At 36.7% G+C, this 144179-nt stretch overlaps 3 protein-coding genes across 5 annotated transcripts in view; 1 reads left to right on the top strand and 2 right to left on the bottom strand.

Moving 5' to 3' along the window:
* Positions 1 to 51379: 51379 nt before the first annotated feature.
* On the top strand, positions 51380 to 62672 carry SELENOP (selenoprotein P). Its single transcript, XM_081280049.1, has 5 exons — positions 51380 to 51530; positions 55201 to 55416; positions 56481 to 56693; positions 58732 to 58849; positions 61201 to 62672. Exons 2-5 carry the CDS (start codon positions 55214 to 55216, stop codon positions 61753 to 61755), a joined length of 1089 nt encoding a protein of 362 aa, XP_081136175.1. The 5' UTR covers positions 51380 to 51530; positions 55201 to 55213; the 3' UTR covers positions 61756 to 62672.
* Positions 62673 to 62684: 12 nt separating this feature from the next.
* CCDC152 (coiled-coil domain containing 152) lies at positions 62685 to 106354 on the bottom strand (the record flags this gene model as incomplete). Of its 2 annotated transcripts, XM_081280068.1 has the most annotated exons (8): positions 62685 to 62899; positions 63179 to 63262; positions 65496 to 65623; positions 83639 to 83741; positions 87508 to 87572; positions 91062 to 91130; positions 104097 to 104202; positions 106268 to 106354. In XM_081280068.1, 8 exons carry the CDS (start codon positions 106352 to 106354, stop codon positions 62777 to 62779), a joined length of 765 nt encoding a protein of 254 aa, XP_081136194.1. In that variant the 3' UTR covers positions 62685 to 62776. The 2 variants fall into 2 exon arrangements, with proteins under 2 accessions (XP_081136194.1, XP_081136195.1); XM_081280069.1 differs by lacking the exons at positions 83639 to 83741; positions 87508 to 87572.
* Positions 106355 to 141732: 35378 nt separating this feature from the next.
* GHR (growth hormone receptor) overlaps positions 141733 to 144179 on the bottom strand; it is a 254049-nt gene continuing 251602 nt past the window's right edge. For both annotated transcript variants that reach the window (XM_081280996.1, XM_081280997.1), the window contains one exon: positions 141733 to 144179. This exon is cut by the window's right edge and continues 572 nt beyond it. In XM_081280996.1, coding sequence (XP_081137122.1) covers positions 143777 to 144179 — 403 coding nt within the window. In that variant the 3' untranslated portion in view covers positions 141733 to 143776.

The following is a 144179-nucleotide window of genomic DNA, read 5'->3' as shown; positions in this document are numbered from 1 at the left end:
GTTTCAGTGAAAGCCTTAGATAGGTTATTTAACTTAAGTGATTCCTCCTCACCTTATTTTTCAGCTGGTATCAGTCCATTTACTTCTGAGGTGACTGTTGCTCAGAGAGTTTAGGGAACCCTCCCCAGCTAGTAATAGGCTGAGCCAACATTTAGACTGTTTTCTTGATTGCATTCCAAGGCTATTTATCATGAACTTGCTTTCTCACCTAAGAATTAAAGCACCTGTTTTGGTCCATTCATTGAACATTCAGAGCCCTCTCACAGAATAAGTCATGGTCATGACGAGTGAACTGGGAGACACGATCATGAACCCCATCTCATACGCGCTCCAACTTGGTAGGACTCCACCAGCAGTGAGGAAGGAAGCAAAGTGATGAACTAAGTCAGACCAATCGGGATGCTCTTTCTGCCCATCTGGTCTGTGTTTGGTTTTCCTCTGTGGTATGAGAAGTGAAAGTCCTCAAATTATGGAATGTTTCAAGAATTTCCCTTACCACAGTTTGTTTGCAGGTGGAGTCTTGGCACATGAGATTGCTACTTTGACAAGCATTCTTTCTTTTTTCCTCTTGAGTAAGGAAGCTAAAGTCCCAATTTTTCCATATGTCTACCCCCATGGATTCAAAACCTACTTTTTTCTGCATCCTTGCTAATGCTGCAGCATATGATAACCTGTTAACATCTCTCTCCCCTTTACTTATAGGGTTTACAAAAAAAAAAAAAAGGATGGTAATAAACCCCAAAGGAATAGCTAATTGGTGAGGTTTTAGGCAGGGAGGATTCTGATTCCTCTGAAATCCCACACCTGGTGAAGGATGCATCCCCATCCCTGCCAGTGATGTTTTGGTTCCTATATAAAACAGGCAGCTCAGGCCTCAGAGGTTTAAAGTAATGGCTTGTTAGTTAAGTAATGGCATATTAGTTACCTTGTTATACTAATTACTCGTTAGAGTAACTTGCTCACCAAGTCTGTTCACCAAGGTGCCCTCCCTGGTCTGACTTCTTGTTTCTGAGCCTTCTGAAGACTGAGAAATTTCCTGTTGTTAGCTCAGGGTCGGGATCTGACCCCAGGGCTCTGCTTCCTCCTTCTGTGTGGCCTAAGGAAGAGGAAGAATGACACCCCAGAGGAAAGAGAAATTGTGCCAATTTCAGAAACTTCCGGTAGTTGGCTCAGCTCTTCTCACTGAGTCAGGGAGTGAATAATCTGAGTGCAGATTCAGGTTCTTCAATGTTCGAGAACCTTGAGGGCAGAAGAGAGATGGGAGGAAAGAAGAAATCAATTAGACTGAAGGATCAGGGTTGGAAAACGTGTGTTCCAGACCCAGTGAAGGGGTGAGGAGGCCTATCCATCTCAGCACACTGGCCCATGGGGGTTCCCTCAAGTCAGATGAGAAGTTTTTATTTTAATTTTACACCAAGTTACTGACTTTAGATTTGTTGATTTTCTCATGCATGAAATACTTTATTTTTCTAAGCTGTTTCTAATATTTATTTATTAATTATTTATTTGCAGTACTGTGAATCGAATCTATTCTACCACCGAGCTACATCCACAGCCCTATTTATTTATTTATTTATTTATTTATTTATTTATTTATTTAATTTTGAAAGGGGGTTCACTAAGTTGCTCAGGCTGGCCTCAAACTTTTGATCCTCCTACTTCAGCTGCCTGAGTAGTGGGGGTTGTAGGTATGTACCATTGGGCCTGGTTGGTATTTATTTATTTAGGGACACCTATAAACATGGGCAGGGAGAAAGGCATGAACACTTCACAGCCCACACCTAGGCATATTTACTCTCAGTAAACCCCTGTACAGGGACATTTGTGACCTTAGCCACAGGTCTAAGATTGCCTCTTCCTATATTAAAGTGGGAGACAATACCTGCTTTGTTCCTGTTATAAGGCTGTTGTGAGGATTGAATGCATCAGTAATTCTCATTTTTTTTTCAGCAGTTATCTAACAAGGACCTGTTTTATGCCACTGTCCTGCAAACTTTGGAGGTTCCAGTGGATAGGGTAGACAGGGACCCTGTCATCAAGGCACTTACATCAGAGTCCATTTGTTCAGTTATAATCTTACCTGGAAATCTGCCAATGTCTTGGCTTGGCACTGAATCACGAGCCACCACACACCTTGCAGATTCAAACAGCAGTCTTTATTCCCGAACTCACACTGGCCTCTACACACACGTTCTCGGGAAATCCCAGTTCTGCTGCCGCCCCATTCACCTACTCCACGAGGCTTTCTTTTCCAAATACTTTCTGAATCTCACGAGAACTCAACGGGAGCTCAGGAAGCAGGAATGCCCTATTTCCAGCAGCAATAATCTTCAACCTCCAACTTCCCTAAAACCCATATTGTCTTAAACTGGGAACGCCCTAAACCCAAGGACGGGGATACTTCCTCAAACCTGATCAGCTCTAAACCCGGATCCGCCCTGGTCCTTGAGCAAGGTCACCTTACATGCAATGTCAACAGCGAAATTCCAAGGCAAGTCCATTTAACATGGGGTACGCTGGCAAGGAAATTTCGATGCGTTATTCCTACTTGGCAATGGCCTTCAGCAGAAATCCAATACATAAAATAAATAAAAAGGAATGGAGAGCAGGGGCTAAAGTTCTGCTTGCTCATCCCAATCCAAGCTGCCCAGTGGACTTTGGGAGATCTGTTTGAAAACTACGTCAAGAAATATTTTCACACATGCAAGAGATACAAACTGAAAACTTGGTGACTCTCAAATTTGCAGATAATCTGCATGATAAGACATTGGTACTACAGAGATCCTTGTTGCTTGCAGGAATACCCACCTCCCAGATGTTCTGAGTAGAGGTTGCCAGCAGCTCAGGGCTGCCCCTTCATCCAGATCTTTGTCCTAGGCTCTTGGGAACCTTCCTTTCCAGAGATGTTACAGGACACCTCCCTTTCTTGCCTCAAAGTGGAACAACTCAGAGCTCATTGTTGACTTGCCTCTTTTTCTCTTTTCACTCCATGCAGGTTTCCCTGAGAATTCTCCCTTGTCAAAGCCTGTTTTCAAGAACCCCCATCTTAGACTATGCTTCTAGGGGACACAACTGAAGACCAGGGTATCTTATCATTTGTTCCATATGATTGATAAAAGGTAAAAAACAAAGAGACAGAAGGCTGATGATGTTACTGATTTCATCAATGCCCACTAATCTACCACGCAGCCTGCGCAGTGGTTTCATTAATGAGGTTCTAGGCATAAAGTTAGTTAGAAGAGATCGAAATAAAACACACAAACCAGTTACCTTATTTATATTGCTAGGTCCGAGACGGCTCACCTCCCTGATTCCCGCCTCCAGCCGCCCAGCAGGGCAGCAAGGATTACTCTGGGCTAGCAGGAGAGAGAGAGAGCGAACACGCCTGGGAGTAGCCTTTTATTTGGGGAACAAGAGATTCAGGGGAGAATTCCATCCAATGAAGGTTGAGGGGGGGCTGCACTCCAAGGTCAGGGTCAGTGATTGGGTCTCCGGGGTCAGTGGTCACGCACACCCCCACACGGATGGGCTCTCTCATCAGGAAAGGGTCGGGAAAGCTCCGACACAGCCAGAGCGCCTCAGGCCCTTAACGGGAGTCACCCAATCACGTGTCAGAATGGCTCCCCACATATTCCCCCTTTCTTTTCTTAACAATGAGGCGGCGGTTCACTCTCTGGAGTTCTTGGATTCTTGATTGGAAGAATCGCCATCCTATAGTTACAATACAAAAGAGAATTAACAGCAAAGAGAATAATCCAATAATGTACCAAGCGGAGTGTTTAAGAATATTTCCAGGGTTGAATCCATTTAACTCCTTCAATATTTGGTTAGCCAAAGAAGAAGGATCTGAAAAATCAGCTCTATTATTTTGAATCTCTTGGATATGGTGATGAAGTTTCAGAATATCCAAGCTATTATTACTATTTTGCCAAATACCTAATAAATGGTTTTTAATCTTCTCCCAACCCCAGAGAGAAGCATTGTACTTGGCAGCTGTAACACATACATACTTATAATTAGCATGGCATTTAAGCCTTTCCTTAAATTTTAAGGCTGAAAGTTCATTACCTATGTTTATGACAGTCGCCTCTAAGGCATTTAATTTAGTCTCAATCCTTTCATCAATATTTACTTGATTACGCAGAGCCTTGGAAGTATTTTGAGCTAAATTATTAAGAAATTTTGCATGCTGAATATTCTGAGACAATGTCAGAGATGCAGAGACAGTTGAGGCAATAAATGAGACCAGTGCTAAGACACCAACAATTATGACACCAATAGCACGTTTAGGTCTGGTTAGCTGGGCATGAATTTGCTGCAAGACTTGTAAACCAGCATCAGCATACCATGGCTCTGAAATATTAGCAGGTAATAAAACAAAAGAGGGCTGATGAAGTATCAGCACTACTTTTCCTCCATTATACCTAGAAATACAATTAGTTAGGTTGCACTTATTACAAGTAACAATATATTTATCTTCCATCCATTTAACTTTTACATTTCCAATAATTAAAACATAAGGAGATTGGACACAGGCTCTTAAGCCATAGCAAGATCCCTCTTTACAGTTCTTGCCGACAAATTTTGGTAAAGGTTTATCTGTAAAATGTAAATATTTTGAGGCAGCAATTAAACACCAAATATCTTTTTGAACACCTCCTTCACTATAAGTCAAAATATTACTAACAAATCCTGCAGGTGTCATAGCAGAATTTCTTCGTAATTGTCTCTCATCAATATTTGGAGACCAGTCTAAAATATACCCACTAGCTTTAGACACCTTATGTTGTACAGGAAAGGTATTTACACAATCCATCCATTTAGGAAAGGTGCCAATTTCAATTGTAGAACTATTTGGACAGTGGGGTATCTGTGGAGGTTTTGCAGAAATGACAGGCTTGTTATGGGAAAGTCCCATCTTAATTACTGATCTAGTATTAGGTTTTAAGTCCCCATAAATAGAATTATTTGTCAGTCTAGGTTTACCAATCGCTGTCTTTTCTTAAAATGATACTTTCAGACAGCCAGCATGTTTATCATGTGTCCAACATAAAGGTAATTGGGCACTGTAGCCAGAATAATTAAATCTAGTTACATGATTGGGAGTAATATGAGTATCTGTAAATCCTCCCATCATGAATGAGTCATTAGTAAATACTGGAATAGATTCTCCAGTCCACACAGCTGGGTGTACCAGGGGTGGATCTGGGAAATATGTCCAATAAGTGTCTACTTGATTCCCTTTTACCTGACAGCCCAGTAGGGCAATTACTGTCGCTACCATCAAGACTGGGGTCCTGTTCTTTCCTAGGCGTCGAAGTATTTGGGAAGCCTGGGTTGTTAGCTTTTTCACATCTTTCCACGAAATCAGCTTTTCGGCTGGTTCAATCTGGTTTTTCTTCATCCTTTTTCCGATATCTCCTCCTTCTGGGTTGTGGCTTCTCCGGGTCGATCCGCAGTCTCTTGAATCTGGGTTCTATCTCCTCCATGTCTGATAGCACGTTCAGGCACCCAAATAGGACGGAAAGCACCTTCTGGAAAGATACAAGCATGACCTCGGCCCCATGTTATTACCGGGTCAGGACCCTTCCACTGACCAGTCTGTAAATCTTTCCACAAAACTCTGCCTAAGGGGCCTGTCACCGAGGGAGACATTTGCCTCTCAGCAGCAGTGTGACCTTCTGCATCACAGTTTAAAAAATTTAAAACAAACAAGGCATGATTAAGGCTATTTTGGGGAGTCACAATCTTATTCCCCCTTTTTAATTTTTGTAATTGAAGCTTAATAGATAAATGAGCTCGTTCCACAATGGCTTGACCTTGGGGGTTATAAGGAATTCCTGTTTTATGATTAATTTTAAACTCTTGGCAAAATTGTTGAAAAGAAGAGCTTACATAAGCTGGAGCATTATCTGTTTTAATCTGCATAGGGCACCCTAAAACGGAAAAAGCTGCTAAGCAATGAGAAATTACATGTTGAGTATTTTCCTTAGTATGTGCTGTGGCAAAAATAAATCTAGAATAAGTGTCCACTATGACATGTACATAACATTGCTTACCAAATTGAGGAATATGAGTTACATCCATTTGCCATATTTGATTTGGTTTTAATCCACGGGGATTTACCCCTGATGGCAGAGATGGAGTGTGAATAACAACACACTTAGGGCATTGGCTTACAATCTGATGAGCTTGTTCTCTGGTAATACTAAATTTTTTACGTAAGCTAGAAGCATTTTGATGATGCAAGGAATGGGAAGCTAGTGCACAGTCATACGAAGACATCTGTTAACAAAAAGCTACTAACTTATCAATTTTGTCATTACCTGCAACTAGAGGTCCAGGAAGGTTAGTATGGGCACGGATATGTCCTATGAAACATGGGTACTTTAGCATTAGCACTGTCTTTTGTAAATTATGAAATAATTCAAATAACTCCTGTGATGAAGTATACCCAATAACTGAGGTTTCAATATTTTTGGTAACTCCGACTGCATATAAATGTCAGAATAGATATTAATAGGCTCATTTGAAAAATAATCTAAGGCACAAATCAGAGCTTGAAGTTCTGCCCTTTGGGCAGAAGTATAAGAAGTTTGTATTACCTCTGTGTGAACACGGCTGAAGAAACCTGCCTTACCAGAGTTGGAACCATCCGTGAACACCGATAAAGCTTCCTCTATTGGATGAGAATGTACAATCTTTGGAAAAATAAGTGATGTTAATGATGCAAATTGTACAATCTTATCACGAGGATAATGGCTATCTATCTGGCCAGGGAAATCTGCAAAAGCTATCTGCCAGGAGCTAGAAGTTTGAAAAAGCCAATTAGTTTGTTGAACAGAAAATGGAATAATTATGATATCAGGCTCAGGTCCAATTAATTGTAAAATCCTAGTTCTACCTTTAATTACTAATTGAGCTATAGAATCATGAAAAGGAATTAATGTTTTTTGAGGGGAGTGGGATAAATAAATCCATTCAATAACTCCTAATCTTTGCCATATGGCTCCTGTTGGGGTATGCTCAGTTGGAAATATTAATAAATACATTATTTCTTTAGGATCTATCCTAGTAAGCTGTGCATTTTTAATTGTAATTTCCACTTTCCTTAAGGCTGCCTTGGCCTCCAAAGTTAGTTGATGTGGAGAGGTTGGAGAAGGATTTCCTTGTAATATCTGAAATAAAGGACTTAACTCAGAAGTAGTTAGTTTTAAAGATGGTCTTAGCCAGTTAATATCTCCTAATAGTTTTTGAAAGTCATTAAGGGTACGTAACTCCTTAATTCTTATCTGAAGATTTTGAGGATGGATTGTATGTCCTTGAATTATCTGACCTAGATATTGAAAAGGAGATACCTTTTGAATTTTTTGAGGAGCTATACATAAACCCATTGCTGTAAGCAAAGTCTCTAACTGAGTAAAAATTTCTGAAAGTACTTCTGGATTAGCATGAGTCAATAATATATCATCCATAAAATGAATAATATATGCATCAGGGAAGCTATTTCTAATGGGATCTATTGCCTGGTCAACATATTTTTGGCACAGTGTAGGACTATTACGCATTCCCTGAGGAAGTACCTTCCAGCAATATCTTTTAACAGGTTCCTTAAAATTAATTGCTGGGACAGTGAAAGCAAATCTTTCACAATCTTCAGGATGTAACCTTATAGAGAAAAAACAGTCTTTTAAATCTATTACCATCAAGCTATAATCTAAAGGAATGGCTGTGGGGGAGGGAAGTCCTGGCTGTAATGACCCCATAGGCTGAATTGCCTGATTTATTGCCCTTAAATCCTGTAGTAATCTCCAATTTCCTGACTTTGTCTTAATAATAAAAATAGGTGTGTTCCAAGGACTAAGTGTTGGTTCAATATGACCAGCCTGAAGTTGTTCCTCAACTAATCTATGAATTATTTTAAGCTTTTCCCCTGAGGTGGGTCACTGAGAAATCCATATAGGCTCCTCTGTGAGCCACGTGATTTTTTCAGCTGTCTTAGGGATCGGGGAAGTACTCAGGGCCCCTAGTAAAAATTTTGGTCTGGAGTATTTACTAATCTTTGTCGTGGAGACTGGCTTGTAAACAGATATTCTTCCTGAAAGGTCTCCTTATCATCTCGAGGAAAATATCTCTGATTAACTTCCTCAACTGACCTTATAGAATTTGGGGTAACTAATAACAATCCCATTTTGGCTAAAATATCTCTTCCCCATAGGTTAGCTGGTAAAGACTCTAACACATAAGGCTTAAATATTCCACTGTTCCCATCAGAATCTTCCCAACAGAGATAGTTGGCACTTTAAGCAGGCTGTGAAACCTGTCCTATTCCTTCTAGGTTAGCTGGTGCTACATGCAAAGGCCAGTTCCTAGGCCAAAACCGACTGGACAATACCGAAATATCAGCTCTTGTGTCTATGATGCCTAGGAAATTTTTATTATTAATTCTAAGTTTTAATAAAGGGCGTTCTTGTCGTACTAACTGGGACCAATATACTCTGTCCAGTGGTTTAGAAACTGAATCTACCGGCAGGTGCCTTTCTGAGACACAAGGCAATAATATTAATTGAGCAAAAATATCCTTTGGGGTGAGCCTTAGGGCATAATTGGATCTTACAGTAACATATAACTGCCCTTTAAATTCTGAATCTATCACACCAGGTATGACCTCAATGGCTCCCTTTAAACTATTACGCCCCAAAATTAAACCTACAGTATTTTCAGGAAGTGGCCCGAAAATCCCAGTAGGGATTTGTTCTGGCCCCGTTTCAGGATCTAATTCAACTGTCTTTGAAGGTCCTAAGAAAACTGTCTGTGATCTCTGTCCCTGTCCCGGTAAAAATCGCGGACTGTCCTGGTTGGCGCCGCCAGTGACGTCACACTGTGCGACTGTTCCCCGTATTGTTGCTGGGCCCGGGGAGGGGCCGAACGGAAGTTTTTTGTCCCCTCGCTAGGAGGAAATGCCCGTGGCGAGAAGGCGGGCTCATCTGCGCCATCTGAATCCACCGCGTGGTGCTGAGTCCTGCAATATCTATTATCGCCAGTAGATGGAGCCCTAAACCTAAAATTGCACATGCGACACTCACGGGCAAAATGATTGTTTTTTCCACAAACGTAACATCTACCGCGGGACTTCTGACCTGAATTTTGCGGCCCCAAGGTTTCTTTTAATGCTGTTGCTAAGGCCACCGTTTGCAACTGAGTGGAATCTAAGTCAGAACACAAGCGAATATACTCAGAAATTGTTCCTTTTTTACGATGTGGTCTGAGAACATCCTGACAAATTTTATTTGCGTTCTCAATAGCCAATTGCCTAACGATAAATTCGCTAGCTCCTGGGTCCCCGATGGACCTGTTCGCAGCCTGATACAGTCGGGCTATGAAATCTGAATAAGTCTCATTAGCACCTTGTCTGATTTTGGTAAGAACTAAATTGGACTGGTCCTTGGGGACAATTTGTCTCCAGGCGCATTTTGCGCAATCAGTTATTTGATTGTATACTACAAAATCATAATTTAACTGTCTTTCTAAATCAGCAAAATCTTCAGTCCCTAAAAACATCGTTACTGGCGTTTCTATGCCCTGTCTTCTGTTTCTTTCTGCCTGTTCATTACAAAAATCAGTCCAATAAGTTTTCCAAAGCAAGTAATCTCCCCCGCTCAGACAAGATCTGGCTAAAAAAATCCAATCGCTAGGAGGAAGGGGTTGTGAGCAAATATTTTCTATCAGACTCTGAACAAAAGGTGAATTTGGACCATACGTTTCACATGCACTTTTTAATTCCTTGATAGTTTTAAATGGAATTACAGCATGAACTCTAACTCTCTGATCTTGCTCATTTGTTTGCTCAAAAACTGGAAAGAGGTGAAAACCAGTAGTATCTTCTCCCATTTCTTGAGCCTTCCTAATACCTTGCTGAACTGGGGTAAGAAAAGTCATCTTTAATTCAGCATACCTGTTAAATTTGGTCCTTCTAGCAGGTACCGGCCGAATTTTAAAAGCTTGGGCAGGCGGTGCTAAATGCAGTCTATTAAAATTTCTCTCTAAGTCCTGAGTTTCCACATCTAATTCTTCTTCCTCAGACTGTGAGCTACAGTCAGACTCTGCACTATCGCCATTTGGAATTTGGGTTTCTAAATCACGTGGTTGAGAAGAACCCTGAGCTCCTCTAGGAGTTTCTTCTGTATCTTCCTCTCTAGGAAGATCGTTTACCACTTCCAGAGGGCTCTCTAAGATTAGAGATGTCTCTCCTGTATTATGCTGTTCTGTACAATCTGTCTGCGGGCTAGCCTGCACAATTCTAACCTTTGTCTTGGCTCCTAGCGCTTTTGTTTTTAAACGGCTCAAGGGAAAGGAAATTAACTTAGCCTCAGGCTGATTTTCCATTTGAATAGACTTAATAGCTCTTTGAATGCCTTTTAAAAGGTCTTCAGGGGGCCACGAACTTTGGCCCATATATTCAAAAAGACAAACTTCTAGGGCTGTCCAAGTTTTCTGTATATTTTCTATACCTCCAGGTATTTCAGTAGAAAGACAGACTCTCTGTAACTTTCTTCCTAATTTCTCCCAAGTAAGTAAATTTGGAGACTCTTGGTCACAAAACCAAGGACAATATTCACCTACAATCTTTAAGAATTGTAATAACTGAGTTTTCTTTATCTGTTTTCCTTTCTGATTAATTGTACTGTCTAAAATAGTCAGATACATTTCCTTATCCATAGAAGTAGAATTTCCCGTTTTAAGTAATTTAATGTCTCTTTCCTTCAATATCTCCAGGTACTTTTGTGACCCAACTGTCACCTCTTCCTTTATCTTTATTTTTATTCCTTATCTTCCTTTATCTTTATTTTTATTCCTTATCTTCCTTTATCTTTATTTTTTTTCCTTATCTTTATAGCATGCTCCCACTCAATCTAACTAATCTAGAATGCCCCCCTCTTGGGCGCCAATTCTACCCCGCGGCCTGCGCAGTGGTTTCATTAATGAGGTTCTAGGCATAAAGTTAGTTAGAAGAGATCGAAATAAAACACACAAACCAGTTACCTTATTTATATTGCTAGGTCCGAGACGGCTCACCTCCCTGGTTCCCGCCTCCAGCCGCCCAGCAGGGCAGCGAGGATTACTCTGGGCTAGCAGGAGAGAGAGAGAGCGAACACGCCTGGGAGTAGCCTTTTATTTGGGGAACAAGAGATTCAGGGGAGAATTCCATCCAATGAAGGTTGAGGGGGGGCTGCACTCCAAGGTCAGGGTCAGTGATTGGGTTCCGGGGTCAGTGGTCATGCACACCCCCACACGGATGGGCTCTCTCATCAGGAAAGGGTCGGGAAAGCTCCGACACAGCCAGAGCGCCTCAGGCCCTTAACAGGAGTCACCCAATCACGTGTCAGAATGGCTCCCCACACACTAATAAATCCCAACACCAAGATTCTCTACTATCTATTAACATTCTGCAAACTTTAAAGTATAAAGCAAATGAGAACCCTGTTTTAGTGGCCAGGAGAAACATGATCTGGAACAGAGCAACTGTCTTTGGGCATTTCTCCACCTTTCACTCAAGCCACTCAGAGAGCAGACAGAGTAATTTCAGGCTACTCTCTGCACTGGCCTCATCCAGGTGTGTAGTAACATTGAGGATACTTCATTCTATCATTCATCAAGGGGCAAAGTAGGATTCTTATGAGAATGAACAATGGGTGAGTTTCAGAACCTTAGAAAATTACCATTTCTTCTTTTTAAAAATCCACTTGAATATTTGAAAATGTGTGACTCCACTCCTATTTTACTTCCATGGGAAAAGACAGAAGCATGTAAAAATCATTTTATCTTTCACAAATTGCTTTTTTAAAGATGATTGTAGTGAAGACTGCACAGGGCTACAATCTGTTCTTTGTTTGAAATAAAAGTTGTTCATATTGCAGCAGAAAATGTGGTATTTGCATTACTGTACTTTGCCAGCTTTTGAGGTTAGGGAAGATCACGTGCAAAAATAGGGAGTTTTGAGCACAGCATTTAGCAGAAGCTGAAAATCTTCTTGAACACATCTTTTTGAGATGTTTTGGAAGAAAAGTGTGAAAATGTGTGTGAGAATATGTGGGCATGAATGTATGTTACAGATGGCTCTCCACATCTCATCTGTGGCTTCACCCATCCGAATTGAAAATATTTTTTAAAATTGTGAATATACTATAAATATACAGACTTTTCCTGTCATTGTTCCCTAACAATACTGTATAATAACTATTTACATAGCATATAAGGTCTTATAAGTAATCTAAAGATGTTTTAAAATATGAAAGGATGTGCATAGGTTATAAGCAAATACTATGCCATTTTAGATAAGGGACTTGAGTGTCTATGAATTTTGGTATTTGTGGAGGATCTTGGAACAAATCACCCTTGAATATTGAGGGATAACTGTATATGTGTGAGTGTATGTGTGCATGGACATATATGGAGCATGTGTGTACATGTACATGTCTGAGTGCATTTACATGTTTGTGACTACACATATCTGTGTGTAAACATGTGAATGCATGTAAGTGTATACGCAAAGAACTGAAGCCACAAAAACTCTAGCGTGACTGTGGAGTGCTCCAGCCTCACAGGGTGTCTCCACAGTATAGAGTGAGCTTCCTGGTTGTTTCTTGGGCAAGTAAACATCCTGAGATGGGGGTTTGTGGGTGATTTCTCACACAATCCAGCAAAGTTGCCGAGCTGGGATTCAAGTTGAAGTCTGCTTTTTCAAGTGCCACACTTCTGGAAAGACCTTTAGGATAGCTTTTATCTCTGAACTGTCAGCTAGGTATTTTCCTGAATTCCTAATCTCATTGAAGAAAATTCTAGGCATTCTCATTAATCATTATGTGCATACTCATTGGTTAGGGTCCTGTCAAAAAACACAGGGAAGAGTTTGTCACAAGGTAGAGAGAATATAGTTTAATGGATAATTTTTATCACTTAAGGGCATAATTAAAACAAATGGTGCCAATGCACCCAGAGGGGAAACCACAGAGAGGAGGTTTATATCCTAGGCTTGAAGGGAAAGGCAGGGAGTCATTACCAGTGAGATGGGTGTGAGAGAGAGCTGTGGCTAAAGAAGTGATTGCTTGTCTTATGGCTTCAGCAGAGGGATGTGGCTATGCCAAACCAAAGCCAATCAAGAAGAGGCCTGATCTCCTCACTCCTGACTTGCTTGAATATCCTGCACACACCTTCCACTTGTGAAAGGGACCAGGAGCTGAAGGCAAGGAAACTCCTAGGGATGCAGGTCCAAAACAGGTGTGAAAGGACAGAGAAGGTTGGAGAGCAGAGCTGGAGGGGAAAATGGAGCATAAAAGGAACATAAAGTGGTGAGTGAAGAGCCAAGTGAGCAAGTAGATGAGTGTGAGGGAGACTAGAGGTTGGCTTTGTTTTTAGATCAATTTTTGTTGGTGCATTATAATTTTACATGTTAGTGGTTTTTTTGTTACATATGCAAATATGCATTCATGTATGCCATCATACATTCATGATGTCCTCCCCTATGTTTTCCTTTTTTCTCTCTAGTTTTCACCTTTGAAAGAAAACATATGACCCTTGACTTTCTGAGTCTGGCTTATTTAGAGCTTATCTTTTAATCACAACCTGAGAGTTACTGTTTTCTATAGTGAAGATCAAATGAGAGTTTTAAAATAGTGTAGGAAAGTAAATCCTTATGCATGATATGGCTTTTATGCAACAGCAGCCTATCAACCAAAAATCTAATGATTTCCAATGTCATTCTTGTTCCTTTCTCTGACAGGATCCTGTTAAAGGAAATGTGACTCCTGATCCTTAAGTCATTCAGCAACCTGGTCTCCTTGTCAGTGTAAACCATTTACTAATAGCATTAAAAGGACTTTGTAGTACATAAGCAGCAAAGAGGAGTGGCATCCTCCGATACTTCACTGCATCCCATGTGAAAACATAACATACTGTCATCTCGGAGGCCAAGACAACTGGCGACTGTACAAAACAGGATAAACCGCAAAACATGATAGCACATAGCATCTGCTATTTAAATTGAGAAACCTAAGTCAGAGATTGATGTGTTTGGCAACTGAATAAACATCATGTGGTGTGTGTGTGTGTGTGTGTGTGTGTGTGTGTGTGTGTGTGTGTGTGATTTTAAACACTGAAAATGATAAACGATGAGGGATGGGTGGGTCCACTCCTGTGGCAGATCATTTCCTCCTCCTCTCAGTCTCTACTATGGCAGGAGTGGATGGGTGGGTGGGGGGTATACCTGTCAACCCAAGATGGAACGGGTGGGGCTCTTGTCACCTGGTCCTGGGAGCCTCCTTCTGCCTAGGCTGAGGACTCTGTGGGAATGCAGGTCCTGACTTGCTGTTTCTCTGACTCCCTCTGGGAGATTTCCAGTGAGAAGGGATGATAAATTTCATCCTAGTGATATAGTTCAAGTTCAACCACAAACTCCACTTAGAGTGAGAAAGAATTAATAGAGAATCTTAGTCTTAAAAAGAAAAAAAAAGTGTGAGAAGAATGGGTTTTTGTTAAAAAAAAAAAAAAAAAACATTTGTGGATGTTTGAAAATACCAGCAAAAATGTGGGCAGAATATCTGATAAAGATTGCAGGAGGCTGGATGTAGCTCAGTGGTAGAGTGCTTGCATAGCCTGTATGGAGGCCTGTGTTTGATCCTCAACACCAAAAGAAAACAAAAACCAAAAATTGAACGAACACCACCCCTCCACCAAAAAAAAAAAAAAAAGCCAAGTTATGCAAGACAAAAAGATCAAAAAGTTCTGTTTTGAACAGACTATTCCAGTTGAACTTTGTTTTTACAAGCTACTGTGTTTCTGTTCAAAGATGGTGCTTCTAAAGGTATGAACAAGTGCTCAGGCTAGGATATAGGGGAAAAGGGCCTTAAGAGCTTGATACACTCGTTATTAAACAAACAAATCAGCAGAGCCTGTGACAGACACTGGGCAGGGTTCAAAGACAGTCCATTGGCCTTCCTCACTTTCATTTCTGGCAGCTCCTGTGGGGAGAGGGACATTCTCCTCCTGGTAACTGGGGCATGACAAGAATGAGGTCCTCCATGTTCCCGAGAAAATATTTCAAAAGCCCATGCTAGTTTGTGTCCTGGGGCTTCAGAGCAAGTAATCAGTGAGTCCGCATGTTGATAACTTAAGACTTGTTGATTTTTTTCCCCTGTGATTGTGTAGATAGTACATAGGTTTTTTGTTTTTGTTTTTTTAATCAGAGATCTAAAGTGTCAGTTTTATTAATGAAAAACTGGATGGAAGAATCCTATTTGGGCTAAATGCCCAAACACTGCTTCTTCTTCTTCTTCTTCTTCATTTTTTTTCCTCCTTTGAATTGAGTTAACTCACTTTACTACTGAGAATTGTCAAAGAGCCAGTGGAAACTTGTCTGGGACTGCCAGAGAGGGAGGAGGCAGGGAGCCACTGCCTCTTGGCACAGGAGGGTGGGAAGAAAAGAGGACAGGCCTAGGAGGAGAAGGAGATGCAGGGCACTCCTGCCTTCCTGCCCACAATTATCTTCACACAGTTGCCCCACCATTAGAATAGAGGAGCACATGCCCCACTCCTTGCTGGCCACACAATTCCTGCTTCTTTCCTGTAGCAGCCACATGCACACTATTATGTAACACTGGGCTTGGATGCCTGCTCTACCAACTATTGATCTTCAGTTTTTTTTTCCCTCTATTGATCATATTTGTTGAATGGGGCCCCATAAAATTAGACTGATAAAAGATAGAAGGAGAGAAGCAAATTTATTAACATATGCATCATGTGTATGCATGAGAATGCTTGATGGTGAGTAACTCAGAGGAATGGTTAGAACTTGAACTCACATGGTATCTTAGCAAAGAATAAGAATCTTGCAGAGAAGTAATAACCAAAGAATAAGGAGTTTGAACTTCTAGGGCACGCAGATTGGGGGAAGGTAAATGTATGTGGAGGCTGATGGAAGATAACATTTGTTATACAGATTCTTCTGGGATTTCTCTGAGCAGATAAGAATTTAGAGTCTCTGGTGATTCAGGATTTCCTGCCGTTCCTGGTAGAGATGGGGAGGGCAAAGAATTTTTCTTGGGTCTGCTTCTACTTAATTGGCTTTTGCTCAAAATAATCAATAGACCAAAGTGGCATATTTTGGAGTGGCATATTCTACAACTTCCTCTGAAGGAACTTTCTGGTTCCCTCATGTGTAAAAAGGAAATAAAATTAGTCCTTAGGCATTCTGAGGGTTTCTTAGATAATGCATTCAAAGAACTCAGAACTGTGTCTAGCAAACCACATATGCTCAGTTCATGCTGCCTAACACCACTGCTGCTCCAGCTGATGAAATCCGTTGGATTTTCCCAAGTTCCTTCCATCCTGGACTTGGGGGTAAGGGAGGCCCTGGGTATAGGCAGCTAAATAGGAAGTGGAAAAAGAGAATTTATTAATAGAATCCTCTTCCTTCTAGAATTTCTTGGAGATGGTGAGGCCAGTGGCAACAGCTGATTAGGAGACCATTCAGTAAGGATTAAGAATCAAATACACTGTGTCACTGAGGTAGTCTTAGGCCTGCAGATCTGTTGTGAGCAATGTGAAAACCAGAGGAAAATTAGGATGTATTTCAAAATGGAGTCTGGAGGCCATGAAGGAGGCAGGATTTATGCAGGCTCTAACTTCTCCCTGGGAATGTGAACTCTGGTCTCTTCCACCCTGTTTGGAACAACCAGAGCAAGTGGTCAATTGAACTGTACTCAGAGGCTTACGGTACATATCAGGAGATCGCCAGACTCTTGTTTTGTGGTCTTTTCCATTTTGTTTGTACATTCTTTTTTTTTTTTTCTGTAGCTTATGTAGCTCCTGTTTCTTCTCAACATTCACTAGCACACATGAGCTCCTACTTTTTTCTGCCTTCCGCAGAATGCTGATTTAGAGCTTTCTGAATCTTTGTCACTTGAATCACAGTTCCTAAGACCTTAAATAAAGCCGTTTGGATGGATTCACTGTGATAGGTAAGAAAGAAATTATTCATCCGTGAACAGAGAGTAAAAAAGGAGTAAAAAATGAGGGAATAGCCACTGGAAGCTAGAATCAGTAAAACTGGGAACTTGAGCAGAGAGAAATGAGGGAGAGCAGCAGGATTTTGTAGGGAGAGAACTAAGTGGAAAGAGTTAAGACCAGAGATCATGCAGCAAATTGCTGCCATCAAAAGCAAATATTTACCAGACTCTAGATGATAAGACAGTACGCCCATGGACTTTGAAAAATACTGTTTACATGGGGAAAAAAAAAACATGTTGGATGAAAATTACAAGCCATTGTTTTAGACAGGAGCCTTCTTTCACTAAGCCCCACAGACCAGACTAAAAACTAAAATGGAGTCACTTAGGCTGAGGTTCTTTAGTACCAAACAGAAATTGAATTGTAATCTGACCTTCCCAGAAATCAGGAGAAAGAACTCCAGAAAACCTCCTAAACCAGCTCATTTTGATTGACATGATAATCAAGTTTCCTCTTCTTTAATCCTTACACCTTCTAATCCTTATGAAAAGTAACCCGAGGCAATCTGATATTAACCTACCCATTATTTTTCTAATGTCTATCTCTATGTCTATATTTCAAAGGGAAAGTAACTTTGAAATGACCATCTGATTTTGGTTTTTAGTTTCAGCTTTTCTCGGCCCTTTTCTGTCTAAAATCTAACCTCTTCTGCTCAGCCTATCAGAACACATATTCTATTCTATGGAACGAAGTATTACCTATTGCAGAAGCATAAAATAAAATCAATTAAGATTTTCAAACCAAGTCATTATAATTATACCCTTCAATAAAATTTGTTTGTATAGTGTGCTTACTACAGTTTTCCAGATTATATCTAAAGCTTTTATATTCTAAGTGGCTGACTGAGTAGGACATGCCTGATGAACCTGTGTTAGAGAGAAACATACAGGAGAAATTCTCCTTTATCTCTTGTGGCAAAGATAGTGCCATGACTTCAACAAACCATGAACTTTGAACTCCTAAGTACTTCAGAAAAAACATATTGCCCCGTGTTCTCCCACGTAAGTGGGATCATGTGACTAATTCTAGCCAACAGAATATTGGTCAAAATGATGAACCACTAAAACTTTCCTGATCTTCTTCTCTCTCACCTTCCCTGCCAGGAAGCAGAGCACAGATGGAGGGAGCCTTGGTATCTGAGCCTTGGAAGAAGTTCACCTGCAGAGTTGTCCAACCAGCATGATACTGTTAAGTGGATGAGAAATAAAACAGTTGTGTAAAGTCACTGAAACTTTAGAGTCATTTGTTGTAGAAGCTAGTATTAATGATCCTGACTAATATAGCCTCAGACAGCAAAAATGACCAAAGTTGAACTGTTAGAGTAACTGGGGGAATTTTAGAGAAATAACAATTTCTTTTGCCTTAGGATTTTGGAAGGTTATTGTTACAGTGCAAATATAGACGTGTAATACACTAAGCCTTCGAAATCCATGATGGCATTTGCAAGGGCCAGAAACACATGGAAATACACAGATTTATCCATTCAAACCCATTTAGTAATGAATGAGTGCTTGAGAAGTGCTGGGCTGTGGGCTGAACACCAGTTTACTGACAGTTTGTTGGATTGATAATTTGTAAAGGGCTTGTTTATTGAGTTAGAGATTTTTTTGAATCTAAATGGGAAAATTTCATTTTCTGGGGGAACTTCTGAACTAGTTTTTATTCTTTGGTCATACCGGGAAGTACAGGAAAAGAAATCCCCACGTATGAACATTTGGAATCATTCTTTGTGGTACAAGTTGAGACTAACCTGTAGTTAAGAGAACCTGGCCTAGAAGAGAAGAGAATTAGGATATATAAGGGAGACATCTTATATATCCTAATTGGGGCATGGGAAAGCACTCTTTAATTTGCTTATGTTAAGATGGTTAAGATAGCCAGGTTTAGTGGCAAATGCCTGTAATCACAGTGGCTCGGGAGACTGAGGCAGGAGGATTGCAAGTTCAAAGACAGCCTCAGCAATGGTGAGGCACTAAAGCAACACAGTGAGATCCTATCTCTAAATAAAATACAAAATTGGGCTGAGGATGTGGCTTAGTAGTTGAGTGCTCCTTAGTTTAATCCCTGGTGTTCCCCTGCCCCGCAAAAAAAAAAAAAAAATGGCTAAGATAGCAGCCAGGAGAGAGCTTGGGTTTCCTTAGTATTTGATTCTGTTAGAAGGTCTCAATGTGTAATAATTCCATTGTTTATTAAAACAAACAAAGCAATATGATTTCTGCAGAGACTTCTCCTATCTAAACAACTTTTTGGAAATTGTTAAGCTTGCTTAGTAATGGAGATTCTGAACTATAGGATGAAAGGTTTAAGAAGAATTTGAAAACATTATGTGAGCAAATTTCATATTTGTAGAAAGAGAAAATCATCTTTAACGAATGGAATCACTTGAGTGGTCCCCTCCTAACTATGGAAAACTAAGACTAGGAAATACTGGTACCCTGGGGAAGGGCAACAGAACCCACTTGAATCTAATGTATGAAATATGATATGTCAAGAGCTTTGTAATGTTGTGAACAACCAATAAAAAAAAAAAAGAACATATTGTATTTGATGAAGAGAGTCCCTTCTTTCGTGAGGGAGGGGGATGGGGAGACCAATTGCCCAAGGAGATCAGCCCTTTCAAATAAGAAAGAAGACTGCCCAACACCTGCTCCCTGAGGGTAGATTTAGGAAGCCTGTCAGAATGAACTGAAGCCTGTTGGCACGAGAGTTCAGCTCGGACCACAAAGCAGACCTTTCCAGGATGACAGGGGACTCTAAGCTCAGTGCAAGGATTTAAGGATTTAGGAAAATTTCTGGTTTCAGAGCCGTAGGTATTCAAAGCTGGAACCTGTCTAGATGACATACTTAACCTGGTGTTGTTTCTAGTCATTGCAGGAAAAATGGCAGGCATCTGAGTCTAGACAGGAGGGCTGAAATCTTGGAACTTTAACCCAGAACAGGGAACAAGTGATCATTAGAGGGAGCAGGGCCAAGGGTGACAGTGCTGCTAGTGGACTGATGAAAATTTCCAATTCTCACGCTGTCTTTCATCATTTGATTCTTAAAAGGTCCTGTGTTGTCAGACAATCGGGTATCTGTCTCGTGGGAGGAGCCAGTGTTTGAGAGTCATTAGGGACATGAATTGCATGGAAAAACTGGAGCAATTAAATAATAGGAAAAAAAGATATCACATATTTTTATCTGGAATAATTCATGGGAAGTCATACTACATTGTCCTTGAGTGTCTGTCTCTAAAGCGGTGGGGTAGGAGGTAAGTCCCTGAATACATAGATTAAGGCAATATAGGATTTGCAGCTGAGGTGAAACAGTTAAATGAATTGGGCACAGAATTTTTGGCTGCCTCTTCATCTTGGTCTGACTTGACCATGTGATGGTGATGAATAATACATTACCAGAACAATGAGCTCTATTAACAAATCCAAGCAGTTTTGAGTTCTGCTAAAAGAGAAATCAAAGGATTCACATTGCAACACTGACTTAGAGCAGAAAACCAATTAATCTAAAACAGGTTTCTCAAAACTGTTTATCATATAGAACTGTCTGTGTACATGTGTGTATATATGTGTGTGTGTGTTACTGGGAATTAAACCCGGGGCCTTGTGCATGCTAGGCAAGTGCTCTACCGTTGAGCTATAGCCTCAGCCCTTTTTAAATTTTTTTTGAGACATGGTTTCACTATGTTGCAAGACTCACCTTGAACTTGCAATCCTGCTCCAGCTGTCTGAGTACTTGGGATTAAAAGCATGTGCCACCACATCTGGCTATAGATTTCTTTTAAGGGAAAATAGTTTACAAATTTCTACTGCTGACTTAAATTACTTTTACTATGATATTCTCTTTTCCCTTTTTTTTTTTTGTACTCAGTTTCTTGGATTTTGAGTTTCTGTTTTACTCATCCACTATTTCTTCAAATATATTTTCTCTCCCCATCCCACCCCAGTTAATCTAACAACACTGTATTACTAGATTGTTTCATAATTCACATGTACTTTGATGTCTTTTCTTTCATTTTTGTCCTTTTCTGGGACAACTGTCCTCCACAGTCTGATAACTGATGTCTTCAAATCCTTGTTTTATATATTTTTCCTGTTATTAATTTTTTTCAAAAGAGTATAAAATTTGTCCATTATAATACAGCCTAGTGAAAGCTGAACCAAAAAGAATCACTTCTAAATCTTCTCTCAAAAGAGGGAGAAATTGTAAAGGTAAAATTTCTAAGCTGATTCTAAGCTGCAAAAGTCTGAGTTAAAGTGTAAAAGACTAGGGCATTGTAGAGCTTCTAGATTACAAGGCCTGGGCTAAAAGGTAAAAGTCTATTGTTACAATTCCTCTGCTATCCCCGGAACCTGTAATCTCTGTAAAGTTGTTAGGACAATGCGGGAACTGCCCAGTAAATATCTCCATTGATTCCCTGGTTGTTTAATAGCTAAGGGCTCCAGGTAGCATGGCACGTAAGCATATAGGCCCCAGAACCAATCAGTTTAAATATGTACCCCGTTTAGAAGTGACCAATCACCCCTGCCCAAACTGTTCCCGCCAATGAATGGACTAATCATGTCTCAGAATTGTTGTTCAATTTTCCCGCGCCTCATGATGATTTGTTCTGATGCATGCAAAGCCCCCCCGCCCTCTCCAAAAAGTGTACTTAAGCTCTGCTTGACCTCTGCTCTGGGCTCTGGGCTGCTCTCCCTTCTTGAGTGAGCACAGAGTCCCAGCGCGCTGGAATGGATCCCCAATAAATCCCCTTTTGCCAATTGCATGGAGCCAGTCTCTTGTGTGGTCTCTTTCTCTGACGCTCCGCTGGACCCTAACAAAATCTTGTCTCTCCCAGGAATCCTTTGGAAATGTCTTCTCAGGCTCATTGAGCACTAATGATCATGTGTTCATCCCAAATCTATCACTCTGTCAAGGAGATGGGATTGTGTGTGATTTTAAAGCCAGTCTTGAGCCACCTGCCCCACTGCTAGAGACAAGTGGAGGCAGCTTCTCAAATCAGAGTTTCTCAAACTCAGCAGTTGAGACATATGGGTTGGGTATTTTGGTATGGTAACCGGGACACTTTCCTGTGCTTTGGAGGCTATTTAGTATCATCTTGTTCTCTACCTACAAGTTTAAGAAACCCTCTCTACCAATTGCGATGACTGACATTGTCGAATATCCCTGGGATGGGAGAGAATGGCTTCTGAGTGAGAACCCCTGCCCTAAAAGCATAGGCCCCATGAGGACGTGTGGATACCCAGGGGAATGTTACGAAGGGAAGGAGAGGTAACCAGGGTCTATTGTGATATACAGTCATCAAGTTTTACAACCAAAAGATTAACAAACAAATCATTTAGATAGATAGTTGAGGAACTGCATAATCCTTGGGTATTAATAATAAGCAATTTATAGATTAATAGGAGACTCACACTAGGCAGTATACAAAGACCTGTAAATTATAAAACCCTAAGACACGTAGCATGGATGTGCTATTATTTATGTACCATTAGCTCAAATATGTACATATTTTATTTCTCTTGCAATATTTTTAGATTTACATAACATCAGCAACTGGACCCAATTTGTTTCCTGCTATAATTAGGGTAGATAACAGTGAACAGAGAACCTGATAGATTTAGGGGAACTGAAAGACCATCCAAGCTTTCATTATTTTGTGATGTGTCACACTGAGCTTAAATAACAGAGAGGATGCTCTCTCAGATACTACCAATACAGGGACCTGGCAGGAATATCGTGAGATATTCTTGAGATATTGTGAGATTGCTGAGGCCCTGAGAAGCTTGCCCACCAGCCTTCTCTCTGATATTAAGCTCACTGAGGATGAATAAAGAGTTAAATGTCAGCTGTTTTCTCTGTAGCTTTTTAAGTTCAATGGAAAAATCATTAGTACCCATCTATAACTTACTTTTAAACTTTTGTCTTCTGAATAGAACTATTATATGTAGAGCTCTTAGTCTACAAAAGCACTTTTTAAACCATGATCTTCTTCAAAGTGCAAAATCCTTGTGACTTGGTTATTATTATTTCCCCTGTAGAGTTGTGGAAACTGTGTCTCAAAGGCTTTATAACAACTTACTTGAGGCCACACAGGTGGTAACTGAACAAACTGGACTTTGATACCAGATCAGAGCCTTTTCATTCTAAGTTCCATTTTCTCTCTTTAATCCACTTCTTTAGGTTCCTAGCTCATAGAAAATTCTTTCTAAATTAAAGAGTGGGGGCATTTGCTATTTGCCCAATTTGCTAGTAGCACTTGGGGTCTCGAGATGTTCCAGTATAAACTTTATTGTGAGTACTTGGGCACTACAAATAATAATTGCATCTGACTAGCATAGATAGATAGCCTATGACTAAAACTTTGTGAGTGATTCTTATGTAAATCACTTGCTTCTAACCCTCTCTGGCCACCAAGTCCTGACTTAGAGACTAACACTGCTTCATCACAGACCCTGGTGGATTTTTAAGCACAGGAAAAACCTTTGCTATTTAAAGGGTGGTCATTGGACCAGAAGTGTTGGTATTACCTAAACATTTGTTGGGAATTAAGAATTTCAGGACACACCCCAAACTTACTTACTCTGAGTCTACATTTTAACAAGACCCCTATGTGATTCATATACACATTAAAGTTGGAAAAGCACTATACTAGATCTAGGTGCCCTTGTGTCTTCTCAAAGTCCTCTCCACTCTAGTGGTACTTTAACCCAGTAGCAGATGAGCTGGGCTATTTTGATAGTTCCAACAGGGTGTGCCTAACCAGTCAGCAACATTATGGACATTGCTAAGGCTGTAACAGATCATGTCCACAGACAAGATCTGCCTTGAACTCTTCGTACCATGAAGTCATGCAAAGGGATTTATCCCTTAGATTACGCTTCCAGGAGCATGGCTGCATTGACAGGCACAGGCTAAACATGCAAACCACCCCCCAGGGACGTGGCATCTAGTGTTAGCCACATTACACTTAGGCTACTTCACAGGCATTAAATCATGATGTCTTAATGATTGATGCTTGTAGGAGCTTCACAAATGACCATTCCAAAACATCTTAGAAATAAATGTAAGGGTATGATCTTACATAAAGATAATGATGGGTCCAAAATTTGGTTTTCAGTTTTGTTACTTACTAGTTGTAAGTGATTGAAATATGATTTCTTTGGGCCTCTTTTTCTGGAGATGAGAGGGATTAGACAGAATGTAAGGACTCTTGCCCCCACCACCCTGTGGTACTGGGGATTGAACTCGGGAGGGCTCTACCACCACTGAGCTACATCTCCAGCCCTCCTCCTTGCCCCCTTTTTTGAGATAGGTTCTTGCTAAGTTCCCTAGGATGACCTCAAACTTGGAATCCTCCCATCTTAGCCTTCTGAGTTGCTGGGATTACAGGTATGTGTCACTATGCCCAGCTGCAAGGACTCTTATTACAACACACTTAAACACACACACCTATCACCAGACAGAATTGAGTGATAATCTATCTTTACAATAGCTATAAAGCATGACTATGATCATGCAGGTACACTGTAGATTGTTTTATGAATTGCCCAATTAGACCATGAAAATGATTAAAGTAAACAGACAGGGACTTGGAAAGGGTTTTAAGAGATTGCTAAGATTATTTTTCCAGGAGAAGCTAAGTGATAACCACAAACTAGACCACAGAAGTCACCGTGCCTGCTGAGATAGGCTGGGAATGCAAAGGCTAGCTGTGAGCCTGATTCTTGTGCTCAAAGTCCAAATGCCTTACAGGGCCACATCCCCCCCCCCCCCCAGAAAGGAAAGACAATGCAACATCTGCAACATCTGCTTCTACTTCTTAGAGAGGCCAGGCCCTACCTGGCCCAACTGAGCTTTGCTAGTTCAATGATTATGGCATATCTAATCTAGCAAAACCTGCTGGTTAAAAGCACCAGACATATTCTTTAAAAAACAAAATTAGTTTTCAGATAAAGGAAATTATAACTAAATACCTGTACCTATTGGTTAATAAATATTACCATTTTGTCATTTTAAAAAAATTTTGACCCTTCATAGAAAAAGTTTGTCCTTTTATTTTATCTTCCTTTCTCTGCCAAACTTTATTTTTAAAAGAGTGGGAGTGGAGGGGGGGGGTTCTATCACATTCTGCAAATCATCATTCTCTGATCACTTTTTAACCAACTTTAAAAAATCTTCTTTCATAAGCTCAGTTGTATGTTCTGTGTATCATAAAATTCGTCTTTCTTTCTTTCTTTCTTTCTTTCTTTCTTTCTTTCTTTTCTTTCTTTCTTTCTTTCTTTCTTTCGTCTTGGGGATGGAACCCAAAATGTTCTACTTCTGAGCTACATCCCTTTTTATTTTATAAACTTGGAGACCCTCTCTTCAAGTTGCCTGGGCTGGCCTTGAAATTGTGATTCTTCTGTCCCAGCCTCCCCAATTTTGGGGACTGCAAGTGTGAACCACCATGCCCAGACTATGTGTTTTAAATTTTAAAAAAGAAAAAAAAAGTCATCATATTGCCAGACATAGTGGTGCATGCCTGATCTTAGCAATTTTGGAGGCTGAGGCAGGAGGATTGCAAATTCAAGATCAACCTCAGCAACTTACCAAGGCCCTAAGTAACTTAAAGAGACCCTGTCTCAAAATAAAAAATAAAAATGGACTGGGAATATAGCTCAGCAGTAAAGAACCCCTGAATTTAATCCCTCATACCCCCAATCTTTTTTTTTTTTTAAATATATTTTAATTGTCAATGGACTTTATTTTTTTTTTTTTAAAGAGAGAGCGAGGAGAGAGAGAGAGAGAGAGAGAATTTTTAATATTTATTTTTTAGTTCTCGGCAGACACAACATCTTTGTATGTAGTGCTGTATGTGGTGCTGAGGATCGAACCCGGGCCGCACGCATGCCAGTTGAGCGCGCTACCGCTTGAGCCACATCCCCAGCCCCATACCCCCAATCTTATTATTGAATATAGGTGATCTCTTCATTTATGATAATGATGATTGTAATTAATGTTTTGAGCTCTTAGTATAAGTGAGGCACTGGGCTAAGTGCTTTATTACCACTGTCTTAATTAATCCTTATAACAACAGTATGAGGCAGGGACAATTATTATTCCAATTTTATTCACAGGTGTTGAACTTAAGACTTGGAGAAACTGAGCAACTTGTTCAAGTTATATTGTTAGTAATCGGGGAGCTGGGACTTGAAGCAGAGGTTCTTTGAAACTACTTGGTTGCAGCTGCTACAGTAAGCTAACTGTGATGCCTGCTTTACTTTTAGGCATCTAGTTATATCATTCAATGAAAAGGCTTAGTGTTTAAGCTAGACCAAGTCAGCTTTTATGACCTGTGGGTGTTCTAGACTATAATGCTGTAAGCCCTCTGTGTCCGTCAGCTTTCTGTCCCCGTGACAAAATACCTGAGAAAATCAACTTAAAGTGAGGAAAGATTTATTTTGGCTTATGGTCTGGAAGGACTCAGTTCATAGTCACTTGGCCCCATAGTGAGACAGAACATCATGGCAGAGCACGTGGTAAACCAGAGCTGCTTACTTCATAGTGGCCAGGAAGCAAGTGAGGTGGGCATGGGGGAGGGTGCTAGGGACAAAAATCTGTCCTTTAAAGACAAGCCCCCAGTGACCCACCTTTTCCAACTATGTCTACCTCCTAATAGTTCATTCAATTATAAAACCATTAATGGATTAATCTGTTGATAAGGCTTGGAGCCCTCATTATCTAATCACTTCCCTAAAAGCCCCACCTTTGAATAGTGCTGCAGTGGGAACCAAGCCTTCAGTATGTGAGCATTTGGGAAACATTTCATATCCAAACCCTAACGTAATATCCCCTAAGGGCTGGGACTCAGGTTTGTTTTTAATCTGTAAGGTCTAGCACAATAACTGGAGCATAATAGATATTTAAACTTATTTTGAATGAAAGAAGAATTTTTTTTTAACCATTTCTGCTAACTGTTCTCTCCTTCAACTATTACACTCATTTGAACATTTAATCTAAGGATTCTCAATTAGGTAAAGAGGTGTCAGAGTCACTCTGTGGAGAAGGAGTTTTGTCTGAATCACCTGTGAGACTATTTCAAACCTCTGTGGCTCCCGACTGCCATTTTGATACTCCCCTCTAAGGGACAGGCTTTCACCTCACTGGGGGTACTGATTGAGCCACTGTTGGTGAAGGAAATGTGCCTTAACCTTTCTCCATGTTAGGAGATAAAAATAAAAAATAAAATAAAATCTCTGAAAATTAGATATTGTATATTCCTACTTAAGTATTCTATGTGTACAAATTTGTTGTTTCAGATAGATTGTATGAATCTGGTAGGAATTCTCGTTTAGTCTTAGAGGATATTAGACTCATGAAAAATGAGAACTAGGTAGGACCTAATGTTATCTGGTTTATATTTCATATTTCATTGTTTAGAAAATAGGCCTTGAGAATTTAAATAATGTGCTTCAGAGGGGATTCTTTGCAATGCTCAACAAAGTGTTAGGATGTGTCCAATAAATATTCATTGTATAGATGAAATAATTAGAGATAAATATTGGGTGGATACCAGGCTGGCTTGCTGTTCCAAATAGACCTCAGGGCAAAAATGTTCTTTTCTAATTATTTCCAAGCACAAATGTCTAGTAAGAAAACATTAATTGAACCAGCCTTATCTCTACTAATCTCTTTCATCCTTTATTTATCATGACATTGCAAGATTTATTGTATGATCTTAAATATCCTCTTGCACATTATTAATGTATCTTTGTACATTAAATGCTCTGAGAACACCTTGGTTTGTATTTTGTTGGCCCCGTTCTACCAAACCCAAACTTGAAAGTCCATTAATTAGCTTAGTTCTTCTCCATTGATTACTGATAGATTAACTGATGTCTAAATTTGTGCTTAAAGAAGTGAAATAGGTAATATTTATCTTCTTTAAGTTGAATACGGTTAAGTGATGTGTGTCTATAATTGAGAGAAAATTAAATCATCTTTTAAACAACTATAGCAAACAACATATTTTGCTGACTTAAGAGACTTAAAAGTACAAACTTTGAGTGTAACTTCCTGTTCTTTAGAAACATGTGACCTTATTCTGCAAACATTAGCAAATCTGAGGATCTTGTATTATTTATTTATTGCACAATCACAAATCCACAGCTTTGCAAATGTTAATGTTTTCTGAGAATGACAGCAGACTGTGGAAAAGATAAGAACTTTAACAGTCTACAGTTACACACAAAGGTTGGAGCCTGAATTTTGTTGCATAAGAAAAGACCAACAAGAAGAGTCTAGCTTGGTTAAAAAGCAAAACAACAACAACAAAAGAAAAAAAAAAGGAAAAATCCAAAAATCTAGCTTGGTAGTCAAGAGATAGGAGTTCTGATTCTAGCTAGCTGTGAGACATATTAGACATGTTTAACATTGTTGAGCTTTGGGTTCTTTGTATTTAAATTGAGGGGTTTGAATTTCTAATGATTAGCACTGTCTCTTTCCATTTTAAGATTTTATCATTTATTTAAATCAATAGCCACTGTGGTGGGAACAGTATATAATGGTGATGGAGAGTGTTAGCACTGAAAAATAGTGAAACATGAAGAAGAATAAGGCAATGATAGAGGAAGGAATTAATCCTTCAGCCTAACAGCTTGCATTCTACTGCATCTGAACATTTATGTTATTGTTTCACTGTTTAAATAGATTTTGAAACCAAGTGTGGTGGCGTGTGCCTCCCAGCACTCAGAAAGCAGAGCTGGGAGGATCCCTAGGGTCCAGGAGTTTGAGACCAGCCAGGGCAACATAGCAAGACCCTGTCAAAAAAAATTTTTTTTTAAGTTCATAGATATATCCCTCTAAACATGACACGAGTGAGACCAAGATATAAGCAGACAAATTGCGTACAACTATGCATCGTACACAATTCTCAATAATTTGTTTTGCATTGTGGGGACATAAGGACCAAATCTCCTTGAACTTTATGACCAAAACTCTTCATTTCAATTAAATAATTTGTCTCTTAGATGTATTTATTTGAAGGATTTTTTCCTGGATATTTTTACTAAAACACACTAAAATCTGAAGTCAAACATTATATTAGCTAACAGGAAATTATTCTGAGATATGAAGTAAGAAAGAATTGAAAGCATTATGTCAAAATTGATTATGACACTTAAATTTGGCCAAGTATGAGTCAAGCATACCACAGCAAACTCTTGTCATAGTCTTCTAGTTTGCTTTACATTTGTTCCAATTTAGATTTAGTGTGTTTGTGTGTGTATACATATATATATGTTATTTGTTTTTATGTGGTACTGAGGATGGAACCCAGGGTCTCGCATGTGCTAGGAGAGCACCCTACCACTGAGCCACAAACCCAGCCTGAGATTCAGTGTTTTGGGTAGGCACACTAGGTATAAACCAGAAGTTGGGATCATTATTGTTAACCTGGGCATTTTGAATAGGCTAAATGTTATTGTATGGAGACAATGAATTAAAGTGAATGGTGGAACTAGGCTGGACTATGCATTGCAAAGTAAACAGCAAGGGTTGGGCAGAATAGAACAACCACAATTTCTATTGGCTATAGCCAATAGCTGGTTGATAGATAGTATCTATGGTACCAGAAACCCATATTTCCCTCTTGAGGAATTTGGTTCACAGGGCAGGGAAAAGTTGTTCCATTGAAGAATCAACAGAAACATCTGACCCACAGGGTCAAATGATTCAATTGATCCAAATCTCAGTCATTTATGCAGATTATCACTCAATTTTGCCAAAGGTCCAATTGGCATGGAAGGCTCTGGGTTCTGAGAGAGATGGTTGTGACTTCATGAAGCCAAATCTGCATGACCAGGCCAAACCTCTCTTTTTCTCTTCTTTGAGGTTGTTGGGGGTGTTTTCCTGCCTACTTCCTAGGTTGGTGTCCTGATGCCAGTGCTTGTTAGTTCTTTCACTTCAAAGTGATAAAGACTCACTATATCTAACTGATTGAAGTATATAAAGGGGAGAAAAATGGCTTATAGAGGAAATTTATGGAAAACCAGGAACCACCAGGATAGATTTCAGGGTCAGAAAGGAACAGTACTTGGGAAACAGAAGAACTAACAGAGCTTTAAAAGCTGTGTTATCTTACTGAATTTTCACCACGGAAATTTGTTTTGAGCATTGCCATTGATGTGATGCAACCATGTTCTTAATCTTTCCTTCTGTTTGTGTGTGGCCATTTCTCTCAAAAATAGTTGCCTGAAGCTCTGCATATTTCCCAACTCAAATTCCTGATGATCATCATCTGTTCTGGGATGTGTGCCTATAGCTGCTATCTTTGGAAGGGTCTGCTTGCAAGGCTGGCTGTGATAAGAGTGGTTCTTTAGGCCTAGACTGTTTGCACAAGCAAAGTGATTTATGCTAAACACTCATTTTCCTTCTCAGAGCCTGGAATTTTGGCACATGTAAGGCAGAGAGCGGATATGACTAGGCCCCAATAAAAATGTTGAACGTTGAATCTCTGGTGGGACTTCCCGGGAAGAAGCATTGTACACATATGACTGCATTAAAAAAAAAAAAAACTCATTTGTAGTTGTAGAATACCTTTATTTGTTTATTTTTATGTGATGCTGAGGATTGAACCCAGTGCCTCACACATGCTAGGCAAGCACTCTGCCACTGACCTATAGCCTTAGCCAGCGACTGCATTTTCATTGCTAGAGAAAGTAGCACACCTGAGTGCATCCCTTCATCGAAGAAAAGTGTAGAGCCTGTGCATGGATCTCTAGATTCTGCTTGAGGATCGAACCCAGAGTCTTGCACGTGCTAGACCTCATTATGCTAGGTCTCATTACGACCTGACTATGTATAACTGCATTAAATCACTGTAATAGATCTTAGCCATGAGTCCCACTATACGCCAAGTCCTGGGAATCCTAGAAAATCTCTGAATATGGGCATGATCTTAGGGATCCTGACACAGGCCACTTAAATTAGTTAATCCAATTCATTGCATTTGGGGGAGAGAGTACCCTCATACTTTACCTGTTCCCCCCAGATTTTACAATCTGGTCCAGAACAGATCTCAACTCTGGTTACAAAACAGAATCTTCTCAGATGCCTTTAATAATTGGACCCCCATCCAAGATTAATTAGAAACTTGAAGTTGGAATCTCTGGGGGTGAGCCCTACAGAGACTCTAACCTGCAGCCAGAGTTGGGACCAATGGTCTTGATTGATTTTCTTCTATAGTCTCTTTTAGAAGGAGATTGCAACTTCGGGAGGCATCATGATCTATCCAGCCAGTACAATGCACATTTTTCAGATGAAATAAGGAACCTGTGTCTTTTGGAACACTGCAAAAATAGTGATATTGCTTAGTTGTGCTTGTAAGTAATACTTTAGGAATTGTGTCACTAGGGGTTTTACTGGGGCCGTTCTGGGTATAAAGTTTATGCCAATAACATTCTGTGCTTACGGAATTGTGTTTTTGTAGAAAAATGAGCAGGAAGTAAAATATTAAAATGGGTATAAGCAATTGCAGCAATATTTTGCCACTGACCCACCTTTTTGAATATATTGTTCCACAAAAATCTCTTATGAAATAAACAGTCTCATCTGTTGCCCAGGTGATTCAAAGATCCATATTAAATTGTTTATCCTGATCAGGGAGCCTAGGTGGGGAAAAAAAATAGAAAAAAAAAAAAAAGAAAGCTGAAAGACAGAGAGTCCTATAGGGCTGTCTTGTGGCATCATGTTTTTTTTTCCCCCTTTTCAGTGTAAGGGCAAAGCAACTGACCCTCTGAGTATGGGGGTGTTTCATTGCTGGCTTCCTCATATCTCCCTGTGCCAAAGTCCTCCTATAGCTGCTTCATGAAAGAACTCCCAGCTGCCTACAGAAGCCTACATGGGACAAATCTACCTTAATGCAGTATCTTTTTCATAGAAGATGCCTGGCAAATATTTATTGAATTAATCTGATGTGATAACGGAGCCACTGGAAGAAAGAACTGCTACCGCTGACAGGTGGCAATTCCCTGCCTTGTGTCTTTTTTCTTTGGTACCAGGGTGCTTTCCCACTGAGCTACAGCCCCAGTCCTATTTATTTATTTATTTATTTATTTATTTATTTTGAAACAAGTTCTCAGTAAATTGTTGAGGGTCTCACCAAGTTGCTGAGACTGGCCTCCAACTGGCGATCCTCCTGCCTCAGCCTTTTCGGTTGCTGGGATTATAGTTATCTGCTACTACACTTTGCTGCCTTATGTCTTTCCATGGAGCCCAAGTCTCCTCTGTAAAGAGCTGCCGGATAAAGGCAGGTTTTTTTTTTTTTTCTGTATGCAGGCAGCTTTACCCTGCATACATTTGGGAGATATCTTTTTTTTATTATTATTATTGGTTGTTCACAACATTACAAAGCTCTTGACATATCATATTTCATACATTAGATTGAAGTGGGTTATGAACCCCCAATTTTACCCCAATTGGGAGATATCTTGATGCTCTTTTAAGGTGTAGTGTTTTTCATAATAGAGACAAGTGTCCATGAATGAACTTGACTACAGTCCCATCATTCCACACCCTTGACTGGCCCTTGAATGCTTGGAGGTAAATGGGACTTAACTGTGCAGGTTTAAATCTCATCCTCCACCCTACCCTTTCTTTGCTTTGCTTCTTTGGAGTTGGTGTCTCCCTTACCCACGGGAGCTGTGCTCTCTCAAGCTAGTCCTCTTTCCCCATCAAAATCTACATGGCCCAGTGACTCAGGATGCTGAGAAGGAGGATTTCAAGTTCAAGGCCAACCTCAGCAATTTAGCAAGGCTCTAAGCAACTTAGCAAGACCCTGTCTCAAAATTAAAAACTAAAAAAGGGCTGGGGATGTGGCTCAGTGGCTAAGCACTGCTGGGTTCAATCCCTGGTAGCAAAAAAAAAAAAAAAAAAAAAAAAAGACTTGAAAATCACTCATCCTGGGAATTTTGGGTTTAAATTCTCCCATGAGTTTCTGTGTTTTAGGAAAACTCCATATGCAAAGTTTCAGGTGGTGGAGTTTGCTTTTTGGTGGTAGTGATGGTATTGGTAGTCTTGAGGGGTGACTTCCTGGTCCCTTCGTTACCTGACTAGAGTCTCCTCCTATTGGCTCATCCTACTCTATGGCAGCCTGCCTCTGGCACAGACTTGTGGGCTTGGGGTATAGATGACCCTTGGATGTACTACTTAAAATACCAGCGGTGCAAACCTCAATTCTGCCACCACCATATTGAGGTCTCCAAAGAATTTTGTTTCACAATTTTCTTTTGTTTTGTTTTCCATAAGTTAACCAAGGCACCTGGCAGCTGTGATGCAGAGTCAGCAGGAACGGCTCTATTTTCCCTTTACTGCCTGGCAACGCCTCAAATATGGATGAGTTCCCCCAACTGTGCTTTTGGAAATTGTCCCAAACAAAAGGAGGCTGAAGAGACAGCATGAGTCTTAAAATTGAATAAAATTCTACACCATGAAGCTTGAAAAAAGACTGTTCCAGTGAAAATACTATGAGACCAGAAGACATTTTTGGATGTGAGTCACTTTTATACCCCAAAATAGAATGTGATAAATAACTACTTGTACAACTATGCCAGACATTAAAACAAAACAGATCACAAAACAATACATGGATTGATCCCAGTGTGGTAAAATACAGTATATATAAATATACAGAGACTTTTTTTTTTGGTTTCTATGTGCCAGGCACTTAAGAGCTGTAGGTATAATATTTACATATAATCAATAAAAAACCTGGACAGGAAATTCTTATTATTCCCATTTTTACAGGGGACAAAACTGTAGTGTATGTGAGTTACACAACTCGAACAAAGTCACAATGACAATATGTGAGAAAAGTCCATGATAATTAGAATTTTTCAAAGCATGACTATATCTATCTGCAAATAGAAGCCTTGGGTGATAAACTATAATTTTAGCTTATGAAGAATATTGGGCCATTTTTGTTTTCTTCAGTTGATCATGTGTGTTTTCTAATTTATTTCCAATGAATATTTTTAGTAACAGAAGTGTGTGTGTGTGTGTGTGTGTGTGTGTGTGTGTGTGTGTTGCTGTGGGTTGAACTAAGGTGTATTTCACCACTGGGAAACATCTTCAGCCCCCTTTAAATTTTATTTTGAGACAGGATCTCAGGTCCTTAAGTTGTTGAGGCTAGCCTCACACTATCAATCCTGCCTCAGCCTCTAGAATTAGAGTTGAAAGTACAGGCGTGTAATCTGTGTCCAGGTACAGAAAGTTATTTTTAAATGAGAAAATTATACTAAACAGTTGATAGAAGTTATATATGTCTAACTATTAAAGGGTGATAAAAAGTATGGCATGAATCCCTTTTATTTTGTTTGTGAAACTGTGAAGATTTTTTCTATTAGTTTATCCAAGCTGCATAACAAAATATCATGGTTGTATTGTTAAACCACACAACAGTGCTTTATTTTGTCACAAATATGCAAGTTAGAAGTCCAAGATCAAGGCAGTAATTTGGTTTCTTTGAAGTCCTCCCTCCTTGACTTAAAACCAAACATCTTCTCTGTGTCTTCACACGATCTTCCCTCTGTATATGTCTGTGTTTATAGCCTCCTCTTATAAGACACCAGTCACATTGGATAAGAACCCACCTATATGACCTCATTTTACCTTTATTTTTTCTTTAAAGTCCCTGTTTCCAAATACAACCATATTCTGAGGTACTAGAAGTTAGGACTTCAACATGTACATTTTAGGGGGACACAGTATACTATGCCCATAGCAACTTTCATCGTAGAAATGTCTAACTTAAATAACTCAAGGCATTAAAAATGATACTCTTGATAAAAACAACATTATCAGAAGTTGGAAAGTATCCTAGGTCTTATCTTCTAATGTTTCATTTATAAAGTAAAGTTTATTTTAAGAGTAAATCTTGACAAGTGCAGGGGCTCATTCCTATAATCTCAGTGTCTCTAGAGGCTGAGGCAGGAGGATCACAAGTTCAAAATCAGCCTCAGCAACTCAGTGAGGCCCTAAGCAACTCATTGAGACCCCTGTCTCTAAATAAAAATATAAAAAAGGGCTGTGAATATGGCTCAAAGGTTAAGCACCCCTGGGTTCAATCCCTGGTACTACAAGGAAAAAAAAAGAGTTAATATTATAAAACTTTCCCACAGACTCTGAAAAAAACATAGAAAGGCCTGATGCTAATAAGATAAATACACAATGAGTTATCACATCACTCAAAACCCCATGACAATCATCATTCTGTCCTGTTTTCCAGTGGGGTTTTGCACTTGTGACTCAAAAACTATCTCTTCTCACATTTCATGAGAGAGACACAATATTTTAGCTAAAATTTTAGGATACAAATGAGGAGCTGGAAATCCCCAGGGTGCTGGGTCTGGAAATGGTGTTTGATTTGCAGTGATGAAGCGTTCACTTACGCCTGGGAACGATGCAGTAATAAAATCATGCCCTCAGTGATGACACAATCAGCTGAATGCAAGAAATTCCCCCTCCTGCATCTCCATCTTTGACAGGATCAACAAGTTATATGAACAATATTAGGGCCAGGCAGAGGATGGTCTCTTTGGCCATGAAGTCCCTGGTGTTGGTGACAACCAGCCAGAAAAAATATCAGAATGGGCCTTGTTCTTCCTCTGTGGTTCTCCCTCAGGCCTTTTCCACTAACTTTTAGACTCTCAGAAGTCTAGCCTTGCTTCCCACCTGCTGCCATCCCTCACTCCCGCATTGTCTGCTCCTTATGGTTGAACACTGTCTGTCCAACAAGATCTGGCCAAAACCTCAGTTTTTCTGATCTGGAATGCCATTGTAGACTTGTCTAGAATGAAATCCCAAGAAGACAGGTAACTCTTCCTGTTCTTAGGATGGTTTTATCTCAGCAGTGCTCAAAATATAAGTGTTAAGTGAATGAATAAATGTACCAGGCTCTGATATTGGGCCCTCCCTTCACTAATTAACTATATGGCTGCCGAACAAATGACCCCAGAATTTATCCACTTAAAACAATAAATATTCATGACTCATTATCTCACGGTTTCCGGGACCAGAAATCTGCCTTAAAGTCTCTCCTATGGCTGCAGTAAAAGCAGCAGTGGAAGCTGTCATTTCATCTGAAGTTTCGACCTCATTTGAAAGTTCAGTGGGGGAGCACCTGGTCCTCCTGGGCTCCTGCAGCTGTTGGCAGATTTGTTTCTTTGCTGGCCACTGCACTGAATGCCTCTTTCAGTTCTCTGTCACATGGGCTTCTCCACGGGGATGCTGTCAGCATAGCAACTGGCTCTCCTCAGAATCAGTGGGAAGTGGAAGAGGGCAGAAGTGTGGAAATCAGAGTAACAAGAGTAACAGGCCACTCTTTTGCCACAGATTCTTCCTCAGAAGTGAGTCACTGTATACCACCTGTCCTTGAAGTGATCGCCCAAGGACATGAGTATCAGGAGAAAGCCATCATTGGGATCTTCCTGAAATCTGCCTTCCACAGTCCTGCTCTCAATCTGCTTTTTTCTCTTGCTGCACTGGGTACTTTGCCCTCCAGGAAGTCAGCTATAATCACATGAACAGGCTTCCTGGGGTCCCAACTCGGGGCTGGGTTGAATTGTGTAATGGTTGCTTTAACTTAAAGAGAAGATCCAAACATTTGCTCTTGCTACTCTTTCATTTTCAATCCACTGGTTGGGGTTCCATTGTAATTTTGAGTGATTTCTCTGGAATTTTGTTTTCCTTTACTCTGTAGGCCAGATGATAATTCTAGGTTTGTTATGGACCCATTCCCAATGGTAGGATTCCTCCCACTATGTCACCATGAAGACTATTTTGGTTTCATATTGGCCAAACTTTTTAAGTCCATCCAGAAACTAAAAGAAAAGCAAACAAACAACCCGAATCAAAAACAAACAAACAAAATACCACATTAACTGGTAGAATACCACTGCATGGCCTTCTTTAGGTTGAGAAAAATTTAAGAGTTAGAGTAAGAATTGCTTACATTTGAAATATCAAATTTCACCTACTTGTTGTTAATTCAAAACTGACAAGAATATGCCTAATTATGTCTGGAATAGTCTGTATAGAGAGTTAGCAACTCTTACCCAAGGACAAGGAGTACAGGTACCAGATATTGAAGTCCTGGTCTCAAACTTGCTGTATAATGTTGGGAAAATCATTCAGAGTTCTGTTAGTTTTCTAGAACTATAAACTGGGGCTAAAATTACTGACTTCACAGCATTATCTTGAAGATGCAATAAAATAATGTATATCCATTGACAAATTGATTTAAAAATACCTTAAGTTATCATGATTGGATAATTTATTATTTTTTAAATGACATCATGTGCAATTTTTTGAAAAACGAAGATAGCAGCATGATTACTGTTAAGTTAAAAGAAAATTTAAAAAATACAGAGGTGCCCATCAGAGATTATAGAGGAAAACTTCCAAGGTTGAGTTAATTTACTAGTCTTGCGACTTTGGGTAAATTATTCAACATGCCTATGCCACATAGAGATAAGAGACAGGTAGGAAAGTATGTCGGTACGTATGTAGACACAGGCAACTATATATTTTTAAGAGGGCCCAGGGCCTCTGGGGGCTTCGGCAGTTGGCAATAGCTTGTTAGTGGCAGACTCACCAGGTATATAAAGGCACAATGGGGTTTATAGAACCAATACAGCAGGTAATCAAAGAGCAACCAGGAATATTGCACTAACCATCAGAGGTCCCCCATGCCCTAGGAGTTCCCAGGCTGGGAAGATTGCCTGGTCTCAGAAAAGATGCAACTCTCCAAAGAGCTGTGAGAACTTGGTCTAAGCCAAGTCCAATCAAACAAGGGGCATGGCTCGCACCTTTGGGGACCTAGATCTCAGAACTCATGATACATTTACCTTGTGGCATCTAGTGAAATCAAAGACGCTGAACAAACACTGTGATCCTCAACATTTAGCACAGCATGACTGTTTCATTTGTACTCACTTATTCATAAACAAAATTAAAAAGCATAATTACATGATGAAGAAATACAGCCAATTTTTTCTATTAAGCAACTTGTACCATCTTATACAGATCCAGCTTTCCTGGGGCATCAGAATTTGTCTAGATGATATTCTTTGTGTGAGTACAAAATGGGCAGTGTGCAAGAATGCTACAGAAACTGATTGCAAGGCGTCTTTCTCCAGGGGAAGGAAAAGGAGACGCAGCAGCATATTGTTTTCCCTCTCTCTCTATAGTCTTTAACTATTAGGCATAATTTTCTCCTTAGATTTTCCAGAAAACCTCACCCTTGAACTAAGACCAAGAAAAGAAAACTCCAGGCTTTTCTCAGGGCAAATGCAGACAAGATTTTGGCAAAGTCTTCAGCTCCCAGAAATGCGGTGTTTATTTTCACCAAAATACAAGATGACCTGGCCCCAGGCAGGAGAGGCCACCTGACCCTGCCAGTGGCAACCCAGGACTCGCTGGGAGCTGCTGTGCTGTTTCTTCCAGGAAGTCAGTCACGCAGCCTGTCCCCTCGCTGATGGGCCAAGTCATAAATCCCTCAAGTGTCCTTCCTCAGTGCAATCACATCCTTCTTAAGATTCTTTCCTACTTTCATGGCATTCCTAAATAGCATTACTTTGGGGGAAAACTTGGAGCCCTTTTCTTAGAAAACCAAACCAAGCATAATATACAATTGTGGTCACCAAGATATCAAGGCATGAATTTTGAATCTCCTTTGAAAATTAGGAGAATAAATGTGAATCTGGCAATGATCTTACAGAAAGTCTTTTAATTGAATTTGGCCCCACATTTTCTGACCAAATACAGAAATAGCCCCTCTTGCTATTGTGTATCTAGTACTTAGAGAAATGTCAGCACTTGGATCTCACAGTGGGGTCTTTAGAGCTCAATTGGGACTTGAGTTGGGGTTTGAAATAACAATGGTGGCTAACACACTCTGGGCCCTTATCTCAGATATCATGCTGGACATTTATACATGCCTTCTAGTTAAATCCTCACAACAGCCTACAAGAGTGGTAGCTAATAGATAGCTACAGCACAGGATCAACAGAAGCTTAGCTGTTCAGGAACAGGCAGCCTGGGGCTAAAACAGGGGCTTGAGAAATCATCTAGTTTCCAGCTTTTTCTAACTTTCTCCTACTCCATGCTCAGGCATGTTTTTTAGCTCCTGGATATAAAATGACGGATTCACTTAAGGCATTTCATTGACATTCCAACATAAAGACAATAAAGGTAAGGGGTACTAATACCCGGAAAGAAAAACTATCCTAGGGATCCATAGCAGACTTCAGATCACCCCCTAGTTAGAACTGTGTTACCTAAACACCCCAGTGGCAGGATTGGCTGAGAAATGGAGGCTTTTTTTTTTTAATCCGAGTACACAGCTGCCTCAAAACTTTGGAGTTGTGTAATGAGGAAGAAGGATGGAAATGGATATTGGATGGGCATTTAGCCATGCTGCCACAAATAGTATCTCTATTATTCTCATTTTACACATGAGGAAACCTGGGCGTTGAAGGTTAAGTAACTCGTTTAAGGTCATATGGTTAGTCAGTAGAAAAGCTGGGTAAAAACATAGGCAATATAATTTCCAGAGCCTGAACATTAAGTGCTGTGCTAGGGTTTGAACTAGAGAGTAGACGGGGAGAGGAAGGCACTTTGTAGAGTGGAATGGCATTACCAAAGTTGCCCAGGAAGGAACTGTCACAGGCAAGTGGGACCCTGGGACTGCAAATGGGGAGCCACATGGAGGAGTGGCAGGAAGTAGGGTGGGAAGGACGGGGCCATGTGCCTAATTAAACCTTCTGGATCGTGATCCTTGTCAGTCCCAAGATTGAAAGAATGATGACATAAATGGGCTAGAGTGTTAGCAAAATGGGGCACTTATCTGCGAAGCTAAAGTCAAGTCAAAAGAATGTGATCATTAGCACATGCCAAATATGAGCAGAGTGAGAACCCAGCATGTGTGGTGTATCAATGATTAGAGCTGGAACACCCTCAGAAGCAGCAGCCAAGGTCAAGTTCAGGATGTTCCCTACATCAATAGGCATCCAACAATCATAATGATATAGGAGTCAGAGGCCAGAATCTGATGGTTCAGGGGTTAGAGAGTTGAGAAACTTAAATTCTGGAACCTTACATACTTAGGGTTTGTTCATTTTATAGAAGTATTTGTACCTGCCAGCATCTTTGAGATATGATTGGCCCATTAAGAGGATATGATGACCCTGAACTATCAGGGCACTAAAGAAACAGAGGCATATTTTCCACTGGACCATATTACTTTCAAATATTAGCTTTTTTTTGTTGTTGTTGTTAACTCACAGGCTAACTGGAGCACAAAGAAAAAGGTAGAATTAATAAGGGGCTGGGTGGGCTGGGGATGTGGCTCAAGCGGTAGCGCGCTCGCCTGGCATGCGTGCGGCCCGGGTTCGATCCTCAGCACCACATACCAACAAAGATGTTGTGTCCGCCGAGAACTAAAAAATAAATATTAAAAAAATTCTCTAAAAAAAAATAAGGGGCTGGGCAAAGCACGGACCACCTTGATTTTAGATTATATGTCTTTCTGCATCATTCCTGAGGGGTGGGGCCTGCAAGATGAATGTCAGGTTTGTGTAAAGAGACCTTCCTTATGTCAGGAGGAGATGGGCCATAAAGTGTGTCATCCCTCTGAGGGGGCAGCTTTCTGGCAGGTAATGTTTAAGCAGGAGCTAAAAGACTGCCCAGGAGGGAGAGTTCAGAATAGTTCCCTGCAGAGAGTTTGACTCAAAGCAATTCAGATCTGCATGCTTATAGTCATATGGTATGCACATCTGACATCAATCTGAATTTTCAGCTCCAAGTAGGAATCTGAATGTCTTCCAACCAAATAGCAGAGCTTTGCAGAGACTTCTTCCTCTTCACACAAGTTTCTCTTTTGTTCCGACAAAAAAGTCTAGCAAATGAGGTCTTTGGGAATATAGTTATAAGGATTATTCTTCAGCAAGTGGAAGAATGAACTTCAGCTTTAGGTGCTAGGCATTTATTCTAATGTACTAAGCCTCAGTGTGCATGTAACTAGCCTTAACACACATGAAGAAAATCAAATTCATGTGCATGGGAGCAGTTAAACTCTTGAACTGTTGTGTTTGAATCTCAGCTTGTCTACTTTCTAGCTCTGAATCTGAGGCAAGTTATTCAACATTTCTGTGCTTGTTTTTTCAACTATTAACAAGGGTAATGGCTGTTGTGAGGATTAAATTTGCTGTTACGTATAAAAGACCCATAAAACAGTGGCTGGCACATGGTAAATGCTCAAAAAAAGAAAGCCATTATTTTTCTAGATTTTCCAGAAAAATACCCATAAGTACAAAAGAACTAAAAAATCATCCTTATACTGAAGAAAAATCATTGTCAATTCCAAATGTATCTTCCCAGTCTTTTTTATATGCTTGTGTTCTGCTTGCTGTCATTGTGGAGACTTATGCCAGTGTCTACAGCTCCATTACACACACACACATACACACACACACACACACACACACTCCCTTTGGTGCCTTTATGCTTCTTGTAAAATGTTAAAATATGTGCCTCAATAATTAGGTAATATTGCCCAAATATGTATACAGGCTTTAGCTATGCACTAGAAGTCAAGATGCTTAATCATGGAGTCATTTTTTTTTTTGAAGAGAACACATATTTTGTCATCTTTTCCAAAAATTGGCTAAATCATAGGAGCATATATTTTACTTTGGGTTCCTCTGTTTTAATATTTATAATTTTGGGTTACATAAACATGGAAAACCTTGAAACAGAAACTGATGCCTTATTTACACAATTCGTGTTTCATATGGAAAGGGAAAATGAGTGTATCAGTAGCTCTAATTGCACATTCCTGATGGATTCCTGATGGTAGGTCCAGTGGCTAGCATGCTCCCCACCCCACCATGGGTGGCTGCTTTCTTTCCTGCCTTCTCCACACGGAGAAATCATTTTATCTTATATGACCTTCTGCTCACTTATTTTTAACTGAGGGGTGATCTCTTTGTTTTCTGAGAGTTAATGATTTCAGGTTCCTGAGGTAGAGGCTATGGGTGCTCCATTGTACAGACTTGAACCTGGAAGACAGGGTAATATGGTTCTCTTTCTGGGAAGTGTGGAACAGTTTACTCTCTGTTCTTTGAACATTCTCTACCTTATTTCTTCCCTTCATTGAGCAGTGACGGTTGCAGGTCCACAGACTGTGCAGCTCATTGGTGAACAACATTGCATAGTTAAGTAAAATAAATAATATCTGATGATGCCTATGAACCCCACTTACATTCTCCATGTTCTAAGCCCTGAGTTCCATCATCTGACCTCCTGGGTCTCATTTCCCTGGGCCTGGACCTTGTTTTAATCCTGAGTAACTGTTCTAATGTTACCTCTCCTTTTCCAATAGCCATTCCCTTTTTTCCCCAGGGTTTTCTGGGATAAAAGAACAATTTTATTGGAGGGACATTTGGCACACAGGGGAAGTTATTTTTGTTCCACTCAAACTACATTATATAGATGTTTATTTACCTTCCTAAAAGATAGCTGACTCCACAAACAACGACTATGTTTGTATCTCTTTCTTTTTAAAGTGGCCATTTCTTAATAGCTGCTTGCACTAGCACTATAAGGCAATTAATAAAAGAGGAGAACGCAGATGTAGGTATGAGTGTTGACTAATATTTATTTATTTATTTGCAGAGCTGGGGATCTTGTGCATATTAGGCAAGTGTTCTACCAAGGAGCTACATCCCCAGCCTATCTTAAGATATTTAATATAAGGGTGCTTCAGTGCTACCAGTACTACATTAAAACTAAGTTGTAGCAATAAGTAACTAAAAACTCCAATATAAACTGGGGCACTCCTATCTGTCATTTTAAGGATATAAGAAAAGTAAAATAAAATATCTTTTGCCTTTATGTTTATAATTGCTAATAAATCCAAACTTGAAAGATGCAATTTTGTAACTCAGTATATCAAACAGCAAAGAAAACATACTGAGAAAGCATAATTTCAGTAATATACAAATAATGTTTCTAATAATTAGGAAACATGAGCCAATTAATAGGAAAATGGTCAAAGGACATAACTGACATATCACAGAAGAGGTAATAAAAATGGTCAATGTTATGACTCGAATTATGTTCCCCAATTGTATATGTTGAAGTCCTAACTCCCTCCTCCAATGTGACATAGTTTGAGAGAAGGGTTTTAAAGAAGTAATTAAGTAAAATTAGGTATTTATGGTGAGCCTAATCCAATATCTTTATCCAGTATCCTTATAAGAAAAAGTGATTAGAACGAACATACACAGAGGAAGATCATGTGAAGACAGGAAGAAGAGTCACCTCTAAGTCAAGGAGAAAGGACTTGGGAAAAACTGATCCTGCCTTGATCTTGGACTCTTAGCTCCTATACTTATGAGAAATTAAATTTCTACTGTTTAAGCCATCAAGACTGTGGTGCTTTGTTAGAACAGCCTTAGCAAACTAATAAAGTCAACAAACTTACAAATAATGAGATTTGAGCGTGTAATTATGTACTTGTGCCATGTACCTTGGGGGAGTAGCTCCATAGTAGAACACTTGCCTAATATGTGGATGGGAATATGATTTGGTGCACTTTGAAAGGCAATTTGAATCATTCAAAATGTGAAATCTGCATTCCTTTGCCCTAACAATTTTACCATAAGCAGAAATTGTATGCACAAGCATAATCAATTAAAATTTGAAAACAAAAAAATTAACATGTACATTAAAAAGGAATTACACGTTACAGAATATTCCTAGAATTAAATAATGGTGCATTTTAAAAAAAGAATTCGATAACTATATACATCGACATTGAAAGATGTCCTTGATTTAGAAAGATGTCCACGATATATTGCTAAATTAAAAGTAGTTTTGATCCATTTTGAGTTAACTTTTGTGCATGGCGAGAGAAAGGGATTCAGTTTCATTTTGATACAAATGGATTTCCAGTTTTCCCAGCACCATTTGTTGAAGATGCTATCCTTCCTCCATTGCATGCTTTTAGCTCCTTTATCAAATATAAGATAGTTGTAGTTTTGTGGATTGGTTTCTGTGTCCTCTATTCTATACCATTGGTCCACCCACCTGTTTTGGTACCAGTACCATGCTGTTTTTGTTACTATTGCTCTGTAGTATAGTTTGAAGTCTGGTATCGCTATACCGCCTGATTCACACTTCCTGCTTAGCATTGTTTTTGCTATTCTGGGTCTTTTATTATTCCATATGAATTTCATGATTGTTTTATCTATTTCTACAAGAAATGCTGTTGGGATTTTGATTGGCATTGCATTGAACTTACAGAGAACTTTTGGTAATATCGCCATTTTGATGATGTTAGTTCTGCCTATCCATGAACAGGGTATATTTTTCCATCTTCTAAGGTCTTCTTCTATATAAGAGAGGTAAACAGGGAGCCTACATCCTGGGAACAAATCTTTACTCCACACACTTCAGATAGAGCCCTAATATCCAGAGTATACAAAGAACTCAAAAAATTAGACAATAAGATAACAAATAACCCAATCAACAAATGGGCCAAGGACCTGAACAGACACTTCTCAGAGGAGGACATACAATCAATCAATAAGTACATGAAAAAATGCTCACCATCGCTAGCAGTCAGAGAAATGCAAATCAAAACCACCCTAAGATACCATCTCACTCCAGTAAGATTGGCAGCCATTATGAAGTCCAACAACAACAAGTGCTGGAGAGGATGCGGGGAAAAGGGTACACTTGTTCTTTGTTGGTGGGACTGCAAATTGGTGCAGCCAATTTGGAAAGAGTATGGAGATTTCTTGGAAAGCTGGGAATGGAACCACCATTTGACCCAGCTATTCCCCTTCTCGGTCTATTCCCTAAAGACCTAATAAGAGCATGCTACAGGGACACTGCTACATCGATGTTCATAGCAGCACAATTCACAATAGCAAGATTGTGGAACCAACCTAGATGCCCTTCAATAGATGAATGGATAAAAAAATGTGGCATTTATACACAATGGAGTATTACTCTGCATTAAAAAATGACAAAATCATAGAATTTGGAGGGAAATGGATGGCATTAGAGCAGATTATGCTAAGTGAAGCTAGCCAATCCTTAAAAAACAAATGCCAAATGACTGCTTTGATATAAGGGGAGTAACCAAGGACAGGGTAGGGACGAAGAGCTTGAGAAAAAGATTAACATTAAACAGGGATGAGAGGTGGGAGGGAAAGGGAGTGAGAAGGGAAATCGCATGGAAATGGAAGGTGATCCTCAGGGTTTTACAAAATTACATATAAGAGGAAATGAGGGGTAAGAGAAGAATAATACAAGTGGAAGAAATGATTTACAGTAGAGGGGGTAGAGAGAGAAGAGGGGAGGGGAGGGGAGGGGAGGGGAAGGGGGATAGTAGAGAATAGGATAGACAGCAGAATACATCAGTCACTAGAATGGCAATATGTAAATCAATGGAAGTGTAACTGATGTGATACAGCAATCTGTATACGGGGTAAAAATGGGAGTTCATAACCCACTTGAATCAAACTGTGAAATATGATATATTAAGAACTATGTAATGTTTTGAACGACCAACAATAAAAAAAAATTAAAAAATAAAATAATACTTCCATTCCACTTAAAAAATAAATAAAAGTAGTTTGAGCCAGGCACAGTGGCACATGTGTTTTCCCAGTGGCTCAGAAGGCCGAGACAGGAGGATCACAATTTCAAAGCCAGACTCAGCAAAGGCAAAGTACTAAACAACTCGTACTAAGCAACTCAGTGAGACCTTGTCTCTAAATAAAAAATACAAAATAGGTTTGGGGATGTGGCTGAGTGGTTGAGTCCCCTGAGTTCAATCCCTGGTATTCCCCCTACCTGACCACCCCACCCCCCAAAAAAAAAGGTAGTTGCAAGGCTGATTGCTATGGTGCATTTCTGTAATCACAGGAACTTGAGATGCTGAGGTAGGGTCACAAATTTGAGGCCAGCCAGGGCAACTTAGGAAGGCCCTGTCTCAAAATAAAATAAAAATAAAAAGCACTGAAGATGTAACTTAGTGGTAAAAGCACCCCTAAGTTCAATCCCCAGCACCAATCAATCAATCATAGATAGATATGGAGAAGTACATAGAGAATGATCATATTTATTTATATTCAGTATATACTTTTTCAACCAGTTTGAGATACAAATTAAGACCATCTTTTCTGTTAAAATGTTAAATTGTTTTATTTGAACATACTGTAAAACTACCTTGCCTAAACTTATGTATTATGTTCAATTGGTTTTTCTGTTAGAAAATTCTTAAGATTTGTCTGAAGATTTTACCAAAACATTCCTAAGATTTGAGAAATTATCAGCACAAGTCCTGGAAGACTTTTCTTTTTGGTAGTATACACACATGTAAAATGTGTGGCAAATTAAGACCCCCCCCTCCAAAATTAATACAGATTATCTTGAAATATTCATTGAGATGAGAGGAACAGTTCCAGAAAAAAGGTTCACTTATTTAAACCTGGCCTCTGTGTAAACTGGATAATGTGTTAGAAGTACAACTGAAAGCTCTCTAAGTTTTAAGGAAGATGGGAATAAATGGTTATTAGCGGCAGTTCTAAGACATTACCAGTGAAACCTACTCATATATTTGATATGTGAAAAATTGAATGTTCACTTGAGCTTCAATGCACTATGCTAATTCTGACCATGGCAAATATCTAAGATAAATATAATATCAAGATAGAGACTAATAAATGATTTACTTAACTGAGTTAACTCAGTCTCTGGGTTACAAGGAATTTTGTTATTTCAGAATTCAGACTTAGTTCTTAAGTCTCACAAAAAAAAATTCATCATTCATTTACTCATTCTTTCTCCAAATATTTATTTGAAATCAATAATTCACCAACAAGCTTAGTGAATCTCCCTACTGTTGTGATTCAGGCTCCCATCCCCACCCCTCTGTGGCTCTGAGAACAGCTGTGATTTGTTCCATTCCCTGTCCACTGGAAACTACCTCTGCCCTTTCTACCCTGCCCTGTTGAGCAGCTAAATGCTGATTGCTGGGCCGTCCAGGTATTTGACTAGGCCATAATTCCACATTATTCTTCTGATACCAAACTCCCTGACCTTATCCTGTGTGGATATTCCATTCATTCAGGGTACAAATGCTATTTTGGGGGCCATGCTTTTCACATGTCAATGTTGATACCAACTCATGAGGAGCTACAGGCCTGAGCATTGGTTTTGGTAAGATCTTTAAAAAATTATTTACAGATGTTTTTCAAACAAAAGTTCTTTTGATGTTTGTTATTCTCTAAAAGTGCTCAGTACAATGTGAAATTTGGCACAGTATGTCCAGCTAATTGCATTTGTTTGATATATCAAAGGACCTGAATATCTGTAAACTTGTGAACTTAAGGAAAAATCTCTTCAAAGCATACTTCAGTCTCATTTGAATCTCAAAGAATCCAACTAGGTCTTATCTCATCCAAGCTTCTGTTTCCATGTCTTCCTCTGGCCATTGTTCTTATTTATCTTGTTTGCTTCTTAAAATCTTGCTTTGGGGCTAGGTATATGGTTTAGTGGTGGAGTGCTTGCCTAGCATGCATGAGGCCCTGGGTTCAATACCCAGCATCAAAAAACGAAAAACTTTATTTTTTCTTAAGCATCCTTTGGATTTTCAGATGCTTACAATCTTTCAGTATAGATGTTAAAACAATATTATATTTGGTACCATTCATAGAATGATATTTAGGGCAGCTTTTGGTACATGCAAAGGGAAGAAAAGATCATTTAAGTCCAAAGGAATTATTTCTCTGTTGGGAAAGTCCTCATTTCCCTTTGTATATTAAAACACCACTTAAACCAAAGAGGTTAATGTTTTACATGGGTGCTTTGTATAATAATAATACTCTTCTACTTTCTAACATTTTGAGATACCAGTGTTTCATAAATGTTAATTAATGGAGGGATGCCATATTATCATCTGCTCTAGCTAATAAATTGATTATAAAATCATGGTTTATAGCCCTTGTCTCTTATATCATGGATTCACGGATTCTCTGGGCCCTGTTCTCCATAAAATTACCTATTGTTCATAAAAGCGTGAGAATGCTTATTTTTTAAAAAGGCTTAAATATAGGCATAAGAATTCTGGGGACAAATGGTAAGGAGTAGAAGAGTGGCACAGGAGGAAGGCTCTAAGTCATGACTCCAGGATTGGAAGTTGTAACAGATGAGATCCTTAGGACAAAGTCACACTTGAGAGTCTATCAGTTGCACTGAGTAATCTTAATGTCTGATTAAGTGCCGATGGCGGCAGCAACCTCTGAGGAAGTTATAGTCATTCAAAATGATTGCTGCAATCAAGAACTAACTAGACAGTGCCTTGGTCAGTCTTGCTGGGTGCTGTGCAGGTTTGTAAACTCCAAGATAAAGTAACTGTTGAACTTGCTTCAGTATATGCCAACCTTATTACACCCACTCTATCTCCAGCTGGGTTCAAAGTTCCTTTTTCTTTTTCTTTTTTTTTTTTTTTTTAAAGAGAGAGTGAGAGAGGAGAGAGAGAGAGAGAGAGAGAGAGAGAGAGAGAGAGAGAGAATTTTCCAACATTTATTTTTTTTCTAGTTCTCGGCGGACACAACATCTTTTTGTTGGTATGTGGTGCTGAGGAAAGTTCCTTTTTCTCATGTCGAAGGTTCCAACAGAATCTGCACTTATAGGCATCCTAGACACAATCACACTTCAGTCTGATTTTTTTTTCTGCTTACTTGTCTGTCTACTCTAGGAGATTTGAGGTCCTGAGCAACAAAGGATATAGAATTTTTTACTGTTTATTTTTAAATTTTTGTAGTCCCCCAATTAGCATTGCATCTTATATAAGCAGCCAATAAGAACTTGTTTGTTTAATGGAATTTGATTTAATACCCCATCAATGTTTGCTTGAAAACTCTGCTTTCTTGAAAATATTGAATGGTTCTAGGTCACCCAGCATAGAAGAAGCTAAGAATGAATTCCTTTCAAATCTTGCAAGTTTCCTTTCTCTTTTGCACTTTGGGGTTTTAGTCATACCCAATCCTGGACACATACACACATACACTCTTGGGTACTTTTCTTTGGAGCCAGCTGCACACTTGGCAGGAGTCTTTCTGGGGCAGGAGGCAGCTGCTAAGCTGGATGCAAAGGAAAGAGATGGTGAAATACTTGCTTTCCTGCAACAGATAGACCAATATGACTATTTAAATTTGTCAAGAAAATAAACTACGGAGAAGACTATCTGCTTCATACAAAGATTTTTTTTAAATGAGCTTCTTTAAAAATTGAGCATGTATATGTTCAGTTTTTCTGAGGAGAAATTAGGGTTTTATTGAAAATTTTTTCATTAATAACTTTATATTACTGCATTGTAGTTATATATAACAGTGGATTTGCTGTTACATATTTGTACATGCATACAATATACCAATATAATTTGGTCAATTTAATTCCCTTCTATCTCCCTTTCTCTCTACCCCTGGTAGGAAGAAATAGAGGAAGGGGTTCCTCTATTCTACTAGTGTCCCTTCTATTTTCATATGACTCCCCACACATCTTTCTCACACCCTTTCCCCCTTTCTTCCGCACATGAGAGAAAACATACAACCATTGACTTCCTGAGTTTGGTTTATTTTGCTTGGATTCTTAAAGGGACAAGACCCCAAAAGGCTAATAACTGCTGCTTGGTGAAAGAAAACAGAATTGAGCTTTTTAAAAAATGGCATCTAATTTGATATGAAGTTTCTTTATAGGAAGGACAACATCTGAGCTTCTTTGTATTTTCTGCATCTTGTACAATAGCTATCCAGCAGATGGCAATCAATAGGGGTCTGTTTGGACAAAATGCATTGATAGTAAAAGTAAGGCTTACTTGAAAACTGTCACTCTCTAGAGATGACATCATCTATCACTGTGCCTTGTCCTGATAAACCAATAAACTGGAGTCACCTTAAAAGCAGTGAGAGGTGAGAGGGAAATTCCCACAAATGAGTGCCCCAAACTGTAAGAAGTACTAAACTCCAGGATGATAAGTCCAAAGCATTTACATTTATCAATGCTGCAGCTTATCCTCACAAGGAACAGTGAGGGAAAAGGTGTTTTACTTAGCTATGTTGGCAGTAAAGGGGTCAGAGTTAATATGAGACTTTTAGAAATTTTGGCTCAGGACTGGGTGCCAGTTTCTTTCAGTGTTTTGCAAACAATCTGAATACATTTATTAGTGGCTGGGAATGTTCAAGGTGTTGGCTTGGGCTTCAGCCTATAAAGAAAACACTGTAGCTGGCTGGAGGTCTCAGAGTGTTCAAGGCATTCTGTAATTTTCAATCAGGACAAAAGGTGAGGGAAACTGGGGGACCCTATCTCTACCTCACTCAAATGTGCCAGCTTATAATGGTTGCTGGAATGAGGTTCCCCTTTCTGAAAGAGGAGAAATTTTCCATTTTTTTTGTAGGAAACTTGTATTTGTAAAGATTTCACATTAGATTCTTTAAAAACTCCATGGGACACATAGATCTTTCGGGGAGTAAGGAGTCTTTTGAAAAAAAAAAAAAGGTAATTATCAACAGTTATTAATTATGAACAGTTATTAATTATATGGATTCATGAATTTCATTGTGATATGTCCATATATGCATATAACAGTGCTTTGATCATATCTACCCACCAGGGGGTAGGACTTTTGTGATAAAATGAGGCTTGGTTTTCTTCAGATAGGAGATTTTTTTCTTTTTCTTTGTAAATGTAAAAACAAATAAAACAACAACATCAAAAAAAGAGCAGAGGTCTTCCTAGATCTCACAATGATCCAAGTTTAAAACACAGCAAAACAGTCTACACTGGTCTTTAACAGCATCTGTAACAGTGAGAGACCAGAACTCTTTGAAAGAGCAGGTGAGTGTTCTAACAAAGTTCACAGTGTGTGGACTAAGCTAGCACCTTGTCACCACAAAGGAATAGGAAAGGAAAAAATAATTTCTTTTTTTATTTTATAAAGCAACAGCACAACTTGCTGGCTCAGCAAATGTTTTTCCCTGTTGAAGTTTGGCAAAGAACAGGACTTGGGAGGTCTTCTCCACCCTTAGTCCTTCCTCCCGCCCCCGACTGTACCATTACATCCTAGATACTGGGGTGACTGAAAAGGGCAGGGAAGGAATAGGAAGTGTCAAACCCCTTCCTCTTTATGTACGACAGCACCTGCCACTTTTTTAAAAAGTAGATAATAATCTTAATCCGTTTGGGGGCTTTGCTGTGCTTGCAAGGTCACAGCACTGAGAGATTGCATTGAACTTTGAACCATAGCTGAGGGGTGAGGTAAACAACAGGGCTATAAATATCAGAGTTTCTTGCTGTGGCTTTGTGGAGCTGCGAAGCAAAGAGAAAGGAAACAGGCTTGTCTTGTCAGAAGGGGTTGCGTAAGTAGGAACTTTGTGTTTTCCAATAATTGATTCTTTTAGAGTTTGGGAAATACTTTTTGAGTCTGATAAAGTGCGTTTTCCCTCCTTAGAATTGACTTTAAAAAATGTTGGTTAAAGGAAATAAACATAATAAAAAAGAAAAGGAACAAGAGTCTAAGTTTGGGTGTGGTAGGTGAAGTTCCTGGGGGACACAATGTGGGCTTTCTTGTTGATTTCTGCTCTGCACAGCCGAGCACGGAGGAAGATGCAGAACCCAAGCACTTTCACTCTGTGGAGTCTGGGATGTTAAGTAGGCAATGTCATATGATCAGATTCAAGTATTTCCCACCAAAATGCAGAGTGAGAAAAACAAAAAAAAAAAAAACAAAAAAACAGGGCTTAAAAACCAGCCCTGTGGATTTGAAGAGCAGTTAGAAATGTGCTCATTCTACAGCATTGTAAGGATATTGAGAACAGTTTCAGAAAAAAAGAAAAAGATAAGGGGGTGGAGAGACAAGAATAGACTCCATTCACAATGCAGAAGTAGCGTCATTCTTAAAGGAATTAAGTCATGTTTCAATCAGGGGTCTGTGAGTAAATTCAAAGTTCTGCGGGTTAAGTAGAGGAGAATCGGAGCCTTCAGGTAAAGGCAGGGTTCAGATGCTGTTCTGAAGTTCAGGAGGAGAGTGGAGAAAGTAGCTGCATATCCTTTTAGTGGGGAATTTTAAACAAATGTAGGTCTGCATATGGAGAATTAATTCCAGGTTTTGTGATTGAAAACTGATCTGAAATTTACAACTACTTTCCACTTTTTATTGGGTCAGTTTCCAGTGAATCCAATTTTGTACTTTACTTATCCTCATTATTTTCACATAATCAATTGACAATTACAATTAAAATAAAAACATTTTTATGTAAAATTATTTTAAGCAAATAAAATTGAACAGCCTACTGATTGAAAAGACAGGGAGATCATAAAGTCAGATTTCTTTAATCCACCACCCTCTGCCAATGGCTTATTTTTTCATTAGAAACCCAATGAGAAAAAATCATCTTTTCATTCACAATTGTTATTAAGTGATTTGAAACTCTGTGCTTTATGGTAAAGTGAGTATCAGGTACGATCTTTATAATGAATACTCTGTAACTACGGAATGTCTTTCTTTTCTGGTGGTTGGGGTCAAACTCAGGGCCTCACATGAATTTATTGCCTAGAAAAACTCGGGAAAATCTAGTCATTCTACTAAGAAACAAAACAGCTTAAATTATTCTGATGTTTTCGTTGCCATTCTAGGCATAAACCAAACAGGCTACTATAGTTATTGCAAGGTGATCTATCTAAAACTGTCAATATGTTGCAGTAGCTAAAAGGTCACATTTCAGATTTGATAGAACTGGTTTGAATCCAGTCTCTCCTGTAACTTAACACCTGTGATTATAGATAAGGCACCTAAACTCTCTCAGCCAGTTTCTTAAACTGCAAAAGGGATAATGGTGACATGATTGTTGGGGTTAATTAACATGATATGTAAAAGGGCTTAGCACAGTGTGTGTGTAGTTCTAGCAATGCTTAGTAAGTGACAGTGATTACAAGGATAACTGTATTATCATGCAAATACTACCTTAAATTTTTCAGACTTAGTTCAAACAGATCGTCTTTTTAAAGAATATTAGAATCTAAAAAATATTAGAATATTGAGGCGGCTTGAAGTCATTTATATTCTGTCCTTCATTAGTTAGGATCTTATCAAGATATCATATCTAAGTTGGTATTTTGGGGCATTATTTAATGTGAAAGTTGATCAACTTTTTTAAAATTTATATATATATATATAAATTTATGTATATATAATTGAAACTATATATATAGTTTTATATATATATATATATATATATATATATATATATATATATATATATATATAGAGAGAGAGAGAGAGAGAGAGAGAGAGAGAGAGAGAGAGAGAGTTCCAATTAGTTATATATGACAACAGAATGCATTTGACTCATTGTACACAAATGGAGCACAACTTCTCATTTTTCTGGTTATACATGATGCAGAGTCACACCATTCGTGCATACATGTACAGAGAGTAAAAATGTCTGTCTCATTCCACCAAGTTGATCAAGTGTTTAAAAAATCAGAGTATATCTGCCTGATGTATATCAGATTGAGCCTAGCCTAGATCATTCTGATTTAAAGGTTCTACTCTTTGTTGTTTTGTTTTTTGGAAATGGGGATTGACTTCAGGGCTTTGTGAATGAAAGGCAAACAATTTGTCGATGAGCTACATCATAGTCCTCTACTCATTTTTTAAATTCTGGGTTCACTCAAGGTTACTTATTGTTAGCTTCCTCCATTAAAAAAAAAAAAAAGTGTTTTTTAATTGTAGATCAGTGCCTAAAACTGCATTGACTTCCTAGTTTTGGAATTTTGCCCTCATGTGTATAGGTTCTTACATCAAAATAAACTGGAATTACCTGTGTGCATTTTCTTTGCTTATTTTTTTTTAAAGAGAGAGTGAGAGAGGAGAGAGAGAGAGAGAATTTTTAATATTTATTTTTTAATTCTTGGCGGACACAACATCTTTATTGGTATGTGGTGCTGAGGATCGAACCCGGGCCGCACGCATGCCAGGCGAGCGTGCTACCGCTTGAGCCACATCCCCAGCCCTTCTTTGCTTATTTCTGTTGAATATGTCCATTTCCCCATTACTTCGCACCCAGTTTTGTTGTTGTTGTTGTTGTTGTTCTTGTCACCTCTTAGCTGAGAGGGCTGGCCCTAATTGTGATAATATTTCTGGTCAGGCATTTAATATCTTAACTTCTCAGCTCAGAGGGCATCTTTTTTGCTGTCTTGTCCCAGGAGCTTCCTGAAAGTAGTGTAACCAATAAATAGACTAATTGAGTATAGTTTTAATGAGTATTAAATGGCACAGGGAGCAATGATCTGTAAACTTTCACCTGGGTCAAGTTTTTTTACCTTTATATTTATCTTGGTTTTAATAGTAACGTTATGGCAGACAGTCATATATCTGAATAAATTCAAATCCTGTAATATTACCATACAGCTATACTTTAAGGATTAAGGAGTGAAAGGGAGTCATAATCAAGGTATTTATAAACATGGAAGGTTTGAACTTGAAGAGCTAAAGGCTCACATGAGCCACATGCACGTTGGTATACTGCCCTCACTGCCAACTTTCTTCCTGAGATCTCTTTCAATTTTTTTTTTAAATTTCTGTGTAGAATTCTCTACTTACCCTTCTTCCTTAGATTGTCAGAAAGCAGAAAGAAGTAATCAGAACTCAGTGCATCTCAAATGAAACTCAGATTGTATTTGCAGAATGCTATACAAACCAGTCTAAACACAGTGTAAACGTGTATCTTCTAGGAAAGTGCTTGGCTGCCTGACCAGGCAAATTTCCATAGCATTTTTACTACAGTATCTCACTACACCTAATTGATGCTTTAACTGCCTCCCACCCCCACCTCTAGCTGATACCTTCCTCTTTATAGGAAGATTTGGTGCAGGGAGGCTCATTAAAATGAGCCAAACAAAATGAAGACAAAACCCACAGGCTAGGTATTTATAGGAAGTAGAATGATATACCTGCCAGATTTATATAATTCATAGTTAGAATGTTACATTATCTATGAAGATGATTACAGGTTTTCTCTTTTACAGGACAACCCCAGCAATGTGGAGGAGCCTGGGACTTGCCCTGGCTCTCTGTTTTCTCCCCTATGGAGGAACAGAGAGCCAGGGTGAAAACTTCATTTGTAAGCAACCTCCAGACTGGAGTATAAGAGATCAAAATCCAATGCAGAACTCCCATGGTTCAGTGACTGTGGTTGCTCTTCTTCAAGCTAGCTGATACCTGTGCATTCTGCAGGCATCCAGGTAAGGTAGTCTTTTGTGGTTTAGAATATCTTTTTGTTTATTTTTAAAATATATATATATTTTTAAAATAAAATATATATACATATATATGTGTGTGTGTGTGTGTATATATATGTGTGTATATATATATATATATATATATATATATATATATATATATATATATAGGTAGTGTGTCCTAGTACAACTAAAAACATATATATGTTTTTAGTTGTACATGGACACACTACCTTTATTTTGTTGATTTATTTTTATGTGGTGCTGAAGATCAAACTCAGTGCCTCACACATGCAAGGCAAGTGCTCTACTGCTGAGCCACAGTCCCAGCCCTGGCTTAGGATATTTTTAGGGAAAAACTATTAAATAAACACATGCATATGTACATACAGTAAAACATAACTGGGAACAATGTGTTTATTAAATCATATTTTTGGAAAAACTTTATGTGTTTAATAAATTAGAAGAGAGAAGACAAGGAGGATATACACCAAAATATTTGTAGTGACTTTTGGTAGTGACTTTCTTGGCATTATGAATATTGTTCCTTTTTGTGGACCTACATTTTATAACTTCCTACTCAATATGTGTTGTTTGTGCAATGAAAATGTTCTAAAACATACTCCTGATAATGGGTCAGTTACCAATATAAGCAGCAGAGAAGGGTGTTTTGCTAGAGTAGAATAAACACTACTTTTTCTATCAAAGGTGTTGGGTCATTTAGCAAATCTATATCAAAATATTTGTAGGGTTATTCTGCAAATATTTATTGAGCAGAATCTCTGTGTCTGTAAGATAAATTTTAAAAATAGTCAGTTCATGAGGTTAATCTGAAGACTAAATGACTAATGTTTGTGAAAGCATTTAGCATACAGTTTTAAATAAGCACAAGTTTTAAATAATTCTAAAAATGAAAGTTTTGGAAACTTATAACAATATGAAAAATATGGGTCAGTCAAAATAGTAAGAAGGAGAGTTTTGCAGAAAAAAAAACTGTGTGAAGAAAGAGAGAAGAAACTACTAATCCTATTAAATCATTTTCTGAATTTTTCCCCCAAATATTTTAGATTGGAAGACCTGCGAATAAAATTGGAAAAAGAAGGATATTCTAATATTTCCTATATTGTTGTTAATCATCAAGGAATCTCTTCTCAATTAAAATACATACATCTTAAAAATAAGGTTTCAGACCATATTCCTGTTTATCAACAAGAAGAAAACCAAACAGATGTCTGGACACTCTTAAATGGATACAAAGATGACTTCCTCATATATGACAGGTCTGTATACATTCACACCTCCCAAATTAAAATATACCTACTTCCTTTGTATGTATTTATCTACACCAGACATGACAATATTTATTGTTAAATACAATGCCATATTTCAGTTCTCCTGTCATATAATCTTTTTTTTAACATTTAGAAATTAAAGCCACATCTTCAGTTTTTGAAACAGTTTCAACTTTTGATCTTCTGATGTTACACTCTGCTGGTTTCCCCATATCATTCTTCCTCCTCCTCATTCTTCCTCTGGCATTCTTCCTGTGTTTCTTCTGTGCATGTTTATGTTATTAAGAATGACTGAGATTTCTTTCTCCTCACAGTCTGCACATTCTGCATGAGCAATTTCATCTATCCCTTGACTACAATTATAACATATATTCTGATGATCCCAAATATATACAAAACGAGCACAATGACTAAACTCCAGACTAGAAAATCCACTTAATAAATGTTCACAAATATCTTAAACTCAAGATAATTATCTTCTCCTAAAACCTGCTTCTATTTTAATCTTCGTGAGAGTTATAGAAAGCGATGCTTTGGGGGAAAGATGTGGTTGAGCATTATGGCTTCCACTCCTTCCTCTGCCAGCCATCATCTAATATGATGTGGGGACATCACAGACAGCCTTGTGTGTGGTAGTTTTGCTTCCATCTGCCCTTCAGAAAATGGTGACAGGCATGGATTACTGACTTCTATCCAACCTTCCATGTTGGGTCAGTTGTGACTTTCTATGGACTCTAAATCCTCATTATATTTATCTCTTCTTCATAATCACTACCTCAAGTTACTTCCTCCGTGACTGTTCCTCTAGATTTCTGCAATAATTCCTACTTGTTTTCTTTCTGCTTTAATAGTGATTTTACAATAAGACACCTCATTTTGTTTTATTTTCAAATACCCAGTTTCAAAATAGGCCCATTTAAGGGTTGGTTTCTATATGTTTGAAATGGCTTTCTTCAAGGAAAGGCAATGTAAAAGAGTTCATCATTCAACTAGGTAAAGTTGAAGTGACTATATATTTTCCCCATGAACTGGCATTCCAATTAAGTAAACAGAAGAATCCATTTGCACACCAGGCACAATTCTACTCTAAGTATTGTGTATATGAAAAACCACACTTTGTAGTCTTGTTTATCTCTAATTTATAATTTTAAGACAACACATTTCATTTCTGAACTGTAAAGTGTGCTAATCATTTAAGCATCATCTGTACAAATATTCATTTGAATTTATGAACAAATAAGACAGTCATGTTTTGAGAGAAACTCAATGCATACTATACCTGCTGTAAAAATATTCTCAGTGGGTACTTTGTTTTCTTCTGGCTCTTCAGAGTCTGATAGCCACCCACTGCCTAGGCCTAAGCCCTATGTGTCTTTTATTAAATACTTTTTCAATATTACATTTCCTTCTTTTAGGCCTTTAAACTTCTAACTTAGACAGTTATAAAATATAATACTTTGATGTTTGTATAAAGCCCTATATACTTACTGGGTAAAATGTGGCAAGAAAAATATTTGAACCTCACAATTTCTGAGAATTTGAGTTCTTCATTGTGCTGAAATTTTTGTTGCATTAGATGTATTTTTAAATAAATGTGCTAATGGCAAATTCTAGATCTTTTTATTATACTGTGATTTCTGGTTTGGAATTTTTGCTGCCCTACCAGTTGCAAAACCTTATGTGGTTTGCACAGCTTAATTTATAAGTCAGTGTTTTGGGCTCTGTAGAATTTATGTCAATCATAAAATCATGTTTGACCAAGTCACAAAGACTATACTATACATTTTGGTATAATTTAATAATAGTAATAATATATAAAAATGCTAAGATTAAACTTACTATAGTCCTCATCTGGTATATGGAGCCTGGGAGTTCATTTGTAGATCCAATCCACAGAAATTTACTGAAGGTAAAGAATTTTAAGTTTCAGACCATGAAACCTACAATACCTATGCCAAAATATGCTTGAGTAGTATCACAATACAAAAAATATTGTAATAACATTATGTTTGTCCTTTTTTTCTAGATGTGGCCATCTTGTATATCATCTTGGTTTGCCTTACTCCTTCCTAACTTTACCATATGTAGAAGATGCCGTTAAGATTGCTTACTGTGAAGACAGATGTGGAAACTGCTCTTTCAGGGTATTTTTTTTCGATTATTTTTACTGGGAGAAAAGAGGAAATCTTTTAAGAGCTTATCAAAATAAGTTAGTGTTTCATAATCAATTAGCTAATTAACGTATTTACTGGTTTACTAAAAATATAATTTTGTAATTACACTGTTTTGCACACTTTTTGTTGTGTAAAATATAACACATACTTTCAAACATCTTTTTTAGACCCATAATTCTGCCTTTAGCCAGAAGGGTTTTAGACAACAATCAATGTAGGTCACATATTTTAATTACCATCAAATGATATTGAATGAGTATAAATGTTCAAAAAATTTAGGAAACATATACAAAAATATTATTGTAGTAACCTGAAAATGTTCACATAAGAGCATAGTGATACCAAAGCTTACCTATGGCATTACCTGTCAAGGAATTGAGGCAAGATAACTACTTATATCGAGGATGAAAGATTACCAGCTTTTCTGTGAAGAACTTATACTCTCTTCCCAGTCTGAAATTTTAATTATTTAATTTAATAGAAAGTGGAGTAAGTTTTCCACTCATTACCTAAAAGTGTTATGAGAAACACTATATTTAAATATTTTAACAAAAAGAATAAATAATAATATATTAACTAGAATTATTTTCTCTCTTATTGAACAGAAAATAATTCTATACAAAGTTTCCTTGATAGGGCAGACTGGCAGAATTTGAACTCAGGTTTAAAAACCATTCTGAATTTGATTTGTGAGTTGTACTTTGATTTTTCCCAGGTCTAAAGAAAGCCACCACCTTTCATTTTAACAAACAACTTAATTTAGTTGGTAAGGAGTACAACAGGATAATTAATTATTTGTCACTTTTTAATCCATTCGTACACCATAATAATCCTGTGATAGTTATTTTATGATTTTAAAGATGGGGAGACTGGGTAATGGAAATAAAATATTAACTCAATGTCTAATCTATGATAATTAATAAATACCAACTATGTAAATTTCTCCTATTTTGGTATCATTTCTGTATTTTGTATTTGTGCAAGTGTCTGATAGTTATAAATATACCTAGATATATAGAAAAAAAGCAAAAACAATTCCTATAATATACTTAAAATTTGTGAAATTTATTTATTTGTTTATGAATGCTTGGGATGAAACCTAGGGCCTTTTGCATATTAAGCAAGCACTCTACCACAACTCAACCTTATAAATAACATTTAAATAAGAATAATACACTATATGTATCCCATAGACAAATGAGATAGGAGTTTTTCTATTTCATTATTTCCTAGATGTCATTAATTATATAAACATTATTTGATATACTTTTAAAATGCTGCCAATTAAAGTACAACACTATGTTAAAAACACCATCAATAGTAAGATACACTCTAATTTCAGAAATAGTAAAATGTGAAAAAATATGCACTGTAGAATCAGTCAGTAATTAATAGATTTTCTGAAACTAGATTAGTGTTTGCTATTTATGTTTGTCAAATCATTTAACACTTATTTTAAACATTTACTAAACTTTATTAGTTTAGAATCAAATACATAGTTCTCATTTAAAAGTAATTCATATATAACCAGAAAGTACACCCTTTAGTAGATATATGCTAAAAATCCAATGGAATTTGTAACTTCATAACATTGTCATACCACTTAGTGATTCACTGGGTTCTCAAGTTCATTTTGTAATTTTTACAAATCAACTTTAGGTTGAGGTTTAATATTGCACTGTGATATCTGTAGGCCTGAAGTATGTTTGTGAGTACACAAAACAATAATTTTTCAAAAAATGAAAGAACTATTATGCATAATGGAAGATTATGGTCAGTGAAAAACAGGCAGTAACTTGCTATTTTCACCTGACAGAACTATAGCAGAGACACATTGGCAAAGCTTTGGTTAAGTCAAAACATTTCCTGCCATACACTGAAGTATGGAAAACTATAATTTTTGAGCAGAGTTTGTTGCCATTTTTTACTTATCAAAGAAAAACTAATTTGCTTCAGAAAACAATGTTAGATTAGATGTATTGTTGGCACAGATGCAAAAGGTTCCATGTAGGTCAACTGATTTTAGGATTTGATATTTGTTTTTACTTCATGGAAACTTAAGTTCTTTTAGCCAGTTTACTTAATTTTACTTCTCAGCTATACACAGTTTGGCTTTCTCTTTAAGCTTTTAATAAAAAAAGTCTAGGGGTTGAGACTAACATTAGACTCTTTTTCATTAATATAAAAACAAGAAACACAAAATCAGCTCTATCCTAATTAACTAGCTGAAATCCCATGTGTGTCAGTTCTACAAATAATTTTTTATGCATTCTTGCTAAATTTGCAAGCTTATTGATAAGTGATTTACAAATCTGTTACAGACTCTTGAAAATGAAGACTTATGTAGAAATGTATCTTTGCCCACTGTGGAAAAAACAACTGAGGCTCTGCAGCCACATCACCATCACAACCATCAGCATCTTGGGAGCAGTGAGCTTTCAGAGAATCAGCAACCAGGAGCAGCAGATACTCCTTCAAACCCCGCTCCTCTAGACCTTCATCACCATAAAAAACACAAGGGCCAGTATAGGCAGGGTAACTCAGAGAGCTGACAGATGGCAGGAAGTGAAGGTTTACAACTTTCACTTGCACAAAGGAAACTCTGCCAAAAGGGATGTGTAAATCAATTACAGTGTAAGTTGTTCAAAGATCCACAGGCAGCTTCTAGTAGCTGTTGCTGCCATTGTCGACATCTGATATTTGAAAAAAGAGAGACTGCAATCACCTGACAGTGTGCTGAAAACCTCCCATCTTTATGTAGCTGACAGGGACTTAGGGCAGAGGAGAATGTCATTGAATCTTGTCAGTGACGAATGCCTCCAGCTGCCTGACAAAGAAGTCAGCAGCTTGATCCCACAGAAGTTGGCACCAATTGAAGCTGAAAAAATAAGGCAAAAAAGTGAAAATGACATTCAAACTAAATGTTTAAAATAAGATGTACTCCCCAAGCTGGTCTAGACACAATTTCATTTCCAGCATTTTTACAAGTCATATAATTAATAATTAGTGAACCAAAGCCAGGAATTGGATAATGTGCAAACAGAGAAATCTACTATACTGGTTTCTAAATTTTAAATTTTATGCCATAGAAATTTTGACCCAAACAATATTTTTATTAGGAGGCAACTGAAAAGTGATTGCAGCTTTTGGTTAATATGTCTTTCTTTTTCTTTTTCCAGTATTCTATTTGCATTGATGAGAACAGAAACATAAACTATGACCTAGGGGTTTCTGTTGGATAGTTAGTAAATTAGAATGGAGGAAGAACAACAAAGACATGTTTTCCACTTTTCTTTACTTATCTCTCAAAATAATATTATCTTTTAATCTTACATTTTTAACTGATTAAAACTTTAAAGAAAGAGGTGGATTCTGTTTAAGATCCAGAAATACTTAACACATGACTATTTTGCTAAGAAAATATATGTGACTACATTTTTAATATCTGCTTACTTTTTTATATCTAATACTCATATCTTGATTTTTACTATCATCTACAAATAAATCCTTTGTATCTTATTTTCTTTCTTTAACACTGTATCATACTCTTCTGAATTTGAAGAGTATGATACAGTTATTTGGCTGTCTTGAAAGATGAAATGGGAAAGAAAAGAATGTTGTCTATCTTTTAGACTTCCTAGAGTATTTCCATAGTCAATGATGGTTTAATAGGGAAATTAAACCCTCTAAACTTGAACTCCTTTATGGATAATACTGTTAAGCAAGAATGTAGTATGCAGATGGCTGAGATATGGATGTGTCTAAATAAACTCAATAAAAAAGTTTAAAGTTGTTTTTAATTTTATTATTTAGGTAGTATGCTTATACTGAACATAGAAATAAATTTTCCACTGTCTTTAAATAAATTAAATAGTAATAAGGAATTTATAGCTGTGCTCAAAACCGTCTACGCTTAAGGTGAGAATCTTTTTCAACAGAAAGGCGCTGCTCTAAATCACGAATGTTATTACGAAGAATTACAATCTCCTTGTTTTTTTCTTCTTGAAGATGTTGAAGCTTCTAAATGAAACAGAAAAAAACTGTCATTACAATTCAGAAATAATAAAATTTAAAACAAGAAATGAAAAACAAACTATACTCTGGTTTAAGCTTGTATTTAAAAAGATATTTTGAAAAGCTTATAACTTCAGTTTTGTGAGATTTAATGGGTAAAACTGGCATAAGGATATAAAAAAATCTATTAAATATATTTAGATTAATATTAGGTAACTTTTATAGAAAAACTTTAAGAAAATTAATTTTCTTAAATAATAGTCATGGGATAAAAATCTCACATACCCTTCTATAGATACTCTGTGGCAAAACAGTAGCATCTGTATATGATTTTGATTTGGTCTGAAGTCTTGCTAGTTTGGCATCAAACTGAATGAAATTTAAAAAGAAAGTTATTGAGAAGATTCTAGTTAAATAACTAAAATTAAATGTTTCTATAAATATAATTCACAATATCCTTTGACACATACTCTATAATTTAAGTGCATTCTTTATATGACAACATAAAAATCTTTAAGAAACAATTTTAAAGAAACAGTAAAGAAAATCCAAACAAGATTAAACCTGACTGCATATTAAAATTATTTGGGGAACTCTATTCTTCCCTAGTGCCCACCTCCTTATTGTGAATTAGCATCCGCATATCAGAGAAAACATTCAGCCTTTGATTTTTTGGGATTGGTTTATTTCGCATAGCATGATATTCTCCAACTCCATCCATTTATGTATGATACATCAAAGTGTATAAATGCATTCTACTGTCATGTATAACTAATTAAAACAAATTTTAAAAATTTAAAAAATTATTTGGTGAAACTTTAGGAAGTACCAAATACCTGGGCACTATTTTAGAGACTCTGGGGTATAGCTAGCATACTCTCTTTGCTCAAAATCAGGTGGTTTTTTTCAGTATTGTGGCTTGAAACCAGGGCCTGGTGTATGCTAGGCAAGCACTCTATCACTTAATTATATACCCAGTCAGCATCAGCTGATTCTATCATGCAACCAGAGCTGAGAATCTAGTTTAAGTTAAAGATAGAAAAAATATTTTTACATTCTCATAAGGGTACTTTTGTCAAGAAAATGTAGTGTTATAGGAGTCATAGGAGGAAAGCTTACTTGTCCTTCTCTAGAAACTGAAGCTAAGTAGTAGAATTTGGATGTAATTTATTGATTTACTTTGAATTTTTATTCATTCAAATTAAACAAAGTCAGGTTAAAAATTTTCATAGATCATTCTTACACACCAATTTTGTTTTGAACAATATTGCATTATAATTCTTCCTTTCTAATTTAGTGTTGTGCCTCTGAGGACTTCTAAACTCTCCATAAAATTGTGTTCTGGTTTGAGGGGAGAAATGTAGTTATAACAAAGACAGATGATAGTTCCATACATAGGTTAACAGCATACTTGAACTAGACTAATGACAAACCCTAGATAATAAACAAAATACAGACTCCCAACTGATAGTTTAAAAGTCAATGGTGAATCTTGAAACATGACCTATTCTATTTCAGTTGGTCATCCATCCTCTATTGTTTGTGGGTATACTTAGTGATAAGCCAGCAGCATCAGCAAAGAACTTCTAAAATCAACCTGAGTCCCCTTTCTGCCATATGATTACACATATTACCTCATCAAGCACCCCAGGAATATACCAGTTTCTGGAAAATAAGCAGTATATTTTAACTAAGACCTATGAACTATCTTTTTTATACCAGGGACACTTAAACACTGAGCCACATCCCATCCCTTTTTTATTTTGAGAAAGGGTCTTGCTAAGTTGCTGAAGCTGTCCTTGAACTTGTGATTCTCTGCCTCAGCCTACAGAGCTGCTGGGATTAAAGGCATGAACCACCATACCTGGAGATCTTTGCATTCTTACAACATGAAGTAAAATGGGAGTTGAAGTGGGGAAGCATAATGAGATGGAAGAATATAGAAAGGAGACTGGTAAAATATAAAGAACAAAATTAAAGGACAGGTATTTTGTCAAAATATCAGGATTTTTGAGATTCTGACATGTGATTAGCTTCAGAACAAGAGCTGGAGCCTCAGTCTATGAGATGCTGTACTAGAAGTTCCTTAATTTTTTTTAAAGGAATTAGGTTTGTTTGCCTCTAAAACAGGTGTTTTTACAGAAAACCTTACTGAAAAAATTGTCTCTTTTTATCCAGATAAAGCAAAAATAATTTCTAGTTGGTTTACTACACTTCCACAATTTCTTCTGGAGAGAGAGTAATGTTGAGGATTAAAAACACTCTCCCAGGCTGGAATGACTGTCTTATGAAGCTCATATAGATTTGACTGTAAAATGCTGGCAGTCTTTGAGTTATCTGTTCTTGCTCTCAGAGGAAATGACATCCTCCCTGGAAACAAGAATCTTCTGAACAACTAAAGAGTCCACCTTCAGCTCCAGTGTTGACAGGCAGTGTGGCTGATGGTTGTATGTTGACTGAGCAGGTCCTCTGGTGAAGAATGAGCATAAAAACAGAAGTGTTTTTAATTCTGAAATTTATCTCACTGTGATGAACAATAACTGAAGTATTGTTTAGACTAAGTAATATATCCTAAAGTTCAGTAGACTTTTAAAATACCTACCTCTAGCTGTAGTTTGATTATTTCACTTTGTTTTTCCTTTTCTTGAGTTCTTAATTTTGCATTTAACTCTGATATTTCCATCTCCTTTTTCTCTATTAGTTCCTTGTGCTTTTCTTCATTTAATTCAACTGAATAAAACAAAAATCCATTCACTTAACATTTCAAAAATATTATATGCCTATATATCTTAAGTATTTAAAATAATTCACAAGAAAGTAAATTTTACTGTCTTATGTGTGGGATAGTTTTTACATATTTTTGTTAAGACCTTGCAAAATGTTTGAAACACAAAAAAGTCACTCATGAAATGCTTCTGAGTGAATAAATTAATTTGTAATTTTATTCTTACTCATAAAATGCTTCTGAGTGAATAAATTAATTTGTAATTTGTGGGTATACTTAGTGATAAGCCAGCAGCATAAATAAACAAGAGATGCAGCAGTTAACAAGGTTCACAAAGCTTGGATTCCTAGGACTAGAGAACCTAAACTACTCAATGACTCTAGAGCTACATTAAGTCCCTGCCTCTTCTAAATGATTAGGCCTCTCTCAAGTTCACATCATGTCTCTCTACACATCATCAAATTTCTTCTTGTCTTGGGGCTGGGGATGTGGCTCAAGCGGTAGCGTGCTCGCCTGGCATGCGTGCGGCCCGGGTTCGATCCTCAGCACCACATACAAAAAAAGATGTTGTGTCAGCCAATAACTAAAAAATAAATATTAAAAAAAATTTTCTTCTTGTCTCAACTTTCTCATTCATGCTAATAATGTTACAGCACCGAAGATGGGAACCTCAAGGAAATCTTTCATTATTTTTTTTTAATTTTCAGTTGTAAGGGGATGAAAACCTTTATTTTATTAATTTATTTTTATGTGGTGCCGAGGATCAACCCAGTGCTAGGCAAGCACTCTACGACTGAGCCACAACCCCAGCCCCCAGATCAGTCTTAAAACATACTTATAAAGACGGTCATCCCCTTCTCGGAAACCTTTAGTCATCACTTTCCCTTTTTAGACTATGAAAGGGTCAAAGAATACAGGTATAGCTACAGTCTTTCCCTTGCTGAACTTTTTTTGTGTAATGCCACATTTTTTTGTGTAATACCCACAAGGCAGAAAATGGACTATTATTTATTAACATGCTCCATGTCTTCCTCTCTAAATATTTTGGTTTTTGTTTTCTCTTTTCTTTGAGGCCCCTTTTCTCCTCTACTAGTAAATCTTATACATACTCAAGATCTAGGATCAGGGCCCTAGGATAAGTTCCCATCTTTTCCTGAGATGAGGTAAATCCGAGAAGAATATATTGAATCATACAAAGTCCTAGAGAAATTGTTTGCCATTCAGTCCACTCTGAACCCATTATGTGCCTGGAGGCAGCATTGCTGAAGATTTGAATTTAGAGAAGTTATGATTAAAATAAAAACTAAAGCATGTAAATGGATTCCTCTTCAGATACTTTATTAGAGGATAATCATATGATTTTCTTTATCCTAATTTCTTTGAAAGATTTTGTTATTAAGCTTATGCTGGTCTTATGAAATGGTGTTATAGTTGAATGTGAGGTGATCCCCCAAAGCTCCTGTGTTAATGCAGAAAGTGAAATGATTAGATTACATCAGTCACAACCTAATTAGTGGATTAAGCCATTTGATGGATTAACAATTTGAATGTACAACTATACTGGGTGCTAACTACAGGCAGGTGGGGCGTGGTTGGAGGTGGTGGGTCACTGAGGTGGATGTGCCCTTTAGGATCACATCTTGACCCCTTGGCTCCTCCTTCTCTCTCTCTGCTTCCTTGCTGTCATAAACTGAGTAGCTTTCCTCCACCATGACCTTCCACTATGATGTTCTACCTCACCTTGGGCCCAAAGCAATAAAGTTGGCAGACCAGAGACCGAGACCTCTGAAACTGGGAGTTAATCCATTTTATTAGTTTTATCAAAAACTTTGTGGCTCTGATCTTCATTGCTATATATTTGTTTACAATTTCACTAATCTGACATACTTCTAATTTCTTTGAGTCTAGTTTGTTTTTTCCCCTAAACTCTTGATTTAGTTAGATAGCTGATTTTTAGCCTTTTAAAATATTTGTATTTAAAGCTACATATTTGCCCATAAATAACTACATAAGGTTTTTGTTTTGTTTTTGTTTGTTTGGTGGTACTGAGGATTGAACCCAGGGTCATTTGCATGTTAGGTAAGCACTGTGCCACTACATCTCACACCTTTTTGTTTTGAGACAGGGTCTTGGTAAGTTGCCCAAGCTGGTCTTGAACTTGTGATCTTCCTGCCTCATACTCCTAAGCATCTAGGATTATAAGTGTGTGTCACCAAACATTGCTGTACAAATTTTTATATGTAATGTTATCTATATAATTCAGTTTAAAATAATTTTTAACTTCCTTTGAGATTTTCACCTGGATTTCCAGGTCATTAATAAAAAATTCCAAGAATACAGAGATTTTTCTAGTTATCCATGTTTTACCCAGATTACCTTAATTGCAATGGATTCAGAGAACATATTTTGTATGATTTCAGACCTATGTGATGTGGAAAAATTCACCTTTGAGTTAATGACACAGTCAAGTTTCTTAAATGTTCTATGCATACTTAAAAAAAGGCATATTTTTAATTTACTGTTTATAGCATTTTAAATATGCCACTTGGTATAAGTTAATTTTGTTGTTTACATTTTCTATACCATTATGGATTTTGCATATTTATATGTACTTTTTCTACCACTAAAAGAGGTACCTTCAAATCTCTCACTATTGCTGTGGATCTGTATGTTTCTTTTATTTCTTTTAACTTTTGCTTCATATATTTAAAGTCCTGTTAATTGGTGCATAAAACTTTAGAATTGTATTTTTTCTTGTGAATTTAACATTTTATAATTATGAAGTATTCATATTTATCTTTAGTATTTCTTTTTGACATATTTTCCTATACTTCACCATGTCATCAAAGTTGATGGAGACTCAAGAAAAATGTAAGTTTCAGTTTGTCCTAACTCTTTCTTACTTCACATCTAAGTTATCTTCTGAGTACAGGTCTTTCTTGAGAGCTTGTTTGGAGGTTCTAGCAGGGGAGTACAGATACTCATAAACTCTTGACTGAAGAACAGTCCTCCTCTATTAGGGAAGGTCTTCCTCTTTGAATGAGTATACAGCTTCAGGAGGGATGCACGTGGAGCAATGAAAGAGGAAGGGGAGACCTGCCAAGTTAACTCTGGAAATTAGTGCATGGACAGATGTCACAGCAAAATCACCTTCACATCCTGTGGGCAGGTCTTTCCATAGACTTTACCACTAGTCCTACATACTTTACTACCTCTCCATAGACTTTCTTGCTAGTTTTAGTCATCTCTGTTTTAGTCAGCTTTTTCACTGCTGTGACTAACATACTCGATGGAACACAATGAAAGCAGTTTTAAGAGGGAAATTCATTGCCTGGAGTTCATTCCCCCAAAAAAGAAAAAAATAACAAATAAATGATCTCACACTTCATCTCAAAGCCTAGAAAAAGAAGAGCAAAACAACAGCAAATGTAGCAGAAGGCAAGAAATAATTAAAATCAGAGCTGAAATCAATGAAATTGAAACAAAAGAAACAATTGAAAAAATTGACAAAACTAAAAGTTGGTTCTTTGAAAAAATAAATAAGATTGACAGACCCTTAGCCATGATAACGAAGAGAAGAAGAGAGAGAACTCAAATTACTAGCATACGGGATGAAAAAGGCAATATCACAACAGACACTACAGAAATACAAAAGATAATTAGAAATTATTTTGAAACCCTATATTCCAATAAAATAGAAGATAGTGAAGACATCGATAAATTTCTTAAGTCATATGATTTGCCCAGATTGAGTCAGGAGGATTTACACAACTTAAACAGACCAATATCAATGGAGGAAATAGAAGAAGCCATCAAAAGACTACCAACCAAAAAAAGCGCAGGACTGGATGGGTATACAGAGGAGTTTTACAAAACTTTTAAAGGAGAACTAATACCAATACTTTTCAAGTTATTTCAGGAAATAGAAAAAGAGGAAGCTCTTCCAAATTCATTCTACGGGGCCAACATCACCCTGATTCCGAACAAACAAAGACACTTCAAAGAAATAAAACTACAGACCAATATCTCTAATGAACATAGATGCAAAAATCCTCAATAAAATTCTGGCATATCGGATACAAAAACATTATCAAAAAAATTGTGCACCATGATCAAGTAGGATTCATCCCTGGGATGCAAGGCTGGTTCAATATACAGAAATCAATAAATGTTATTCACCACATCAATAGACTTAAAGATAAGAACCATATGATCATCTCGATAGACGCAGAAAAAGCATTTGACAAAGTAGAGCCTCCCTTTATGTTCAAAACACTAGAAAAACTAGGGATAACAGGAACTTACCTTAACATTGTAAAAGCTATCTATGCTAAGCCTCAGGCTAGCATCATTCTAAACGGAGAAAAATTGAAGGCATTCCCTCTAAAATCTGGAACAAGACAGGGATGCCCTCTCTCACCACTTCTATTCAACATAGTTCTTGAAACACTGGCCAGAGCAATTAGATGAAAGAAATTAAAGGCATAAAGATAGGAAAAGAAGAATTTAAATTTGCATTATTTGCGGATGACATGATCCTATACCTAGCAGACCCAAAAGGTTCTACAAAGAAACTTCTAGAGTTAGTAAATGAATTCAGCAAAGTGGTAGGATATAAAATCAACACGCATAAATCAAAGGCATTCCTGTATATCAGCAACAAAACCTCTGAAATGGAAATGAGGACAACCACCCCATTCACAATATCCTCAAAAAAAAAAAAATACTTGGGAATCAACCTAACAAAAGAGGTGAAAGATTTATATAATGAAGACTACAGAACCCTAAAGACAAGAACAATTTTAAGAGAAGGAGGGCTCACGGTTTCAGAGGTCTCTGTCCACAGAAGGCCAGGTCCATTCCTTGGGGCCAAACAGTATAGCAGAGGGAAGCAGCTCACATGATGATCAGTAGGCACAGAGAGAGAGAGACTCCACTTGCCAGATATAAAACATATACCCCAAAGCCATGCCTCCAACAACCCACCTCTAGCCACAAACTACCTGCCTTAAATTACCACTCAATTAATCCCGTCAGGGGATTAATTAATTGATTGGGTTAAGATTCTCATAACCAAATTATTTCTCTTCTAAACCTCCTTGAATTGTCTCACACATGAGTTTTTGGAGGGTACCTCACATCCAAACCATAACATTCCACACTGGCCCTAAAAGCTCATGACCATCTCACAATGCAAATACATTTTGTTTATTTCCAAGAATCCCCATAGTCTCAACAGTTCAAGATTGCCCAAAAGTTCACGTCCAAAGGCTCCTCTGATACTCAGGGTAAGCTTGCATTGTGAGTGCCTGTAAAAATCAAAAGTGATTTTTATATGTATGCAATATATAAAGGTAGAGAACAAATACTTCCATTTACAAAAATAAGGGCATATAAAGAAGGGATGAGAACAAAAGAAGATTGAAATCCAGCTGAGAAAACAAGACCTGTAGCTTCACATCTGGCATCTGTAACACATGGCATGGTGATATTCAGTCCAAAAGGCTTGTGTAGCTCTGCCCCTTTGGCTTTGTTGATTGCAACTCAAATGGCCTTTCTCTTGGCTTGTCTCAGATTGATTCCTGCAGCCTTCCCCAGTGGACATTCCACAGAACTGGCATTTCTTAATCTTGGGGGTCTCCACTGCAGCTTTGGCTCCTCCTCACATCTCCATGTTTTGCCCTCTCAAGGGGTGACTACAGGGACTCCAACTCTGCTGTACTTTGCCTGGCCTCCCAAGCCTTCCTTTGAAATCTTGGCAAAAGCCTCCATGACCTTTTTATAATTGACCTTGTTTGGGTTATTTTTAAAGTCAAGTTTACTGATGTAACTCCAGCATCCTGCATTCCTGCAGAACCAGTACCATGTGGTGGATGCCAAGGTCTGCTGTCAATCTTGAGTAGTAACCAAGCCTTCAGAGACCCTGGCTGCAGCAGCCTCTAAGTTCTTTGGTAGCTAAGCATGTAGAAAAAACTTCCTAGGTCCTCTTATGCAAGAAGGGTACCCACTGGTCTCTTCTCAAGAGAATTTTTACTTTTACTTACTTGAGTCTCGGGTGGATGATATCTTGCCAATTCCTGGGATGCACTCAAGCCAGGGGGAAGCAGGTCACATGATGATCAGAAGGCAGAGACTGACTCTACTTATTAGGTACAATATACCCCAAAGGCACATCCTCAGTGACCCACCTCCAGCCACACCCTTCCTACCTTCAGGTACCACTTAGTTAATCCCATCAGAGTATTAATTAACTGATTGGGTTAAGACTCTCATAACCCAATCATTTCTTTTCTAAACCTTCTTGTATTGTCTCACACATGAGCTTTTGGGGGGCACCTCACATTGGAAGCATAACAGTCTCATATTCTTATATACATATGTGTCATATATATGACATATATATGTCATTATTATATATATATATATATATATATATATATATATATATATATATATATATATATATCAGCTTCTTGACTTCCCCTTCCTCAGACCAGATATTTTTTCTTGTCATCTATCTTTCAGTTTACTAATTCTATCCTTAGTTTTGATAACTGGGTATTAAATCCTTACACTGAAATTCCATTTTCAGTAATTGTGTTTGTAGTACATTTCCATATATTTCATTAGAGTTTCCATTTATCCATCAAAATTCTCCATTGATTTCTTTAAATCCAGTGATTATATTATCAGAGTTGTTATAAGCTCCATGATTAGTAATGCTGTTTCTGGATCATAATTGGATCAGTTTGTCTTCTTTCATTTATCATAATGTTTTTGAAGTGATTATACTGTTGAATGTGTCAGTAGTTTGTTCTTTTTATTGATGAGTAAATTCCATTGAATGTATATGATTTTTAAAATCTATTTGCTAGTTAAAAAATTTGCTTGATTCCAATTTTGAACTATTATTAATATAGCTGCTATAAACATCCACAAGCAGGTCTTTCTGGATGCATGCTTTTCATTTCTCTTTCTGGATGCATGCTTTCATTTCACTTAGAAGTGGGAATGCTGGGTCATATGATATATGCTATATAACAGCCAAGAAAATGAGCCTTTTAGATCATAGAAAGCCTAATCTATCACTTGCCCCTGTTCCTGCATTTTAAAATCCATTACTGCATTTGAGCTAAAGCCATCCTTCTATGGGTTGTGACTGTAGTCACAGGATGTAAAAAGGATACTAAGGTGAGAAAATCCCTGGGAGATGCAGAATTCTTTTACAGGTGAATCTGGATCAAAATCTCTGTATTGCCTTCACCTAAACTTTCTTAGAAATGTATTGTAGACATTGTTTTAAAAAATTCAATCTTCTTTTTTTCTCTCTTCCTGCACAGGAGTTAGACCTGCATTAACTACTGATAGCTTTCCCCAGCTCCCTCTCCATTTCTTATCATATGTACCTTACCCCCCAAAACCTCTTAAATTTCTAATCCCATTTTGATAGTTCCTTCTTGGAGGACCTGACCTACTACAAGAAAACAGTCATGATGAAATTCTGAGATTGGCTCATATCAGTTTGTGGGCAATGAAGTAGCCAACCTTGGCAGTATGTGGAATACTGATAGTTTCCAGCATATAATGTGGTTTTTTTTATTGCTACAGATTTAATTAGAATAACCTGGGGAAATGTTCTTGGAGTAGGGAATGCCTTGCAGGTATGAAATTCAGGGATTTGAAAGATGGATAGAAATTCCTATGCAGATAGTAATGTTGTCTGGACACTGCTACATTAAATTGACATCCTACTAAGGGATAATGAGGAACTGGGGGCCATTAACAAGAGGGTAAAGACTTAAGGAATAAGTCTAAGAGTCAGAGAGATTCTTTGGTAGCTTAAAAACATGCTCTTAGCTTTAGTAGCAGGAAAATAGACACAGCTGAACAATGGAAAATCTAATAGAAATTTTAAACTTCTACCTAGAGATGTTTCAATGTTCAGCCAAATGTTTACTGGGATGAAATTGAGACCCTGTTTTCCTGTGATTGAAAATACCTGGAATCCTGAAAATATGATGAGGACATATGGATGGATGCTTCTGAATACCTCCCTAAACCCTCAGAGTTTGAAGAGTTGGCCTACTCTTTCCTAATAAGAGTGGGAACATCCCCTATGCCGAAATATGCCATAGATGCTTGTCTTGGAAGCTGCCTCTATCTTTCTTTTAGCTTATAGACTAATAATTTCTTGGTCTGATAAGGGAGAAAAGTGACTAACCTCAAAAAATCTGCAAGACTTAGCTAGCCTACATTGGTAAAAGTCATGTGAGCACCCCTGGGAACAGATTTTCAAAGTGCTGTATCAGAGAAGATGGAAAGTAAGACTGAGTAAATAAGAATTAATAGACTTGAGAGTACTACTTTTAAGGGATATGGGACATAATATTCTAGCAAGGGATGACAGAGAAAGACTAGCTGTGGGTAAATTTGTGGGAGTGGGGCTGGGTCCCAGAGTGCCATATCTAGGATTGGTAGAATGTTTAGTATGTGTTATTCCCCATCCAGCATATATCCTGTTCACTCAGTTGTATCCTCTATGCTCAGAGGCACTCAAGGGATACAGTGCCTTGGTTTGGACACTTGGGCACGTACCAGTGTACTGACAGAGAGTCTTGGGACCAAGGGTGCACAGATTTGACTGGTCTATATGCTTGGCAGGTAGCTCCTGTGGTCATGCCCAGTCTCTGGGTACAAAGAGTAGAGGCTTCAGGAGTTAGATCCACTCCTATGGTTGACAACTTTGCCTTAGCACTTGTTGATGCACAAGGAGGTTAGGAGCTCAGCCTACAGATTGATCTAACTAGTTTGGCCTGTTTGGGTTGGAGCAGACAAGGAGAGTTAGAATGCAGCAGCATCCCTTACCTCCCCCATCTCCAGCCTGCCAGCCTCCAAAATTACCATCTAGGAAAGATGTGTTTCCATTTTGTATTTTGGCAAGGAGGAATTTTGGTCTTTTTTGTTTGTTTGGTTTGCTTTCTTTTTTGTTGTGCTCTATGATATCTTATTTTTCTTCACTATTGGTTTTTCATACTTTAATTTTATGTACTTTCTTAATTCTTCAACTGGATTTTTTCTCTTTTTTGTTTCCTTGTCTTCTCATTTTTCCTTTCTCTTTTAATTTTTCTTTTATCTTCCCTTTCCCCCTTTAGTATATATTTTTGTATTAACTTTGCTTTTATCAATGCTTTATTTCATATTGTTTACTCTCCATTTCTTCTCTTTAACTATTGGGGATGGAGAACTTACTTTTAAAAACTTTTAATTATATACTGATATCTGGTTTGCTTCCAAGTTGTTACTGTTACTAGTGATTATCTTCTCCTTTCAAAGCAGTGTTAGGGATTGAATTTAGAACTTTGAACATACTGAGTAGGTGCTTTGATGTTGAGATATACTCCTAGCCTAGAGTACATGGTAAGAAGAAAGTTGCTCAGTTAAAAGAAACTCACACAATAGCAGAAGAGATATCCATCCCAACAGATGCTCAAATCTCAACACAAAAACACAAGAAAATAGGCAATAAGATGCTTCCAGAAGTTCACAACTCCCCAGTGACTGAATCCATAGATATGGAAGTGGATGAAATACTGGAAAAGGAATTGAAAAAATTGATCATTAAAATGATCAATGAATTAAAAAGCATACAAATAAATAGCTGAGTAAATTAATGATGACAAATACAGGATATGAAAGAGCATTTCAAAAAAGAGATACAGGTTCTGAAAAAATAAAGGAGACAGAAATTTTGGAAATGAAAAACTCAGTAAGTCAAATAAAAAACAAAAGTCTCATCAACAGACTAGATGAAGCAGAAGGAATAGCTGGGCTTGAAGACAAGGGAGATGAACTAGAACACTCAGTAATAAAGGGGGAAAAGAAATTATGAACAGAATATACAAATTCTACAAGACAGCAGTAAAAGACCAAATTAAAGATTCATAGGTCTTTAGGAAGGAGTAGAGATATAGGCTAGTGTTAGCATAAGTGCAGCCATCTTCCTTTCCACACTCTGACTTAATAAATACTTAATAAATTCTGCTCCAATAGAAACTAGCCTGTGATAAAACCTACTGGTCTGGAGATGTGCTAAACTCTCCCTGTTCTCTCATTGAGAGAAAGGAGACAACTTACCAGCACATGAGATGGGAACATACTGGTTTCCCTGTTCTCTCCTTGAGAAGATAAAGGGGCATACTGGTTTTCTTGTTCTGTCTCCTGAGAGATAGGAAAACCACCTGTTATTGTTCCCAAGAAACAAACTTGCCTTCCACAAGGTTAGGGGATGCTTGCTATGTCCATCAGGACAATACCCACCCCTAATGCATGGCCATGATTCTAGCCTATAAAAAGCAACATTCAAGGGGGAGTTGCTGCTGCTCTCTCTTTTTCTGCATAAAGCAGCCCATCAGACTTCTGACAAATAAACATGCTTCTTGATTAGTCCTGCACCACCTTTCTTTCAGCTTAATGGTATAGAAAACCTATTCAGTGAAACAACAGCAAAAATTTCTCAAGTCTTAAAAATGAGATGGATGGATATTCAAGTACTGGAGGCATTTAGAACTCTAAATAGACATGAACATAAAATAACCTTTCCAATTACATATTGTAGTTAAAATGACAAAAGTTCAGAATAAATAAATATTAAAAGTTTCAAGAGAGAAGTGCCAAATCACTTATAAAGACAAACCCATCAGAATAAGCAGATTTTTCAGCAGAAGGTCTCAAGGCCAGGAGAGGATGAAATGACGTATTTCAAGGCCCCAAACAAAATACCTGACAACCTAGATTATTATATCCAGAAAAGTATCTTTCAGAATTAAAGAAGAAATAAAGACCTTCCAAGTTAAGCATAAACTAAAGGAATTCATGACCACTAAGCCAGATATTTTAAGAAATAATCCACACAGAAGAAAGATAAACATAACTAAGAGAGCACAGTAAAAAGTATATATCTCATTAGAAGAGTAGATAAGTAAATAAGAATTAGGAATAACTCCGAAATTAGAAAAATGGCAAAGTGATAGGAAAAGTACACATTTTTTCAAAAAATAATAAATTTGAATGATATGAAAGGATTCAAGAAATCATTTCATCTTTTTGGTATTTGTTAGTTTTAGTAGGCCTAAAATATGATCTATTTTGGATAAATTAATTCTTAATTCTCCAATTAGAAGAAAAAGACTGGTGGACTAGATTAAAAACACAAAACCCAATTGTGCAGTACCTTTGAGAACCACACTTAACTAGCAAAGACATTCACAAACTGAATGTAAAAAGATGAAAAATGATACTCAATGCAAATTAAATAAAAACAAGGAAAAGTACCTGTATTCATATCTGACAAGGCAAACTTCAATCCAAAATTAGTAGTCAATAGAAGGTCATTACATATTAGTAAAGGAACAGTTTACCAAAAGATACAATTATTGTAAATATATATGCACAGAACATTGTACACCTAATCATAAAACAAATGTACTGGACCTAAAGGGACAGATAGGTTCTACTATAATAATAGTGTGTGACTTTAATGCCCCACTCTCACAAGTAGATAGGTGATCCAGACTGAAACAAAAAACAAAACAAAATAAAAAAACAAACAAAAAAACCCACCAACCAACAACAACAAAGAAACACAAGAGTCAAACTACACTATAAATCAAATAGACTTAACAGACATCTACAGAATAATTCATCCAACAAAGCAGAATACACATTCTTTTAGGCAGCTGTTATAACTTTCTCCAAAACAGATCATATTTTAGGCCTTAAAACAAATCTTAACAAATACCAAAAGATGAAATGATTTCTTGCATCCTGTCATATCATAATGGAATAAAATTTGAAACCAACAGCAAGAGAAACTATAGAAACTATAAAAACATGGAGACTAAAAAATAAACTTTTAAACAATCAAAATTAAATGAAATTAATAATATGATACAGTGTTTGGGTGTCTACATTAAAAAATTCATGAGGGCTGGGGTTGTGGCTCAGTGGAGGAGTGTTTGCCTCACACATGTGAGGCACTGGGTTCAATCCTCAGCACCACATAAAAATAAATAAACAAAATAAAGATATTGTGTCCATCTATAACTAAAAAAAGTTTTGTTTTGTTTTTTAAATTCAGGAGAACCCAAATAAAAAACCTAATGATGCATCTCAAAGTCTTAAAAAACAAGAAAAAGTCAAACCTAAACCAACAGAAGGAAAAAAATAATAAAGATCAGAGTCAAAATCAATGAAATAGAGACTAAAAGAACATTACAAAGAATCAATGAAACAGAGTTTGTTCTTTGAAAAGATAAACAAGATTGATAAACTCTTAGTCAAACTAAACAAAAAAGAGAAGACCCAAATTAATAAAATTAGAGATGAAAAGATGATATTACAACCGATACTACTGAAATCCAAAGGATCATTACGGATTATTTTAAAAAACTATATTCCAAGAAACTGGAAAGCTTAGAATAAATGGATAAATTTATAAAAATATTCAACCTACCAGAATTGAACCAAGAGAATATAAAATTCCTAAGAGACCAATAACAAACAATGAGATTAAAGCAGTTATAAGTAGTCTCCCAACAAAGATCCAGATGGATTCACTGACGAATTTTAGCAGAACTTTCAGGAAAAATTAATATCAAAGCTCCTCAAACTATTCTATGAAACACAAAGTGAAGGAATGCTTCCAAACTCATTCTATGAAGCAAGTATCAAAATGAAATCATAACTAAATGATGACTGAACATCAACAAAGAATATTAATAACCAATATCTTTGATAAACATAGATGCAAAAATCCTCCATAAAATACTTGCTAATTGAATTCAATGACATACTAAAAGATAACACACCATGATTAAGTTGATTTCATTTCATGAACACAAGGATTACAAACAGGAAAAAGGAAGTCAAGTTATTCCTATTTGCAGATTTTATAATCCTAAATTTAGAAAACCCTTAAAATCTTGACCAGAAGACTTTTAGATCTGATAAACAAATTCAGCAAAGTGGCAGATATAAAATGTACAAAAATCAATAGATTTTCTGTACATCAATAACAAATACTGAGAAAGAAATCAGAGAAACAGTTCCTCTCACAATAGGTTAAAATAATACTCAGGAATAAACCTAGCCAAGAAGGTGAAAGATATATACAATGAAAATTACAGAACACTGTAAAAAGAAATTGAAGAAGACACTAGAAGATGGAGCAATCCCTCGTCTTCATGGATTAGAAAGTGAATACTGTTAATATGGGTATGATACTGAAAGACAACTACAGATTAAATGCAATCCCCATCAAAATGCCAATTCCATTCTTCACAGAACGTGAAAACAAAACTGTAAAAATTCTTATGGAAGAATAAAAGACTCAGAGTAGCTAAAGCCATCCTGAGCAACAACAGCAATGCTGGAAGTATCACAATATCAGATATCAACATATTACAAAGCCATTATAACAAAAACAGCATGGTATTGGCTTAAAAACAAACATGTAGATCATTGGAATAGAACAGAGGTCATAGAATTGAACTCACACAGCTACAGTCTTCTGGTTCTTGATAAAAGTGCCAAAAACATACATTGGAGAAGACAACTTTTTTAACAAATGGTACTGGGAAAACTGGATCTTCATAGTAGAAGATTGAGACTAGATCCCTAACTTTCACTCTGTACAAAAACTAATTCAAAACAGATCAAAGATTTGAGTATAAGACTTGAAACTTTGAAAATACTAGAAGAAAAAACGGGGGAACCCTCCAAGACGCAGGCACAGTCAACAATGTCCTGAATAGGACTTCAAATAGCTCAGAAAATAATGGCAAGAATTGACAAATGGAATTGCATCAATTAAAAAGCTTTTTGCACAATAAAGGAAACAATAGAGTGAAGATACAGGTTACATAATGGAAGAAGAATCTTACTTAATCTTCTGACAGAGGACTAATATTCAGAATATATAAAGGTCTCAAAAAAGTTAATACCAAAAAAGAAAAAGAAAAGCAAATAACCCAATCAACAGAAAGGGAAATGAATTGAGCAGACACTTCTCAAAGGAAGAAGTAAAAATGGCCAGTAATTTCATAAAAAAATATTTTATAAAAATGTTCAGCATCTTTAGACATTAAGGGAAATGCAAATCAAAAGTACACCGAGAGTCCATCTCACCTGGCTCAGAATTACTATCTTCAAGAATACAAACAAACACAGACGAAAGAAATTAAAGGCATAAAAATTAGAAAAGAAGAACTTAAATTATCACTATTTGCAGATGACATGATTCTATACCTAGAAGACCCAAAAGAGTCTACAAAGAAACTACTAGAACTAATAAATGAATTCAGCAAAGTGGCAGGATATAAAATCAACACGCATAAATCAAAGGCATTTCTGTATATCAGCGACAAATCTTCGGAAACGGAAATGAGGAAAAACACTCCATTCAAGATATCCTCAAAAAAAATAAAATACTTGGGAATTAACCTAACAAAAGAGGTGAAAGATTTATATAATGAAAACTACAGAACCCTAAAGAGAGAAGTTGATGAAGATCTTAGAAGATGGAAAAACATACCCTGTTCATGGATAGGCAGAACTAACATCATCAAAATGGCGATATTACCAAAAGTTCTCTATAGGTTTAATGCAATGCCAATCAAAATCCCAACGGCATATCTTGTAGAAATTGACAAAGCAATCATGAAATTCATATGGAAAAATAAAAGACCCAGAATAGCAAAAGCAATTCTAAACAGGAAGTGTGAATCAGGCGGTATAGCGATACCAGATTTCAAACTATATTACAAAGCAATAGTGACAAAAACAGCATGGTACTGGTACCAAAACAGGCGGGTGGACCAATGGTTTAGAATAGAGGACACAGAGACTGATCCACAAAGTTACAACTATCTTATATTTGATAAAGGGGCTAAAAGCATGCAATGGAGGAAGGATAGCATCTTCAACAAATGGTGTTGGGAAAACTGGAAATCCATATGCAACAAAATGAAACTGAACCCCTTTCTCTCGCCATGCACAAAAGTTAACTCAAAATGGATCAAGGAACTTGATATCAAACCAGAGACTCTGCATCTGATAGAAGACAAAGTTGGATCCGATCTACAAATTGTGGGGTCGGGCTCCAAATTCCTTAATAGGACACCCATAGCACAAGAGTTAACAACAAGAATCAACAAATGGGACTTAATTAAACTGAAAAGTTTTTTCTCAGCAAGAGAAACAATAAGAGAGGTAAACAGGGAGCCTACATCCTGGGAACAAATCTTTACTCCTCACACTTCAGATAGAGCCCTAACATCCAGAGTATACAAAGAACTCAAAAAATTAGACAATAAGACAACAAATAACCCAATCAACAAATGGGCCAAGGACCTGAACAGACACTTCTCAGAGGAGGATATACAATCAATCAATAAGTACATGAAAAAATGCTCACCATCTCTAGCAGTCAGAGAAATGCAAATCAAAACCACCCTAAGATACCATTTCACTCCAGTAAGATTGGCAGCCACTATGAAGTCAAACAACAATAAGTGCTGGAGAGGTTGTGGAGAAAAGGGTACACTTGTACATTGCTGGTGGGACTGCAAATTGGTGCGGCCAATTTGGAAAGCAGTTTGGAGATTCCTGGGAAAGATGGGAATGGAACCACCATTTGACCCTGTCAGTTTCAGTAAAATGGATGGAACTAGATATAAACATGCTGAGTGAAATAAGCCAAACTCAGAAAGACAAATATTGAAAGTTTTCTCTCATATATGGAATCTGGGATGGGGTGGGGAAGATGACATTGAAGTAGAAAGGAGACTATTTGAAATAAGGAAAGGAACACGGTGCAGGGAAGAGGTGGGTAAAGAGGAGACAATAAAGGCATGGAAATGATTAAAATGTGCTACATGCCATAATAAAACCATTATTAATAAAAAACGAAAGTTGCCATGCTGGAATGGATATACCAGGTGAAGCCAGAACTAACCAAAGGATTATGTTCTTTAGGAGGATCCAGAAGATAACTATTAACCAAAGCTACCAGAAATGTGTTGGTGAGAAGCAAATTAGCATCATCAAAAGTTCAATATTTATTTTCTCTGTAAGCTAGGTTCGACAGTAGAAGAGATGGCCATACAAGGAAGCCATTATAACACATAATTCAGCTAATTCTCACTGACTTCTTTTGTGTACCTAATAAATTCCATTATTTGACTAGAAAGCACTTAGAACAGTGGTGGAAAATATTGAGCTCTATACAAATTTTGCCATTATATTACTATTTTCTTGAATTAAAATAAGTAATTGGATTTTAATAAAATTTCAATAGCAAAAAAATAAAAATAAAAAAAAAGATCATTAGTTTCCATGGTGTCTTCCTATTATAAAGTAATAGAAGCCAGATTTTAACCATGAAAAGCCAGGAAGCCACAATTACCACAATGACTAGGAGGGTCAGAGAGCAACCAAAAAGACTTGATCATGGAGAGTTGTAGAGATAGTTAATAGATGGGCAGCCAAATAAGTTTAATATTGTGCATAATCCTTTAATGTTCTTTTTGTTTCCTTCCAAAAAATTATGCTTAATTCAAAGGCATAATTTACAAAGATATTCTCATGCTTTCTTCTATCAGTTTCATGGTATTGATTTTATATTCATTTCAAGTTAATTTTTGTATACAATATGCATAAAAATGTGCCCATTAAGGAAGATTTTTTAATAGCCATGTTAAACCAATTAACCCTCAACATAAGTGTATAAGACTTGCAAAACACTGAAGAAAATTTCATTAGTAAAATTATATTCAATATGTTGAATTTATAAATACATTATTACTTATATAGTTATGCTAACTATATAAGTTCAGTCACATTAGATATTGTAAGTACAAGCACTATGAATGAAATTCTTAAATATTATATCACATAAATGTATAGAATGATAGGAAACTTAAATTAAAATGCACCAAGACTGTATTCATTCAAGAATAGTGGCTATTACTGAAAAAAATACATGCACCTATTTTATGGTACTTTAGAATTCAGTAAATTAAAAATAAACTTACCTATAAGCACCAAAAAAACATATAATCCAATCAATAAATGGGCCAAGGACATGAACAGACACTTCTCAGAAGAGGATATACAATCAATCAACAAATATAAGAAAAAATGCTCATAATCTCTAGCAATCAGGGAAATGCAAATTAAAACTACTCTAAGATATACCATCTCACTCCAGTAAGAGTGGCAGCCATTATATAGACAAATAACAACAAGTGCTGGCAAGAATGCGGGGGAAAAAGGTACACTCATATACTGCTGGTGGGACTGCAAATTGGTGCAGCCAATTTGGAAAGTAGTATGGAGATTCCTTGGAAAACTGGAAATGGAACCTCCATTTGACCCAGCTATTCCTCTTCTCGGACTATACCCAAAGGACCTAAAACCAGCATATTTCAAGGACACAGCCACATCAATGTTTATAGCAGCACAATTCACAATAGCTAAACTATGGAGCCAACCTAGATGTCCTTCAATGGATGAATGGATAAAAAAAAAATGTGGCATTTATACACAATGGAATATTACTCAGCAATAAAAAAAAAGAATAAGATCATGGCATTTGCAGGGAAATGGATGGCATTAGAGAAGTTTATGCTAAGTGAAGTTAGCCAATCCCAAAAAAACAAATGCCGAATGTCTTCTCTGATATAAGGGGGGTGACTCAAAATGGGGTTGGGAGGGAGAGCAAGGGAAGAAGATTACCTCTAGATAGGGAATAGGGGTGGGAAGGAAAGGGAGGGAGAAGGGAAATAGCATGGATGGTGAAAGGAGATCCTCATCATTATACAAAATACATGTATGAAGATGTGAATATGGTGTCAACATACCTCATATATAATCAGAGATATGATAAATTATTGTATAATGGTGTATTAAGAATAGTAATGCAAAAATAAATAAATAAACAAGTAAATAAAAAATAAACTTACCTTTTTTCTGCATATCCTGATAAAGTTTGCTTATTTCTATCTTATGTTCCTCCCCTTTGATTTTCATTTCACTCACAAGTTTAGCAATATTATTCTTATATTCCTAGAGATTAAAATATTTATTCATTTTTCAATCTAAATATGTATGCATAACTTTTGATTAACTGGAAAACAGCAACTTTTAGTTTATATTTATTTTGATATGTAGTCATATCTAGAATGGAAAAATATTGTCCATTGTTTGAATAATTAGCTGTGAGACAGACCAATTTCTTCATGTATATGCATTTTAATTTTTTAATTGACAAAAATTATATACAGTGTATGACCTGTTGTTTTTATATATATATATATACTCATGGTGAAATAACAAAATCAAGCTAATTAATATATATCCTCATATTTTTTGTGGCAAGAACATTTGAAATCTACTCTCTTGTACATAATACATTGTTACTAACTACAATCACCATGCTGTACAATATATCTATTGAACCAAAATCTTGTATCCTTTGACCAGCAGCTACCCAGTCATAGCTCACTCTTTAGCATTCCTCCCCCAACACTCAAAGCCCCTGTTAACCACCACTGTACTCTCTGCTTCTATAAGTTCTACAATAAAGATCAGTGTCTGACCCAAGAAGATGAAGATCATTCAGAAACAATGTCTTATCTTTGCTTCCTGAATATACCTGATCAATGTTTAGCTCAAAATAACTGACTTAACTGTATGATTAAATGGCACTACAATATTAAATAAAATATATGTCCACTATAATCCAGAGCTAAACTTTAGAATTAACAGAAGGTACTGTCTGATAGATTGTAAATTTACTCTAATATAGGGTCTGGACTGAACTTCTATTTCTGAAAATTATATAAACATTTCTAATTTACAGAAAAGATTAAATATAACCCATGATAAGCATTAACATTGTGAGAAAGTATCCAGAGAAAGATGGATTTGAGATTTGAAAATTCCCCAATGGCTATGGAGATTGGCTTCTTAGATCACAGAAACATAGGAGTAATTTATTATTATAACCAGGAGTAGAGCAAAGAGTACATTTTGGGAGAAAATTCCCCAAAATGAATTTAACAATTTTCCAGGTGTACTGTCCTATATAAAGAAACAAGGGCCGGGTGTGGTGGCACACACCTGTAATCCCAGCAGCTCGGGAGGCTGAGACCAGTAGGATAGCGGGTTCAAAGTCTCAGCAACAGTGAGGTGCTAAGCAACTCAATGAGACCCTGTCTCTAAATAAAATACAAAATAGGGCTGGGGATATGGTTGAGTCTCCCTGAGTTCAATTCCCAGTACAGGGGGGTGGGGGAAGAAACAAAGGACAGGCCTAAGATGTAGGCAAGAAAAAAGGAAAGCAAAAAAATAACAAAAATTAAGTAAGATAGTTGAAAAAAGACAATAGAAGCAAAAAGTCAAGAAAAGTCTCTAAACAACATAAAATCGGACACTGGGACTCACCATTGTATTTCCAGCTCCTTGCATGAATCAATCTATCTATCTATCTATCTATCTATCTATCTATCTATCTATCTATCTATCTTTTTTTTTGGGGGGGGGGTGGTGCTGGAGATTGAAACCAGGGCCTTGTGCATGCAAGGCAAGCACTCTACCAACTGAGCTATATCCCCAGCCCATCTATCTATATCTTGATATTTATTTGCTGAATAAATGCAAATCCCAGTAAGTATTATGTAGGACAGATCTCTTAACTAGACCCAGCTTTTCAGAATCCATCAATTTTCTGAAATTTCATGCCAAATTTCTGTGTGTGTGTGTGTGTGTGTGTGTGTGCGTGCGCGTGCATGAACACAAAGCACGTTTGCCTTTGAGCATTTTCCCCAGAAAGGATTCATAGCTATTAATAGACATTCAATGGTATGGAGAAAGTAAAACTAAACAACAACATCATCACAAAAAGGTGTACTAAATTGTGTGTCTGTAATTAAAAATAGACATACATTCTTCTATATTACTTTCATTTAAGAGACATAGTCTAGATTGCTATTTGTGTTACTTAACCTACCATGCAAATTACAGAAATGGCCAAACCTACTCAACTTCTTGGCTCTGATTAAAGCTGGGCAGGTGAATATAGGGATGAATCTCACAAAGTACCACTTTCATATACATATATCTAGATTTCTAGATGAGCAACTAGAAAAGCTAGAGTGGATTTTATAAACCACACTGATTGCACTAAGTCATTTCTGTCCTGAAAAACCACAAAAGATAATTCTGTGTTCCTTTTCATTCCCACTGACTTTGCCATCTGAATACACTGCCACTAAAGTGGAATGCATCCATTAATTTGGTAAGACAGTTTTTCACTCCATCTTTCAGGCAAAAAGCAAGCCACATTTCTGGGATAATCTGCGCTATATTTCAGTAGGTTCTTCCTCATTTTAGCTTGTCTCATTCCTTCTTTTTTTACCAAGCCCAAATAAATTATAATTTAATGTTTTTTTTTCTCATTTGTTTCTGGGAACTTTACATCCCCCCAAGTAATCTCTAGGTGCTTTCTTATTTTAAGGATTTTCTGTATGTAAATTACAAAAATCTTCCCAATCTCACAAATATTGCCATGAAGTACCCCCAGAGTGTGTTTCTAGGGAATGGTTATCTCTGAGTTATTAATGTGCCCCTGAAGGTTTTGTACTAGTGAATCCTCATGGGATGGAGGTCATTTTATTTATTTATTTATTTTTTAGCTTGCTGTGGACAGCAGATAATTAAGAAATCAAAAATCTTGTGTTGTGGTGTATTCTTATTAGTTTCCAGCTCTCTGAAAAAATTCCTGTAGTATTCAAGATAAAGCATTTTTCTAGAACTTAAAGTTTTAGAAGGGAAAGGAGGCAAGGTCTTCTCCCCTTTTCTTCCTGCTGTAATTACAGTCTGACTTTCGTCTATTTGAGCTCTAGAGTCAAGATATGAAAGGGATCAAGCAAAAATAAAAGAAGGAGGGAAAAGGGAGACAGGAGAAACATTAGATGGCCCAGAGATACTTAACTATCTCAAAGTTGGTGATGAAAAGCTAAATTTTCCAAGAGCATAGTGAGAATGCTTTTTATTTACTGGTTTTACTCAGAAGTCTTGAGCAGTTTCTAGAGCTAGCTTGTGTTTCTTCTTCTCATATTAGACTGAATTTAGAGACAATCTTTCAAACTGAACCCTGCTTCAGATCCAACGTGAATTTTAGAGATCTAAAATCTGTCAGAATTTAATATATTTGCTCTTGGAGATGAGAAAGTTAACATAATAAATTTCCCCGAAGGAAGAAGAATAACAACTGACATATATTAAGCACTTTTTATGTTTTTTAAGTACTATATTACATGTTCTGCAATTGCCATTACTAGATTGTTCCTGTAGGAGAGAAGGAAGTATAGCAGAGGGTATGGTAGCCCTTTGGAGAGAATTAATTTGTAATTCACATAAAATGCAGCCCTTATTTGAATGTTGTAATGATTACCCAAGGAGAACAGACTTACTTACTTTATAATGAAAAACTTTAAAAATATTAATAGAGTATATTCTAAAGATTCCATTAACACAATGGAAAAATGTATAGCAAATAACAGGCTCTTTTTGGTACAAATAAAAAGTAATATGAATGCTATATTAGTATATTCTACTTTATAAAAAGACTAGAATTCTCAAAACACATTATTTTTAAAAGAAGTTTTCATTTATTAAAGATTTTGGCATGTAAAATACTTATACCTATGTCATATACACATATGCACAAATTTTTGGCTGGTTTATTAATAAAGTAATCTCTTTTTCTAATTTAAATAAACAAATGCTCCATAAGGACTTGATTTAATGCAATTATATATAAACTCACCTGTTCATGAGATTTTAACTTCTCTTTTATAAGGTCAGCATTTCTTTTTAATTGTTCATTCTCACCTGTATAAAAATAAATAATATCCTAATATATAGCAATTTTAATTAATATGCAAATATGATTAATATTTTAGTTTCCATTCACATATGTATTCAACAAATATGTATCTAGCACTGCACTAGATACTAGGAATATAGAAGAGTGTCTTGCTCTTCACAGAGCTTACACACTAATGGTGAGAGAGATGTATAAATAGTTACCACATACTATGACTACTGTTCTTACAATAGCATTGAGTCTCAAATACTGTGAAGACCTGTGGAAGAAAGACTTATACCAATCAGCTTGAAGTAAGGAAAGGTTTTGGAGAAAACAAACCACCTAAGATGAGATTTAAGTGGTAAGGCTTACTTCCTGCTATGGAAGGGCATTCTAGACATAGAACACTGTGCAGGAGACAGTGGACTTGAGAGAGAGTCCAGCATGCTTAGAAAAACACATGTGATTGTTTAAGTACAAAGTGTGAGAAGAAGGTGCTATATAGGTCAGGAAATATCAATGAGGTGGACATAACTCTATGAATGCCTTTTGGTGTATTATCATAGAATTCATTTTAGAATTTTGAACATTGAAAGAATTGAAATAATTATAGTTGCATGCCAAAAAAATTATCTGGCAATGTAGATAATATATGGGAAACCTAAATTAGGTTAGGGGTTAGTACAGAAAAATAGGGGCAATGAGAAGAACTATTTAGATTTTAGAATTACTAGGAAATTCAGTGACTTTGGATAGGGTAGACAAAGAGAAAGGGAGAATTTTTAACTTTTAGGCTTCTGATTTGGATAACCGAAAATAATACCTAATAGCTAATGACTTTCTGGACAGATTAAAACACTCTAGCTAATTCTGATCACTAAGCATTCAGATAATTTAAAATTCAAATTTCCTATTTGATTGAAAATTTTTATGACCCTTATCACTGTCTAGAAGGACTCATGGAAGTGATAAAGGAGTCTTAATTTGCCTTTTAATTGCTTTTTCTATCTTTTTTCTGGGTCTATCTCTTGGGATTTAGAAGCAAGAAACAGAGAGATGTGAAAAATTATCTAATTAACTTTATACCTGTTAGAGTGGCTATTACCAGAAAGATGAAAGATAGCAAACAAGTGTTGGCAGGAATGTGAAGAAAAGGGAATTTTACATAGAGCTGGTAAATTGGTACAGCCATTATGAAAAACAATATGGTGGTTCCTAAAAGTATTAAAAATAGTACTACCATATGATATAGCAATCTTCCTTCTGGGTATATATTAAAATAAAATGAAGTAAGTATACCAAAGAGATATTTACACTTTTATATTTATTTCAGTATTATTCACAACAGCTACAAATAAAAATAACATAAATGTCTGAAAATAAATGAATGGACTTTAAAAATGTGATATTTAATAGGATATTATTCAAACTTAAAAAAGAAATAAATCAGGTGTTGGAGATGTAGCTTAGTGGTAAAGTTTGGTTTATCAGCATGGGAGCCCTGGGTTGATCCCCAGTACCACAAATCAAAAATAAAAAATAACTTGACATAATATTATATGTCAAATCTTCAAGTTGTATATTTTAAAAATATACAATTTTTAATTGTCAACTTTATCCCAATAAAATTAGGAAAAATTCCTATATAACTATATATTTGAAAAGATGGTATGCTTGACTAGTGATCAGTATTTGATATCTTTTTACAAAAAGAAACAACATTTAGCCAGGTGCAGTGGTGCACGACTATACCCCAGTGACTCAGGAGGCGAGGCAAGAGGATCATAAGTTAAAGCCAGCCTCAGCAATTTTATGAGGCCCTAAGCAACTTAGCAAGACCCTAACTCAAAGTAAAACATAAAAAGGGCTGGGGATGTTGCCCAGTGGTTAAGTGCTCCTGGTAACCAAAACAATAAAACTCCAAAACCAAACCAAAACAAAAACACCAACAACAAGACCCCCCCCCCCAAAGCAAACCAACCAAACAAACAAAACAAAGAAACATTTAATATATTCAAAATTGATTTCACAGAACTTCAAACAATTCAAGTTAAATAGAGTAAAATCCTGAGAAAAGTTAAATCCCATTTGATTCCTAGAATAAGAGGCTGGAAAAGGTTATGAATTTTCACATTTATTTAACATAGCTGGGTGTCATATTTCTGTCATGAAGAAACGTTGTTCAGAGTCTTCAGCATTAAGATAATGGCATGAACTGTCCCATTTTAAAGGAAAAAAAAATGTGGGGAGAGTAAGAACTAATAGTATTTCTTAAATAAATTTAAAAATAAATTTAAAAATTACAAGGACAAAAAAGAAATAACATGACAAAGTAAAAAAAATGACATATAAGATCAATATTTTACCATATTTACATATATAAGTACTTCCTTTGAGGATAAAAACTGAGGTCTATGATAAGAAATGCTTATTTGACCTGATTTTATGTTGGAAGGTGCCTTTAAGGAATTTAGTTTAATATCTGATATAGTAAAGAAAAATCTGTCATTGCATAGTGGAAACAGAACAGTATAAACACTTGGTCACTCTGTTTTGTGAATATTAGGCCTATTGGGTTAACGTAACTATTAAATATAGAATAAACTGTGTTGGTTTCACCTGCACTAATATAGTCTTAGTCTTATGACAAAATATCAAATGGCAAGCTATCACAGTAATTTGAATAGACCATTTATGGTTAAACTAATAAATATTCACCCTTCAAAATTGGTTATTAAAAAGCAAGAGTGGCACTGAGAGGAAATAATTGGCCTTCTGTATCTATGGGTTCCCCCTAGATTCAACCAAATATGGACCAAAAGTGTTAAAAACCAAAATTGTGTCTGTACTGAATATGCATAGATATTTCTTATCATTATTCCCAAAATAATGCAGTATAACTATATAACACTTTACACTGTGTTAGGTATTACAATCTAGAGATGATTTAAAGTACTGGGGATAAAAATAGGTTGTATGCAATACTATGTTATTTCTATATAAAGGACCAGAGCATTCACATACTTTTGGTATCTACAAGGATCCTGAAATCATTCATCAATGGATATGGAGGGACAACTGTGTACTTACAAACATTTGAAAATAATAAAAGAACTCATGTGATCAATTAGAAAACATTTCTGGATGTCTTTGTCAGAATATGACTGAATTGTTCTGTTTAGCATAGCATTTATTTTCCTTTTTTAAAAAACTATTTTCCCTAGTTGTAGTTGGACACAACACCTTTATTTTATTCATTTATTTTTTTATGTGGTGCTGAGGATTGAACCCAGCGCCTTGCACGTGCTAGGTCAGTGCTCTAATGCTGAGCCACAACCCCAGCTCCAGTATAGCATTTCTTATTTCATAATCATTTAGGAAAGTATTTTTAAGTAGTAAAAAGTCTTGCTTTTAGTTAATGAATTGAATAACTTTGTCAACAATGTAAAAAAAACTCTAATTTTAAAGGGGCTCAAACAAATCATGTCATAAAATTTCCTCCCCTAACTTACCTTTCAAATTGTGTTGATATTCAAGGGTCTGTTGTAGCCCTTTTATCATATTATGAAGAGTAGCACATTCTAAAACATAAAAGGTAAATTTGAAAATCCTTTGCTTTCATTTTGGAATTATTCTCTTTATTGAAATAATTAAAATAAAATAACATTTAATTGAAAATTATGAAATCTTAATAAAACAATCAGGCCTCTCAAAGTAAATTATATATAATACTTTCTAATATCCCTTTGAGTTAAGTGAATTCCAAGATTCAGTAATGTGTTTTCTGAGGCATAATATATTAGAGTTTCTCTTAAAAGCATTAGCAATATCTATCCTGAAAGTAAGTACATATCCTCCCCAAAAGAGAGCCAAATTATAGTGTTCACAGGTAAAGGGCTAGTGAGAAGGTGCGAGATGTGGCTTTTCTTACTCACTGTCTTCCAACCTGTCCTCTTAATACTCATGCCCAGGTCTCAGAGCAAGACACAGCAACATAAAAGGATTAAAGACTCAATAATAGTGTTAACAAGGCATTGGAAACTTTGATGCCAATGGCTTCTGACATAATGGAAGACGGACCCTTCATTGCAAAAGTTAGAGCCCTGACGTGTGTATCCAAACCTTGATCATACTCTTGGTTTCCACCACCAACAGCTACACCTTTGATTTGGAGGAACAGTGGTAGAAATTTCTGTGACTTTAGCATTCCACTTAGTTATAAGCTCCATGATAACAGGGACTATTTTTTGTTTTTCTTACCATTTCCCTGTGGAATTTAGAATAGTTGTGGCCCATGTATGCAATCCACAAGTATTTTTTAGGTGATAGATGGATAGATCAGTAAGCTGTAACAGGACAGGGATAAGTGAAAATGCTCTGGCCAGAAAATAGTATCCATTTTTATTGTCTAAATATAAGAAGGGAAAATACAAGTTTTTTACTTTCCAATTAGAGTTTCTACATTCAGGATCCATGTACTTTCTTTAACTGTGCTGTCAGAAATGAAAGTATTTTGCAAAGTTAAAAGCTTTATTCAGGTATTAGGTTCTACTCTTGTAGCTTTTCACTGCATACGGCCTTCCCTGTTATACTTATCACCCATTCAGACAAAATTGTCACCATCCTCCATTTTCTCTACTTTGCTATTTCCGCGTAATAGAATGATGATTAAATTACATTTGATAGACATTAGCTGAGAACCTACTTCACATGTTACTATGCTAGCTACTATAATTACAAAATAAGTGATACTTTTTGCCATTACTAGTCCTTGTGTCTTTTACTATAATGAATTCAGCAATTCATAAAACATGGTAGCTAAATTTACTTCCGTAAGCAGTAAATTGAAAACCAAGCCCTGTAACTGAAAGTACACTGGATTTTCTTAAAATAAAATGTGCTTTCAAATTTGAACACAAGATGGCTCTCTCACCACATTTTTTTCTACAATGGAAACTGGCTCGAAGAGGAATTATTCATAAGGTAAAATAACACTCAGTAACTTGGAATAATGGGTTTTAGTGAGGTTTGTTTTTTTTTTTGTTGTTGTTGTTTTTTTTTTTGGCCACTGTGACAAAAAGACCTGACAAGAACAATTAGAGGAGGAAAAGTTTATCTGGGGCATAGAGTTTTAGCCTACAGAAGGCTAACTCCATTGCTCTGGACCTGAGATATGGCAGAACATCATAGTAGAAAAGCACTACCTAGGAAAGCATCTTGGAATATAGCAGTAGGAAGCAGAGAGAGACTAAGTTAGACTCAACAAGGACAAAAGATATACCCCAAAGGCATGTCCCCAGTGACCCACCTTCTCCAGTTACACCCTACCTGCTTATAGTTATCACCTAGTTAATCCATTCAAGTAGATTAATGTATTGATTAGGTTAAGGCTCTAAAATCCTAATCATTTCACCTCTGAGTTGTCTAGTATTGTCTCACAATGATCTTATGGGGGACACCTCATATCTGAACCACAACAAATGGCTTTTAATTTTCTTTGCAAACCTTAACCCACATTGTCTTTTGTGTTAGCCTTTATTTTGTAATTTAAAAATTAGTGTACTATTAAATTTTGCTAAAAATTTCAGAATATTATGTTATTTCTTATATAATTTAATAATAATTTCATTAATAATTTAATAATCATTTTGTGCTCAAATTTAGGCTCTATCATTAATTAGCAATTTGGGTGGAACTATCATGTGCAAGTAAAACATTAGTATATTTCAATTTCATTGACTTCAGTTCTGATTTTAATTATTTCCTGTATTCTGCTTTGGGTGTTGATTTGTTCTTCTTTTTCTAGGGTTGTGAGATGTAATATTAGATCATTTATTCATTGACTTTCTATTATTTTAATAAATGAACTCAAAGCAATGAACTTTCCTCTTATCACTGCCTTCATAGTGTCTCAGAGATTTTTATATGTTGCATCAGAGTTCTCATTTACCTCTAAGTAATTTTTTATTTCATCCTTGAATTCTTCTGCTATCCATTTGTCATTCAATAGCATATTATTTAGTCTCCAGGTATTCAAGTAGCTTCTACTTTTTATTTTATCATTGATTTCTACTTTCATTCCATTATTATCTGATAGAATGCAGGGTGATATCTCTATTTGTTTTGTATTTGCTAAGAGTAATTCATCACATCAATGATTTAAAGACAAGAATTATATGATCATCTCACTTGATGCAAAAAAAAAAAAGGATTTGAAAACAAATAACCCAATCAATAAATGGGCCAAGGAACTGAACAAACATTTCTCAGAAGATATATAATCAACCAACAAATATATGAAAAAATGTTCAACATCTCTAGCAATCAGAGAAATGCAAATCAAAACTACTCTAAAATTTCATCCCACTCCAGTCAGAATAGCAGCTATTAAGAATACAAACAATAATAAGTGTTGGCGAGGATGTGGGGGAAAAGGCACACTCACACACTGCTGGTGGGACTGCAAATTGGTGCAGCAAATCTGGAAAGAAGTATGAAGAATCCTTGCCAAACTGGGGATGGAACCACCATTTGACCCAGCTATCCTTCTCCTCAATCTACACCCAAAGGACTTAAAAACAGCATATTATAGGGACACAGCCACATCAATGTTTATGGCAGCACAATTCACAATACCTAAACTGTGGAACCAACTTAGATGTCCTTCAGTAGATGAATGAATAAAGAAAATGTGGTATACGTACACAATGGAATATTACTCAGCAATAAAAGAATAAAATCATGGCATTTGCAAATAAATGGATTAAGTTAGAGAATATAATGCTACGTGAAGTTAGCCAATCCCCAAAAACCAATGCTGAATGTTTTCTCTGATTTAAGGATTCTGATTCATAATGGGGTGGGGGGGCATGGGAAGATTAGATGAACTCTAGATAGGGCAAAGGGTAGGGAGGGGAAGGGAGGGGGCATGGGGCTAGGAAAGACGGTGGAATGAGATGGACATCATTACCCTAAGTACATGTATGAAGACACGAATGGTGTGAATATACTTTGTGTACAACCAGAGAGATGAAAAATTGTGTTCTATATATGTAATATGAGTTGTAATGCATTCTGCTGTCATATATAACAAATTAAAATTTAAAAAAGCATTTGACAAAATATAGCACCCCTTCATGTTCAAAACACTAGAAAAACTATGGATAGTAGGAACACACCTCAACACTGTAAAAGTTATCTACGCTAAACCCAAGGCCAACATCATTTTAAATGCAGAAAAATTGAAAGCATTCCCTCTAAAAACTGGAACAAGACAGGGATGCCTTCTATCACCACTTCTATTCAACATAGTCCTGGAAACTCAACCAGAATAATTAGACAAATGAAAGAAATTAAGGGGATACAAACAGGAAAAGACAAACTCAAACTATCACTATTTGCAGACAACATCTTATATATTTAGAAGATCCAAATGATTCCACTAGAAAACTTCTAAAACTCATAAATGAATTCAGCAAAGTAGCAGGATTTAAAATCAACACCCATAAATCAAACATGTTCCTGTACATTAATAATGAATCCATTGAAAGAGAAATGAGGAAAACTACCCCATTCAAAATAGCCTCAAAAAAAGAAAAATACTTGGGAATCAACCTAGCAAAAGAAGTAAAAGACTTTGTCAATGAAAAGTACAGAACACTAAAAGAAAAATAATTGAAAAAGCTTAGAATATGGAAAGATTATGGTCAATTCTGCCTCCCCAAGAGCACAGGCAGAATTAATGTTGTCAAAATGACCATGCTAGCAAAATCATTATACAGATTTAATGCAATTCCTATTAAAATCCCAATGACAGGGCTGGGGATGTGGCTCAGCGGTAGCGCGCTCGCCTGGCATGTGTGAGGCCCGGGTTCGATCCTCAGCACCACATACCAACAAAGATGTTGTGTCCGCCGAGAACTAAAAAAAAAAATAAATATTAAAAATTCTCTCTCTCTCTCTCTCTCTCTCTCTCTCTCTCTCTCTCTCTCTCCTCTCTCACTCTCTCTTTAAAAAAAAAAAAAAATCCCAATGACATTCTTCATAAAAATTTAAAAAAAGGAATCATGAAATTCATTTGGAAAAATAAGAGACCCAGAGTAGCCAAAGCAATCCTTAGTGAAAAAAGTGAAGCAGGAGGCATCACAATGAGATATTAATACTCAAAAGCCATAGTAAAAAAAAAAAAAAAAAAGGAATGGTATTGGCACCAAAACAGACATGAAGACCATTAGTACAGAATAGAAGATACAGAGACAAACCCATATAAATACAGTTATCTCATCCTAGACAAAGGCACCAAAAACATTCACTGGAGAAAAGAACTGGAAATCCATATGTAACAAAATGAATTAAACCCCTATCTCTCACCCTTCCCAAAACTCAACTCAAAGTGGATCAAAGACTTAGGCACTAGAAGAGAGATCCTGCACCTATTAGAAGAAAAAAATAGGCCCATATCTTCACCATGTCGGCTTAGGAACTGACTTCCTTAACAAGACCCCTAAAGCGCAAGAGGTAAAATCAAGAATTAACACATACAATGGATTCAAGCTAAAAAGCTTCTTCTCTGGGCTGGGGATGTGGCTCAAGCGGTAAAGCACTCGCCTGGCATGCGCGGGGCGCTGGGTTCGGTCCTCAGCACCACATAAAAATAAAATAAAGATGTTATGTCCACCGAAAACTGAAAAATAAATATTTAAAAAATTAATAAATAAAAAATAAACAATAAAAACCTTCTTCTCAGCAAAGGAAACAATCAATAATATGAAAAGAGAGCCTACAGAGTGGGAGAAAAACTTTACCATCTGCACCTCAGATAGAACCTCAACCTCCAGGATATATAAAGAACTCAAAAAACTTAACAATAAAACAAATAACCCCATCAATAAATGGGCTAAAGAACTGAACAGACACTTCACGGAAGAAGAAATACAACTGATCAACAAATGTATAAAAAATTGTTTAACATCTCTAGCAATTTCATTGCACTGTAGACAGAATGGCAATTTTCAAGAATACAAGCTGGGGCTGGGATTGTGGCTCAGCGGTAGAGCGCTCACCTAGCAAAGGTGGGACCCGGGTTCCATCCTCAGCACCACATAAAAAAAAAATAAAGGCATTGTATTGTGTCCCTCTACATCAAAAAATAAAAATTATATATATATATAGAATGCAAGTAACTATATAAGTGTTGGTAAAGATGTGGGGGGAAAAGGTAAATTCATATATTGCTAGTGGGACTGCAAAATGGTGCAACCACTCTGGAAAGCAATACAGAGGAGAGTCCTCACAAAACTTTTTTTTTTTTTTTTTTTTTAAAGAGAGAGGAAAGGGGGGGAGAGAGAGAGAGAGAGAGAGAGAGAGAGAGAGAGAGAGAGAATTTATTTATTTATTTATTTTAGTTCTAGGCGGACACACATCTTTGTTGGTATGTGGTGCTGAGGATCGAACCCGGGCCGCACGCATGCCAGGCGAGCGTGCTACCGCTGAGCCACATCCCCAGCCCGACAAAACTTTAAATGAAACTAGCATTTCACCCAGTTAATTCACTCCTTGTTTTATACCCAAAGGACTTAAAATCAGCACACTACAGTGACACCGCCACATCAATGTTTATTGAAGCTCAATTCACAATAGCCAAACTATGGAACCAACTTAGATGCCCTTCAACAGATGAATGGATAAAAAAAATGTGGTATACATATACACAATGGAATATTACTCAGCCTTAAAGAAGAAAGAAATTACGGCATTTGTCAGTAAATGGATGGAGAATATCATGCTAAGCAAAACAAGCCAATCCCAAAAAACCAAAGGCCAAATGTTCTATGATATACAGATGGTAATTCATAATAAGTGGGGAAGCTAAAGAAAAACAGAAGTACTTTGGATTAGACAGAGGGGAGTAAAGGGAGGGGAGGAGGTATGGAGGTAGAAAGGGTAGTAGAATAAATCAAGTATTATTATCCTGTGTACATATATGATTACACAACTGATGTGATTCTACATCATCTACAATCAGAAGAATGGAAAGTTATACTCCATTTGTATATAATGTGTCAGAATGCATTCTACTGTCATGTATAATTAATTAGAATAAAAAATAAAAATAAAAAATTACTGTAATTTGGAAAAGTTTCCCAAAGGCCCATGTGTTAGAGGCTTGGTTCCCAGTCCATGGTGCTACTGGTAGGTGGTGGAAACTTCAAGATGTAGGGCTTATTGGGAAGCAGTTAGGCCATTATTTGAATGCTCTTGATTTGAGACAGCTTTTTCTCACTTTTTTTTTCTTTTCCTCACCTTTACACCTTGCCCTGAGATTAACGTGCGCATGCCATTAGGATGTGCTACAGCAGGCCCAAAGTAATGGGATCAATTGATCATGAACTGAAACCTCCAAAATTGCAAACCAGGAGGAGAACATGGCGGCCGCGGAGAACGGCTGAAATGCCTGTTCTTCAGGCCAGGCGAGCGGGAGACTGACGCTGCTTGCCGAGCCCTGTCTTCCGACGGCTGGACCGCGGCCTCGAGCGCCTCGGTCGCCTGTTCGCCACTGCACCTTCGGACAGAGCCTCCTCTGGGGTCCTTCTGCATCCCCCTGCGAGGGGACTCGTGCCCCGGAGGAAGGGGCCAGAGAGCCGCGGCCGCAGCCACCTGGGCCCTGGGGGCCGGGCGCCGGGCCGAGGAGCGGTGGAGGCCGCGCTGGCGCCACTATAGTCGAAGATGAGCACGGAGCCCGTGAGCGCGGCCCAGAGGCGGTGGCAACAGCGGCAGCCTGACTGAGGGCATTCAAGCTCCGGTTCGCCTGCTTCTCGTGACTCAGCACCAACGATCCCTCTGAAATAACTGGTCGGCCCCTCTGAACTTACAGAGGTAAAAGCCAACCGAGCCTTCATAGGCAGTGGCCACAGGATTGAAACAGGGCTTGGGAGAGACAGTCAGGACCCACCCGTTGCATTGGTCACCTGGCAAAGGGAACGAACGGTCACCATTTGCATGGGATACCACCATGGCAGAGAACTGATGTCACTTGGCGGAGGAGATAACTTCATTGAAATCAGCGCGACAGGTGTGTAATCCCCTAGCCATCCCTCTCCACACAGCGGGGAAATCTTAAGGGCCCCTCCCAGCTCTCCCATAAGGGCCCCTCCCAGCTCTCCCATGAGCGCGATAGCCAAACTGAGGGAATCAGGAGTGGCGTGGGACTCACGGTTCGGAACTCCCAGGACCGCTCCCACCAGTGCAAAACCTTTAAAGAAGAGTTAATACCAATACTTTTCAAGTTATTTCAGGAAATAGAAAAAGAGGGAGCTCTGCCAAATTCATTCTATGAGGCCAACATCACCCTGATTCCGAAACCAGACAAAGACACCTCAAAGAAAGAAAACTACAGACCAATATCTCTGATGAACCTAGATGCAAAAATCCTCAATAAAATTCTGGCAAATCGGATACAAAGACATATCAAAAAAATTGTGCACCATGATCAAGTAGGATTCATCCCTGGGATGCAAGGATGGTTCAATATACGGAAATCAATAAATGTTATTCACCACATCAATAGACTTAAAGATAAGAACCATATGATCATCTCAATAGACGCAGAAAAAGCATTTGACAAAGTACAGCAACCCTTTATGTTCAAAACATTAGAAAAACTAGGGATAACAGGAACTTACCTCGACATTGTAAAAGCTATCTATGCTAAGCCTCAGGCTAGCATCATTCTGAATGGAGAAAAATTGAAGGCATTCCCTCTAAAATCTGGAACAAGACAGGGATGCCTTCTATCACCACTTCTATTCAATATAGTTCTCGAAACACTGGCCAGAGCAATTAGACAGAAGAAAGAAATTAAAGGCATAAAAATAGGAAAAGAAGAACTTAAATTATCACTATTTGTGGACGACATGATTCTATACATAGAAGACCCAAAAGGGTCTACAAAGAAACTACTAGAACTAATAAATGAATTCAGCAAAGTGGCAGGATATAAAATCAACACACATAAATCAAAGGCATTTCTGTATATCAGCGACAAATCTTCGGAAACGGAAATGAGGAAAAACACTCCATTCAAGATATCCTCAAAAAAAATAAAATACTTGGGAATCAACCTAACAAAAGAGGTGAAAGATTTATACAATGAAAACTACAGAACCCTAAAAAGAGAAGTAGAAGAAGATCTTAGAAGATGGAAAAATATACCCTGTTCATGGATAGGCAGAACTAACATCATCAAAATGGCAATATTACCAAAAGTTCTCTATAGGTTTAATGCAATGCCAATCAAAATCCCAACAGCATTTCTTGTAGAAATAGAGAAAGCAATCATGAAATTCATATGGAAAAATAAAAGACCCAGAATAGCAAAAGCAATTCTAAACAGGAAGTGTGAATCAGGCGGTATAGCGATACCAGATTTCAAACTATATTACAGAGCAATAGTAACAAAAACAGCATGGTACTGGTACCAAAACAGGCAGGTGGACCAATGGTACAGAATAGAGGACATAGAGACTAATCCACAAAGCTACAACTATCTTATATTTGATAAAGGAGCTAAAAGCATGCAATGGAGGAATGATAGCATCTTCAACAAATGGTGTTGGGAAAACTGGAAATCCATATGCAACAAAATGAAACTGAATCCCCTCCTCTCGCCATGCACAAAAGTTAACTCAAAGTGGATCAAGGAGCTAGATATCAAATCAGAGACTCTGCGTCTGATAGAAGAAAAAGTTGGCTCTGATCTACATATTGTGGGGTCGGGATCCAAATTCCTTAATAGGACACCCACAGCACAAGAGTTAATAACAAGAATCAACAAATGGGACTTACTTAAACTGAAAAGTTTTTTTCTCAGCAAGAGAAACAATAAGAGAGGTAAATAGGGAGCCTACATCATGGGAACAAATCTTTACTCCTCACACTTCAGATAGAGCCCTAATATCCAGAGTATACAAAGAACTCAAAAAATTAGACAATAAGATAACAAATAACCCAATCAACAAATGGGCCAAGGACCTGAACAGACACTTCTCAGAGGAGGACATACAATCAATCAACAAGTACATGAAAAAATGCTCACCATCTCTAGCAGTCAGAGAAATGCAAATCAAAACCACACTAAGATACCATCTCACTCCAGTAAGATTGGCAGCCATTATGAGGTCAAACAACAACAAGTGCTGGCGAGGATGTGGGGAAAAGGGTACTCTTGTACATTGCTGGTGGGACTGCAAACTGGTGCGGCCAATTTGGAAAGCAGTATGGAGATTCCTGGGAAAGCTGGGAATGGAACATTTGACCCAGCTATTGCCCTTCTCGGACTATTCCCTGAAGACCTTAAAAGAGCACACTACAGAGATACTTCCACATGGATGTTCATAGCAGCACAATTCACAATTGCTAGACTGTGGAACCAACCCAGATGCCCTTCAATAGATGAATGGATAAAAAAAAAATGTGGCATTTATATACAATGTAGTACTATGCAGCACTAAAAAATGACAAAATCATGGAATTTGAAGGGAAATGGATGGCATTAGAGCAGATTATGCTTAGTGAAGCTAGCCAATCCCTAAAAAACAAATACCAAATGTCTTCTTTGATATAATAAGAGCAACTAAGAACAGAGCAGGGAGGAAGAGCAGGAAGAAAAGATTAACATTAAACAGAGACATGAGGTGGGAGGGAAAGGGAGAGAAAAGGGAAATTGCATGGAAATGGAGGGAGACTCTCATTGTTATACAAAATTACATATAAGAGGTTGTGAGGGGAATGGGAAAATAAACAAGGAGAGAAATGAATTACAGTAGATGGGGTGGAGAGAGAAGATGGGAGGGGGGATAGTAGAGGATAGGAAAGGTAGCAGAATACAACAGTTACTAAAAGGGCATTATGTAAAAATGTGGATGTGTAACTGATGTGATTCTGCAATCTGTATTTGGGGTAAAAATGGGAGTGCATAACCCACTTGAATCTAATGTATGAAATATGATATGTCAAGAGCTTTGTAATGTTTTGAACAACCTTAAAAAAAATTGCAAACCAAAACAAAACCTTTTTCTTTTTAAGTTAATTTATCTCAGGTATTTGTTATAGTAATGAAAAGCTGACTAACACAAACATATAAAGCATTTTCTATAGTACCTAGTCCTCAATGTTAATATTATTACCATCTTGATCACTCTTACCATGTGATCCAACAATTGCACTCCTTGGTATTTACCCAAATCAGCTGAAACTATGTCTACACAAAAACCTGTATAAGGCTGTTTTAATTCAAATCCAAAATTTGGATTAAACCAAGGTGCCTTTTAATAAGTGAGTAGACAAATAAATTGTGATACTTCCATACAATAATACAATAAAATAATTTGTTATTAAGATACACACACATACACACAATACACCACCACACAAACTACCCCTTAGAGAAACCTTAAATGCATATTGCTAAGTAAAATAAGTGAATCTGAAAATGCTATATAGTATGACATTCCAGAAAAGGTCAAACTATGGAAATAGTAAAAAAGATCAGTGATTATAGAATCTTGGGATGGTAAAACGGGGGGACGAGTAAGTAGAGCAGTGAAACTTTTCTGTGTGATACTGTAATGGAGGATACATGTCATGCATTTGTCAAAACCCACAGAATATATAACATAGATTGAACAATAATATAAACTATGGACTTTAGTTAATAATTGTGTATCAATATTGCCCCATGAATCGCAACAAATGTACCACACAAATCCAATATGTTGATATAGGGAAATTGAAGGGGTTGATAGGACATATGGAAATTCTGCATTTTCACCTTTTTCTGTAAATCTAAACTGTGCCTGAAAATGTCTACTAATTAAGAATTAAAACTAACAAATATTTTGTCTTATCATTTCTACTTGTTGTGTCACACATTTAGAAAGGCCTCTCCATTATAAAAATTTTAAAATTTTCTATTTATTTTTATGATTTCACCTTTTTGAACTTTAATAAACTCTATTTTTAGGACAGTTTTAGGTGTACAGAAAAATTGGAAAGATATTAAAGAGAACTGCCATATATTCTATATCTAATTATCTCTATTATTAACACCTTAATTGGTATGGTAAATTTCTTACAATTAATGAACCAATATTGATGCACTATTAACTAAAATCCATACTTTATTTGGATTTCCTTAGTTTTTATTCAATGTCCTTTTTCTGTTCTCAGATCCCATTCACTATATCATATTACATTTGTTTCTCATATCTTCTTAGTCTTCTTTTGATTTTGACTGTTCTATTTCCTTGTTTCTGATGACCTCAATAATTTTGCCAAGTACTGGCAGGTATTCTGTAATGTTCTTCAAATGGGAATTTGTGTGATGTTTATCTCATGATTAGACTGGGGTTACGGTTTAAAAGTCATGCTAATCTTATCTGTATCATTCCAATTTTAGTACAGGTGGTGCAAAAGTGAGCAGAGATTATGGGTTATGAGGAGGAAGACCATAAAAATAAAGTGTCATTTTTATCATATCATATATTATATCATATCAAGATCAACATGACATCCCTTTTAATGTTGACCATGATCATGTGGCTGAGGTAGTAGTTGTCAGTTTTCTCCACTGTGTAGTTACTTTCCCTATATTCCATACTTTTCATGCTATATTCTTCACTATAATAAAGGAAATCACTTTACTCAGACCACACTTAATGTGTTTAGAGTCATGATCTGTTCTGTTTGAGAACAGATTGATTATCTGTGTAAGTTATATGGATTTCTGCTAAAAAGGAGATTTGGCTCTTCCTCAATTATTTATTTAAATCATTTACTTATATCAGTATAGACTTGTGAAATTTTTTATACTTTGAGTATAGTTCAACATTAATTTATTAATTTTGTTGTTCAAATTATCCCAGCTTTGGCCACTGAGAGCTCTTTCATTTGGTTTCTGTGTCCCTTTTAACACACCACCATCATTGTGGATTTATTTTTTCTTTTCAAGAACTTTTAAAATTTTTGACATTACAAAATGCTTCAGGTTTATTTATTTACTTTCTGCCCCAGTTCTAGAATCAGCCAGTTCTTTTTATAGAGAATGGTATATTAAATACCAAAATCTGAGCACTAGTTGCTCTCATTGCTACTACGGTATTGTTGCTTCCAGGTCCTCTTAGTTGACATACAAAGAAAATATATGTGTCCTGCTTATTTTCAATACTACAACTATTGATCCATTGTATGTTTATTTAGATGTAATTGTGAAGTAGGAATTCAACTGTATTCTTCCTGTGTTGAGACTGCTATTTGTCATTCTTAAATGCCTAGCCACAGATTATTTAACTTCTTCTTCATTTTATGTTTCTATACTGGTAAAGTAGGATAATAATACTAGTCCTATCCTTCTTTCAGAGCTATACAAAGAATAAAATTTGATGAAAGTCTGAAAAGTTCAATATGAATTTAAAATGCTTTACAAATATATGTATAATATTAAAAACACTGTTACATTCTCATTAATATTTCTTTAGGGAACAAAAACCTACCTTCTTTCATTGAGACTTCTTTTGTTTGCATTACTTTTAATAAAGAGTTAGTCTTTTCCAACTGAATATCCAGGATTTTGTTCTTTCCACTGGTTTCTATCATTTTCTGTAGAAGAAATAGAGTAAACATTATTATCAAGTCAATGCAGCTGTTTCTATTCTTTTACTAAAGATATGAAGACTAATGAGAATATAAATCACTACCTAAAAGTCTAACAGTTAAAGATGAAACATAATTTTAAAGGAACAAACTTCCTAGTTTATATTTAATTTAAAAAGTAACCTGATAATATATTAAACCACACTAACAATTATAAATGAAAAATAAAAGTATAGCCTAACTTGAACTCCTTTCGGCAACTCTTCAACCCTCATTTCCATAGTTAATGATTGCTAGCCAGTATATACAAGCCTGTAGTCCCAACTATGTAGGAGGCTAAGGCAGGAAGATCTCTTGAGCATAGGAGTTTGTGGCCAACCTGGGCAACACAATGAAATTTTGTCTCAAAAAAAAAAAATCCAAAATCAACAAACAAACAAAAACTGTTCCTTTTATATGCTTCCAAAGTATTTTTTGACTATATACAACTACAGAAAATGATCATCTGTATTCTGTTCTGCACCTTGACTATTCTACTTAGCACTATTATCTGGGACATGGTGCCATATTACCATGTATAGATCTACCTCATTCTTTTTACCAGCTGCACTGGGTTTCATTTTTTTAATTTTTTTGTACTTTTTAATTATATATAACAATAGAAAGCATTTTGACATAATTATAAAAGCAAGGACTATATCTTGTTTTGATGCAGTCCTCAATACCTCCTTTCTCCCTCCCCCACACCACTGCTCTCTTTCCTCTACTGATCTTTCTGCCATTTAGCCACAGTTTTTTTTTAATTAATTTCTTGTGAATGTACATGATGATTAGATTCACTGTGGTAAACTCATGTATGTTCATAGGTATTTTTGAATATATTATAATTTAATTATATAGTCTCCTATGAGAAAATTTGTTATTTCTACTTTTTTTGCTATTATAGTAGATAAATATTCTTAAACCTACTGCTTTCGATTTTTGTGAAAAGTATAAAAAGCCTCCACAAACTCTTTAAATAGCTTCAAATATCAATTTATGACGAGTCATATGTTATCTATACTCTACCAACTTCCTTAATATTACCACTTCTGATTTTTATCTCAAAGCAATTGACATGAATTCATTTGTATTACCATCTGTATGTATCTCTAAGAGACATGACTTTCAAAATATGTTCATAATACCACTATCACATCAAAAATGAACAACTATTTCTTATCAAAAATATTTAAGAATATGAGATACTTCTAAATTAATCTCCAACCCCCCCCCAAAAAAAAACTTTCACTAAATCTCTTCTCTCCAACAGTGCTTTCTATTTCTCTTTTGCTAATTATACAGTTAAGAAAACTTAAGCTCATTGTTTGAAAAAAGATCATATTGCCTCAAAAATCTAAGGCCATGAAAATTCTTTAAATATGGCAATCTGTGTGAATGAAAATAGACTTAAAAAATAAGAAAAGGAGAGAAAATAGGGGAAGGTCTTCCCTCCCATTCTTGCTTTACAAATTCACTCCTCAAATCTTTAGTTTATTCACCTACATTTTTTTCAACAGTTTTCATATATCTCCCTCTGTCAGAGAAGAGGGGAAAACAATACATTGTTTGGCTTACCATTTGTCCAAAGTTGGAGAGAAGGACTTCAAGTAGGTTTGGTTTTAGGTAAAAGAGAAGCAAGAGAGAACAGAGACAAATGGTAAAGAACTAAAAGAAAGTACTTATAATGGTAGGAGACTGAAATTTAATTCTCATTAAATCTATTTCCGAGTTTGGACATTAGTTTGGACACTTAGATGTGTATTTTACCTTTAACTTTGGCAAAAGTACACGAATTATTTGTTCCCTTGCCCTGGAAAGTTTTTGATATATTAGTATAAATGAGTCAAGACTAGATATATATTTTAAATACAAATCTTAAAAATTAGAGAGAAAGGGCTTGGCAAAATATATTTTCATTATCTGTATCTTGCTCATTTTTTGGAACATTTTTTTCTTTCAAATTTCTCCCATTGATAAAATCTCTTCCATTTTCCCTCATACACCATAGCCATTGGCTATATTTACATACCTTTTCTATTTGTGAGAAGTCATTTATAAGTTTGTCAAGATTCACACTGCCAATCTTTTTCATACATCCTTCACTGCTTTGATCCATGCCTGAACTAGTGAAGAGCAGAGAGTGTTAAGAAAAATCTAAAGCATCACGATAGTAGTCATAACTCAAACACTAAAGCTTCTTTATTTATAGAATACTTACTTGAGCTGCCTTCCACTCTGAGTATTTTGTTATACCCAGCATCAACAATAAGATCATATGCATTAAGTTTTCTCCACTTATTATCATTTTCTCCCCAGGTGTAATTTGTCTAAAAAAATCTAAAATTAGTGCAATGATAAGAATATAAATAGATGTTATTTGTCCTTATTATTAAAAAAAAACCAAAATAATCGAACTAATACTCATCTCCTTTGCCATCAGTATGTCTGAACTTAAAATCAAAGGCATGACTTTTAAGTGTGGGCATTCTCAATTTAAGATGCTCAACGTGTCAAATTATCACATCACAAATATTTTTTGGTAGTCTGCTTATACTTCATATTTTGCTTGGTATATAAAGCATATATGGAAATTGAAGTGCTCAAAACAATCTCTCTGTATTTCAATTTTTTGGTAATTTTATATAAGATTAACCTTTGGGAACAACCAACTAACTGCTGAGTGAATGGTAAGAGTTCTAGCTTTAGTCCTACAGAACTAATCATAAGAAATTCTTCAGAATTCCAGAGGTAAAGTCATTCAGCCCAGATAGAGAAACTGATTTTTTGCAAAGTAGCCAGTATTTACATTTGGCAGTGGAAGAAGGTATCTAGAAGGAATCAAGATTAATACAGTATGAAACTATATACACCTGTCTTTAGATGTCTTTAGACTTTTCTCCAGAGAAAAATGATGGGGAAAGTACAACATTTGAAATTCAGGGAGTCTAGAGTGAGGAAGGAGACAATGTTGAGTGTGTGGACTAGACTAAAGGAAAGGGTAAGAAAAACTCCTGAAATAATTACTCAAAATAATTTTGGGGGGGCATATTTAAAAATAAATATACCAAAATCAGATATTGTGTGACAATATTTTCATAAAAATTCCACTTCATCCTTCTTTTTTGTATTATTTTACATTACAACTCTTTAATAGTTTTGAAATCTGAATTTTAGCTGTGCATTTTCAGTTTATTGAATTATTATCTGCAGTATCACAGGTGAGTAAAACTGTGTATGAAATTCTTTAAGTAGCTAAAACTCAATCCTTATGGCAGAAAAAATAATTGTAATAGCCTTCCATGATCTAAAATTCTTCTGACAACAAAATTAAAAACTCATCACAATTTGATATTATTGTTAATTTTTATTACAACTATAGGGTAATCTGAAGTAGTTAATGCAAAATTCCTCCATATTTTTTTTAGTCCCTAATATTTTAAATTTTTTTAATAAAATGGTTTTTACCAGAGTTTTGGCTAAGAAACTGGCTTCTGAAGTAATGCATTTTACTTTGAACTTGATGTTCTATGATTCCGTTACCCTAGTAATAATCATGAAATATTTTTCCTCATTAAATCGTCACTAAAGGTTGGGGTTAGCTGCAAAAAGGACAATAAACAAACCAACAAACAAAAAGCCCCAAACAAAATCAGCAACAAAATATTCCATTTGCTATTATTGCATGCTATTCCTTTTGTCACATTGGCGAGCAAACTAGTTCAGTTCTACGTGTCTTTACTGTCCCTCCCACCCCAATTTTCCAGGTCCAGATCTTTTCAAAGAATATGGTTTTGCTCTGTAAAATCAGGTGACAAGTTAGTACTTGTTAAATTCCTTCGTGGGCAGCAGAGACTGATTTTTGATCTTCAAGGACCAGCTTCAAATGGTTCCCACAGGCAAATGACAATCCCATTCCCCTTCCGGCTCATTTCTGCTGGCCGGAGTCCAGGGGCTGGCTGTCTCGGGGACCCCGCTCGGTGGGTCCTGGCCGCTCCTGGTTGGCGTCAGCAGCACAGGCTCCCCTCGCCTCTTCCTTTTTGGCCTCCCTTCAGTCTCATTCCTGAAGCCTGGGGCCCATTAGCCACAGGGGTCGGGATCAAGGACCTTGGGAGCCTTATACGATGCAGGACAATGTGAGAAGGTGTGAAGAAAAGAATCTTCTTGGGGAAAAAGTGGAATTTCGAGCCGCTTACTGAGTTTGGAGCTACTCACCGTCGCTGCAGGCTCCTCAAAGTCCGCCTCGAGGACTGCCTTCTCCAGTTCCTAGTCCGTCCCTGACTCGGGCCCCCTCCCTTGGAAACAGGTTCCCGAAACAATGGGCCCGCCCTTCTCCTGGCCCCCTCTGTGCCCAATTCCTGCGTTCCCACCACCAGCCGACTTTACCAACCTGGCCTTAGCTCTCCTACTGCTTCTTAGGTATTTTCATGTGGTTTCTAGAACATGGATCCAAACTCGGTGAATGCCAGATTCACAACTGCTTCCCCGACCAAAGAATGAATCATACCTGTTTTGATTTTTGAGTTAACATCATTGAATAAATAATAATCTGTATTTATTTTTGTGTTTTGTACAGTAGGCTTTTAAAGTATCAAAGCCAGTCAATAGATATGGTTTCCCACCTAGAGTCTTGTCTTTGTGGTTGAGTAATTAAGGACATGGGTTCTTACTCATATACGAGCGCAAACTCTTGGGCAAGTGCTTAGTTCTACGTGACTCAGCTTCTTTATTTATGATACAGATAAATAACAAGAATATTGTGATAATTAAATGAAATGGTGTATTTAAGAGTGTGCTTAATAGAGTTACTACCTTAAAATGTTCAAAAATGTTATAATTTTAAATATTGTTCAATAAAGTGTTCAAAAATGTTATTATAATTTGTTCAATAATAGTTAGAAAGTGTAATGCCTACTTTTGTTTGAGTGAGAAATGTGAGATTTATTAATTTTATTTTTCTATGGAATTCAAAAATTGGTGGGCAGAAAAATGTAAAGGGTAATAGAATAATTCATACTTTATTATTTGAAGGATACTACAGCATAGAGATAAGAGAACTGGAACCAACTAAGAAATGTGGGGTAAGATCCTCACTCTGCTGCTGGATTAAGAGTTCTTTGACATTAGTAACAACACATAGGGATTTTGAAAATAAGTGGACATCTAATTGCTGGTTCTATCAAATTAGCATACATAAAATGTTCCTTATAGCAACTATCACAATAGTTTTGGAAAGAGGCTTACTCTCATTTCCATGAATATTTACTTACATAATTTTATAAATAGGGAAGAAATATGTACAAGGTAAAATATAAATTAGAAGTGGAATTAAAGATCAGGAGAGATTATAAAACACAAATATTAAAACCCATCTCAAATGCTTTCTTCTCTATGATCATATCTATCATATCTATCTGACTTTCTTAACTCCGGGGCATTGCCAGTCTTTTTGTGACATTGCTTGAATTGATGTATGATTACTTCTACTGTATTATTGTCTCCTTGGGGAAAAAAAAATCTCCATTTGCTTATTATATACGAATTTCTCGCTGGTGTCTAACACAGGCAGAAGAAATAGAAGTAAAACAAATCATAAACGTTCAGCTTGATTTTTCTGGTTTGGAATGAATCACCAATTTCTCTTTCATTTTATGACATTAGCATTTCCCCTCAAGAATCCTAGCAGGCTATAAAGATGTCTGTTAATAAGAAACTACATGAGCTACCCATGAATTCATCTTTAAGAAGGGAGTAACTTTCACAGTTGTATTCATAATTTTATTCCCCAAAAACTATCCAAGAGAGAAAAAGAATTCATCAAATATTTGGTTAGAAAATAGTCATTTTCTGATTCATCAAGGATTCATTACTATTTAATTAGAAATGACCTTGAAAACCATAGAGAGAAACAAATTACATTATTATGTCATACTAACAAGGAAGGTAATATTGGAATTTATTAAAAATACCTTGAGTTGGAAAAGAAACATATGCACTTAAGCAATTGGAAAATAAAGGAAGCTATGTCTTTATGCATATAAGGATTATAAAGTGAGTGATACATTGATTTTTTTTAAAGTTACAAATAACTTCATTTATTAATCCATCATAAAATATTTAAGTCTCATGAGTTACCAGCTACTGACAGTCTAGGCAGTAATGAAAGCAGAACAAATAAAATTCTCTAGTGTTTTGGAGCTTATAGTCTCATAGGAGAAAATAGCAGATGACTGAAGTCTAGTATTGGCAATATAGCTTTGGCATTCACCATGTTTGGTTTCCATTGCCAGTGTGCTATGAAAACAAAATGGCATGGCATTGCTCCCATATCATGGCAAGTATTTGGAAGCGTCTCAACTTGTCTGAGTCTCCTGTTCAAGCAGTAGTAGTTAACACAGTTCTCCCACTATTTTTACCTCTGTTCAGGGCATGCATTTTGTCTGCCTACTCAAATTTGACAGTTACTAAAATTCTAGTTCAATCTCATTTCCACAAGTATTGTTTATAAAGTGTCACAAATAGGGAGAATTCTGTGCAAGCTTAAATGTAAATTAGAAATGTGAGTAAAGACCAGGAGAGATTATAAAACATAAACACACTGGTCTGTATTTAATAAAGTTGTTATATGCATGTCACAAATTTGGCTTTTTAGTGCTGACCAGAATTTAAAACAAAAAAATCAATTTTGTTTCAAAATTTATTTATTTATTTATTTTAATCAGGTATATATGACAGCAAAATGCATTTTGATTCATTGTACACAATTGCAGCACAACTTCTCATTTCTCTGTATGCAATGTAGTGTCACACCATATGTGCAGTCATACATGTACCTAGGGAAATAATATCCATCACATTCCACCATCTATCTTGCCACAATACCCCCTCTCCTCCCATCCTTCCCCTTTGCCCAAAGTTCCTCCATTTTTCCCATAACCCTCCCCCCACCATTATGGATCAGCATTTACTTACCAGAGAGAACATTCAGCCTTTGATTTGGGGAGATTGGCTTACTTAGCTTAGCATGCTATTGTCTAACTCCTTCCATTTACCTGAAAATGCCATGATTTTATTCTCTTTTAATGCTGATTAACATTCCACTATGTATATATACCACTGCTTCTTTATCCATTCATTTATTGAAGGACACCTAGATTGTTTCCACAGTTTAGCTGTGAATTGAGCTGCTATAAACATTGATGTGGCTGCGTTACTATAGTATTCGGATTTTAAGTCCTTTGAGTATAGACCAAGGATATAAAGTCCTTTATATATATGACAGCTGGGTCAAAGGGTGGATCCATTCCAAGTTTTCTAAGGAATCTTAATACTGTTTTCCATATTGGCTGTACCAATTTGCTGTTCCACCAACAATGTATGAGTGTGCCTTTCCCCCCACATTCTCACCAAAGCAATAATTGTTGTTTGTATTCTTGATAACTGCCATTCTGACTAGTGTGAGATTAAATTTTCGAGTAGTTTTGATTTTCATTTCTCTAATTGTTAGAGATGCTGAACATTTTTTCGTGTTTGTTGATCAATTGTATATCTTCTTCTGAGAAGCGTCTGTTTAGCTCCTTAGCCCATTTATTGAGTTTTTTTGTTTGTTTTGTTGTTAAGTTTTTTAATTTCTTTATATATCCTGGAGATTAGTGCTCTGAGTGCCTGTGGCAAAAATTTGCTCCCCAAATGTAGGCTCTCTTCACCTCATTGGTTGTTTCTTTTCCTGAGAAGAAGTTTTTTTTTTTTTTTGGGGGGGGGGAGGGTCTTGGGGATTAAACTCAGGAACACTTGACTGCTGAGCCATATTCTCAGCCCTATTTTGTATTTAGAGACAGGATCTCACTGTGTTGCTTAGCATCTCATTGTTGCCGAGACTGGCTTTGAACTCTTGATTCTCCTGTCTCAGCCTCCCAAACTGCTTGGATTACAGGCGTGCACCACCATGCCTGGTGAAGCTTTTTAATTTGAATCCATCCCATTTATTAATTTTTTATTTTGTTTCTTGTGCTTTAGGAGTCTTATTAATGAAGTCGGGGCCTAATCCTACATGATTTAGGCCTAGTTTTTCCTATATTAGGCACAGGGTCCCTAGGTCCTTGATCTACTTTGAGTTGAGTTTTGTGCATGATGAGAGATAGGGGTTTAGTTTCATTTTGCTACACATGGATTTCCAGTTCTCCCATCATGATTTGTTGAAGAGGCTATCTTTTCTTCAATGTATGTTTTCAGCTCCTTTGTCTGGTGTGAAATAACTGTATTTATATGGGTTTGTCCCTGTGTCTTCTATTCTGTACCATTGGTCTACATGTCTATTTTAATGCCAATACCATGCCATTTTTATTAGTATATCTTTGTAGTATAGTTTAAGGTCTGGTATTGTGATGCCTCCTGCTTCACTCTTCTTGATAAAAATTGCTTTGGCTATTCTGGGTCTCTTATTTTTCTAAATGAATTTCATGACTGCTTTTTCTATTTTTATAAGGAATGACACTGGGATTTTAACTGGAATCACATTAAATATGTATAGTGCTTAGGGTAATATGGCCATTTGGATAATATTAATTTTGCCTATCCAAGAGCATGGGAGATCTTTTCATCTTCTAAGGTCTTCTTTAATTCCTTTCTTTAGTGTTCTGTAGTTTTCATTGTAGAGGTCTTTCACCTCTTTCCTTAATATGATTCCCAAGTATTTTATTTTATTTTATGCTACTATGAATGGGGTAGTTTTTTCTAATTTCTCTTTCAGAGGATTCATCACTGATGTCTAGATATGCATTTGATTTATGGGTATTGATTTTATATCCTGCTACTTTGCTGGATTCATTTATTAACTCTAGAAGTTTTCTGGTGGAGTTCTTTGGGTCTTCTAAGTATAGAATAATGTTGTCAGCAAATAATATTAGTTTGAGTTCTTCTTTTCCTATTCATATCCCTTTAATTTCTTTCATCTAATTGCTCTGGCTAAAGTTTCAAGGACTGTGTCAAATAGAAGTGGTGATAGAGGGCATCCCTGTCTTGTTTCAGTTTTTAGAGGGAATGCTTTCAATTTTTCTCTATTTAGAATAATGTTGGCTTTGGGTTTAGCATAGATAGCTTTTACAATGTTGAGGCATATTCCTACTAGCCCTAGTTTTTCTAGTGTTTTGAACATGATAGAGTGATGTACTTTTTCAAATGCTGTCTCTGCATTGGTTGATATAATCATATGATTCTTATTCTTAAGTCTATTGAAGAATTATATTTATTGATTTCCTTATGTTGAACCAAACTTGCATCCCTGGAATGAACCCCACTTGATCATGGTGTACTATTTTTTAAATATGTATTTTTATGTAATTTGCCAGAATTTTATTGAGAATTATTCATCAATGTTCATCAGGGATATTGGTCTAAAATTTTCTTTTTTTGATGCCTGGTGTTGGTATCAGGATGACATTAGCTTCATAGAAGAGTTTGTAAGGGTTTCATCTTTTTCTGTTTCATGGAATAATTTGAGGAGTACTGGTATTAATTCTTTTTTGTAGGTCTTATAGAGCTCAGCTGTGAATTCGTCTCACCCTGGGCTTTTCTTGGTTGGTAAGCTTTTGATGCCATCTTCTATTTTCTTGCTTGAAATTGATCTGGTTAGATTGTGTATGTCCTCTTGACTCAGATTGGGTTGATAATATGCCTCTAGAAATTTGACGGTGTCCTACAGGTTTTCTGTTTTACTGGAGAATAAATTTTCAAAACAGTTTCTAATTGTCTTCTGTATTTCAATAGTGTCACCATGATATTTCCTTTTTCATCATGAATTTTATTAATTTGAGTTTTCTCTCTCCTTCTTTTCATTAGGGTGGCTAAGGGTTTGTCAATTTTACTCATATTTTCAAAGAACCATCTTTTTGTTTTGTCAATTTTTAAATGTTTCTTTTGTTTCAATTCATTGATTTCTGCCCTGATTTTAATTATTTCCTATCTTCTACTACTTTTGGCTTCCTAGGGCTTTGAGCTGTAATGTCAGGTCATTTATTTGTTGATTTTTTTTCTTTTAGTGAATGAACTCCATGCAATGACCTTTCCTCTTAGCACCACCTTCATAATGTTCCATAGATTTTGATAAGTTGTATTGGAGTTCTCATTTACCTCTAAGATTTTTTTTTATCTCCTCCCTGATGTCTTCTGTTATCCATGCTTTGTTCAATAGCTTATGGTTCATGTGTTGAAGTGGCTTCTATTTTTTATTTATTATTTTATCATTAATTTCTAATTTGATTCCATTATGCTTGAATAGAATGCAGGGTAGTGTCTCTATTTTTTTTTGTATTTGATAAGACTTGCTTTGTGGCATAACATATGGTCTGTTTGGGAGAAGGATCATGTGCTGCTGAGAAGAAAGTGTGGATGGATTTATTTGATGGATAGATTTATTTAAGTCTAAATTATTGATTGTATTATTGAGTTCTATAGTTTCTTTGTTCAGCTTTTGTTTGGAAGATCTATCCAGTGATGAAAGAGGTGTATTAAAGTCACCTGGAATTATTGTGTTGTGGTCTGTTTGACTCTTGAACTTGAGAAGAGTTTGTTTGATGAACATAGATGCTCCATTGTTTTGGGCATAAATATTTATGATTGTTATATCTTATTGATGTATAATTTCCTTAAGCAGTATAAAATGTCCTTTTTTATCCCTTTTCACTAGCTTTTGTTTGAGGTCCACTTTATCTGATATGAGGATGGAAATCCCTGCTTGTTTAGTGGCCCATGTGAGTAGTAAGACTCAATTTCTTAGTTTTCCTTGTGAAAAAGGAAAATATAAAAGTTTCTTAAGAGGAACAGATGTTCTGTGACTTGAATTTCTTTATTTATCACAACAACATTATTATAGGAAATAGTAGATAATTTAATAGGTAATTTCCCCAATACAAACCTCAGACTAAAGTCAGAAATTAGCTTTGTATGACACTTCATAAGAGTATCTATTTAAAAGGGAAGAATAAATCTGAGGGCACAATTATAATCATAATCAGTAAGGGTATCATGGTCATTACCCTTAGTATTCAAAGTATGGTCTTTGGATCACTAGCAGCAATAGCAAAGCACCTGAGAGCTTGTAAAAATGCAGAATCTCAGACTTGATCTCATTAACCAGAAGAGCATTTTAGCAATATATCTGGGTTATCAGTGTGCACATTAATTTTAAAAGCATTGGGTTTTGCAGCTGGGGTTTTGAGTCAGTGGTAGAGCACTTGACTAGAAATATGTGAGGCACTGGGTTTGATTCTCAGCATTGCATATAAATAAATAAAACAAAGGTATGTTGAAAACTTAATTTAAAAAAGCATTGGGTTTTAAAGTTTTTAGTTTCTCATTTCATTCCTTTGCCTTTTTTAATTATATGAGCATGTATCCATTTACTTATTCAAGAAATACTCGTTGAATTCCAACAATATTCTGAACACTCAAAAGAAGTGGAACAGATATGGTCTTTGACCCCAGAGGGCTTTTAGTTTAAGAGGGAAATAGATAACAAACAAGTAAACAATCTATTAAAAAAAAAACTACAAGAAGCAAAAGAAAGATACACAAATCTATGGTACAGCAGTTCTTCCTTATCCACAGTTTTGCTTTCTACACCATGATCCAAAAATATCAAATGAAAAATTCCAGAAATAATTTATGAGTTTTAAATTGCATGCTCTTCTAAGTAGTATGATGTAATCTCATATCATCCTGTTTCATCCTACTTGGAATATAAATCATCCTTTTTTCCAGAAAATCTACATTGTATATGCTACCTGCCTAGTAGTCATTTAGTAATAATGGTCTTAGTTATCAGTTCAACTGTAGCAGTATTAAGATGCTTGTGTTCAAATAACTCTAATTTTACTTAATAGTGACATTTTATTCTATTAATAAGTATTCTATTTTATTATTATTAGTTGTTAATCTCTTATTCTGGCAAATTTATAAATTCCATTTTATCATAGATATGTGTCTTCAGGGAAAAACATAGTATATGTAAGTTCAGTACCATCTGCAGTTTCAGGCATCCAGCTGGGATCTAGGAATGCATTCTTCATGGATAAAAAGCTGCGACTGGGTTGATTTTAACAGTGAGTGTGAGTTCTTTGGGTACAGTGTAAAGGGAAAGTCTCTAAGTGGTTAAAGATGAAAGTGAGACCTGAAGGGCACATTATCAAGTTAGCTGTGAGCAACAAGTCAATGACTAGTTTATTTTTCTACCTACTGCTTTTTTTTTCTTTTTCTTGACACACTGTTTGTTGCTCTAGTCTCTCTGATTTCTGTATTTCAATATCTGCTCTGAAGAATATTGTCCTGGTTTTAACTACAAATTCAGGCCCCAGTTTTGCCACTTGCTGGATTTTAATATTATTTGTAGTAAAAGACACCTTGATAGGGTAGGCTTGAGTCCATCCAGCCACAGGCCGACCCCCACTGGAGCTCAGGCCCAGCCCAGACCTACCTCTCTGACCTGTGCAGGAGCCAGGGCCCAGGGTAGGCTGCCTCCCATCAACTATCTCCTGGGAGCTAAGGTCAAACCCACTTTCATCTTGAGACACTGCATCCATCCGCATGGCCTTCCCTATGCAGTAGCCTCTACCTTGGGACAACAGACAGGGCCTAGAAGCAGCTTCAACTTGGAGCAGACATCCCAAAGCCAGTGTAAGGCCCACCCTTTCAGCCCCATCTCTGAAAGACATTGCATCCATCTTGGAGTACTTCCAATGCTATCTCAAGTTACCTTGGCTGTTGCCACCACCTATAGCTGCAGTAGAATCTATCCTGGGACACCGCAGGCAGGGTCTGGAAGCCCAACACCAAGGTGAGATACAGATAACCTGCACTATACTACAAGATTATATGGTAGAAACTATAATACTTCAGATCCATACTACAATATAGAAAAATCACATAAACAACATGAAAAAAAAAAAAAAAAACAAAGGAGGAAAGTGACTCAAACAAACCAGGCATACTACAATAACAGAACCCATGGACATAGCTGTTGACAAAATGTCAGAGAAATGTTTTATTATGAATGTTCATAATAAAAATGATCTGTGAATTAAAGAATGACCCAAATGAGCAAATACAGGCAAAAATTGATCACTCCCACAAAGAGATAAGGGAACAAACATAGGTACAAAAAATTATTTCAAGAAAGAGATAGAAATTCTAAAAACAAAAAAATCAGAAATCCTTGAAATAAAGGAAACATTAAACCACATAAAAAAACTCAATAGAAATCACCAACAGACTAGATCACCTGAAAGACAGAATGTCAGATAATGAAGACAAAGTATACAATCTGGAAAATACAGTTGACTACAAATTGAAGACGGTAAGACACCTTGATCACCAGGACTATAATTTCACACATCTCTGTGGGTTGTTCACCCCCATCCTGAAAATGGAGAGAGAAATTTGAGTGATTCCAGGATGAAGCCTAAATCATACAATATCTAGATTACTTTTTTTTAAAACAATGCTACTTAGTTATGAAAATATTCCATATCTCTCAACAGGCTTCTCTTAAGTGTGGGATCATGTAGCTAACCAGGCAGAGTTTGTTCTTTTGTATTTTAGGTGGAAGGCAGGAAGTTCATATATTTTACTTAGTTTACTGAGGTCAATATACTTTAGAAAGTGTGTCGATTGTAAGGTGTCGCAGTCTGGCTGGGCACAAAATAACCGAGCCACCACAAAACCTTGTAGATTCAAACAGCAACTCTTTATTCCCCGAACTCTCACCGACACTCACACTTTCCGTGAACACCCTGCCTCCACTTGGCTCCGCGCACCAATTATCTCAGAACCCCTGAGAACTCAAGGGGAACTCCAAAGGAGCGGGCGCCTGAGGCAGCAGGATACGCCCTAATCCCAGCAGGATCTGCCCTAATCCTGGAGCCGCCCTATTCCCAGCAGGATCCACCCTAAACCCCGAGCCACCCTAATCCCTGAGCAGGGTCACCTTTCAACCCCAAATGCCATGCGCCATTCCTACTTGGCTATGGCTCTCAGCAGTAAGGGTGACATATTTTGTGATAGTTACAAATTCTCAATGGTTGGGCATTCCATAGTGACTGACTTGAAGGTAGCTGTGGGAGTACTCTCATGAAAAATTAGACTTTTTCTTGAAATGTAGCCTTATCTGTGTAAGTACATAACAAGGGACCTGTGATTTCCTATGTGTCAAAATAGAGCATGGGTTTGATGATTTGGGCCCCAAATACTCCATTGCTCCCAGAGAATATATTATTTTCTTAATGTATAATCTTAGTGATAAAATTGATGGAGGTAGAGGGGTGGATGGCTTTTAAACATTTCTAGCTTCATATTCTGACTTTGCTTCTAGTTATGTGATCCTGGGCATGTCTCTCTGACTCTCCATTTTATCATGATAAAATGGGAGCAAATCTCTGGAGACTACAGTATAGATTAAATAGTAGATGCATTATATGTAATGTATATATAAATAAAACCTGGGGCTGGTTCAGAGTAGGCCATAAGTATTTGTTGAATTAATGAAAGAATGAACTGATGCAGGATACCTGTTAGTTCCTAAATTGATAAGCTATTGTTAAAAGTTGCTCTAAAATATAGTGGTTTGAAACAATCAATTAGTTGGCTATTTCAGTTCAATAATTTGACCTGGGTTCAGGTAGGCAGTTTTTCCAGTCTTGGCTGGGTTCTCAAATATACCTATGGTCAGCTATGGGTCAGGTTAAGTGGCTTCAGTGACTTTGCTAAACTCTAGAGCCTTGATTGGGACCACTGTCACCCTGCCACTTGCTCTCTCATCCTCTAGGAGGCTCAGCCAGACTAGTTTTCAGGGATTATCAAGGTTTCAAGGAGAAAATGCAGAGGAGAAGGCTCAGCTCTGATCCACAGCCAGTTCTACACATTCTACTGGACAAAGCAGAATGCTGGAGTGTCCAGACTTAGAGCATCAGACTCTACCTAATCTACAGATGGCAAAGCTGTAAAGGGGGAGGATACAAAGAGATAGTAATCACAGTTATTTTAAAAATATTTACCAATAAATTCCTTTACCTAAACCTAACAAATAAATGGTTGCAGAATAAATGCCTAAATAAAGGAAAAAAATAGCCTATTGTATATAATAATTTTTAGGACAAACCACATCAAGTTAGAAAGACATTTGTCAAGTAATTTTATGCAATAAAATTAAAATTGAAAAATTCATTACAATAGTTCTTAGATAGCAAATTGACAACTCAATCATTCTTATATAGGGAGGTTTATTTTCTATTGTGCAGTTGTGAACATTTAAGCAATATCAAAAAGAAATGAGGAAGATGGGGAGGCAGGTGACTCTTAAGGCATGATGAACAGAACTCATTTGGATGTTCTCCACCCTCTTCCTTTCACCAAGGAAGTCATTAGCTATCTTACCATTAGAATCCAGAAATAATTCCAGAGAAAAACAAAATAAAACAAGTAAGAACAAAAGCTAACAAACAGAAGCAAGATCTGCAAATAGGCAGTATTATAGGACAGAGCAGGGTGACTTTCAACATTGAGGACATCATATTTTTCTTGAAAGAAATCTGGTCGGGTCAGAAAGAATCAAGATTTTGTTGATCTTTATCAATAAACTGTCTTTCTTTCTTTTTATTCTATTTTGTTATATGTGACAGAAGGTTATAATACATTTCATATTACACATATAGAACACAATTTTTCATATCTCTGTTTGTACACAAAGTATAGTCACACCATTCGTGTTTTCATACCTGTACTTAGGGTAATAATGTCTATCTCATTCCACTGTCTTTTCTACCCCATGCCCCTCCCTTACCCCTTCCCCTTTGCCCTATCTAGAGTTTATCTAATCCACCAATGCTCCCCCTTAACCCCATTATGAATCAGCTTCCTTATATCAGAGAAAACATTTGGCATTTGGTTGTGGGGGATTGGCTAACGTCACTTAGCATTATCTTCTCTAACTCAATCCATTTACCTGCAAATGCCATGATTTTATTCTCTTTTAATGCTGAGTCATACTCCATTGTGTATATATACCACATTTTCTTTATCCATTCATCTAATGAAGGGCATCTGTTGATTCCTCAGTTTAGGTACTGTGAATTGTGTTGTTATAAACATTGATGTGGCTGTTTCCCTGTACTATGCTGTTTTTAAGTCCTTTGAGTATAGACCAAGGAGTGGGATAACTAGGTCAAATGTTGGTTCCATTCCCAGTTTTGAAAGGATTCTCGATATTACTTTCCATATTGGCTGCGTCAATTTGCATCCCACCAACAATGTATGAGTGTACCTTTTTCCCCCACATCCTTGCCAACATTATTGTTGTTTGTATTCTTAATAGCTGCCATTCTGACTGGAGTGAGATAAAATCTTAGAGTGGTTTTGATTTGCATTTCTCTAATTGCTAGCCATGATGAACATTTTTTCATATATTTGTTGGTTGATTCTGTATCATCTTCTGAAATTGTGTGTTCAGGTGCTTGGCCCATCTATTGATTGGGTTATTTGTTTGTTTGTTTGTTTGTTTGTTTGTTTGGTGCTTAGATTTTTGAGTTCTTTATACACTGTAGAGATTAGTGCCATATCTTATGTGTGAGGGGTAAAAATTTGCTCCCAAGATATAGGCTCTCTATTCACCTCACATTGTTTATTTGGCTGAGAAGAAACTTTTTAGTTTGATTTCATCCCATTTATTAGTCCTTGACTTTAATTCTTGCACCAAAGGAGTCTTATTAAGGAAGTTGGGGCCTAGTCTGATGTGATAAAGATTGGGGCCAACTTTTTTCTTCTAATAGGTGCAATGTCTCTGGTTTAATTCCTAGGTCCTTGATCCACTTTGAGTTTTGTGCATGGTGAAAGATAGGGATTTAATTTTATTTTGTTGCATATGGATTTTCAGTTTTCCCAGCACCATTTGTTGAAGAGATTATCTTTTCTCTAATATATATTTTTGGTGCCTTTGTCTAATATGAGGTAACTGCAATTATGTGGGTTATTCTCTGTGTCCTCTATTCTGAACCATTGGTCTATAAGTCTATTTTGGTGCCAATATCATGCTTTTTTTGTCACTATTGCTCTGTAGTATAGTTTAAGGTCTAGTATAGTGATACTATCTGCTTCACTCTTCTTTGTAAGGGTTGCTTTAGCTATTCTGGATCTCTTATTTTTCTAGATAAATTTTATGACTGAGTTTTCTATTTTTATGAGGAATATCATTGGGATTTTGATTGAAATTGAGTTAAATATGTATAATGCTTTTGGTAGTATGGTCATTTTGACAATATTAATTCTGCCTATCCCAGAGCAAAGTAAATCTTTCCATCTTCTAAGGTCTTCTTTAATTTCTTTATTTAGCATTCTTAGTTTTCATTGTAGAGGTCTTTCACTAAGTTGATTCCCAAGTTTTTTTGTTTTTTTTTTTTTGAGGCTATTGTAAATGGGATAGTTTTCCTCATTTCCCTTTCTGAGGATTTGTCACTGATATACAGAAATGCTTTTGATTTATTGGTATTGATTTTATATCCTGATACTTTTCTGAATTCATTTACTAGTTCTAGAAGTTTTCTGGTGGAATTTTTTGGCTCTTCTAGGTATAGAATCATATCGTTGGCAAATAGTGCTAATTTGACTTCTTCTTTTCCTATCCATATCATTTTAGTTTCTTTCATCTGCCTAATACCTCTGTCCAGTGTTCCAAGAACTATGTTAAATAGAAGTGGTGAAAGAGGGCATCCCTGTCTTTTTCCAGTTTTTAGAGGGAATGCTTTCAATTTTTCTCCATTTAGAATATGTTGGCCTGGGGCTTAGCATAGATAGCTTTTATGGTGTTGAGATATATTTGTGTTATCCCTAGTTTTTCTAGTGTTTTGAACATGAAACGGTACTGTATGCTTTTTATACATCTATTGAGATGATCATATATACGGTTCTTATCTTTAAGTCTATTGATGTGATGAATTACATTTATTGATTTCTGTATGTTGAACCAAACTTGCATCCCTGGAACAAATCCCACTTGATTGTGGTTCACTATCTTTTTGATATATTTTTGTATTCAATTTGCCAAAATTTTATTGAGAATTTTTGCATCTATGTTCATTAGAGATATTGCTCTGAAGTTTTCTTTCTTTGTTGTGTCTTTGCCTGGTTTAGGAATCAGAGTATATTGGCCTCATAGAATGAGTTTGAAAGTGCTCCCTCTTTTTCTATTTCATGAAATAATTTGAAGAGTACTGGTATTAGTTCTTCTTTTAAGGTCTTGTAGAACTCAGCTGTGTATCCATCAGGTCCTGAGCTTTTCTTAGTTGGTAGGCTTCTGATGGTGTCCTCTATTTCCTTGCTTGAAATTGATCTGTTTAAATTGTGTGGATTTGAGGTGTTACCGTTTTTACCCTATAGGCTTATAGTGCCCCTGTTACCTCTCATTTGAGGGGAAATCCCAATATAAACAATATAAAACCTTAAATCAAATAGTTGCTATTAAGACATTTATAGTTTGGTCACAATGTACCAAATGGTGAATTCAGTTATTATCTATAATATAATCAGTAGGTTTGCAAAAGGAGTTTTTACAGTTTGTGATGGTGAACAAAAATGGGGGGTGAAGTGTAGGATGACATTCTGAGGAGGTAGGAGGTGAGGATATAGTTAATATATCTTAGGAAATGTGAAAGAGGAATCTAAAGAAGGAAGTTAGTAGCAGGAGAAGACAGAGGAAATAATTTGGGGTAGACAAGTAAGTGGGAAGACAGTAGGGTACATAAGACAAGCACACATATATATTAAGAAAAAATAAAAAAAAAACGTTAAATTAGTAAAAGTGGGAGAAAAAAATATACAACACAACTGTAATACACTATTCACATTCAAGTCCTCAGTATCCTAATTCATGCAAAGTACTTGGTTTCATATATGTTGGAATGTGAGGGAGAGAGAATAGAGAGGAAGAAGGAAGTGTCAGGTAGGGTGAAGAAGAAGAAGATGGGGTGTCAGGTAGGGTGGGAGGAGCCAGGCAATGGCACTGGGCTGTGTATTGAGAGGTGAGCTCTGTGGCTGTTGGCTTAGAGCCTGTGTGATTTCCCCCACTGCAGGCAGGATACTGTGCTTAAGGAGACTATCTCAGTTGCTACAAAGTCCCAAGATGGAGGTGACCTGGGGAGCCCCACGTTTCTAGATGGGGGTCCTCATGGGAGTGGCAGCTGGAGTTCCTGCATGTGGGTAGCAGCTGGGTGTCCGGTGTGGGAAGGGCATTCAGGATTTCTGCTCAGGTGGGTGGTTGAGAGTTCTGCATGGGTGCCGAGGTCCTGCTCAGGTAACCCATAATCCTCTGATGCTGGGGCCTAGAGCCCTGCACTGGCACATGGCAGTGCTTCCTGCGTGGGAGCAGCTGTAGAGGTGTCCTCTATGGCTGGCATAGAAGCAGTATTCTCACTACTTGAGTCCCAGGTCCCAGAGCGACACAGAATGCTGCCTGCCTCCAGCCCGCCATCTTGGATTCCCCTTTCTGTTTTCTTTACCACTTGGTTTGCCACTGTTCATTCTTCTGTATGCAACTGCTTTCCCACAGGTGCACCTGCATTTTTCCATTTATTCAACTTGAGCCTAGAGATGGTAAGGAATATTTCTTTCTCTTTTTTTTTCCATTCCTGTGTTACAAAATCAAAATTAGTTGTGGTTAATAAATGCCGTGTGGCCCATGTAGAGGAAATTAAAAAAAAAAAATAGGAAAACCAATACCATCAATTCTGAAGCCCTTGGAAGTATCGGAATCCCCTTTTGTTATTTTCACAGAAACCTGCATCTGCCACCTCCTTCTCAAACATGAAATGCAAGATACCTTTAAACCTGTGTTTTAATCACATCATCTTGAGTATATAGCATTCTGGTTACACTGATGATTAAAACAGACTTATGTAGAAGTACCTAACTAATATAGAAAAATACATTCAGAATACGAATCAACTAAATTAAAAATAAAATTCTGAACGAATGAATGCAGTAAACTGGATTAATTTTTAAACTGAAAATATTTAGTTTAACTGCATAAAAATGGAAACATTTAAACAACATAGTGTATACTAAAAATAAAACAAAGATTAAAAGTAAATTACAAAGCAAAATGCAAATGATTGCAACATGTCAATGCTTGCAGATTAATGGATTTAGGCCTCAATCAATAAAAACAGGTTTAGTTGGAGCAATGTGTGTGTGTGTGTGTGTGTGTGTGTGTGTTGCTTTTAAAAACATGGAAATTTATTGCAGAAAATGAGAGTTCTTTCACACATTGAAATAATATCATGCAGCAATATAAAAAATGTTTTTTATTGTTTCAAATGGCTTTACTTGGTCATGTAATAGTGGTTTATGGTTTAAGTATTAGTGACCCATTTAATACAGAGCATTCAAGGAAGTGAACATAATGTGTTCCTAAGTATTATATTTAAATCATGAAACCTTTTAGAGATATATGATTCTATCAAATTTCAATGTACCATCAATTAAGTAACTGCAATTAAACTATAAAGAAATAAGTTACTTTAGGAGATAAAACATAGTCAAATGTCTTGTGGTTGTAAATATTCAAGGGTCAGCTATGTGAAAGATGAATTAAACCAGCATGTGACCCTGGATCCCTGAGTCCTCACAGCATAATCCTCCTTCCCTGAGGACTTGAGTCCATTAATACCAGATACCCGAGGGTCTCTCTGCCCAGCACTCTATGTGGAAAAGCAGGGGCAAAGTGAGTCCGTTAGAAAAAGCTGGGTTTTAAACTCTGCTTCTACCAATTTTCCACTTTCTTTGCCCACATTTTCTACAGGCTGTCTCTCATTGGTTTATGTTTGAGCTCTTATCTTTTATTTCTCACTAATTTCTCTTGGTGGTCTCCAAATCTCCTATCAGAAGATTATGCCATTCACCACTGAAAAGGACTTATTTTTGCCCTCATAAGTTTTAGGGTATTTCTAACTCCATAAATCTAAAGGTTGGTTTAAAAGAGAAGTTTTCAGGTTCATAGAGATTGAGAGAATATAATTTCTATTATCTTAAATTCAAACATCAATTTCATATTGTTTCTTAAATTAATTCATTAATTATATTTCCCCTGAATTACATTTGACAACTCAGGAATTGAGATCTAAGTATTTTCTTATATCTTGAAAGTTGGAAGAATTTAGATAAAGCTATTTGCAAGCCCATTTTTAAAAAGAGAGAGAAAAAAAACAATCTCAGACCACTTCCCTGAGGTTGTATTAAGTATTTTCTAATGGAATTTACCTTTTTAATAGGAGATTATTCTACCCCCATGGGAGAGTACTTCAGGGAATGGATTCTCAAGCTGGGCATGGCAATCTGGAGCCTCTGTACCATCCGAGATACATTGCAGGTTTTGTCCTTCTGCCATTTCACCAAATGGCTTTTACCACTCCCTTTCTCCATCCTTCCCTGGTCATAGAAATTAAAGATATTTATTTAGTTTCTCTCCATAGTTGGAAGGTATAAGCAAAAGTCTCAGAACTTTTCTTACTAAATGGTAATCCTGGTTGTGGGTGAGGGTAGGTAGAGGGGTCTTTGCTGGTTGGTTTTTTCCTGTGGCTAGCATTTTTTCAATTTATGGTAAAGGTCATGGTATTCCCTTGTCTGGTTCTTCTTGTTGTTTGCTAGGAGCCACAAGCAAATAATATGATGCATGGCACTTTCGGTTGTAAGGTGACGCCAGCTAGCCATTGAGATGATATGATTATGTTAAGATTTACATTCATATGGAAATTGGACTCCTGCTGTTCACCTTGGCCTGCTAAGGGACTCATGGGACTCATGTTAGGGGACTCCTGGAGAGTTCCCATTGCTTGGGGAAGGATAGTAGGAGGGAATTCCCGGGGAGGTGGGGGGGGGGGCGGAGGTGGGGGAGGCCGGTTCCGGTAGACGCGCGTGGGTGGACCGGTTTTTGGCTTGCTGGGGCTTACGGAGTATTGGCGGCTTTTTCAAAAATAAAGTTTTGTTCCTGCTTGAGTGAATCGTGATTCTGTGCCCAGCCAGACTGAGGCAGTTGTTGACACACAGACTCCACTGAAGGGTTAAACATCTCTAGGCTGTGGGATAGAGGCATTAACCTTTCTGCCTGAATCTTTGGGCCAAAGCACTCAGCCTTCCAGGGCTGAGGATACAGCTCAATGATGGAGCATTTGCCTAGCATTTGTGAGTCCATGAAAAACCAAACAAAAAATATCTTCTAACAATAATACCTATTACATCATTGTAGCTAGACAGTATTAAAAATTATACATACCTCCCCAAAGAAGAATGTGATCATAAACACAGGGGAAACAAAAAGATAGCTAAAATCCACCAGGATCCCTTCACTCACTGAAGGCTCAGGCCACAAAATCAGGGTGTTTGAAGTTAGCAAAATGAGCAACTTTAGGGGAAGATGGGGGTGAAAGAGTTTATGACTGGGGACTGGATTGTGAAAAGATGTTAATGAAGAAAAATCCAGCAACAAATCTTTTGTTAGGGGAGGTTAAATGTGGGTGAAATTGCCAGGCTTCAAACCCTGTAACCAAAATATAGTGAGACTTTGTGCAAAATAAAAATGCAGGAACCCTATTCAAAAATTAAGAATTTCAAGATAGAACAACACAGTAAAAATCAAGGGAGGGTCTTGCTATGGTCTGTAAGTGTCCCCCTGAAATTCACATGTTGAAACCTAATCTCCAGTGTGACTGTGTTAGAAGGTGATTAGGTCATTTTAGATGGTATTTGGTGTGCCCTCAGAAGGCGGCTGAAAAGATAAGATTTCTCCCCTTCTACAATGTGAGGACATAGATTAAAGATGCTGTCTATGAGCAAGAAAGCTGGCCCTCAGCATGCACATAACCTGATGGCACCTTCATCTTGGATTGCTCAGCTTTCAGGACAGGGAGAACTATATTTCTACTGTTTAAAAGCTACATAGTTTATGGCATTTTGAGATAACAACTGGAAAGTACTTAGCTCTTCTTTGGGCAGGCTCCATGCTCCTACACACACTAGGACCTGGCTCTGCTTCTGAATTCTGCATTCTCACCCTACCACCTTTAAAAAAAATTCCTGGCTCTTTTTTGCTTATTTGTATGGTGTAGAAGTTTAGGGACTGTTTTCTTTGTTCTGGGAATACTTGAGATGCAGAGGAGGGAGGTGTATTGAAGGCAACAAAATATAGCACACCCTCCTGAGAGATACAGACATCTCGTAGGATTCTCGTGTGCTTTGTCTCGGGTACTCACTGTTTTATAGCATGGGCCAATGGCAACAGCTCTTTAAATGAGTTTTAAAGAACTTTCAATGGCTGTCCTGAAGGACATAGATAAATTTGGTTATTGCAAAAATTCCTTTGTTGTGCTCAGGGAAGAAAACGTGATTTTGTTTTTCTTTTTTACCCCCTTGGCAAGATTTAACAGGGTCTGGGAGAGTCAGGATACAAGACAAAACTAAAACCATTAAGTCAGTTTATTAAAAAGAAAATCCACAGGGGCCATGGAATTCTTCAGGCCAAAGTTAAATCTTGGACTTTTGGTTAAGGGTTGGTACTAGGTTAGATAAAATATGCTTGGAAATTCTCCAACAGACTAGGCCCACAGGACAGGTTTGCAACGACCTTGAATCTTACCTTGTGGGGCAATAGGATAGTATCAACATGTTCTTCCCCAAAAGGAGTTACATGATTACTTCTGCATTCTATAAAAATAATGCTAGTGAGAACAGATTTTATAGAAAGGGGTTGGGAAACCAAAAAAGAAAAATCTAAACTTGAAGATGGAAGAGAAATTTTCAGGGATATGTAGAGGTTAAAGAAGAGTGAAGCAGGTGGCATCACTATACCAGACTTTAAACAATACAGCAGAGCATAAGTAACAAAACAGCATGATGTTGGCACCAAAATAGTATGGTAGATCAATGGTACAGAATAGAGGACACAGAGACTAACCCACATAATTACAGTTATCTTAAATTTGACAAAGGCGCCAAAAACATGTATTGGAGAAAAGATAGACTCTTTAACAAATGGTGCTGAGAAAATTGGAAATCCATATGCAACAAAATAAAATTAAACCCCTATCTCTCACCATGCAGAAAACTCAACTCAAAATGGATCAAGGACTTAGGAATACAACCAGAGGCCCTGTGTCTAATAGAAGAAAAAGTAGGCCCTAATTTCCATCATGTGGGATTAGGCCCCAACTTCCTTAATAAGACTCCTGTGGCACAAGAATTAAAATCAAGAATCTCTTTATAATTCTATGCAAGAATTTCTCTGGATCACAAACAAATAGTATAGGCAAGTTATACAGTATGTACTTATTTAGTTTCCTTGCATACTATTAAATTGCTCTCAGAGTGGCTGTAGCAATTATGTTGTCACCTAATTAAGGCAAAGGCGTGAAAACTTGGACACTTTGGGACAGTTCATGATAATTCTGAGGGTTATTCAGGATGCATAATTCCCTGCGAGGTCAAGCAAGGCTTTCTTGGACTAGTTCCTAACTTCTTTCTCATCCAACTATGCTTCTTTCTCTTTGTCACAAATGTCAATTCTAAGATCACTTTCTAATAAATGTTCTTCATGCCAAACTGTCTTCAGGATCTGCTTCCTGGAGAACCCAGTGTGTGGCTACCTGCTGTTTTTAAACTTTAAAATACAAATAATCTTATATCATTATGTTAAATGATTTGAATGTTCAATCTCAATCGATGGATACAACATGCCAATTTCATTGAGCTATTGAAATGGTTGCTTTTAAGAAAATGCATAGTGTTCTTCATTCTATTCTGCTTTTTCTATTTTTGGAAAATTAGATATTTCTTCCCTGTAGATCTATGAAAGGAAGCAAAAATATTAATAGGCTAAAAATCGATTTCTAACTCCTTCAAAGGTATAATATTTATTAAAACTAACATTCATTGTAATGAGTCATCTACAAGTCAATGAATTAAATTTCTTATGCTGATCTAAGAGGAAATAGCCCATTATTTTTAGGTTCAGTGGGAATGCTAGTTAGAGAATAATAACACAAAGAAACGAAAGACTACTAGTAAGTCATCTTTTGGTTGAGAACTTGAGAGCCACTCAGAAATATGTCTTAATGGAAGTCATTGAGTCTTTGCTCCAGGTACAAAAGGACTTAGGCAATTAATTAACCTCTAGGGTTACATAGATGTAATAGGACTTGACTTTTGCTTGGATTATGAGATTTAAATTAGTCAATAACTGTAATTATTTCAAGGACTTTAGAGTTGAATACCTCTAGAGGCAACCTTCCAGGAAATTCCAATCCGAGCCAATTTTTCCTACCAACCATGATTCTATAAACTTGCCTACCTTTCTTAATTTCTGTGTACCTTGTTATTATAAAATGTAAGTGGTATGAATATTGAGATAACACAAGATCACAAAGGAAGAGGCCACTAGTTCTGCCTAGGGATGCTGGGGGTGGTGGTAAGAGATTTTACAGAGGAGGTAATTCTTATAAATTTAGTCTATTCTAGAAGGGTGAATAGGAGTTGTTCAGGATAATTAAAAAGATATCAACAGGCGATTCTGGCTTGTTTTCTTTTTAGTGAATTCTTAAAAATACAGTCTCTTCCTCTTGAGAATCAGAAAATTTTAAACAGATGAGCCAGCTCTGGAGTGATTAGCATGAGAGGCCCGTCCAGTGTGATGTTTTATAAGGATGAGACTATTCAACCTCTTCAGAACTTCTCTCTTCGACTATTTCAGGAGGTAAAAGGGATAATAAGCACAAGAGAGAGCTTCAAGAAGAGAGAGGATGATGGTGTGGGGGGGATAACCAGGTGTATACCCTATTACATTACAGAAATGACCTTGTGAGATTTTTCAGACAAGCCCTCAAGAAGTGATATGCTTTTCATTCATTTTTTTCACTCTCATCATATAAAGAAGTCTGAACTGTCCTTCTAAATAGGCCATATGGAACAGACTGAGGCTCCCCAGCTGACAGCCTGCCAACTGCATGACAGGAAAGTGTGTCCACCCTGGAACATCCAGCCATGTCCAAGCCATGGTGTGAGGGTGAGCTGAGCTGGAACCGGCAGAAATAGTGCCTTGAGGAGTCTCTCTCAAAGGTCATGCTACACACTTGGGAACTAGCAAGAGGGTCCTGTTTTAAACCGTTTAGTTTTGTGGTTATCTGTTATGATGCAGAAGTGGAATATACTGCTATTATTTGAAACATAAAAGCATTCAATCTATCTGCCTCTAAAAGGAATTTGACTGTTTTCCAGAAATGATCCTTTTTCAAATTAGAGAGATGGTAGCTTTCCTAATCTGATCAAGTAGGTAGACAATTTAGGAGACTGTTGAGTGACCAGAGCCTGAACTAAAGTGGTGGAAGTGAGATTTTTAATAAGGAAATAGGCTAATGGCTAGCTCAGAGATTTCCTAGTCTCATTTCTGAGTAGAATTATTGATGACATGTTCATTTTACAGCTATTCCTTCTTTGTGAATAATGACAGATTTTTGTGCTAATGATTATTGTGAGAAACATCAATCCTTGAGATTGCTGGAAAAATCCTAACTCCTGAAATAACTTAGGTTTTATATATTTGAAGTGCTGTTTATATGAGTGACAACAATAATTCAAATCAGTTTGTACATATAAAATTCCAAAGGAACTTAAACAAGATAGGAAAAATTTTCACTAGAAATTATAATAATATCTTACATACTATTTTATGACCTTCAAATAATATGTTTTTATAGAGAATGCAGAATGTAACACCAAAGCTCATGTTACATACTGCCAAATGTCCTTGAAAAGTTGTATTTGCACCATGAGCCACTATGTGTTGTCATAAATGATAGTAATTTATCAAATTTCCAAGATATATGTTATAGTAGGAAACTAACAGCTACATATACAGGGCAGCCCAATTTGAGTTGAAATCTAGAGTAATGATGATGATGCTTTATGACACATCAGAAAATTGAACTAAGACATTTAGTAATGTTCCATTACCTAGACACTTTTGTTAATCAAGAGTTCATCTGCCTCCTCTTACTTTTACAATAAAACTGAAATTATCTAAACACTGGTGTTCCAGTAACTATAAGCATCTTGAGTCAAATATAGACAAAAGAAAAGAAGTAATACAAAATATCTCTGATGGTGAAGAAGAAACTTAGAGCCTGAACAATTATGAAAACAATGAAGAAGAACCAGAGCTAGTGACAATTACATTCTGAATGCTGTGGACAGTTATTTCCTGATCAGGGGAACCCTGTGGGACAGTCAAGGCCCCTGTAAAACCAGCAGGAGACAGAAGAAAAAATACAGAATAGATAAAGTAGAGGGAAGAAACTGGAAGACTATGTAGGTGATAGAGACTTCAGGAATATAGTGGAGAAAAGAAATAGAAATGCAAATGTCGCAGCCCTGGTTGTAGCCAGTAGTAAAAACACTGATGAGGGAGGAAGGGAAGAGGACAACATTAAACTGATTGTTCTTTATGCACAGGAGATCAGGGTCGGGTGGGGGTTAAAGGCCTTGAGGGAATTTTGGATTGAATAAACGGATAGGAATTATTTGTAATTTTGAAGTCAAAACCACATTGTTAGAACATTCAATTGTTATCATAGGATAATTTTTATTTTTTCTCAAAAATAGCTGGAATTTGCTTTCCTGAGGTCTGACCAGGATTCTCTAAATTTACTATCATACTTTCTTAGACAATTTACTTGCTTTCCTCAAAGCTTTTCAACATTTCTATATCACTGGCAAGTCTAATTCCATGTCAGAATTAGAACTAGAATAGTAATTCCCTGAATCCTTCCTAAATTCCAAAATATAAAGTTAGTTGTAAATCACAAAAATTTATGAGACCTTTTTTCTCTCTGTTTTAAGCAACTGACATCATTTATTTTTCTTACTTTGCCTGGGTACCTGGTTTGAACTACTTACAAAAAAGTATTGTTTATAAGTTCTCTGTTTTCTAGAATTATCCTTATATCACCATTATATCACTTCTATTTATTTCTATTTTATTCTTTCTCTCCTGCTGTTCATTGTGTGGAGAGGATATGGATCACTAAAACTGCTCTCCATATTTCAAATATTGAGGTACACTGCATCACGAATTGGTGACATCTGCGGAATGATAAACCTTCATCCCTAAACATGCAATTGAATACGCTTTTTTAAGAACATAGATATTTTATTAGAATAATAAATCAGTATATGAAAAGTCAGATCACAAAATCAACTTTTTATTCTTTAACAAAATGAATTACAAGATAAGCATATTTTTGTTTATTTATTTTCATTTTATTAGTGCATTTATCTCTGTAATATACTTTGAGGTTTGGTATTGTGATACCTCAAGTTTTATTCCTCTTGCTCAGGATTACTTTGGCTGTTCTGGGTCTCTTACTCTTCAAAATGAATTTTTGGACTGTTTTATTCTAGATCTGTAAAGAATGTCATTGGTATTTTGATGGGGATTGTAGTGAATCCTTTGGTAGTATGGCCATTTTGATAATATTAATTTTGTCTACCCAAGAACATGGGCAGTTTCTCCATCTTCTATGATCTTAAATTTCATTCTTCAGTGTTCTATAGTTTTAATTTTAAAGTTCTTTCACTACGGTGGTTAGATTTACCACCAAGTGTTTTTTTTGTGTGTGTGTGTGTGTGGTTTTTTTTTTTGTTTGTTTGTTTGTTTTTTTACTGTGAATGGTTTTCTGATTTTTCTCTCAGCAGATTTCTTACTTCACTTTAAGAAAGCAATTGATTTATGTATGTTGATCTTGTGTCCTGTTGCTTTGCTAAATTTGTCAGCTCTAGAAGTCTTTGAATAGTGTTTTCTATAATCAGATTTACTATTTGTGTGTGTGTGTGTGCATGTGTGTGTGGTGGTGGTGGGGATTGAACCCAGGGCTTTGTGCATGCAAGGAAAGCACTCTACCAGCTGAGCTATATCCCCAGGCCCAGACTTACTTTTTTAACAATACTTATTTTTGAAATAATTAACATAGATTGATAGCTCCCTTTTAAATTAATAATTCACTTAGAAATAATATGTTTTGTATACATTTATATTTGATTGCTGTTATTAACGAGATAGAGACAATTTTTTTTTTCAGTTTCAGTCTGAATAAGTATATACAGATTAAATGAGAAAAGAACACAGAACGTGTTGGGAAGAAAAGGTGAGTCCTACTGTCAGATATTATAACTAGTTCTGTGGCTCTAGGTAAGTTAAGTTCTTTGTCTCAACCCAGATATGGGCATAATACCTATTTTACCTACCTCTTTAGCAAATAAACAATGAAAGGAAAATACTTAGCTAAATTTAGTTTAAAAAATGTAATATTCAACTATAAGGTATTAAATGATATAAATTTTGTTTATTATTTGGCTCTCATTTTAATTATTTAATCATATACTTTCAAGACTTTCAAGACTCCAAACTTTGGTAATCATATAAAGTGAGTTAAAATACTAAAGTTTATGACTGAAAAAAAATTATTAATCCACATTGTCATTTAATAACAATAAGAATTTATAGTTCTAAAAATTTAGGTAAAATATCATGAAAATATTCCCATTTACTGTAGTTTAGGGGGTTTTGCCCACAGCACGAATTCTTAGTATTGACCACTGTTTTGGTATTCTTTAAATTGTTGAGAAACTCTGTCAAATAGATTTGGCAGACCATTCCAGGTGTGTCCATCATTTCATAAACCAGATTAATCTTGTCATTCTTCTCATCTGCAGTTACATATAACTTCTCAAATATGTGCTCTTCAAAGATAATATGACAAGAGGAGTGCTCCCCTTCTTTCATATGTACCCAAATCATAAGTCATATTTAGATTATTGTCTACACTACATTTAGCAATAATTACCAACTTTTCCTCTGATTTTGTCAATATCTTAATTTTTTGAGAGCTATATATTTTTTTTTTGAACTGAGATTGAATACAGAGTTGCTAAACCATTAAGTCATATCCCCAGACTTAATAAGAGAATCACAGTACAGATCCATAGGGTTTTGAAGCAAACCATTACTTCTTTGATAAGTAACAGTTCTTTGAAAAAAAATTGTTCTAATGCTGCAATAGGGAAGTATAAATGTCTGATTGAGTGACGTCAAGTGACCCTGCAATGAAGTTGCAGATCATGAACTATGTGTTAATTCTTCCATTACTACATAGAGGAAGAGGTGCTGCAACAATCCTTCGTCAGTGGAAATGTGTGAAAGTTTAAATTAGAGAAGACAGATTATACAACTAATTTTCTTGAACAGATAGTTCACTTCTCTACATAAATTTATCTTTGTTTATTTGCATCCTTTTCCTCAGTCTGTATTTGTGATCTCTTGGGCAGTTTGTTTCTCCTCCCTCCCTCCTTCCCTCCCTCCCTCCCTCCCTCCCTCAACTGAACAACTTAACAACTGAACCACATCCCCAGTCCTTTTATATGTTTTATTTTGAGACAGGGACTTGCTAAATTACTTAGGCCCTCGCAAAGTTGCTGGCTGGCTTTGAACTTGAGATTCTCCTACCTCAGCCTCCAGAGCTGCTGGGATTAAAGGCATGTGGCACCACACCCAGCCTGGGCAGGTTCTTATAATAAGTTGACTAAGGAGGGAAAAATTCATGTCCAATTCAAATAGTTTTGCGTGGTATTCTGGTACTATTTACATTTATAATCACAGTCAAGATCCCAGAAAGACAATGGTGAAAGAAAATCCTTTCAATGGGTAGAAATGTGAGCAGTGTATTTGGTTGTTTTTCTTTTCACCTCATGATCTCCCTCTTTATGCTCTGTGGGGACAAGTGCATGGAGCACTGCATACATGGCATATGTTAAGGGCATCTGAGTGGCAGGCCACTCCCCTCGTCCTAGACCTGTGAGCTGCAGGCTGCTTACCTGGTAGACACAGTCCCTGTGCTTGCTCCACGGTCCACTCCTTGACTGGTCGCTGCAAGGGAAGTTAGCAGAATTGCATTGGTGGCTGCCTGTAATCTGCCTAGCTACTGCCTGAGATATACATGGTAGCTGCGCAATAAAATCAGACCTGCTTCCTGCTTGGTCTCCAGAGGACTTGGTTAGCAACTCTATAGCCACACTGTCCTCTACCCTGTTCGGTGGACTTCCTCACTGGATGAGAGAGAGCCCACGCAATGCTCTTTTCATGGCCTGTGTATAGCATTAATACTGACCTATCACTAAATCACTTCTGTCTGTCTTTGACCCTGTCTCAATTGTGATCTTAAAGGTAAAGTCAAATATTTTTTTCACCTTGTGAACCAAGTCAGAAGCTTTTCCTCTTTCGAATAATGGTGTAGTTTTCATGTTTCCAGAACTATGGACTAGTAAGAGGGACTGGGTTTTGATCCTAACTCCATCACTTACTAGTTTATTAAATTCAGAAAAATCTTTCAAGTTTTCTGAGCTTTTTTTCCTTATGAAATGCTAAAAATAATGTCTAATTTGCTTACAACCCAGGTTTGTTATGTTTAATATACATGAAAGTTTTTAAATAAAATCAGAACAGATTTGTTATGCTTAATATGCATGAAAGTTTGATTTTTATAAAATCATATATTAATCAGATCATGTTGTACCATCTAAAGAAAATCTATCAATAAAAATCTTTCTACTTTAGATTTTTGGGATACAGTTCTGAAGCCAGAATTAAAAGAGGCAATCAGTATATATATATATATATATATATATATATATATATATATATATATATATATATATATATAATTGGGTCAGATCAAATCAAGGAGGCCAATTTGGGTCTGGAAATTGGAGAGGGATTGAAATATTAATGCCTTCAGAGCCCTTTCTTCACCCTTATCAAGAAAACCTGCCCTAGCTCCAACATGTTGCTAAGGTAACCAGTACCAGGGATTGTCCTTCCCTACAGGGAGTTACAAAAGTTGTTATTGCACCCTGGGCCCCCTTCCTGCTTGGGCCCTCCAGCCCATCTGCTTCTCACCTTTTGGCCATCCCACTGATTATCTCCTGAGCCTAGTTACAAATGCAGGAAGGAGAACAATAAGGGGAAGAGAGCAGGAGAACAAAGGAAGCCTAGGACATATAAAAAAAGACAGAATGCTCTAACTTCTTGGGGTACCAGGATACCATCTATGGCCCCCTTTTCCTTCCCAGGAGAAATCTATCTTACCCCTTTTCAAACCCTGCTTTATATGCTTGCCTCAGTGTACTTCTCAGCATGTGAGGGAGCAGTACTCACCACCAGTAACCCACAGTATCTGTTCCATTGAGAAATCCAAAGTGAAAACAATTTCCTGACAAATTATTTAATACTTACAGAAAACTCTGCTAAAATGTCTTAATGTCTACAGAGCAATCATGTAGGGATTATTTTTTCAAATCAATAGAAAATTACTTTCTATATATTTCTGTAATGATAGCTTCCTGAGATTACAATGCAATAATCTATTATATTTGAAGTTCTATGTGGTGAATTTATTTCTAACTTAGCAGTCAGCAGTAAGGAGTGAATTATTTTGGTTCAAGTAATAACAGGTATTATCCTGTAGTTTTATAGCAAAATACGTTCCTCTTCATTAAGAGTGATATAAGCATTTCTTGGTGTTGTAGTCCTCAGATTTTGGAGAAAGCTGTGTGTTCTGTAGTGTTGGAAAATTCCATGTCCTAATTACTCTCCCACAGTCTTTGTGCTGAAAAGGCAGGAAATTCAAAGTCCATTTTGGCAAGCAGATAAGAAGTCACTGTCACAGAGAAGCCCTCCAAGTCCTTAGAATAATGTCATTTCATAGATGAAAAAAGTAACACACCTGAGTTGAGAAGAATCTGTGGTTATTTTAATTACACAGTGGCTTTTCCTTTCATTTTGTGTGTGTGTGGGGGGGATGGGGGGCACTTATTGATAGAGTAAGAGTTTAATGGCATTACAGAAAAATGCTTCATTCAAATCCATGTTTACCTGAAATTTATAATTTTATTTTGTGCAAGGCATGCTGTTATTCTCAGAGCAGCTTTCCTAAGTGTTATTAGATATTAGATATGGATATTTTTTCACCATTACAGACATAACTCATTTTATGTTTTTTTTCTCATGTGTGTGTATGTATGTGTGTGTTTTAAATTAAAGGTTTGTAGCAACCAGCAAGAATCATGTCTATGAGTGCTATTTTTCCAATACTTCACATCCCAAAGTCACATTTTTTGGTAATTGTCATAATTTTTAACCTTTTCATCATTGTTATATCTGCTGTGGTGATCTGCGGTTGTTGATCTATTGTAATTGTCTTGGGGTGCCTCGAACCACACCCATATGACTGCAAACTTAATAATTGTGGTGAGTGTTCTTACTGTTATTCTGGCTGGTCATTTACCATCTCTCTCCCTCCTGCCAGGTTTACCTTTTCCCTGAGATAAACAATTTAAATTAGGCCAATTAATAACCCTATAATGGCCTCTCGAATTCAAGTGAAAGGAAGAGTAGCATGTCTCTCACTTTAAACCAATACCAGAAATGATTAAGCTTTGTGAAGAAGGCATGTAGAAAGCCAAGATGAGCTGAAATCTTTCCCTTTTGCACCCAAGAGCCAAGTTGTGAATGTAAAGGAAAAGTTCTTGAAGGAAATTAAAAGTACTGATCCAGGGAACACACAAATAAGAAAGTGAAACAGCCTATTGCTGATAAGCGGTGTGGGTAGGTGGAAGATCAAACCAGCCATAACATTCCCTTAAGCCAAAGCCCAATTTAGAGTGAGGGCCTAATTATCTTCAATTATATGAAGGCTGAGAGGGGTGAGGAAGCTGCAGAAGAGAAGTTTGCAGTCAGCAGATGTCATTCATGAGGCTTAAGAGGCCAACTCCATAATAAAAAAGTGCCAGGGAAGCAGCAGATACTGATGGATAGGCAGCAGCAAGTTTCCTGCAAAGTCCAGCTAAGATCATTGACCAAGGTGTTGGCACTGATGATCATTTGCCATTCTGAAGGCCCAGGGGCCCTGTAGAACTATACTAAATCTCCTCAGTCTATGCTCTTTGAATAGCACAACAAAGCCTGAATGTTAGCAGCACATCTGTTTACAATGTGACTTATTGAATATTTTAAGCCCACTGTAGGGAACTGATGTTCAGACAAAAAGATTCCTTTTAAAATATTATTTCTGATTGATAATGTATCTGGTCACCCAAGAGTTCTGATGGAGATGTACAATGAGATTTAAATTTTTTTGCCTGCTAATACAACATCCATTCTGTAACTCATGGATAAAGTAGTAATTCAAATTTCAAATCTTACAAGTTAAGAAATATATTTCATAAGTCTATAGCTGCCACAGATAGTGATTCCTCTTGAGGATCTTGATAAAATATACTGAATTCCTTCTGGAAAGGATTTACCATTCTAGATGCTATCAACAACATTTGTGGTTATTAACTAACATTAATAGGAGTTTGGAAGGGGTTAAAGATATTAGTGGAAGAAGTCACTACAGAGGTGCTGGAAATAGCAGGAAAACAGAATTAGGAGCAGAGCCTGAAGATGTGACTGAATGACTATAATCTCATGATGAAACTTACATTGTTGAGGATTTGCTTATGGACAAGCAAAGAAAGTGCTTTCTTTCAATGGCATCTACTTCTGGTGAAGATGCTGTGAATATTGTTTAAATGTCAGCAAAGGAGTTAGAATATACATAAACTCAGTTGATAAAGCAAATGCAGGATTTAAGCGGATTGACTAATTTTGGAAGAAGTTCTGCTTGGGTAAAATGCTATCAAACAGCAATGAGTCTTACAGAGCAATGCTTTGTGAAGGAAAGAGTCCGTCATTGTGACAAACTTCACTGTTGTCTTACTTAAAGAAATTGTTACTTATCCCAACTTTCAGATAAACCACTCTTATCAGTCAGTAGCCATCATCATCAAGGTAACACCCTCCACCAACAAAAAGATCCTGAACCTCTGAAGTCTCAGATGACCATTAGTATTTAGATGTGTACATTGTTTTCAGGTGTAAAGGCATTGCACACTTAACAGACCACAGTATTACTAGTGTAAATAACGTGAGTATGCACTGGGAAACTAAAACATCATTGTGACTCTGTTTATTGCAGTAGTCTGGAATAAAACCTGTGGTTTCTTCAAAGTATGCCTGTATTTTTTTATTGTTAAAAACAATTCAGAAAAATGAGTGTATTTTTTAAACTTCCAGAAATGTTAAAATATCAAAATGAAGGTAATGAAATTTGAGGATTTCCCCAAACTTATTGAGCACAGTATCATCCATTTAAGAGCATTTTAGGGATCAGGTATTCCCAAGAATACATATTGGTAGATCCTATCCTGTGAGATTGTTCGATGAATAATAAGCAGAGTGTGATAAGCGCCATTAAAAGTGGTTTTGAAGAAGAAATGATCACTTAAGGCTGGAAAGAATCAGATGTTTTTTGAAGAAGCCATTTGAGCAGGTCACGAAGCATGAGAATAATTTTGGGAGGCAGGATTGGTACATGGGAGCTTTTCAGGTGGGGGAAGAGTCCTGAATAAGAATACAGGGATGTATTTTATTCAAGGAATGAATAGCAAGTTTCTCTTACTAGTCTGTAAGGGGATCTTTCCAAGGTAGGCTCAACCCAACATCCACTAGATGGCCACAGATCACACTTGGTCCCAGTCTACTCTGAAATGTAGGATAGGAAGGACGTAGGGCAGGTACCAATGGACTTCCTGCTTAAGAATCATAGTCATGGCAACTGTCCACGTAGCAGTCCAAAAACTGTTTACATAGCTGTCCAGCAGCCATGATCTTTCCTCCTTTACCAACTGGAAGCTCAGGTGTAAGGGAAGGAGTCCCATACTGGGAAGCTAATGGAGTCTCCCAGGCATAGAAGCTCTATGCCTCAGTGGCACAAGTAGCTTTTGTTACAACTCCATAGGCATAACTCTTGGTGCTCCTGAAGGGCACATGCTCAGTTCTAAGAGTCACCATGCCCAGGTTTGAAGTATGGTTTATCCCATGTATTTATGTTTTCTACCCAGCCTGATATAATTTACCAGAGATCATTTTAACCATGGTCAATGTTGCTTGTGTAACATAGTTGATATAATATGCTTATTAGATTTCCAAGGAACAGAGCTCAAATGTTAGTCAAAGGTCAAATTCCAAGGAACAGAGCTCAAATGTTAGTCAAAGGTCAAATTCCAAGGAACAGAGCTCAAATGTTAGTCAAAGGTCAAATTCCCTTTACATCCAGCTCTTAAATATTCAGGTAGTTATGGAGTAAATTATGTGAGATATTGGATTCTAAAGTAAAGAATTCAGATTTAAGAATCTTCCAGTTTTTCTGCTATCTTACCTTGAAAAAGCATATAAAAAGATTTTTTGAGTGTAAAAATATGTAAATCTTATAACACTTGAATACATTTTGGTGTGGTGTATCTTAGTAGAACTGAGAAGTTTAAATACATAAACACATGTGTAGCCATCTTCAACATACCATTAATTTTCTGAAATAGAAAGGATTGTGCTCTCTGTTCATAGAAGGCTGGGTCTTGTATAACATATGTAAGAAATAGATGTCTGGTGCTTATAATGATAACCTTTTATTTGTTTTGTTCTGTAAAGGTTGTAGTATAAGTTCCAATATTCTACTGAGATAAAGGCCACAAATTTCTGAAACATATTTCCAAATAAAAAAGCCCAGAGGTTTTACTCCACAATTCTTTGAAGTAATAGTCTCTCAAAGGGCAGAAGGCAGTAGGTGGAAAAATTATTTTCTGTAGTGAATTTAACCCTCAAATATGAAAAGTTGTGACAGTTTGCATTCAACTTGCTAAAATAAACAGTTGGAATCTTCTGTAGCATAATCTATGCTTCCTGGCTTTCCTGCCCTCTCAAGTTCCTACACAACCTACCCAACTGGCCTCTATTCCAGGTCTGGGAGGCTATGGGAAAGAATTATCTGCTCCCCATGATGACAAGTAGCCAGTCTGACAAATTGACTTGTGTCAGTGTGTGAATAGTAGAGGAAGAGCTGATTTTCCTCTTTCCAGGTAACATGCTCAACCTAGGAATGTAGTTTGAAGACAATGCCCAAGCAACACTCTTCCCCACCCCACATGCACCCCACCCCACATCAACTTGGATGCACAATTTGACTTCTATAATGTGTGCAAGGCATAGCCCATGAGAGGTACAGCCCAAAGAAGGCATAGTTCAAACAGGCCAGCAGCATATTTCCTAGTGGGAACTCTTGTGTCCTCAAAAAATAGAGATATGGAGCTGCCTCCTCAGCTTCTATTTAGAACATAACAAAAAACTGTACTGCATTACGATGTTTGAACTAATTGTGCTAATCTTCCCTTACAGTGAGAAGGACTCACAGAATATAGTCTAAGATGCTTTCATGTCTTAAGATCTTTTCATGTTGAGGTTTGACAATAGAAGCACACATTCAGGAATCCAAGAAAATAAATTTATTAAACTTTGAAGGAACAAATCCACAGACATAAAGAAAGTTAAATATAGACTGCAGGACACAACTAGTCATACTAGTGAATAATGGCTTGTGTGGCCAGCAAAGTACCAAAATGACATTCTGAGACTGATTGAGGTATTTAGCTATTTTTGGCTATAGAAATGTGGTCAGCCTATTGTGAAATAGTAATATAATTCTTCCAAAAACACAGCTTTAAGTTGAATTAGGCTCTACATTGATGTTGTTTTATATGAAACTAAATTTTGTAGCTTTTAGAGAAAACCATAGCAGCAAGGTAGCAGAGAATCTATTAAACATCTATCACGAAGTAACATGTTGAACTTTAAACACCCAATTCTAGATTTTTCACTGTCTTTTCCGTAAGAAAGAGGGAATTCTGTAAGAAAGAGGGAACTGCCAGCCATTAAACTTGCTTCCCCAAAAGGTCTTGAGTTAAATGGCAAATAGAACTAATTTTAAAGTTTAAAGTGTTTTTAAAAAAATACTTAAAGTGAGACATATTCAGTGAGATGAGATTCTTCTCTTTCATAAACCTTTAGGGGAGCTATTCCAAAGGATAATGTTTAGGTTGTTAAAGAATTGGAAAATAATTGATAAATTACTTAGGCTCCTTCATTTTCTTCTGACTACCTGGTTGGAGGCCAATCCTCTCAAAGGGGAAATAAAAAATGATGAAACTTATTTTACAGTTTTAAGTAAATCCTATTAGGCTTGGTGAGAAAGCTTCTTCTATTGGTTTGATTAATTTTGAGTTCTCTTTTGGCTTGCTTACCATCTGTCCCTTGTTACCACAAATAATGAATGTGTCCTCAGCTATAGACTATGAAACAAAAACCTGTTTCTTAAGCTTTCTGTTCCATTGTTCAGTTAACTTCATTTGATCTGCTTCTACTTACAAAATGCTGCTTATACTTTATTCTTCTTTTAGGTAACTATGAAATGAAACCAAGCTGTGTTTGAAAAGATACCATTGCAGGTTTTGGAGCTTATTTCTCATGATCTGTGTGCTAAAAAAAATTCATACCACGTGCACTTCCGCACGTCAGCAGCCTGGACCAGGGGAGCCAGCTGTAACTTCTACTTGTCTTAGCATTAGCTCTCTGGCTTGCACTGAAATTTGGTAAAGAAGGGTTTTTTTGTTTGTTTGTTTTTGTATTTTTCCTCCTTCCTGTTTTTTGGTTTATGGTGCATTGATCCATGTAAACATTTAAAAGTTTTCTAACTTAAAAATATCTGTTTAAAAATTCAGATAAAATGAGTATATTCCAATAATGCAGGTTATTAGAGATCTTAGAATTACTTAAGAACTTTGGGGAGGTATAAAAAAGGGACTTGTAAAAAACTAGCTTGTCTGTTTTTCTTCAGGTGTATTGACTGAAGCATTAAACCAGCTTTAGACTGTAGTTACTACATTCCTTAGATGGGGTCATTGTGAACTACAGTACACAGTGTGTAGTGTATTATAAAATAGCCATGCTTGAAGTTTAAATTATTAAAAATATCTTTATCAATTTTATGTCAAAATAAATGTTTTACATATCCAAACTACTTTTGCTTTCTTACCTAGATTTTTACTTCCCAATTATTAAAAAAAGAAAAAAAAATTAGCCTGTGCTATGATTTGCATTTGATTTCCTGAACTGCAAAAGCCACCTGATTGTTTTTGCTTTTTCAAAAAGCAGAATTTACTATACATTAAAAACGTAGCCATCCGATGCTTAGTATCACAAAATTACCCACAATAATAAGACAATCACTGCTATCGAAGAGTCTTTTGAGACAATTCTTTAAAAAATTTACAATTCACAACGGGAATATCTCTCTGATTAAATGTTCTTGTTTTTTTCCTTTTAATAACATTTCCACATTTCAGGAAAAGGCATTTGAATCCATACCCACTCTCACAGTCTCCCCCCAAAGGTTTAAAGATTGTTTTGGTTTCAGCATTCATGCCCCAGCCAATTCTTGGCGATTCAGTATGTTCTTCTTGGGAAATCAAAGTAAGGCTACGGCATGATTTTGTTCAGGTGGTCAGTGCTGACGTAGCCACACGATGAGAGAAACTCTTTGTCCCGCAAGGGCAAGGCAGTCGCATTGAGGACAAGGCCCTGTGGAGACTGTACTATATGAATAGAGGTATAGTCTGGGACGGGCAACTCAGAACCTGGGGCATGTTCTGCTGTCCCAGACCTCCCAGTAGTAGTGGTAAGGCTTTCTGTGGTGATGTAAATATCCTCCTGGTTAAAGCTTGGCTCTGCATGTGACTCGACCTCCACATGAGGGGCCACAGCGATGCACTTTTTGGCATCTGCCTCACAGAAGTAGGTATTGTCCACGATGAAGTTCGCTTGGCAGAGTGAGGCCATTTCTAGATGCGTGTCGCACTGGGCTATCCCAGCCTTATTCTTT

The sequence above is a fragment of the Spermophilus citellus genome (genome assembly GCF_964194105.1).
Source record: "Spermophilus citellus genome assembly, chromosome: 1".
NCBI classification, from domain to species: Eukaryota; Metazoa; Chordata; class Mammalia; order Rodentia; family Sciuridae; genus Spermophilus; species Spermophilus citellus.
Note: the sequence above shows the minus strand (reverse complement) of the source record. Positions and strands in the feature narration are given on the sequence as shown.